Here is a 121896-nt window from a genome sequence, read left to right as displayed (position 1 = left end):
CTGAGAGCATTAAAAACAAACAACAAAACAAATTAAACACTCGAACGGGTTGGTACAGTCTGTTAGTCAAGTTTACTGTTTCTGTTTATTGATTTCAGTTTCCATTTGAGAGCATGGAGACTAGTTTGTTCCCTGTCCAGCTGTTTCCTGTTTTCTGAGCATCTCTGAACACAGCCTTTTTGTAGGAGCTGTGGGCCCCACCTCCTCAAAGCCTATTACTAATATCGAATTCATTGATATTTTGCAAATCACTTATTTCCTCTTCATTCAGGCATCTAAATATCTATTGGACACGTAACAATGTGTTGATAGACATATTCAACATGTCAGGTTGTATATGTACCAGATGTATCAGATATCATGAGTCATAAAGGTTGGGAAGCACTGATCTAAAATAATGTAAAGCAAATCCCCTGCTTCAAATAAGACCTCTCTGACACTTCAGAAGTGGAGCTGCTGTTTGCTCCTGCTACCTCGTCTGGATTTGACTCCTTTCATGCTTTGCAGACTGACATGGCTCAGTGATAGTTCTTTGATACAACTATTTAAGTCTCAACGAAATCATAGCAGTAGTGGCAGTGGAAGAGAGTTGATGGCACCACTCACGAGGAACTGATTTCAAGTGGATTTTGAGCAAGAGACTGAACACGTCTACATAAAGATCAGTAAAATACGGCTGGTACTAGGAGCTGGTGCATGGCCTGGAGCTGCGGCTGACCCCTTTAAACCCTCATTCATAAGCACCGTCCCTCTGTATGTTTCTCAAAGTTATGTTGCCCACAGAATATATTATATATATATATATTATGAAAATTAATCTTTAGTTATCAATACGTTAATCTTCAATATCCTGGAGCAACTTTGTATTTCAAAGCTTCATATTCCCTATTTACAACGCTTGAATATATTTAGAGTCCTTGCTGTAACAGTGCTTGTTGATGAGAAATGTCAGTAGCCTAAAGCTAAGTTAAAATGTATACAAACTATTAGAATCATCATCAAGGAAATAAGTGAATCATGAAGTGAAAAAGTGAAATTGCCCTCAGCCTTTAAACCAGCAAATTTTTCTGTCAGTGCTGTATGAGTTCTGATAAGCACCAACAGGAGATTAAATCACCCAATATATGAACTCTCCACTGGTGTTCTTAGTGGATAGGTTTGGTTTCCTGCTAATGAGACCACACTGTGAACCACAAATACAACAGAACTTTTGTCTCCAATTTTTTTAATTGTTTGGTTTGGTTTCAGTTGTAACAGGCCAGAGACATCATTTTGTGTAATTTGGCAAAGCCACCAAACCCAAAATCCAAAACATAGTGAATTTGTCTCACTTGGGCCTAAATACTGTATAATTTGGCTAAGGTATAACATTGCCTTCGTTAAAATTCCAATAATAAAATAAAAATGTGCCTGGGTCCTCATGTATAAATGCTAAATTAGGTCTAATTTTAACAGTACCTTGTTGTTTAACTAATTTTTAATGACCATAGGCTGTATGAAGGTGCTTATTCAAATTCATCTATAATTTGTTATTGCTGCAGAAAATACTTTCTCATTTCTATATTCCATCATAGTATGAATGTGCATCTTCTTTATCAATGATATATGAAATGTTTTAGGGCACCTAAACGTTTTTTTTTTTTTTTTTTTTTAATTTTTATTCATTCCACACCCTCAGCAATGATTAACTGCTGCCTTTGCATCTGTTAAAAGTTGCCTGCCTATAATTATGGTGATACAACGTTTTAGTTGGTGCACTGGCAAATGCTGCAAATGTTAATACAAATAAAACTGGGGAAGGTTCTCCTGCTTTCTTGATTATTTATCTTTCATTTTTCAACCAGAATCACCAAAATTTAACTGATCCTGTTGCCACTGATAGTGAAGGCAACAAAAATGCACCATTCTGCCCAGTCACCCCACCTATGAGTAAAGCAAAATGCAGTGGCAGGATACATCAGTGGTTTCAGTTGTTAGGGAGATGTTGCACAATGAGCAGACGTTGTGGGTGACGATAAAGTGTCAGCACTGTGTGAACTCTGAGTGCTCTGAGCACAATGGGTGATGCGCAGACTACGACTTAAATGGTGAGGTGCTTGCTTTTAAGGTCTTTGAGGAGCATCACAGCACAAGCAATTCCCCACATGCACAACATAACAATCAAATGAAAATAACAACAATAACAGAGTCTTTGTTGCACAGTTGCACAGACTGGAAGATGTTTGGCTTAGGTGGGGGGTCTCCTTCCTGGTAAATTCTTTTTTTGTTGACAGTTGAAGAGAGACAAATGTAATAAATAAAATAAACTGCACACACACAGAGACACACATGTGCACACTCTCATACAAAAACACACCACACTCCAATACACACCAAGATTCCTGTTCAAGATTGATACAAAACGCAGAATCCAAAGTAGAAAAGCAGAAAGTGTGCATTATGAAAATGTAATCAGTCAGAGTGCAACAAGGATAAAGAAAACAAACAGTTAAGTTAGAAAGAAAAAGAAAAGAAAAAAAGATCAACTGGAAACAGAAGAGAAAAGATTTTATTGTCAGCTGTTCTGACTGCTCATCCTGATATCCTCTTGTGTGCTTTGCTGAGAATTAAAATGCATTTTATTGGAAAAGTGGGGGCAGGTTATACAGTACAGCGGGAGAGTGGTGGGTTGCAGGTGATGAAACTGAGCAAAAAGCTTATCAGAGGTTTCCACAGAAATAGAAATAGTCTTTCGAGGACACACAGACGCACACACATACACGCACACATAGGTGCAAACCATTATCAGTGTTATTGTGAGGAGATATTATTAAGGGAATTATTATTAAAAGAACTCCACAGCCATAATGTGAAGGATGGGGCAAGGAAAAGCTGTGTGTTTATGACGTCATGTGTGGGTAGCTGTGTGTGCATTTGAGTGTGCACGCATACATACACATACAGTACACACACACTCTTTCTGCATATATACTGTATGCATGAGTCTGTGCATTTCCTAAGAAGTCTGCTTCTTCCAGCAAAATACTGTGTATTTGCATATTGTATATTTGCACACATGCGCAACCATTTTGTATGTGTGTGTGTGTTACGTATGTGAATGTGTTTATTGTTCTGAGAGCCTACTCAATTTATGTGTGGAGAAGAAAATGGAGAGCTTTCTATCTTCACAGCCTGACACATGCAGTTTTCTGTTCTGTTTGAATAATATTAGCTAAAAACTACAGCGCCCACACATTTCAGAAACTTTCTTTGAGAAACAATAGTCTTTATGATTTTGTATGGGTTTATGTTGTCAGTAGGAACTAATGGATTTGGAGCAAACAAGTGAGGTAGAGGGACTGAGGAGAGCTGACAGTTTAGAGAGAACGACCATAGTATTTTGGGTTTTGGAGCAAATGTACACAACTGTTTGTATCATCTTTATGTTTTCCTTTGTCTTGTTGCTGTGCTGTTTCGACTTTCTCATACATGCCAACCTTTGAAAAGAAAAAAGAAAAGAGGAGACAACTGTGTGTGCATGTGCATGTGTGCAGATATTGTAGTGACTACACTACTAAAGAGGAAATAAAAGGAAAGAAGATTACACATCAAATCCCTCTGCAGTGGACCTCACTGTGAAGCTGATGATACACAGCCGACATACTGGGGTGATGTAGAGCTGTAATTATGCTTTCAGTAGGGACAGGGATTGGTTAGAGGCAGAGATCCTGCATATTCGAGCAGCTCATTGTGTTAGAAATAATCTATCTATCTATCTATCTATCTATCTATCTATCTATCTATCTATCTATCTATCTATCTATCTATCTATCTATCTATCTATCTATCTATCTATCTATCTATCTCTTGTTTTGTCTCTAGCCCCGTCTGTTAACCACTGACCCTTGTACCGATGAGGTTATTCACTAAAAACTGTGAAAGCTTTACATCTCAAAATGATTACAGAATCAACTCACAGCCCTCACAGTACTCAAGAGTGAGAAACATTCAATATTCAATATGCCTCCGAGCCAAATCATTTTTCTGTATCTCCATCTTGTTCTCACTCTCTACATCCTGGTGTCTACCTCATTATCTATCTTATCTATCTATCTATCCGTCTGTCTGTCTGTCTGTCTAACTAACAGCTCAATCAATCCGTGTGAAGACATGAAAATGTCAACCGCAATGCAGCCAACAGTCGCACACACACACACACACACATCTCCTTCTGTCAAGCCTTCTGTCAGCAGTGTCGGTAACTCATACATAGACTTGAGATGAAATAAATAAAAATGATGTTTGCAAGATGTTTTAAACAGAGACAGGCAGGTTGACAGACGGGCAGGCTGACATACAGGCAGGCAGGGGGCAGACAGTGGATATGCATGCTGAAATATAGAAGTGTGCAGGGATACATCTACCATCTGATGTGTTTGTCCCTTTTACATAATATCTAAAAATATCTATGAATTGTTGCATGTTGGTTTTTTGATTTCGTTTGATGCCTGGAACAGGTTGATAATTATGTGCAGCTGCATATCTGTATGTGTGTGTGATGACCTCTCCAGTACACACCGGCGTGTTTAGTATTCTGGTCTGACACTGACTTTCAGTGGCCAATCATCACACACTTGTACACTCTCAACAGACACACATGCGCATTTAAATGATGCCCTATTGCCACATAATTTCGCTGTAGACTCTAAAGCAGAATTAATCATCTCTAATCAATGTTCACATCATAAACACAAAGATAAATTGATGATGCTAAACATAAAATAGACCAAAGATTAGAAGATTTTGTCTTCTGACAGAAAGTGCCGCCGTGTGATTTGGTTTGTTAAAGTTCCTGACCCAAAGGAGGGACATGGGCAGATTAAAGGAGGCTCTCAGTTTATTTCTGTGTGGTGTGTGTTGATGATGAATGAGCCTTTGCTTACACAGTGTTGCCTTTGCCATTTTTGCGATGAAGTAACAGTTCAGTTCATGAGCTTTGGTAGTGTTATGAGAGTAAAAGATGCTGTGGTCGTTAATATCTCTATTTGAACCTTAATATCTTAAGTTGTCAGGAAGGTAGCTGAATAGGAGTAAAGAAAAGCTTAGAGGGTTACCCAAAAATTATGATCTATCCTCTAGGGACCATGAATGTTCTCAACAAATTTCATAAAAAGGCAGCCATTACCTCATAGCTTACTTATCAACATGAAAGTGACTACCTTAAAAACATTTTGGTTATGTAGCCAGACACATCCAAACATGACACCAGAGGGATTACAGTGATGCTCAGTTGCACAAATTCAAGTCTTTGCATAAAATAAAAGCATATTACACACAGGCTCTAGACAAAGTGTTATACCATGTTGTTCAGAGTCAGTTTGGTTTCTACACTGCGTTGCGTGTAAAAAATCTGATCAGTGTAAAGTAATAAAGGCTGACAGGCAGTGGCGAAGACAAGACCAGAACAGAGGAGCTTGATGGTGGTGGAGCTCCAGCCCACATCCCGAGAGCACAGCAGGAGGCATGTTTGAAGGTTTTACATTTTTTCCCCCATAGAGAATCTTTTCAGAAAAATTCACCTGACATGGTGTGAAAGCCGCAACCACCACACTCTCTCCCTCTGTGCTGACGGTTCACAGCTTGTCCCAGATCAGACCACACACACTCGGAGCGAAGCCACAAGCCTAAACATGCTTCTTCACCCTCTGTTACAGAAAACACTTTCAAATTAAAAGAACCATTTCCCATTTTCAGTATGTTTGTTATTACTTTTATTAATTATTATCATCGTCACCATCATCATCAACATTATTCTTCAAGTTTAGCTGTGTAACAAACTTTTCTTGGCTGTCAAAATATGTTGTTGAAATATCATTTTTGCATGAAATAAAACCTAAAAACAATAAAGGTACAGAAAAGTAGCAGAATAAAATACAACATGAAAGAGAAAATAACCTAAAAAAAAATCCCATCTTTTCTATAAAAGCCATTCAACTGAATAGAGACAAAATTCTACTAAAATATATTGGTTAAATGTACATAGTTGATGAGTGTGTGTGCATGCATGTGTGTTTTTGACCAATAATAAACTGGCCTTTAGCTCCCTTGTCTCCCATGGTTAATACTGTACATCCCAACATGTACACTCAATCCGTACCACTGTATGCGTCAGTTTGTGTGTGTGTGTGTGTGTGTAAACGTTTGTGTGTGTTGTCCCTTCCTTGGCAATAAGAACATAATAAACAGAGTGCAAGCAACAGCATCGTTTTCTATAACACATTCTGACACAGACAATAATAATAAACACTTGTTAAGGCCCCCCAATGTAAACGCTGATGTGAAATGCCATCAAACCCAAAACATACAATTCAATGTTGAAGTAAAATAAGGTCATGTTATGTGTGTCCCGCAGAACCTGATCTTCTACCATCAGTGAGAGCTGAAACATTCTCCCTTCGCCCCCGTCATAGTATCCTCCCATGACTTGACGTTCAGCTGGCACACACACTAAACAGGATATCTGGATAGGAGATGGTTCTGCGGAGCACATACAATGTGGAAAGTGTGCATGAACAAAGGTTTTCATCATCAAGGCTCTGTTCTTTTTTTCCCCCTCTCTCAACTTAGTAAATACACAGAGAGGATTTTCCTCCAAAAGCTTTCAAAACCATTCAAACATTTTGACACCAGAATTTGTCTTCAACCCACAGAGGAATCCTTGTGGTTCATCAAAACGAGATATAACACCAGACTCAACACAGAAAGACAAAAGTAGTTCATCTTTTTTTTTCTGCACCAAATAGTCGTCCCGCTACTGTTGGATATCCAGTGAAAACCTTTAATACCACTGCTGAAGAACTTCCTTAAAAAGACTGAGAGTGGATAGGATTTTTTGTGAATCCTATTGGAAAAGGGGCGGTGAACCCAAGTCAGCCACAGCTTCGCGACTGGTAACAATTCCTCTCTGCAAACCCAAAGCCCATTCAAGTAGGAGAGAAAGTCAACCTAAACCAAGTCAACATAAGCAGATAGGTTCCTGTCAGTTCTGGGGCAAGAATAAAAAATGACACGGTTTAATAACCCAATCATTCATCTACCTCAATTGGAGCCCCCTCCACCCGTCTACCTGTTGAGAATACCTTCATGATCACTTTCATCTAAAGGAGGGAGACAGGAAGGTGGAGGGATACATGAGAGATGAGCGACAGAGGATAGTAGAACAGGTGGACTGAGAAAAAAGAAAGGCTGTGAGTGCTGTGTCACATGATAAACAATAGATGAGAAAGATAAAAGCCATGTTGAAAGGAGGTAAAGAGGAGAAAAACAGAGGAGAGGGGGATGAATGGATTCATCAACTGAACCTCTTTTCATCAGCCACTGAAAGTTTAATTTGATCCCTCCCTCTAATTATCCACCTTCTCTGCATTTATTCCTCAAAGGCACTCATCCATCCATCTCAGCAGGTATCCCTCCATCCTTCCTTTTGTTCTGTCTTTCAGGAAAGTGATGCTTCATTCCTTTTTTTGTTTGCTTTTTTTTTTGCTACATTTGCAAATGTAAACAGTTTGTATTATGCTAAAAGCCCCTTACGAGAAGCCCAAAACAAGTACATTGTAATAAACTAGAAAATATAGAAGAAAAACAACTCAAACCAGTTCTGTGAATAAAAACTGATAATCTTGAATCTGCCTCATCAGTTCTTTGTATGATGGGACTTATTCACCCACGACTGGGCAAACTTCAGGATAAAAGCACTTCTAAACTATGTAACTAATGGAGTTAAGATGCCTTCACTTACTGGGGTGATAGTGGATAATGGAGCCGTACATAATAAAGGCGTTAGGTAAACTCTTCTGACACCAGAGTGGGTTGCATGTCAGATACGAGGATGGCACACTTGCTTAATAGACTGGTTTCTTCTTATTGATAAAGCAGCAGTGAGATGTCTGAGGCAGACTTCCAGCTCCACCGTAAATATGTTGCAGGTTGCAGGTAACTTAGCGTCTTAATGTGACTTTTCTTGTCTTATCTCATTATTTTGCTGTAAAGTTACCACACAAATGCAATATACCTCGAGAATATTATCAGAAACTGAGATGCTGTGTTGAGCATCACATCTAATATTCCAAATACTGCAAAATCTCTCCTGCCTCCAATTACAAAGAATGTTTGAAGGATTCAAGGTATAAATACCAGAGGTATTAACCTGCAACCCGCACCACCACACTGACTGCTCCTCTGCGTTCTGAACAGACAAGATAACTTATCTGGGTATAGTTTGTTACACTGATAGTTTAACATTTCTGCAAGAGAGAAATTTCAGCTCAATTAAAAAAAAAAAATGAAATTTGCTCTTGTGTTGCTAGAGGTTAAGCTCCTAAAACTGGATGAAATGTATCAATAATAACCCTTTGGACTGATGTGGGCACATTGGTGACATGATTCACCTTCAACCTCCAAATTAACCAAGTTTTTCACATACATCAACATCTCTGCACAGCAGTGTGCATACATGCGAAAATGAGAGATAGGTAACTAGTGATCAATAGTTGGCACAGCAACCAATTTCATTTTTTAAAAGCATGTGAGGGTTGTTCTCTTGGGCGGAAAAAGCAGTTTGACAGTTTGAATAGTAATCTACCCAATCAGGCAGCAAGGCTGAAATCAAATATCATCATCAATGACTATGATAACTTGGTGTGTGGGAACCAATATGGCAGTTGGTTTGTTTTATCAGCTTCTGCCTGACATGACTCATAATGTACATACATTTTTGACACAGACAGACAAACTTATTAGAAAAACTGTACAAGTTACCAGGCACTAGGCGGAATATTTTTCATTCATGTCTTTTGGATAAGCATAGAAAAATATTTTCTCAATCTTTAACTTGTAACCTCTGTCTTTCATTCTCATTCAGTGTTTTATCTTTTCTTTCAAAGGAGTCCCTTGGTGACTTTTGCTGTTTGTTTTCTAGCAACTAAGGCAGTAAGGCTGGAGAAGCGATCGTCTCTTTATAAAAAATAAACATGATGGCCACCGTGTTGCTTGGTTTTAAAGAACAGGACCTGGTGGTCACAACTCTCAATGACAAACGTAAACTATGAGAATAACAAAATCTTATTTAAAGCAAAATTTAGCACAATGTTTCTATTCTATTCCTTATTAAGAGGATGGATGATCAGCATGATGGGTTGGTTGGAGTTGAATGAAACATGATCATTTTACTTCACTGAATTAGAAAATGCAACTTTACAATCTTGCGTTTTCCTCAGTATAATTTAGGTTTAACTAGTAACAGTTCCCATCCCTAGAAAAGGCAACTTATTTTGCAGATTTTATAAGACACTAACATGCTACATAGAGGTAACCTACCAAACTCTCAGCAATATGATATCAGCTGAATAAAACACTGTAGGCAAGAAGCTCTGTAAACTCAATACAGAGCAGGAGTTTATACAGTTAACCCAAATATTTGATCCTTTTGATAAAGTTTAGGTTTTTTTTCCCTAAGTTCCAAAGTCTCTCTATAAAACCATGTAACCTAACAACATGTAAAAGACATACAGAAAAAAAGTTACATACTAAGACCATGTTGATCTATTAACACATAAAGACCATGATAAGAACATATATAAGAGAACATGCTAAAAACCATTTAAACATTTAAAAATGATGTGTCACATGCTATGAAACAGGTGGGTTGGTGTGCAACATGTGTGACCCCTGAGGACTGGAAAACCAAGCGCAAGCCTTCATTATGTTTACATCATCATTTGGGGACGGACACATCCTTTGATCCTCACACACAGAAACGCAATTACACAAATGCACACATACACACAACCCTCTCTTTTCCTGTACCATTTCTGTTAGACGGCTGTTATCAATGTAACAAGTCTCCTTAAGAACGCAAACAACAAACAGCTCAAAAACAAGCTAAATAAAAAAAAAATGCAAATAGACTAATTTTTAAAGTACCATATCCTGCAAAAAAGCATTATTTGCCTTTACAAAATAAGATATTATATAGGAAAGTGTAGCAAATTGCATGTTTTGAACTATAACATCATCATCATTATTATTACCATTATTATTATTAATATAAATGTTAAGCAGGTTAATAGATGGTTGTTCTATTAGGCAGGCAGCCAGGCACGTAGCTAGTATCATGGCACGGAGGAAGGTAGAAAATAATGTCACTTGGTTCGATCCAAATGGATAAAGAGAACACTTCGGTCCGGTACGACACCGGTTTCACCAGTTGAAACTGGCTTTAAGCAGTTCAAAAAGTCACGGTCAACTCGGACACACTCGAGTCTCCCAATTTTGCACCACCTTGCAGCTGTGGTGACTTTGCATCGATCCAAGAACACCGTCAGTTTGAGTAACAACAGGGTGTGAAAGAAACCGACTCATCCGCTCTGTACCAACGTCGGCACCAGCTGAAATACGGCACATACACAAACGTTTCTCTCCTTCTTCAAAGCAACTTTTGGTTTTGGATCCGTTTGCACAGCTGGGGAAAACATTTCAAAACTCCCAGAACAAAGTTTTTCAGACCAGATCAGATCTGGTTGTACCGAGATAAAAGCGTCTGAATGATGCATCAGACTAGTTTGGGTCAGCTCAGGGTTCAGTTTAGCATGGTGCATAACAGATCAGCTTAGTTCAGTTCAAATTAAGTGTTTTGCTTCTAGCATTTTTTATTTTTTTTTATTTTTTAAAATTATTTATCTATTTATTTTTTTGCTCTGCTGTATGGTGGCTGTGCAAGTGCTGAGCTCCTCAAACTCATCCTTAATGAGACCAGTCCAACTTTTAGTCAAGCTTCCAATCCTCTTATTTGGAAAGCACATAAGTGGCTGTTTGTTAAAGGTGATTTCAGCTGCATGCCCGGACTCTGTTGTTGAATACTTGCCACAGAGCTGTCAAGTGACCGTCACTCAACACAGGATTCAGGCTATTTCTCCAAACTGTCCCTGCAGCAGTTCAGCGGGATCCTACAATGATTTTTGACCATTTGACAGCCGAGTGCTTCCAGCATAAGGATGTGTTCCATTTAGTGCCCAGGATAGGCCCATTTTGACATGAGCTAGCCTCCAGGAACATGAAGGCATACAGCTTATTCATCCAATGAAAGGCGTTCTTAAAGGTTTGTGTCAGTCAAAGGCATCAGATTAATTACTCTCTGCGTTCTCATCTACATTTTTAGTCTCAGCAACAGTCGTGACCTTGATGGATTTTGACGTGTCCACGTTACTGTCTGACACCGTATTGCCTCCCGATTCCTGCTCCGTTATGTCATGACTCTCTACTCTTTCCTCCTCCTCCTCCTCCTCCTCCTCCTCCTCAACTCCCGTTTCATTACCGTCTGCATCATCGCCTGTAATTTCTTCTGCTCCATCATCACGACACACTCCTGAGACATCATCGCTTCCATGTGTGATGTCAGTTTCATCACCTCCATCTTTGTTTTCCTCTGGAGTCGCGCTTCGAGACTCGTCCTCTGATATCGCCATGGCGCTCTGAATTTTGCCGTCTTGCGTGTGGCCCTTCTGTTGCGACGGCTTGTCTGTATACCTGTGTAAGCCCCTCTGTATGTGTGTGGTGAAGTCGTAGCGATCCGCGCACACATGCAGGCAAAAACTGCACTGGTATGGTCCCTGGTCGCCATGGCAACTCATGTGCAGGGCATACATGACCTCGTCTAGGAAGTAGATCCCACAATGGATGCAGCGATTGGTCAGGTCATCCTGTGTGGCCACTTCCACCATTGTGCGATTCGGTGAAACACTCGACCGAGTTTTCGCCAAATGATCCTTCTCTTCCTTTCCTATCTCCTCTTTCTGGTTTCCTCCTTCATCACTCCTCTCCTCCTCATCTTTCTCTCCTTTCCAGTTCTCCCTCGACCTCTCAGCCAGCGGCGACTCCTGCCTTCTCCTCTCAGCACCGTTTGTTGACACGTGTGCATTTGCAGCACTTGTATCTCTTTGTCTTATTGCGAGATCCAAAGGAGCATCGTTTTCTAATGAAGCCGACGAGGAGGGGGTTTGCGGATGAAGAGGAGGAGGAGGGTAGTGAGGGGGAGCTGGAGGCGGTGGAAGAGGAGAATAGGGAGAGGGGCAGTAAGGCACCGTGTAGCTCTGCTGATGATGCTGTACTGGGGTCACCATTGCACCGAGATAATGAGTGTTATTTCCAAGGCTACCAGGGCTGCTTAGATTACTGATGCTACCAGGAACCCCAGAGGTGGCTGCCATCTTGTACTTGGTCCAGAATCTGAGCCAATCCGACTCAGGGGTCAAATCAGGTGAGAGAGTTAATGGCAGGGGTAAGGAGAAAAGAGGGTACTGATATTTTTCAATGGGTGAACCAGGAGGCGAATAACTCGACGGTTTGGATGGACGCATGTATTTTTCAATAGGGCTGCCTCTCTCTGATCCCCCTCCTCCTTTACCCCCCTCCACCTTTGATGTTATCCCTCCCTCTGCGATGCCCCCGTTGCCCTCAGCTACCAGTGAGGAGGGGGTGTGCGAGGGGAGGAGAAGAGGAGGCATGCGTCTGTGGATCTCCAGCGTTTGATTGGCTAAGAAGGCTTGAGTGGATCGGGGCGAGCGGGAGCGAGGGGACGGCTGCTGGTTTTTGATTGATGCACAGCTTCGGTCGGACTCCTCCCCATTCATGCGCTCCTCACTGGTGATTCGCTGTTGCTTGGGGGCGGGGTTTTCAGACGTCAGGGAGTCTGGGTTGAGGCGTTTTCTGGTTCTGCGTCGGATAATTTGCTCGCCGTTGTTCTGCTTTATGATGTTTAGAGGTCTGGGTGTCTAGAGGACAAAGAAAACACAGAAAAAATGGAAAAGAGACGCGTTAGTAAATATCTAGTATTTCAATACGACAATAATTCTTCTATCTGACAGAGATGCCCACATAGACTATTTAGGTCTGCCTACTGTATGTGACCTAAATTAAATTAATCTTATTATAAAGAGGAAGCTGCAGCAATTTAGTTAATACAAAGTATCAATTTGACCTCATGGTCAGACCAACATACTGTCTGTCTGAACATACAGGCATCTGATATTTGGCTAAATATTCAAATCACATCAGTGCTAAAAGAGTAGCACTAAAGCTGAGTTTAGAAACACAACTGTAGCTGTTGTTTCTAGTGATTAATTGAAAATAACCCGATAGTCGACAAAAGTCTCATTTCACATGGATTTGACTAAAGGTTAATAACAAAGTGTGACATATTCGGCACTTCTGAGGACTGTGGTTTCTGCCCTCACCACAAGGGGGAGCGCTTACATCTGCTGTCAATAGAGTTTGCCCTTCAGACTAAACTCCGGCTACATCTTTTCAGCAGGTCCCTCGCAAACATGTCCATATTATTCCATTCATGTCTAAACTGTCATCACATAATCTAACTCACTCCAGGATGGTAGCCTTCCCTAATATAGTTTTGCAAAGTGCAAACTAGGCAATAACAAAGCAACAACAAAGTAAAAGTAAATATGTTTTGAGAGACTGATTGAGTGCTTTTATTAATGACAGAGAGGTCAAGCAGAATTCCAAATAATAATAAAAAATGCTCAGCAGCATCAACAACACACAACTTCCAAAGAACTTCTCACTTATTCATTTTCCCACAGGGGTTAATAAAGTACTAAAGATTTATGAAAGATGATAAGATGGATCTTTTTGATGTTATATTCCTAAATATCTGCCAAAAAAATCATCATGGTCAAAAACATTTCCAGACAAATTAGAGAAAGATTTTCTTTCCTGGAAGTAAAATAAACACAACAGTTTAAAGTGTTTCTGAAAGGGTCTCCACTTCAACTCTAAAGTAATGACTTGCTTGCTTTCATTATGGAAGAACCAATTTTCACTCAGTCCTCCTCCATACGCATCATATACTGACTGACCTCCACACAGCACTAACTGAAAACAATATCAAATTCAGCCAGTATAAAGAGGGCTGTGCTTCAAAGCATGAAACATATTTCCAGTTTATTGAAAGTTACACTTCTGTGGAGGTTGAAGTGATTAGTGTGTCTTGAAATTCTCTGCCGTGTGTGTAGGCACCGTGGCAGATGAAAACCAATCACACAGAAATACACAGAGTATAGGACCAAGTAAGAAGAGATAGTGAGAAATCATGATGGAGGAATTAAAGAGGCATTTAAATGGATGAAAAGTAAAAACAAAGGCTAGATTCTATTTAAATGAAAAGCTATAAACCTCCTAGGATGGTGCCGGGATCCTCGACAATGATTTATTCCTCCGCACCTTTGTGGATAGCCCTGTGTTTGTGACTGAGAATGTGTTTCTCTGACTTTATGTCCATTAAAGTGTGTGTGTGTGTGAGAGAGAGAAGAAGACAAAGACAGTGAGTGGGGTGTGTAAGTCTTAGTTGAGCAGCTACTGAAACTATTTAAGGAGAGAGGAGTCATTTATGGCACAAATCCTGGGATGTTCTGCAGCACAAAAACATTATTGCAACATTAATTTTGACCATGAATCAACAATCTTAACTCTGACTTGTGCGTCCAAAGTAGTTGTTAAATCCTCCCGAGGCTCAACAACTGTGGTTTAACGATAATGCACATAAATTTCAGGCCGGTGTCAGTGTTCCTCCTGCAGCCTAGATCATTACCATAAACAAGTCGATCACGGAGAAGACTGACAGCCCCAGCATTGACAAAATTATGCCAGTCAAACGGATGAAATTTTGCCTTATTAGTTTTGGTCCTTGGGAGTTTGTGTGTCTGCCTAAATAGCTGTGAGGAGGATAAGAGGAGAAAATGGTAAAGATAAGAGTAAGGAGGAGACAGGGGAGATAAATGAGAGAAAAGGGGGGGGGGGGGGGGGGGGGGGGGGGGGGGGGCAAGTATGATATGTGGTGAACATATGAGGAGGAGGTAGAGACATGAATTACATAGGAAAAATAACAGGAAGGAGGGAGGGGGTGGTGGGAAAGTGGATGATCCAGAAGAGAGGATGATGGAGGATGACGGAGGATGACTAATTCCAAAACAGGATTTGATCTGTTCACATTGGAGAAGTGATAAAGCCTTTCCAACCTTTGCTTTTAAGTGGGCCTCTGATGGGTGCTTCAGTCCCACAATGCAGTGCACAGAAAAGATGTCACACAGCCCAGGAAATAGAAAATAACTACACAAAAAAACAACAACAATATTTTCTTGTGTATTTGACAAGAGGAACTGGCACAGTTTGACACCCATCAGTGTATCATTCCCCTGGCGTTACACCACAGCGCCAGAGTGATGATTTATGGTGCACCAACTGCAAAAAATAGCGTACAGTAAAGATGAGTTGTTAGTTGATATTCTCTACAGTTAGTATGTTGTTGTTGTTGCAGCTGTGAGGACTGTGGAGCCACCATCCGCATATTTGATTTGACATTGGTTTGATATCGGATGCCCTTCCAGAAGAAACCTGTGTTGTAGGGAGGGAGCTGGGAATCGAACCCTCAACCCAGGGATAGGCAGCCAAACTGCTCGACCACCTGAGCCTGAGCCTTTCTCTACAGCTGGTATATTGTGCAGAACTGGGAAACTGCACAAGTCTCTCTCTACCTCTCCTCCTCCCTCTTCTCGTCTCTCTCTCTCTTTGCTTTGGCGGCGAGATGTTTAACACATTTTGTTAAGAGTCTTTCCTTTGTTGCCATTCGGCCTCGTCTGCCTTTTAAATGTCCTCTTCCTCTTTACCTTGCTGCTTATTATGTTCCTTAGTCATAGGGACATCCTGTTTGATCTGTTTTAATGTGGGGAATGGATCAATGGTCTTTAGAGGAGTCCCCTTTTATTTGTTCATTTCATTCATACAAGATATTTTATAATGGAAGTAGTCTAATTAAAACAAGATGTACATGAACAGCAAGATGTCCATTATTTAAAGGGTTTTTGTGCATATAGGGTTAGCTAACACACCCACACACATGCAGTACAGACGCACACGCACACAGACGGTAGCTGTAACGTCGTACACCTTTATGATTGTATGCTGGGTTTGATAGAATACCTGGGCTGCGTTACTGGCAGTACTAATAACTCTCCCTCTATCTGTCTGTCCTCTTCTCAGATGTCCCCTCTCCTAATCTCTGTCTCCCTCCATCTCTCACTCTTTATACACAGCCTCCACCTTCATTATCTCTCTCCTCACTCTTTAGTTTAATCTGTTCCTCTTTCTTTGCCTTCCTGCTCTTTCTCTCTCACTTTGTTTGTCTTTCTCGCTTCCCCTCTCTCCCTCCCTCGGTGTCTACCTTTTTCTCCCTCGTTATTCATAACTCTCCCGGCCCCTCTCTCACTCTCAAGTGTTTTACTAGCTGCTATCCTCTCTAATAATGTGTGTAGAGCGTATAAAACTTTTATTATGGGATATAAAATATGGTTGTCGTGAAGATTGCCAAGAGTGGAGGGAGCTGGGACGTGATTGGAGCAGCAGATGAGATGAACGGGTTGAACAAAGGACGTCTGCAGGGGCAGGAAGGAGTAAACTGCGATAGCTTGTCGTCCTCTTAAAGGTCTTTAAAGCTTCATGTGATAATTGCAGCACAGTGGCCCGGGCTGTAACCCAGTCATCCCACTGATGCGTTTACTGACACTGATTTATTAGACTGCAACACTTTTGTTCTTATTCAAATTTTACAAGCTTCTTTTAAAAAGCCAATATGTGAACATGAATCTAGATGTATACATTAAGGTTGTGAAGGCTCATTTAGCATAGGTAATATTTGTAAACCCTCCACATAAATTGGTACACTGAAGTGTTCCATTAGCTTAAACCCCTTAAAACACATCTGATGGAAGGAGCCTTACTATTCTGGAGTCTACTAAATTCCAGGCTGGGTCTTTATCTCATCTGTAATTCATGCAGTCTAATTAAATTTGGGATTTCCATAGACTTTCCCCAGGCTTAGATGGTAAAGTTGATTCATTCCATCATATTTCTCACTCCATGGAACTGGCTCACTGTGACTGCTGAAATGGTCTGTGACTCCCAGCACCCACCAAATCAAATATGCTTTTTCCACAATATTACTTTTTCACAGCGGGATTCACAGAATATATACAAGAATTTAACTGCAGTATGCACCATTTAATTTGCATAGTATGCAAATCGACCCAACTGGAGGAATGATAATTAGTGGTCAGACCCACCCTGTAGATGTGCTACAACATACTGTAGCATGGAGTCTATAAAATAAATGGTGGGTAGGTCTTCTCTGAAGGGGAGGAGGGAGGGGGGCGGGTTCAGGACTGTGAATTTAATTTGTATGATTATATACATATGAATTTCAGCCCACTACATTAACTTTCAACCACATTCAAAGCCGCTTTGAAGTGTACAGCTCTTCTCACATCATTCTTCAATTTTATTTTAAAAAACAAACCAAAAAAGGAAAGGAATAACATCTGTGCAACTACTGTACAGGTTCGTCTATTTATCTCCCAGCTCTACAGTTTGTTTAGAGTAATCAGTGATGTAATGTACTGTACAGATGCTGGTGCAGACACAGCATCTGCTCATCACTTACCGAATGCAGCTTTTGGTATAAGCCACATGCATTGCAGACGTAGCCTCCGTTGGCATTTTTCCTCCACAATGATGTCTTGGTGGTCAGACAGTTCGCACAGAAGACCCCACTGCCTCTGCGCCGCTGTGGATGGAGAAAGGAAACAACGTTAGAAGGTGGAAGCAACAATAGAGAGAGATGGAGAAACTTGGGTGGGCCAAGAAAATGCAGAGTCATAGGAAAGAGAAGAGATGGGAAATTTAAAATTTTGAATTTTAATCTTCACGTCAGTCGAGAACAGTGAATTGGTGGCGAGGCGAGGTGGCAGAGGAAGAAAGAAAACAGATTGGCTTGGTGAAAGAGAGATGATGTGCTCTCATTTATCATGCCTAATGGGAAATCCTATTGAGAACCTTGTTCCCCTCTCCACTGATTTAAGTACAAGGTTAATAAAAACAGCAAAACACACTCCAGTGAGAGGAGAGTGTGTATGTGTGTAACCGCTGCTTTTTAAATGCATGAGTATGTCTTGGAGAGAACTTGGGCTTTGCCACCAGAGATACGAGATACTGCAGTAATTTTGTCAAGTACTACACAACATGTGGGAAGAGATGAGTTTCACGTTCACCTTGTAGCATAAAGTGCTTTGGTGTTTATCTGAACTGCAGCAGGTACTTTACAGGCAAGTGTTTGACTTTTACTGTATTAGTCTCACACACACGCAGACAGACACACACACACTCACTCCTCTGCAGTTCATGGAGCAGTGGTGCATAGAAAAGTAGTGTGTGCGAGGAAGGGTGGGGTGGAGGTGAAAAGGCCAATTGTCGTGGCAACGTGCTCCATCACAGTAATGAGCCAATCACAACGTTTCTCCATCCCATTAAGTCTCTGGCCCCATTCACCACCTTTATGACCCTGAGAGGACAGCATACCTTGTCTTTCTCCTCCATGAGTCTGTCTATTCCCTCTCTATCGGCCTGCCTATCCAACCATTTCTTTTTATTCTATAAGTTTCTATCCCAGCACTGTTCCTGTCTTCATTTTCTCCTCACCTCTCTGTCTTTTCTCCTGTTGCATCCCTCTATGGTTTCCCTTTCTTTCTTTTTTTTTTCACCAATATATAAAAAGTTGGATCTCTTATTGTCTTTTGCGTTACCATGGAGCATGGTTGTGTTAGAGAATGTCTGCATACTGTTTGTGCTTATGGTATGGCTCACTATAATTCACAATGCATTCTCTGTGTGCCATCTTTCCCTCTTGTCTTGCTCTCCCACTGTTTTTCCCTCTTCCCTCCACATTGGACTTTGTGTCCACTGGGACCTTCAGCTTTCAGCGCTGCCTCCTTGTTGTTTTATGTCCATGACAGTGCTGAGAGCTTAGCTTTTTTTCGGGCTCAGAGCACCCGGTGCTAGAAGTTTAAAACATTTAACTTTCCACAAAAGAGTGCTACACTTCAATCAGGCTTTCTGTAGTCTCAGAGCTACAGATGGAGCCACAACCAGTACGTCCGCTGAGCATCTGTTTCATGCTGCCAGCTAAAAATCAGAAGAGCCCAGTGGGCACAGCGCTGTTCAGTTTATTTTGCAATCAAATGTACTGCAAGGATCACAGCACAATTAAAACACTTCACATCATTTCTCCCATGCATGCTCATACTGTATACTGCTTGAGTAATGCAGTGCAGGTGTATTTTGAGAATATCATGTTAGTGTTGTGCAATGAATGAATAGTCCTGTTGCAGAATTCACCCAGACTCTAAACTTTACAACAATAGTTCATTTGCTGCCTTGTGCACTCGTGTAAAGAATGTAGGTCCCTGTAATAGAGGAGAAAAAATAAATAAATAATGTGACCATCAAAATATCAGCAGATCAGGAACTGATTAAACATCTGTACCCGGCAGTGTTTAAAGATTAGACATAAAATTCTGTTGCCAATGAAAAGCGGTTTAATGGCTCCTTTGTTTCCTTGCTGTAATTTTAGCCCATAAACAGACATTTACAACGACATTCTTCATACTGTCTGGATCAGGCTGGAAAAATCAAAGTTTAAGATTGTTCAAAGATTTAATACAAAGGAACATAGATGTGTTTATTTATATGGGAAAAACTTTGTCTCTGAGCCTCAGTGTGTGTAGAATAAAACATCCTGTTTCCAAGATGTAATAAACACCTGAGCTAATATTAGAGTATTTGTGGTACATGTGTTTTCGTCCATCTGACATCAGACAGCAGAACACTTCCATGACTAAATCCTCACGGTGGCACGTTGAGCTAGAGAATGTGTGTGTTGCACAGACCATACGGTCACCACATGTAGAGAGACAGAGCCAGGTGATTGATTGATGTACACTTCCTGTGTCTCCCTCTGTGTGTGTGTGTGTGTGAGTGAGAGTGTGTGTGTCTAGTATTGCAAGCCAAACAGTGCGTCTGTCATCAGAATTCAGTTTCCCTCCGAGCACCCAAATCACTCACATATGGCCCCACAGCTGCCCCTCATCGCATGCGCACACACACATCCGCACGCACGCACACACACACACACACACCTGAAAATATTTGCTTCCACTGGCTAATGAAGGCGAGCTAGATTTGGATGAGAGGAGGCAATACAAGATGTGTGTATGTGCATGTGGGTGTGCATTGAGGGGGAGTCTTGGCTACTCCTAAACTACGCCACAAGGACAGTGTGTGTGTGTGCGTGCATGTGTGTGAGGTTCAAGTGTCAATTACACAGGAAAGTACAGAAATAGCCCCCACAGTCTTCCAAAACACACACGTGCACGCACAAAATTGGCTCATGGTCTCCAACTTCCTTTTCAATCATCAGCTGGTTGGCTTGGCACATGGGTTGCTTACATACTATACATGCATACAGGTACATGCACTCACACAAACACACACATTATTTACACCTGGGTTTACATGAGAGTTTGTGCTTTGTGTGTGTGTCTGTGTGCTTGTTGTGTACCTGCAGGATGTGCGTGTGCATCAGAGCATGTTGTCCTGATTGATTACAGTTACCTGGCCTCTCCCACTCACCTCAGCTTGTGGAGGTGGGCTGCTGGTAATTAGAGCTCAGGGTCCTAATGACATCTATTTATCTGCGGCCTATGATACCGTTCAATTAGCACCACCGACAACGCCCTCTGACACACACACACACACACACACACACACACACACACACACACACACACACACACACACACACACACACACACACACACACACACACACACACACACACACACACACACACACACACACACACACACACAGACCAAGACAGAGACATACACACACACAAAAACGTTCATTAGTCAGGAAATTAAACTCTTTATTAACTTCCTCCTCATCAAGCCAAATCTGAGCCAACAAATAAACTTTAAAGTTGATGTTTGGACACAAAGTTGAGTTTGTTAAGTAACCAACATAAACACTGTTCTATTACCCCCAGGCTTTACACAGGCCTTACACTCCCAGAGTAGATCTGTTCTCTGCAGCTGATAGTTGTCTGTTTTTCTGTGTAATAAAAGACAGTCATGTGGAATCTTCTTCTTCTTCTGCTAGAGTGTTCAAATATGTAGATAAAAGATTTGATCTCCCGAAGAAAAGATCAGTATAAACAATGAGTGTACTTTAGAATTACAACATTGACAAGTTAACAATATTTGCAGATTTTATCCGCCCCATAATGCCCATGAAAAGGCCGGCAGAAATTAAGTGTACAATCTACTCAGTGGCAGGCTGCAAATAAAACAACATTTACTGGTTTAATAACTTTCACAATCAGTTTGGTCAGTGGCTCTGCTCTAATGCACCACAGCTCCAACAGAGAGCCCTTTTGCCCTTGTGGCGGTAAATTTGATGCAAGAACGCATAAAAGGGGCTACACGACCTGACTGTTGTTTATTTGGGAAAATATGCACTTTGAAAATGGGCTGCATTTTATATTACATGTTTCCCTCCCTTCCGTGTTTGTGATCAACTCCAATTCCCTGATTTTAATTTTGTTTCAGACTTTTATGGGGTTACACCGCCATGCCAACTTTCCATTAAATGGGTTTAAGTGATTGCTATCCTTTAAATTCAAACAGAAGTTATGGGCTGTTCTCAGTGACTTTTTCGTGACTCTACTCATAAAATGCACTAATAAATTATAACTCCATTCTGGAGAATCAGATTTTTATTCAACATCAGAACATATGGTGGAACCACACAGTGGCTGAACCGCTCAGCTGTGGCTTTGAGTCTACTCAGAGATTCTCTTGAAGCCATAAATTTACAGATGTTATACAAACTGTTTACACTCACGGTCTTTTAGATCTTTATGGAAGAGCTGGCCTGAACAGATAAGCATCTACTGGCTCGGTTCTGCAGCAATACTGAGTCCCTCAAATTTACTTTCTTTACCCCTGATGTTACAACTGCCATCTGCAACCAATGTACAGTGGCATCCTTAAACTGTTGGTGTAGCTTTACTTGAAATAATTTGATGAGGCAGACTGGAGGCCTGCACATGAGCTGCTGTATTTGAAAAGGCTTTACATCCATTTAAAAAATAAAACTCAAGTTTGTGCTCATCACCAAGCATATTAAAGTAAGTTGTTGCCAACGACTTACCTACAAAGACAGAATTTCCAACCAATTTATTTTACCATGAGTGAGAGTTAGTTTAAAAAAAAAAAAAAAGTTTCTGCAGGGATCAAATTTTTCGAATGGTTGAAATTTCATTTTATAGCAAAACACTTTTTTTTTTATTTTGTGCAATGGTGAAAAAAAACTAAACACACAAATATTTCAAACGTAAAGGTGCTGAAAACCCTGGAGTTAGATGTTAGAATAGAGAATGAGAGGGTGAGCTGGAGGGAAGGACAGAATGAAAAAGAGAAGAAAGAAATAGATCGAGGCGCCCTGCGGTCTAAAATAAATTAAAAAAAGGGGGCTCTCTAAACAAAGTCTTTCAAAATGAAATTACATTTAATTCACTTAAAGAGCAAGTCAGCCCTGCTTTTAACACACAGATGCATGCACACATACACAAACACACATGCATGCATGCACACACACTTGCGCTGATACATGCACTGACTTGCATTAAATCAGCGATTATTTAATCAAGCTAGAAGACAAGCTGGAGGAATTAACTAAATTCCATACTGCCAAGTCCAATATCCTATACACTGGATCAGTCTCCAGCTCTCTCCCTAATGCACACACGCACACACACAAACATACACACACACACAGAGGAGACGAGGAGACAGACCTGTGCAAACATACTGTATATGGGATGGCTTCAGATAATGATTCACCAAAAGTAATCCTTCCAACACACACACACACACACACACACACACACACACACACACACACACACACACACACACACACACACACACACACACACACACACACACACACACACACACACACACACACACACACACACACACACAGTGAAAGGCATCTGGGTCATATCTAACAGAGGACCCCCTCTCCCCCTCCATAGGTGCCACCAGCCATCAACTACTTGTGTGAGTTTGTGCGTGTGTGTGTAGGTGTGTGTACGTGTTACGCATGCGGCTGCAGCAGTCCATCCGTGTGGTTTTCTCTCAGACTACTGTGTGTGCATTTCAATTGCTTCTCCTAATAGAAAAATTGGGTTTGAGTTGAATGAATTTAAGTTGAAGTGACTCTAAAAACATTCTTCTAGTTTATTCTTATTCAATCTGTCCTGGAGAAACAAAACAACATAAAACACTCAGAATGATAATAACTAATGTGTAGCACCAAAGCACCAATGGTTAAAAATCTAGTTACAAAGTCAAAGATTGGTAAGGAGAAGTGAGTAGAGATAAGGAATTCTCACTTGAATCCGTAAAAAAAAAAAAAAAAAAAAAAATCAAATAGATATATAATAAATACATTTTTGGTGTGTGATGTGTGGGAGGAAATTAATTAAGAACTGAACCCATTGGCTCTATTTTAAGCAGAGAATAGTCCAGGGTTTTTTCAGTTGGAAAAATGGACACAGTCCAACTGCGATCTGCAATGGAGGTTGCATTTCCTGCTGATTATCTACTCAGACAACATTACCGGTGAGGTGAGGAGAAACTGGTGCAGCAGCAAACTTCTCAAAAGCTCTGCCTCTACTAACTTTGTGAAGGGTGCAAGCAAACGACTAATTATCCCTTCAGGAATCAACAGACATTTAAAAAGAGATAATGATAACATACTTGGCTGTGGTGTGGTCTGGTCTGGTTTGAATCTGCATCCATTAGCCAGCTAGCCTGAATGCAACAGGGTTTACAAGTTTAAAAGAAATGAACATTAATCTAGAAAAAAAGAGAGAAAATGTGTGGTTTTATTCTCCTTTTGAGACTGCTTGCACAACTGATAATTGCGAAGTCCTAAAACTAAATCCTGTCAGCGCTCCCCCACAGGAAATATAACAAGTCGCCATTAACCCGTAATCTTTAGCACAAACAATCACACTATCAGCAGAACGCACATAAAAAAACAACAAACCTGCTGTGTTTCTCAGCATGCAGAGCCCTCCTTCTGAATCATCAACAAGCTAACTGAATGTCAAGTCTACAAACAGGTTTGGTAGCATCATATCAACACTTGATCAAAAATATCATACAGATCTCTGTGGCAGGAAAAATGCAACAGGGTGAGAAAACAGATGGGAAAAGCCTGAAAGACAGAATAGAATAAAGAATAGAATAAAACTTTGACTAAAGGGGAAACGGCCAATCCGTGTGCTAACATAACACCTACCACCCTGTCACACTGAGCATGACCTTCAAGCTCAGTGTAAGACTGCTTGGAGCTCCCCTCCACACAGCCTGCAGCTCTGCTCTAACAGTCTGCTCCTGCAGCCCTCACACTCCCAGCTCAATGGTATCAGTGCAGCACATTCAGCAGAGTTCTCCCTCTTTAGAGGCTACGGTGACACAACTTACAGAAAATCAAATTTCAGGGGGAAAAAAAAGAAAAGAAAAGCTTGGCGATGATATGAGACTATTTGAAAACAAGGCTGGCGGTTAAGGGGAATCATGCAAAAGGCTCAAAGTATAAAATCCGTCTTCAGACATTAGCTATGCAGTGAGAAGCGGAGGAGCAGGAGGGTTCCTGTGCAGCGTTAAGATGCTGGATTTGTAGTCTTCTACTGCAATAACACTCACAGGAGCACACTAGTGTTTGAAGAAAAGCCCACACCTGACAGCATGTATGTAGAGTGACTGAAAAGTTTACAACTATAGATCTCTGGATAGAACACATAATATATGAGGTTAGGCTGACATTGTTGTAATGTATTAACATCTCATGTTTTTATTTTGTTCTGTAGACTAGTATCAGATGCATTACATTACCATATGTATTTATTAATAAAAGACTTATTAATGAAGCTGCAGTTTTCCCTAAATTGACTTTTTTTACTACAATTCAGTCACATCCATACATACAGCTGTTGTGTTTTTTCCCAATCCAGTAGTATTGGATCAGTCCAATACAAGTTCAAGCATTGGAATCAGTGTCAAAGAGAAAACATCTCCTCATGTCATCTCATCAGAAAGAGTTAAAAAAAAGTCCTTGAAATCACCAGGTCAGTGAGAACATAGGAGCCACTTCTCGACAAATGAGTCAGTCTCATGTCTGCCAAGAAAAGTCAGCTCAAACACCTCTTTATCCCTTCAGCCTTAGACCTGTACGTGATGGTATAAGCAGCAGGAAGGTGCTGGCCATTGATTGCCATTGATGGCTATGAAGACTGTGATAATGATGACGGAGGTAATTTGTCTCATGCTGCTGCTGTGGAAACTCTCTATCAGCACCTTGTATTGGTCGCTGCCAGTTGCTGTGTCTCTTTAGTCTTTCAGTTTTATGCAAGTTGCTTTCAAGAGCTGCTCCAAAACAAATTTCCCACAGGAACAAAATAAAGTTGAAAACTTGATGAGTGTGTTATGTGCTGGGTTGCGATAGCAGTTCGTACAATGCGAATAAGCTGCATAAATATAAAAAAACCCCAAAAAAAACAATGATAGTCTCTGCACAGCGGAGGGGCTGGGATAAGGTAGCAGAAGACACGACAACCCAGATCCTTTGTTAATAAGATACTACAACACACAAACACACACACACTCAGCTCTGAGGGAGTGAAATGGAAGGTGTCAGCTTTCACAACAGGCTTGTCATTCTGTGTGTGTGTGTGTGTGTGTGTGTGTGTGCAAAGAAAGTGAGGAAAGAGACAGAGTGACAGCTGAGTGTCTAAAGAAAAGCTGCAGAAAACACCGGAACAAGATGACATCATGATACACACACCTGGCACAAAAGGAGAGTGAGGTCAGTATTCCTCCTCCCTTTCCTCTCCCCCTCTTCCTCTCTCTCTCTCTCTCTCTCTCATGTGTGGCCCACTTTGCTTCTGTCAAATTTCTTTCATTCTTTCATCCTTTCACTATCACTCTCTTCCAGGCTCCTTTTCTCACTGGTCTTTTCATCCAGCTGGTTTGTTCAGTCCGTACAGTAGCCCCCCCCCCCCCCCCCCCCCCCCCCCCCCCCCCCCCCCTCCCCAAAACAATGTGCGCGACTTCATGCACTAACACAGACTGGCCCGCACTTGAGCAAAATCCTATTTTCATTGATCTAATTTTGATAAACGATCGTGGGTTGCGTCAAATTCACAGTTATGTGTTCTGGGTAAAAGCCTGATAACCAGTGAACTGTCGGGGGGGGGGAGTACAGAAGGAGAGAGAGAGATAGAGAGATAGAGAGAGAGGGAGAGAGAGAGTGTGTGCAAGAGAAGCACATTAGTAAACAGAGAAAAAAGGAAATCGTTTCACGTTGATCTAATTTTGATAAACAGCCTCAGTTCAAGCAGACTTAGGAGTCCATGGACCTGGAGACTGTAGTTGTGTTTGTACGAGTGTGTGTGGGTTTGTGTGCTTGTGATCTGTACTTGTGTGTGCCTGCTAATGTGTATTTGTGTGTCTCTTTGCTCAGTGTGTGTCTGCATCTGAACTACTCTTATCCAATTCTGTGGGTTTGTGTTTATCAAGCAACTGATTCTATAAAGCTAAAACTTATCATTTTGATAAGATACTATATGATATAGGTTGTGTGTGTGTGTGTGTGTGTGTGTGTGTGTGTGTGTGTGTGTTTTCCTCTCCCTGCAATAGAAGCCTTCCTGATTCAACCTTGAAGTTTCTTTGTTCAATGATAGAGTATGTAATACACTGAAAGCAATGAGGAAAAGAGGCCAAAGCCTCAGCTCCTAGATTGTTTTTCTCAAGTTCATATAATTAACCTGAAACAGAAAACCAATCAGCATTATTCTGGAATGAAACCGTTTGTGTTGTTTACACCTTTTTTCTTTTTTTCCCCCACCATATGGATTATAACTAAGTGAAAAGGATAGGGAGCTAAAAGAGCTGAGAATTACTCATCTGTGAAACGGGACCTGAGATAAATCTGAGTAGCACCCAAATGATTTTTCTTACAGAGTTTTGAGTTTCACATTTTTCTTTCTTTTTCTTTTTTTGCGGGGTGAAATACTCCACAGCTCAACCCCTTTAAGAATCTAATATTCCTACTAATGAAACAATCTGCTCACAATCCAGGTTGAACTATGGTCATAACCTGTAATGAGGGGTCAGAAGTAGCTGTTACTTTGGTCGAGACAAACTAAATAGCTTAAGTGATCTACTTCATACCATATCCAAAACAGAATTTAAAGGAATTAAGTTGAATTCCCATTATAATTCTTCAGAAAAAATTGCTTTTCCACTAACTGATAAGTTGTATGTTTTTATCTTTATGTTAATACATTTCTGAACTAAAAAGCTACATGTGCATTTTCTTAGTTAGAAGTTATTTTCCTTATCTAAAATTATATTTCCTTCCGTAGAAAACTTTTTTTTATATTTGTGTCTGGAGAGCAGTGACCCACTTCACACTGACCAGTAAAGCACCATGTCACTGTGTGTGTGTGTGTGTGTGTGTCTTTATGGGAAGGCCCTGTAGGTTGACATCAACGGACTTTGCTGCAACAAGCACACACACACACACACACACACACACATAATCTGGTGTGGAAACCAGGACACTGAAACCTTAACTCACCCCACTGCCCAAAGGAAGGAAGAGAGAGAGAGAGAGGGAGGGAGGGAGGGAGGGAGGGAGGGAGGGAGGGGGAGAGAGAGAGAGAGAGAGAGAGAGAGAGTTTTTATAATGTGCATCCTTAATACCTGTGGTCTTATCCATCGGCATTAAGTGTCTTATTAACTGTCTTAGACTCTATTTTTATTGTTTATCTGAGAATGGTTCAGTGGGCTGATTCCCACACAGCACAGACCCCAGTGACCCATTCAGGTACAGTCAGGCTAGAAGCTAAATCACTGGTATAGCTGCACAGTCCAACCATCTGTGTGAGGTGTTGAAATCAACACTGCCAGAAAAGTGTGAGCTGAACTGAAACCTGAAACACTGAGCGGTGCCATCTAATTAGAGAAACAGATGCACTTTCATCAACAGGAATGAATCTGAAGATTGTTTGCGGGCTGAGCTACAAAGTCAGAGTTTTAACAACTAGAAAACAAAGTAGCCACATGTGAAACACAAAACGTCCGTCTTTTTCTTAATTTTGAGCTGGGAATTGAGTTGACGTAATTAATGAGAGAGAAAATATAGTAGTACTGTACAGACCTCAGACACTGAGAATAATACAACATGAAACCTGCAGAGTCTCCAGTCAACCTACTGCTCATGTTTTTGGACTGTGGGAGGAAATCGAAGAACTTGGAGTAAACCCACACAGGCACAGGGAGAACATGCAACTTCTGGGAGGCAACAGTGCTTCCCACAGTACCACCATCAACACTGACATAAAGCTCCTCAGCTCTCTACTCTGAAACACAGTGAACTCCACTGTTGTTTGGTAAACATGCCTGTGATCACTAACAAGGTGAAAACAAGTAAGAAATAAGACATTACATTAACACCCACTGTTACACAGCTGATTGTTAGACAGCCAACCTGTCTAACAATCAGCTGTGGCTGCTTAAAAGCTAAAAAGGCATGAGCATCTTTCCTCTCTTAACACTGACATAACAACCTGTTTCCCAATTTCTTAAATTTCCCTTTTGGACTGATGGCAACAGCTGTGGAGCTAATTGTTTGATATCGGTTTCATTTAAACAAGGTACGGATGTGCACTACTACACACAATGGCAATACATCTTAATTGCCGAACGACCTTGGACAGGCAAGATTTGCCTAATTGAGGACAGGAACAGAGAGAGATAAAGGAAACGAGCGACAAAGAGTGAGAAAAGAGGAGAAAACCAAAAGTGGGAAGAGGGAGAAGACGTAAAAATGATTGAGAGGAAAAGAAAGAGGGAAGAAGAGAGGGCATGAGAGGAAGGAGTTTAATCCCAACCATACTGCATAATGGATGGCACTTTAGAGTATTACACCTCTAAACGACCTCACACATACCACACTACACACACACACACACACACACACACACACACACACACACACACACACACACACACACACACACACACACACACACACACACACACACACACACACACACACACACACACACACACACACACACACACACACACACACACACACACACACACACACACACACACACACACAAATGACTTTATCTCCCCAATTAGCACTAGTGGGGAAGAGTAAGGAGGGGAGAAGAGGGGGAGGCTGGAGTGATGAGGAGAGGAGGGGGGTGAGAACAGTGAATCGACAAGCAGAGAGGGAAATTTTCTCCACATCACTGCCGTTTTTAATATTTTAAATCCCACAGCAGTGCTGGGAGTGCTGGGTTTTATTTATGTCCTTACACAGCAGAATGAATTATCACAATGTACTTTTACATTCACTGATCACTCCGTCTGCCTACCTCGCCCGGTTTGGCTGTTTGTCCACCTGTTCACCCCCCTGGCGACCTGCCTGTCTGTTTCTCTGTCTGCTGTCAATACATATATTGACAAGCGAAGCTCACACAGAATTTATGGCCGAAGCGAAAAACAGAGGGAGGACAAGCTTGAGGAGCTCAGACCTCACCTCTTCATCGAAGTGGAAGAATTTCTGAGTGATTTTAATTCAACTCGATTCAAGATGCTTTATTGGCAAGAACATCAGCTGAGTAATATGGAATAATATAAGTGTCAGATATAATTCAATTTAATGAGGTGAGGAAGAAAAAGACGAAATAAAATGAATAAAAAACAGATCCAAAAAAAACAAGACAAACAAAACTCTCTCAGACTCAGTCAGATGGAAAATTGTGTATTGTTTTCTGCTGTATGTGTGTGTGTGCACGTGTATAAGCACGTGTGTTAGTGTCAGAGGTCATGGTGGTGGGAAATGAGCAACAGTGAGTGGGAAGAGAGGTCAAGGTGAACACGGAGGAGAGAAAGACACACACAAACACACAGCAGGACAACAGAACTGGTGCCGAATTCATTCAGTAATGCTCAGCACGGGTTTGGACCCACACACATACAGTCGCGCACACAGGTACTGAATTATAAGAAGTGAAATTCACTGTTCACTCTTACTAAGCTACTTACACTTTCTTCTGTATATCTATTTTTAGTAAACATTTAACAACTGAATTGTTAAAGTGCTTTTCTAAGGATTCATTATTCACAACTACAGCATAGATTTTTAAAATATATTTAGGGAACCAAGTTACATGGTGTTAAACTAAAAATAGTAACCATTTATACTCCAAAGCCAAGTGAGCAGTTCAGCAACTTCATAGTACACCATCAAATTGAAGCCAAAAGGACAAATGATAAGGCTAGCCAGCTCATTAAGGCCCACTCATCAAAATGCAGAGGCCATATTGGACTCCTAGCAAAACAAATTAACAATGCTTCCACAGCATAATGAGAGCAGAAATAAGCTTTTACTTAAAGGCGAGTGTATGAAAATGAGCCCAGTCTTAAAGAAGGACAAATTTAATAATCGAATTTCCACTGAGGGGTTATGCCAAAACAATAACACGTTTTACCTCCTCACTCTGTCTATTCAAATCTCTGTCTCTGCCTCCCTGGCCGCCTCCGTCTAACCGACCTCATCTTTGCTCCTTATTCACCCAGTAGTGGCTGCAATTCACACCCAAGAGCACTACTGCCAGTGATAAAGAGAGACTGGAATTAATGAAATACTGTGACCTTTAACCAACATTATTGTGGAAGTGACAGCGATGTAGAATTTCGTTATGCAAGCCTCGATATGACTGTGCACAACAGTCAGCGACCTTTCAGAATATTGTAGAGTGCTGTTGACTGTATGCCGACATTGTCCCTGTGCAGCGTCAATGACGGTGAAGACGGTGTCAGAGCACAGACTTGTATGCTTTGTATGATCCACCAGCTTTAAGTGTGGATGTGAATGTGTGCACATTTCAATGTATAGTTACTGCTTAGGATAAAGCTATATTATTATTAATGGGGAGGGACTGAGAGCTTGTGACGCTACTACACTTGTTACTGAAAAGAGAGAGACTGGAGCTGTGGAAAAGTGTCGACAGCCTTGGTGTATGTATAAACAGATAGACACTGAAAAGCATACAGCATGTCTAAGTAGTTTACAATGCTCCCACATGAAAATCTGCTCATTTAAAGTTGGCTTCATATTCTCTATTTACATAAGAGTTTGCCCCCGGCTTGCTCATTGCTCTGAATTCCTATAGAGCAAGCTCTCCTGAGCACAGGGGGGGAAACAAACTGCTCACAAGCTCTGCGAGGTTATGTGTGAGGTTTAAAGAGATCATTTAGTCACATATTGGAGAAAAAAAATGGCAGCTTTGAATGTCACGAGTGGGAGTTTGAGTTTCATTACAAGTTTATCTGTTGCTTATTTTATCAGTTAAAAGGAATGAATAGCGATTCTACAAATGCACTGCAACCTTGAACCCATGTAGACAATACCCAGAGGGGCTGGGAGTGAGAATTCAAGCGTCCAAAACAGTGGGAGTGGACGTTAAACACACTTCAGCCTGCCAAGTGTAAAGTCTTGTCAATTTATGTGTGTTTGTTCTGTGTCACCGTTGAGGCTTCAGTGATACTAAGTGGTGCGACCAGACCAGGGCCCATTTGACATTTTCCACCTAGAAAGACCCTCAGGGTGGAGTTAGAGCCCAACACATCAATATCTGAATTACTCCAGCCCCTTCTCCAGCCTGTCCTCCTTTAATTCCTTTCTCCTGCACTGGGGCCCACACACAAACACGCAGTCAGAGAAAAGACCCACACACACACACACACACACACACACACACATTCTTGGGGTGTTGATGGCCATGCTCTAGCTGTCAAGAGGAACCGAACAGATCAGCTATCCTCCAAGGAGTGTGTGTGCACGCGCACGTGCACGAGTGCGTGTGTAATCGATGTCTCATCTTTGTTCCATTTGCTCCAGACAGCACCACGTATGATAACCCGCATGTTATCGGAGAAAGAGAGAGAGAAATGGTTGCTTAGGGAATATCACCTGACGGCCTATTTGTTGAGAGATTTTCATATTGTGCTTCACACAGCTCTCCATCCTCGGAGAAAAGTGCTTCAACGCAAAAATGTGTCCTATCTGACTCCAAAAACGAGCTGTCACTTTCTCTGAGGGCTTAATTGGACGTTTTCTTTTTTTCCTTTAAGTGTCTTTTCACACATGGCACATAGCGCCTGCCAAACCCTCACATCTATCAACAGGTTTGAGACCTGGCCTAGAATCAAGCTCTGCTCTGACACCTCCACAGGCAGTGTGCTAAAGCTAGATCTGCAGACCTGGGCTAAATTTAGGCCAGCTGCACTATTAATACTTAGTGTGTCCCTGCAATATGCATTTTTTTTAGGTGGATGGCAGTTGTCAGCAAACCCACAGCCTAATCTTCTATCCACTTCCTCATCTCTAATGGTTTTACATGCAAATGCAAATAAATAGGTTGCTAGGATCTCTCTGGAGTGTATGAGAGGATAGTCTGCATGCTGCAGTTTGGTTTTAAGTCACTTAAACTTATTCTAAAATGTCATTCATTCAGACAACTCATGCTTTTAAATATTTGACCTGTGCAAATTATAAAGTATGAGTTCACTGAGCATGGTGATGTACTTGAAAATTGCAGATATTACCTACTGTAATTAACTTAAACACCCAACTGGGATAAAATATGCACATTTATTAAATACAATTATCTTTCGAATGCAGGGTTATGTAATGTACATGCTGGCTAAAGTGTACAAGTCAATATCTAGGATTTATCTCAAGTACCAAGAAACACTGGCAGTTTGGATCGTTCTGGGGCGGTGAACAGAAAAAAAAGGCACACTGAGCAAAATTTATTAAATTCAAAAAACCAATAACAAAAATCTTTGAAACGGTGAAGAAACAGTGGTTGAGGAGAACTACAAAGCTGACTTTTTCATTTTCAGCGAGAAATGGAACTGGGTCAGTCAAGGACAAGGATTCTCAATTTTACTCTCTGTCTATCTCTTCTTCTCTACCACCCCTGCAGAAAGCAATCTGTTTGAAAAAGAGAGGAGGAGAGCGGGAGACATGGAGAAAAGAGAGGGAGAAAAGGAGAGGAAAAACAAGGAGGAAACCAAAGGAAAGAAAGAGGGAGAGAGAGTGAACAAATTACTGCTAGTGAAAAAGATTTTGTACTAACAGCTTGATATTATCCACCATACCCACACAGACACACACACACACACACACACACACACACACACTATCATTCATCCAGATACAGCCTTAGGGTTGACTTATTCTCACACTGCTACACACAACCTCATAATGAGACGCACAGATACAGACACACACACGTACTTGTACACTAAAGACACCTACAGCTAGCAAATATCATGACCTTCAAAGTGATAGTTAGCACCCAGTCATTACTGAGAGAAAGAGATAGATAGGAAGAGAGAGAGATGGGATGAGACAGAGGGTGATCGAGGTAGGCAGCGGGTTAGAGAGAGGGAGGGGAAGAATATTAAGGATGGAGAGAAACATTCACAGAAAAAAAAGAGAGAGAGAGAGAGCTGCAGAGGAGAGGAGTCTACAGCTCAGATTTTCCCTTCCTTTTTTTATATTTTACTTTCATCATTTTATCTCCTGCTGCATCTTCCTCTCATCTCTTCGCCGCAAGAAAACAAATAAAAACAATGGAGACACTATTGGTCGGAGTGGAGTAAACAGGAGGGGAGCGGAGGAGAGATACTGATCGTTTCCAACTGAAGCTGTGCCACAGAAATACAGCACAGACAGACTGCAGCTGAAATCCAGAGCAGTTGGTCAAGCTCTCTCCCTCTGTGTGCCCATTGCTCATGGTGTCACTGACGGCATTATGCAAAGCAGCATGAACAGGCTGCATCGGTAAAAGGCTTAGGGATTAAAACAAAACCAAAACAAAGAAGATACAGATACTGATGTGTCTGGCATCACATAAACTGATGACACAGCCTTACATCTTACATCACCTGAGCTCCTCTCTTACTCGCTCTGTAAACACAGCGGGCCCAATTTTGTTTAAAAAAAAAAAAAAAACTAAATAGTTTTAGGTATTTGTGCTGGAAGCCACAGCTCGACGCGCCCTCTAGTGGATCAAAGCTTCATTTAGAGATGAAGAGTCACCTCCTCCCACTGCACAAGTTTAAGATCTGACACAGGATAATGATGATATTATCAAAGTGACTCAAATTGTTTTTTTCTGTGTCCACAACTATGCGACATGTGATCATTAACGATAATAACAACTTTTAAGACAACGCATTCGTGGGGGGGGGTTTCCTGGCAAAGACTTGACAGTATTTCTCTCTGTGTCGGATGATTGACAGTAAGCGGAATAGGGAATTGTGGCAAGAAAGGCAAAAAGAAAAAAAAGAAAGAAAGAAAAAACTGAGCAGAAACTGAAACAAAACCACATTAAAGCTGCATGTGATGGATTATTAGTCATTACAAACTGATTTAATACTGAATCTGAACGTGAGCAGTAAAGACTTGATGTGAAAGTAAGAAAATTAACTGTCATCGCTGTGCTGACGGTGGGCGGATATCAGCATGAGAGATATGAAGATGTGCTGGAAACAAAATCTAGAAATAGTCATTTCTCTTACTGTTTAGCATCCTGTGACTTTTCTTGCAACTAGTTAATTTAGGAATTGTTCTGCTCACGTGGCACGGGGGCGGAGTCATTTGCAGAAAAAATATTCAATGTGATATTACTGTTGGTGCAAGTGTGCAGTTACATTTTTTTTTTCCATAAATTAATCTACAGGCAACACTACCAAATGATAAATAACTCTTGCTTCCTTGTGAAGGAGAAAGAGAGAACAGCTGGTTTACCTTACTTAGGTAGACATGGACCTACGCATAAATTAGGATTACAATCATCTGATTTCAAATGTACACTCTCTCATATTACAATGTTCACATAAAAACGACCGACCACTCCACCACACATGGCACATACTGCATATCCACTCTGAGCAAGAGCCTCGCTACAACAGACACTGACACCAGGCTCTTGATTCCAAATCACTGCCAGCGATCTGAACTCTACCAACACAGATGAGCAAACAGAGCCGGCGCTGGACATCCTGGACACAGATGGAGCAGAGAGTCTGTAAATATATATTGGAACCAATTACACTGCAGAAAACTGACTCGTGTGTTTGCTCATACTGTATGTGCATGTGTGTTAGTTCTGTGTGTGCATAAAGTCTAACTATGAGTGTGTGTGTGTGCGCGTGTGTTTGATACATAGAGTGTGTCCATGTGTTGGCTCTTCGTCAGCTTGGTAATAAAGTGTTAGGACGACGACAGGAAGCAACACACATGCACACACCCACTAACCAACCCACCCCCCCGCACGCACGCACACACACACACTCACATACACACATGCAGACTCACACTCAAACACACACACACACACACACACACACACACACACACACACACACACACACACACAGTGAGCAACAATGTTATGACAATAACTCTGAGTTTTACAGCCCACTGTAGCTGCACATCTGGATAACATCAGGACACACAGGCACAGATAGAGGCGCGCACACACACAGACACACAAGCAGAGTAAGCGAGAAGTACAGAGATGATGTCGAACAAGAGAGATGGCCAACAGAAAAAGCACACACACACATACACAAATATATACTGCCAAGAAGAAGGCAAAAATCTTGTCCCCTCTCTCTCTCTCTCTCTCTCTGTCTTCCTCCTCCTCTGTTTTATCCCTCTTTCTATCTATTTCCTCCTTATTCTCCCTCACTCTCTTTCCTTCTGTTCTCTCTGTCTCTTCTCTAATCCTATACGACAGAGACACAGAACACAAATCTCCCTGTTGGCAGAGGAAGAACAGTGCATTTCTACTGAGCGAGAGAGGGAGAGAGATAGAGATAGAGAGAGAGAGAGAGAGAGAGGGAGGGAGGGAGGGGAAAAAAGAGAGAAAGAGGCAGAGAGAGACAGAGATTGACTGTTGAACACCAGTTGAAGTGATTTATGAGGTTGGAATCTGCACTGGAACATATGTAGACACTCCTTGTCTCCTTGTATTTCGTTTCTTTTTTTTTCTAGAACACACACACACACACACACACACACACACACACACACACACACACACACACACACACACACACACACACACACACACACACACACACACACACACACACACTGTAGGCCAAACTGAGTGTGCAGAGCGAGCTGCAGGTTGTTAGTCTGCGTTCAGTGGACAGATATATACATTGTGAAGTCACACACTACATCCTCTGTAAGTTGCAGCCATTACACATGAACTGTACTGCACACAAAACACACACATGCAGAGACAAATACACACAGACACACACACACACTCACGCACAGTATACTGGCAGGCTCAGGCAGTTGCATTCAGCTTCTCTGGGGAGCCACATTTCTAAATCATTTCAGCTACGATCCAAGAAACTTTACTGGAGAAGCATCCAACCTAAAATTATCCTAATGAGAAAAATCAACCAAGACAAAAGAATTCCACAAAATCACGCTAAATCATTGTCGGCCTGTTTTTTACATTTACATTAGAAGGACCGCAATCATTTGAGTTACAAAGCTGTTGCTAATGTTTTTGAAATGATATATGCAAAGACTGTCATGCACCGTGCGCTATAGCTTCTACTGCTACAAATTTAATCTAGACACGAGGGCACACAACTGAATACAGATGTTGATCCCTGTTCCATTACCTACCATGAAACATCCAAGCAAAACAAATGAAACACTATCAATCACTACTTTGTTTGGAAGAAAATTAATGAATTTAATGCCAAACATAAAAGTGACAATTTTAGTCGTTTAATAATGGTAGGTGTTAAATTAACCTGTTAATGTTTATTCTGTATTGTTGATTGTAGAATTTAATACCTAACTCAACCACATATTGTTACCTCCAATAACAGGCCACTGCAGCCTCAACTTGAACTCAGACTAATGAGGAAGGTGCATAAAAAAACAACAACAAAACATCTCAGTTCCCAACCTGGAATTAATGTACACCAAATATTTATTAACGGGCAAGAACGGATGGTGACCTTTGGACGCTGCACAGTTAAGAACAAGAACATCCCTGAATATTCAATGAGATTGGCCAAACAAGTGTCTTTCCGCCAGACCTGCACTTGACACCTGTTCAAAAATAGACACTGCAGTAAGTACTTTTCAGTGTGTTTATCATCCGCAATGACCACTGGAGCTGAAGCAATCCGTCGATAGATCAATGAATGAATCAGCCGATAATTTACCTGGCAAAACCACTGATTGATCACTTTGTTATTAACTTAATGAAGTTACAAAACAGCTTTTCTTTTTGCTATATCATGGAGGAGATTCAATATCCTTAAATTTTGACCTGTCTAGCAATCAGTCTATCAGTTGATTGGTGATGTTTAATTAAGATTTTTTTTAGAACAAGTGGTGATGCCAGGTTCTCAAAAGCAGAATGCTCTATTGTCTCAGTCTTACATTAAAGTAAAATCGATAATTTTGTGGTATTGGACGAGAACAAGATGATTTTAGACACTTTTTTTTTTTTTTTTTTTTTACCTTTTTTTCCTATTCAAATTAAACTAATAAAGAAAACACTCTGCAAATTACTCATTGGTGGAAATAATAGCTCACTGCAGCTCTAGTCGGTCGGATAACACAGATAGAAATTGTAATGGTCAATATTTGTTATTTTGAAGAGCTAATACAGCGTGAACACGTAACAGAACAGCTGCAATTAATGGCACTATTACAAAAGCACTGATGCAGAGAAAGATATTGATGAGGAAGAGAGGGAAAGACAAGGAGAGAAAAGGTGAAACGTCACAGAAATAAAGGAAGAGAAGCAGAAAGAAATCAGAAAACAACTGGTGAATTAAGAAAGAAATTGGATCCGTTTCATCAGGAGGTGAATAAACATGGAATGTAAGAAACAGCCAAAAGGGGGGAATGAGGGAGAGAGAGTGAGAAAAGAAAGAAAGAGAGGGAGGGAGAGATCAACAAACAGAAGCTATGTTTTCAGTTTTGTGCTGATGTGGAAGAATTTGTTGATTCTGTAATCAGACTTTGTCTCTTTTCCTTCACTTTCTCTCCCTCCCTATCAGTCTCTCTCCCTTGTTCCCATAGTAATCATTTAAACCTGATTGCTCTGATCCCTCTATTCTATTTGTCATTAAATAAAAGGCACACACACACACACACTACCACACATGGGCTCACATACACACCAAGAGACAGAAACAAATGCCATTTAATCAAATGGTATAAATAAATAAAAGGTTTTTATTTCCCATAAGTCCATCTGGTCGCCTGCTTTTCATCACACACACACGCATACACAGAGAGCCTTCATCTGCCGGTCAATAAAGCTCACACACCCCCACATACACAACAAATACGCACACTCTAAATCAAAGGCACGGATGACCACACACATTGGCCGGTGAATCTAAATGTAGATGAGTTCAGTCTGCTAGAACGACTGGCGGCAAGAAGAAACCTTTATCAAGCAAATCTATTTGTTTTCTGTTATTCCACTCACTGGGTTGACCATCCTATCAATCGGTTTAACAAAATGTTATTGACATGTGTGCGGCACTCTGCAATTTAGTTAAAATGTGACCACAGTTCTGATCCACTGCTTCAGTAACACACTACAGTCCAAGTGCATAGAGTTAAAACAGAGCTAAACTGAGGGCATCACGTAAACACGAGCAAGGAGGATAAAAAATAAAAAAAACACCTTTATTCATTTGCTGATTCTTCTTTGATGGATTATACCTTTCAAACAAGTAGCCGTCTCTGTTATTTCTTTCTTTCTTACTGTTTTAATGCCGTTAGGAGCAGAATGGGATAATTTGAAGCCTGACGCAACACAGACCGGAGTGTAAAATATGTGTGTGCGCAGGAGTCACCTGTATTTTTACTTTTCAGCTAGACTAAACCCATGTTGGTGGTCAACCAAAAGCAGACGGCGTGTTGGCTTCTTCTTTTTCAGATGAGAGTCCACAGTTACAATTTAGGAACTGAATTGTAATTTTTGCAAATTATCCTGTGTCTTTATAGCTGTGATGATGTAGAGACTTGATAAAGGGGCACACAAAAAAATTCAGAGAACCTATAGTAATGCAGATGACAACATAACTTCAATATGTTTAATATGCAGTATATCATTCCTCCTTGCAATATACAGTAATGCTTTCTTATTTTGTGAATAAAGCTGTGCATAAGATGCTACAGTGTGAGGAGAGTATTTGACCAGTTAGCAGAGTTCAGCATAGGCTGGTAGATTCCACCTCAGTCGTTCCTAAACCACCACAAACTATGACTGCCTGAGCAGGGACAGTTTTATTTCTTATTTTTTGGCTCATAGAAACATCATAGAAAAAAAAGAAATAAAGACAGGGGAAAGTTTTTTAAAACACCTACACAGCTGATTGGTCTGCTTGAAGAGTGGCAAAACAAGTTAATAGATCTAGTTTAAAGACAGATTTTGATTGATCTGACCAAAAGATAAACACAAACGTTGATTTATTTTCATCTGTGCAATTCATTTTGGCTGAAATAATGGAAAAACTGAAAGACATAATATTTATGAAAACAGTGTCAAAAATTAACCACATATAGAAGTTCAAGTTTTCAATCATTTATTCATCATGCATGTACAAGACTGGATTTGTGGCTGAATGACTGTTTTGACACTGAAATGGTCTGATTAATACAGAAGGGAGAAACAGAAAAAAATCTGTCAATGTCTGTACACACACACACACACACACACACACACACACACACACACACACACACACACACACACACACACACACACACTTCTCTTCTTCTACCCACCCCCCTCTCCCTCTCTCTCTCTCTCTCTGAATGAATCGTTCCTTGTCTCTGAACTGATGGAGCGATAAAGTTGGTTTAAACAGCCGTAGACACACCGGCACACACTGCCGAGGCAGGAACATGTGTTTTACATCAAGAGCTCCCAGCTATACAAGAGCTAATGTTACCGTCTGTATGCATGTGTGTGTGCGTGAGAGTGTGTGTGTCAGAACAGGAGTGCAACATGTCTTTGCAATCTCCTATCAGCTTTTAATCTCCCTTCAGCAGGGAAGGAGGGGGGGGGGGGGGGGGGGGGGGGGGGGGGTGGGAGAGAGGGAGAATGCGCACTCAGTGAGAGAAAGTGATAACCGTTCAGTGAGAGAGGGCAGACACAAAGTTATCCCCTATCTCTCCATCCTCTCATCATTCATTTTGTTTTCCAAGGCTCCTTTGCTTTTTCCCTGCCTCGGGGGGAAGAGGGAGCAAGCGAGCAGGAGTCCTCTACTTTGGTTAACGTGTGTGTGTGCGTGCACGTGTGTGATTTACTTTTTATTGTCTGCATACTGTGGGAGTTGACAATTTTCATTTTGGCTTCTTGGGTTACTTAGAGGGGTGGCGTTGCAGGCTGCAGTGTCAACACTGATTCCTCACTTAGTGCTTGCAGGGGACTCCACAGATCTTATTTAGCTTGGAATGGCCGACTTGCTCAGTTTGTTTAGACCTTCCACTGTGTTGTTGCTGTCTGATATGCAAAGCTGCCTCTGTGACACTGCTGTTTGTTTTATAGTTGTCATGAAGGCCTGTCTATCCAGCACAAATAGCACATGGATACTAGACGGACATGCAGAGATGGAATTTCTGTGTTTCAGTCTTGTTCTTTCAGCACATGTGTGAAGTTGGAAAAAACAGATATGGATCATCACCTTTCTGCCGTCAGTGCCATATGCACACTACATTTTTGGAACACACAGAAGTGGTGATTAGTATAACCTCAACCATACACATTACAACAACAAAGGTTTTATATTGGATTGAGAACGTTCTAATAAGTATTGAGAACGTTCTAATAATAAGGGATCACCAAAAGTTTTTTCCATTTTTTCTTCCATTTCTTTACATTTGGCCTGAAGATTACATCACAACTTATAGCTCAGAGCAAATAATTTACGTATATCACACAAGAGGGAGTGATGTTGTAATGCACTCAATATCATCTTAGCTGATATGGACGTAGATATGAGACCACAGTTCTACGAGCTTCCATATTAGTCATTAGTAATAAGCTACAGCAGATTATGATTTATTTATTACATCAAAACAAATACTTCCACTGCTGGACTTGACTGGCAGTGGGCTGTTGCTAAGCAGCACAAACATTTTTCCTGACCTGTACACCAACTCGCTGTTTTGTCTATATGTTACCTCTATATATGCTTCTATATGTGCACTCAAGTATTCAGGCTGCTTTCCTTCCCATCCTCCTCCTCTGAGGACCATATGTAATTTCTTTCAAATGTTATTTCTGGAAATATGTTCATCTTCACAGTCGTAAGTTTGTTAAACTCCACAATAGATGAAATCCATTAATGTAATGCTAATTAATGGTTAATGGAAACACCAGTAGAGCCAATCAAATGGTTAAAAGTCTCGCTGCTGTTATTCTCTACATCAGCACTCAAGTAATGAATCTTGTGCCATCAATTTACTTGGTTGGAACTAACTATTGTGTAATGTAATTTGTAGGTAATAATAGAATCGGTACAGTTTTTGTTTCACCCTGATTAACAAATGTAAAATACATCTGGGGCCTAGTGTTATTTACAAAGATAGTGAGCACTAAAAAGATGGTTCGAAGAAGTGACAGAGTCTCCAGTTCTATCTCAGTAAGTAATTCAAATTGTAAGTTTTGTCATCTCAAATTATAGTAAACAGATGGTTTACTAAAGATGAAATAGCACAATATGAAGAACCAAAGACATTCAGAAATGGTCGACTGGATAATAACAGTTCAAGTGATGTTCAGTACACCTGAGCATTCCTCTACGACTCATGTTGTAATCAGCACCTATCCAGAAACTTTCATGTTGGCATGATTAGCATGAAATGGTTTTATATTGATGGACAGTAATAAAATATTTACATACTGAAAACATACACATACACAATTAGCGTATGATATACGCTAATTGTATATATATATGGCCAAGAAAACAACAAAAAATATTGACAACAGACCACACAGAGATGGCAAAGAGTTGAGGGAGGGGTGGTGACCTCCAGCTCAGGTGTAGCCTGGTAAACCAGCAAGACACCTGCTAATGTTAACCCTAACACATCCATCAATATGTGACTGCAGACTGAATGTGAATGGAGTCATAAACATTTCTACTCTCACAGATCTAGAGAGAATCGGGAAGATGTTTCTCGGTAAAATCAGCATCAACATTAAAACCGGTTTACAGTTTTCTGGCTGATGGGTGAATTTTAATACCAAGTGTGTTTTATAGAGTCAGAATATCAACATGAAACATGGGGTGGTGAGACAGTGTGACCGAGTGTCTCCACTAGACTTGGAGATGAGTGTGGAGCTGAGATGGCTTCAAATATCATGCAGCTGAAGGTCAGCAGAGGAAAACTCCTCCACAAGATTTCAACATTATGCATCACAACAGCGCTCAGCTTTAGAGGCTCTGGGGGAAGATGTGAATTACTGCTTACTGTTGCTTACTGCAGAAACACTGATTTTGAACACCGGCCAAGTCTGTGTGTGTGTGTGTGTGTGTGTGTGTGTGTGTGTGTGTGTGTGTGTGTGTGTGTGTGTGTGTGTGTGTGTGTGTGTGTGTGTGTGTGTGTGTGTGTGCGCGCACTTTCAGACCTTATTAGGTTGTACTTGTAGTGATGCTTAACCCCACTCAGAGCTTGGCAGCTGCTCCCCTTTCTCTCTCTGTCTGCCTTTATTTCTCTCGACTCGTTTCTCCCTTCGTCTTTCTCTGTTTCCCGTCTTTGTCATCTCTCGCTGCTCTTCTTCTACCTCTGACTCTTACTCTCGTCTCCTTTGGCACTCTCTCTCTCACTCCCTATATCTACTGCTCGCTCACTTGGTGGTCCTGATGTAATGCAACACTTGTTTCCTGGTTGTTCTTCAAATGAGGGGCTTTAAATAATTATGATCTTGCACATGTGCTTGCAAGGCATGCAATAGTCTACATGTTGGTGGGCGTGTTTGCATGCTTCATACATATTCATATGTAAGCAACTTTTATCTGTACGCAGCCTTAAGCACATTAACTCACTAATTAAGACAAATTGTTTACTATCGGTCCCTGTCATCTTCATTTCATTGGGTGTTGCAATTTCACTGACAACTGAATTGTGGGGATTGTGGAGCTGCTGTGCAGCACAAATTTCCGTAAGGACAATAAAGGTCTTTTAAGTTTTAAGTTAAGTTTTAAGTGATAAAACTGGATGCAAAAAATGCATAATTAAATATTTAAGGACTTTTTTTTATTATTCAATTATAATACATAATAATTCATTTGATTTAGTGAAGAAAAACACTTAACACAAACATAACTATTATTTGACTTGAATCAAATTCCTGTATACACTTGGAAATTGCTTAATATGACAATTTGATTGATTATTAAACCATCAGATATCATGACCCAGTACTTATCAGAGTTATTGCAGAGATCTGGGACTGTTGCAACATCACAAAAAAACAAAACAAGCTAAACTAAAAGTAAGTTGAAATGTTATCAGAACACATTCATGACAGAGGAAAACTGATTGTAATGTAGGTCAAAGTTGAACCTGAGAGTCTGTAAATTGTGTTGGATGATTCAAACAGACAGATTTAGGAATCATTTTATGATTCATCTACTTAATTTCATCAAAATAGATCTAGCTAACCTGGGGCTTTGTTTTTAACTTGTGTTATCATCCAAGTGCTCATATTTCTTGACATAACTTATTTTTAGCAAAAAAGAAAAGAAAAAAAAGAGATAACCAAAGTAAATCTATCCTACTACTACACTTCTTTTTATTGTCATTCTTCTTTTTTTTATTATTATTATTGTCCCCTATGCCAGGAAGGTTCACACGTCTCTTGGTATCATCACTGCTGCTCTCAGGTCTGTGGCTTGTGAGAGACACAGAGTTGTTCTTCATCTAGGAGCCGTGTTAGATCAAAGGAATAACATGGGTCCACTTTCAGAGAGGATTTTCTCTCTAAAATGGGATTGGTTATCTCTGTGACCTGAACTCAAAATAAAAGGATACATGTAAGACTGGATGTGGATGCTATCAGGCTTGGCTTAAATAACAGAGGAATATTCTGTTACAGTTAGAGAGATGGATAGGGGTTCCAACATTTCTGAGAAGAGAGGAGATTACTGGTGTGAATGGACATGAGTCCAATTGCTATGTTTTCTTCTAATGGGAAACATAAACATAGACCACAGATAGAGCCAGACTCAATAAACACTGTGGGAGTAAATGTGTGTGCTTTGGGAGAAACCACTTTCAGAAGTCATATCTTGTTTTTAGATGTTTATGCAGTAAAATCATGAAGACAACACGAAAAAAAAGGGCCAAGGCCATAAGAGTACAGCAGGGGTGACTGACACACACACACAAACAGGGGCATCTGTGCACACACCCATTGTTTGGCTGCACCTGGTCTATTAAGGAACAGAGGAACAGGATAGATGGGACTAGGGGACTTGACTGTGTGGATGTTTGTCAATGTGTGTGAGTGTATGCACAACCTCAGAAGCCAAACATCTGCAGCAATGACGCATCTTCAAGCAACAGCACAAGTTAACAGTACACACGCAAACACACACATCCACGAATTACGCCATTGTCAAGCTGATGTGTAACAACACATTCAGCTCTGTCACCTTTTGTCTCTGTCTCTCAATAAAAGCTGAACACTGCAGGGTGATAACAGTGCTCATTAATGGAAAAATAAACACGTTTAACTGATAACGTGCTATAATTTACTGGGTTTTAGTTTAAATTTCCAAACAGGCCTGTGTCAACACAAATATTTAAAAATGTACAAATAACAGCAGTTTTCAGACTAATGATGATTACAAAACTATTTTGAACTGTCACTATGACATCATGCATCCTTTACGCACAGTGACAATTACTCAACAGGAAGTATCCTACTGGCACTGCAGGCAGTTTTAGCTGATTTAGTTGTTTCTGCTTTCAGACGATGAGGAAAGTAAAGAGTAATTTGATTTTATCTTTGGAACAGAACTTACTCAACTCTGTGGCCATTATTTGAAACTGACAGGTCTCTTTAGGCTTTGTTGTTAAGATCTTTTTGTAGTTTGCGTTATGATAATTGCCTTTACTGTGTCACTGTGTTCAAATAAGAGAAGCTGGAAGTAAAAGCACGGTAGCAGTGCAAACATAGGTCAAAACAAGTGCATCCAGCTCAGACTCTTATTTGGGGTTAAAAACAACAATAACAACCTGACTGAATTTCAACATAATCCCGGCTATGAAGAACTTTGACCTTTGTCTCAAATGGGAAGGGCCTCTGAAAACAAATATTACACTGTGCTCAGCTCTGGATTTCACTTTGGAGAAATATAGGGCATCATTATTAAGGAGCTATGTCATTTGACATGAAGTAAAATTAAATATGTATGGCTTTATGTCAGTTTCATCAGTCTTGAGGTCTCTAAGAAGTTCCTACCATACATATCAACCACAGTTTCCACAATGTGTGAACACTGTGTTGAGTCAATCGTTGTCAATTTCTGCTCAAACGAAGAGCTTTATTTGCATCGTCTGTGGGATACATTAGTTATTATGTGTTGTGATGTACTGAAGAAGCAGCGGCATGGAGCCCAAAGAGTAACTTGAGTAAACTTAGTAAACCTCTGCGGATCTCATCAAAACCTCTTCACTGTAAAGATGGAGAAAGAGAAAAGGCACAACTGCACCAGAATATCTTCAGGTTTAGTATCTAGTGTCCACCGAGCTACACTGGACCATAGGAACACAGGAAAACAAGTCTTGAACAGCTGAAGCTGGACTGAGTTGTGTTGGGTCCTGTTGTGTTGCACAGCCAGAGAGAAGGATGGAGAAAGAGAAAGAGAGAGAACAAAAGAGAAATAGTCTTAAGGGAAATTGAGTATACAAGATGCATCATGCTAGTGGAGCAGAATCCATAAACACACTTGCACAGAGACACACACACATGCACACACTAGTGGAGAATGCCTAATGAGTGAAGATCGCTCAGGGGACACACAGGGGGAGACAGACAGAGAAAAAGGGAGGAGTTAAGGGAAAGACAGAGAGATAGATGGAGGGAGGAGAAAACTGATGTACCCTCCTCTGGCTTTTCCCCCGTCTCAAGTATGCATGGCACTGTGAGTGCGTGTGAGTGTGTTATAAGTTTGATGGTGGATGTGTTTCCACTGAGGAGGAGTTAAAAGTGAAAATCTCCACTTTACATTCCACTCACGCACACACACACGCGCGCATGCAGACACACACACAGAAGTGGCAGTCTGTTGCACACGCACGTGCCCAGGGCAATCTTGCCTCCTTGCCAACAGGGCCTTGGACCGCCAAGGTTGCCATGGCATTGCTCCCTCACAAACACACAAAGATATACACACTTTCTCTCTCTCTCTTACACACACACACACACACACACACACACACACACACACACACACACACACACACACACACACACACACACACACACACACACACACACACACACACACACACACACACACACACACACACACACACACACACACACACACACACACACACACACGGGTGTGACTAGGTGTCCTAAAGTGCAGTGGATTAAAGTGTCAAGATGACTGGTCAAGGCTGTGCGTGTGTGCGTGCCTCTACTTTCTATGTCTGAAAAAGAATGTGTGTGTGTGGCTGTGTGACGAGAATCTGAATACAGGAGGAGCTGCACCTTTAGATTCTTCACTAAGTTGACTTTCTGGTCACAGTGAAGGAGGTGTGCTGCTCTGAGGATGATTTACTGTTTTGCATACTCAAACTTGGCCAAAGTGAGAGACACATTAAACATGTTAGATGTGTGTGTGTGTGAGAGAGAGTTAAAACCTCTGGGTACTCATTGTTTTGCTGTGGTGGGCTATTGCAGGTGATCTGCACTGTGCCTCCTTAAAAGTTAAGACACTTCTCAGTCTTTTTTTCCCCCACCTTGCATGCTGGGACATAATTCGCAGCTGTGTCGTAAAGCTCCTTCATCCTGTCCAGAATACTAGGAGATGCATCCTTCCACTGAAATGTGTGGAGTTCAAAATATTTCTCCTAAGCTTCATACAGTATATCAACAACACAGGGGAGTATGAGGCTTATAAAGCAAAAGAAACAAAGCTATGTTAACTGATCATGTGTGCTGAACAGATGCACATTGGTCTCTATTAGGTGTTTCTGCTAAGCAGGATGTTCTTGCATTACATGGCTAGCACTCACTAATGGATAAAAAAACGAGAAACCTCATGTGTACTCATTTGTCAATCTACTTTCAGTCATTTACTGGAAGCACTTTTACACAAACTATTTCTCCATCATTTTCTCCAGCCTCTTTTATTCTCTTTTGTCAAATGACATCAGTTACCATTACCAAGGCAAGAGGCCTGATTGTGTGAAAGAACCTCAGATTAAAAGAGGAGACGGGGGAAGGAAAGGAGAGACGAGCCAGGAGACAGAGAGGAAGGGGAGGCTGGCAGGGTTTTCAAATTAACTATTGGTCAGGGGTCAGATGGACATTTAATCTAACCAATCAGCTTCCTAATTACACAAGTGCTGCCAGAATGGTGTACCCTATGCATTCTGTGTGTGTGTGTGTAGCTGGCTAGCATTGCGTGTAGAGTTCTTGTTGTAGCAAAATGAACATCTGGCGTCAATATTAGTTCCATGTGTGAACACACACGCATATGCACGTCTGCATGTGCACACACATGCACAGGCGCACACAAACATAAGGCCTGTGGTGAATTGCTCCCGCTTTACACAAAAAAAGGGGGGGAGAGAGAGAGAGAGAGAGAGAGAGAGAGAGAGAGAGAGAGAGAGAGAGAGAGAGAGAGAGAGAGAGAGAGAGAGAGAGAGAGAGAGAGACCAACAAAGAGAAACATACAAGGACTGAGGGAGCGTAATGTGAAAGCCACAGCGGCAAAACACTGAAAGAGAAATATAAAAAGAACACACATATACACACATGCATGCTCACACACTCGCACACACACACTTCCAGTAGTGTGTGTGTAAGTTGATTGTAACAGTAATTGATGTAAACGTCTAAATTACAGCTAGGAGCTAAAATAACCACTGTGTTTTACCGTTGCCATGTCGACATGATGAAAAACACCTGGCCAGTCCACTGGCGGGGAGGGTGGAACATCTGTGTCATGGGCGCCCAGTTGAACCAATGAAGAGGCCTGTGTCTGTAAGCGACGTGTGTCTGAACCAATGAAATGCTCAGTGGAATGAGAAGGGATCTGAATAGACGGTATGTTAGGCTCAAGTCAAACTCATTATATCACATTACGTGATATTATGAGATATAAACTACTGCATCACTCAGAAAAATACAAGGTTGGTTGGCTCTGTTTGTCCAGTACATGCATTTTAGATCAAGATTCTTGTATAATCATACTTAATCTAAAGGCCAGTGCAAAACTATATGAATACTTTTAATGGTTTTTCCTACATTGGTGCCAGATTGGTGCGGTTTGTCTTAAATAGGACAATTCACAGAGTGCCAGTAAAGTTTAAATAATCACAGGAAAGGCTTTTTTTTAGACTCCAATGATCCCAGATGGAGTAATGCCTTATCTTGCCGCCTCCCTTGCACAGGAAGGCCCCCGACTGCAGGGTCAGCTATCCCTGCAGCAGCCCTGCAGCAAACAGGGATTCAACGTCTTGCTCAAGGACACCTCGGCAGGAGGGACACTTCAGACACAGGGGACTGAGCCTGAGCTTTCTAGCTGAGGGACATCTGACTAATCACTGTGCTGCCCTGCTGCCAAAAGGGAACCCAAAGAAAAAAACCGCATTGCCAAATCCTGGGATTTTAAAGTCAATTTAGTGTACTTTCCTATGACTGATGACTGACTTTACACTTTCAGTTGTGGCGCGATGTTTCCCAAGCAGGTTGAGAGGGAACGGTTGATTCTTCAGCTGTCTATTTTTCTTCAAACCTGAGTCCAAATCAGTCAAACAAGACAATTCAAAGCACCCTTGAAAAGAGGATTAACATCGACACAAACATGAGCCAAGACATAGTAAAGCAAATAAGCTAATTTTTTGATTGAGCCAGAAATGACAAGCTGTCACCTTCCCACTACGCATGTTGTCAGCTGTAATGTGTGTGTAAGCGTGGCATGTGTGGAAGAGCCAAAATGGGGTTTAAATGTGGTTAAAATGGTGTAATTTGTTTTTCAAGCTAAATGTAATATTCCTAGCAGACAATGAGACTGCTGTGGACTGTCACACAGCGTAAAGCCACACATGGGTCATAACTGTGACATGTACACACACACACCCATGGAGCACAGACACACGAAGACACACACACGCGCTCGCTTAAACGCAAGCTTTTCCCACCAGTTTTCCACAGACAGAAAAACAGACAGACACAGGTCAAAATTACAGCAAACTGGTTGTCTGATTATGTTTCTGTTACACTAAACACAGCCTGGATTTTAACACACTAGGTGCATTACCGCATAGACACAGACACAGACACACACACACAGACATACAGAGACACTTGCTTTCTTTCCTTCTTTCCAGCATGGCTGTGTTTATTTGAGTCAGTGTCCTGATGGGAAATGTGACTGCTACACAAACAAACTGAGCAGCCCAGAACAGACAACTCTGTCTGTGTGTGTGTCTGTGTGCGTGTTTGAGAGAGAGAGAGAGAGAGAGAGAGAGAGGGAGGGGGAGGGAGAGAGAGAGAGAGAGAGTGGGAGAGCAGTTTGGCGAATATCATTCTTCCTTCTTCGAACACACACTCACACATAAGCTCAAAAACATATATATGCAAAGACAAACACAGACAAACTGCACCTCAGCGAGTAGACAGAATAAACTCAGTCCTTTTCCATAGTGGCCTGCATGTATGATGCCAACCCTCTATACACATCCATGTGTATGAGCTCCACTTATAGGCAAAAATATGCATCCTGGAGCTCAGACTGCTCCAAATCGGTCGATCATATTGATGTTTAATGGCTGTGGGAGCAGCCTGTGGCTTGTACTGAAGCACATACAGCACACTGGCACAGCAGAGGCTCAACGCATCGTCACCTAAACGCGGCTCCAGCCAGATTTTCCAGATCAGCAGAAAAGGGAATGAAACGGCGTGGGTCAAAAGGAGCTGACTGAGGGGCGGTTATTGTGCGCGTCTGCCAGCACTGTGCAATTGTCTGAGAAGGTCAAAGTCAAAGATCCCCAACTTCTAAGGAACCTGAGTCTGACATCAATATGTAAGAGTTATATGCTCCAACTGTAATAAAAATAAACACATCATATAAACAGACATTTCTGATTAGGCTGATATTTGCTGTGTGTAACATTAAATAAAACTTGTCGGGGCGGTGCGTGGCGCAGTGGTTAAGGCGGCCGCCCCATGCAGACCTTTCCTGCATGTCAGTCCCCCTCTCTCTGCCTCCCCCGTTCCTGTCTATCTATACTGTGTGCTATCAAATAAAGGCAAAAACGCCAAAAAAATATACTTAAAAAAAACAAACAAACAAACAAAAAAAAACATCTCTCCCTCTTTTCTCTTTTTTGGTCTTTGAAACAAACAGCCTTATTATCACTGTTTTCTATTTTGAAAGCACTTTTCACAACTGAGTGGTGCTGAGTGCTGCTGTGCCAAAAGCTAACATGGAAATACAAGGTCTGAACAGGGGTGTAGAAAAAAAGAAAACACAAGTGTACATTGAAAGTTTCATCACTGACATCATCCCTCCCCTCTCTTCTGTCTTTAAATAAGCACCAAGTGACACACACATACACACACTGAGTGAAGCATAAGCTCCATAATTTCCTGTAGCGGATATACAGTAGGGTGATGTTAAATTATCAGCACGGAAAATAAATTCAATTCATGCTTTAATTTCCTTACAAAACACATGGACTCACACAATCAGGATGCAAATGCAGTAACATCGCACATAATTAAGTGCACAAACAGTGGAAACGGAGCCCAGTCAGACGGATGCACATGTACACTGACGCACACACGTTTACGCAATGAAGAAGGGAAATAGGACGCTAAGTAATGAGAACTAGGTAGTGTGTGTGTGTGTGTGTGTGTGTGTGTGTATGTGCGTGTGTGTGTGTGTGTGTGTGTCTCCTTTAAACATAATTACCTCTGTCGGGCAGAAATGTAAACGAGAGAAAACTTTAATGAAACTCTTCTCTGATCTGCTGAAAGCACACATTCCCGTTTATCACTCTCAGTTTGTCTCTGCATTTCTCTGTCTGACTCTCGACTCTAATGGAATTGAATGCCACGCATTGGGACTGTTAAAACCCTGAAGGTTCACATTTCAGCGCTGCATTATGACCACATAGATGAAGACAATTATATTGTGTTGTTAAGGTCAAATCCACAACTCCTTCCTCCCACTGCGTGCATCCATTTATCTCCTCTCCTCTGCCGTCCTTGAGGTGGAGTTCCCTTGGAAAACAATCTGGGATTTATTAGATGATCTACATTTTGGGTCAATTCACATGTGTTTGGGTAGATTCACATGTGTTCACATATGTTTGGCTCCGATCTGGACTGTTCTCAGGCCTGCTTAACTCCAAAAACCGCCATTACTCAAAGTCTGTCTCATTTCATTTATGAATCAAAACATCAACCGAGCTTTTACGTTAATTTCATCTCTAAACCCTGTGCGCTCTCTACCTCCGTCTCGTACAGTCAGTGAATCAGCCCGGAAAATAAAATTTCAACCTGAGAAAATGTCTTCAATCTAATAAATCACTACGAAAATGAAGCCAACAGTGCAGCAATGTCTCAACAAGGCAACACTATGCAGCAATTATAGATCAGGCCTTTCAAAAGAAAATATTCTCCTCTCCAAAGTAACACGCTTCACATACCAGAATACTAAGAACTCAGGTCCTGTGTCTGTCTGTGTGTGTGTGTCTGTGTGTGTGTGTTTTCATGTGTGTGTGCCTGATGGCTTTTGTATGTGTGCAAGGTGTGTATCGATCCCTGTGTGTCAGGTGAGTTGTCCTTTGAAGAAAAGAAGGGAAATGAAAGAAAAAGAATGGAAAGAAAAGGGGGAGAGACAGATCGATGCAGAGAACAGAGCGAGCAAGTGGGGAAGAGGGAAACACACACAAACATTCACACACACAACTGCACGGAACCGCACGCATCAGGAGGGGGGAAAAAAATGCACGCGTAGAGGTTTAGATGAAATATGACTCTGACCATTTGTTTCTGCTTTTGTCTCTTTTTAATTCTTTGCTTCCTCCCCACTAACCCACTCCCTGCATCCTTCCATCATTGCTCTTCCGCCTCCTCCTCCTCTCAACCTCCCATCCATCCTCCCCTAGCTCTCTCTCTCCCTTTCTGCTTCTCACTTGCCATTTACAGAGTCAATTTGTATTTTGGGCGGATTCACCTTTTATAATTCAGACTCTGCCCTGTTGCGTCAAAGGCCAAATTTAAATTGAACACTTGCGTATGAGTGTGTGTACGTGCATGCGCCTTTAAGTGTTGATGTACGAGAGTGTGTGTGTGTGCGCACTAGATGATCCTTTGCATTAGTGCCCCTCCCTAACCCTGCCCAGTGATGAGTCAACCCCAGCCTGTGTGCGCATGTGTATGTGTGGTATATCAGTGTTCATGTGTGACGTGTCGGTGCACGCCATGGAAACTGAGAATAAATATTGTTGTGAGCTGCGGTAGACGGAGATAGCAGCAAAGGCCGTATCTTATTAAGCTATTAAAGTAATGAGTCATGCTCAGATTCGCCTCTCTAATAAAGTTGTTAAAGTGTTTGTTCCCTCCCTCCCCGTCTCTTTCTTCTCCTCACCTTTACACAAACTCACTTGCATAACGCCTTAACTAACCATAATGCTCCTCCATGGACTTCACACAACACTGGGACTTGGTTTACATTACACTGTGTGTCTTTGTATGCAGGCGTGCAGTCCACATGGACCCTAATGAACAGTAAAAGAGGAGCTTCCACCCTTGCTGACCCACTTCAACTGTGTCCACTACACATTTATGACTCACAGTCAGACAGTTTTTAAAACTGAGGATCTGGATTTTTTATTTTTTGATGGGGAAAAAAAATCTTTAATTTGAATATTGTGTAAACACTGCACAATTTCTGCACACTGCACAATAAACAGCTCAAGAACGCATGGGAACATACGCATCTTGCTATCAGACACTAAGAAATACATCATATTTTTCATCTTGGACGCTACTTAATCTAAAAAATAATGGAACATTTTGGGAAATGTGTTTATTTGTGGCTTACGCATGACGTCAGGTTGTGTTTCGCTGAGCTTAGCATGAAGTCTGAGAACAGGAGGTACCTGTGTGCCGTCCCTGGTGCCTCTAAAACTCAACAATTAACACACTATCTTGTTTGTTCAATCAGGTGCAGTGACAGAAATGTAAAAACCAGAGTTTGCGACTCAGGGGAGTTATTTCTAAAAAAAAAAAAAAATCTCCCTTTATCAGGAGACAAGAGGAAGTGTTGAGGGGTTAACTATTTTGCACCAGACTTTTATCGCCATCAGACTCTCCTCATCCTTCTTCCTTCATCTCAGTTTTCCTCTCTCTCTCTCTCACGCATGGAGTCTTTCTCTTCGTCTCACTCTCTACCGCCCTCTCACAGACACACACTGCCCCACCCACGATAATGAGTAAACCTCTTGCTGCCCCACCCTGCCCTGTCTGCCAAGTTACTGCCAACACCTCACACACATACGCACACACACATGAAACAGAACAACCCACAACTTGTACAAAGAGGCCATACACGCAACTTACACACAATGTGCATACTCAATACTACCACTTACAGAGACCCATGTCACTGGCCTGACACACGCGCACACGCACACACACACACACACACACACACACACTTCAGTCTATTCTGATCTAATGTGATCATGGCCAATAAGCTCTGCGGTGCTGGCAGACCACAATCTGTTCTTGCCAGTCCATGACATCACTGTGAAGTGAAAAGCATTGTGGGCCACAAAGTAGGGTGAGGGAACTGACTGACAGGTGGTAACCATGGGAACTGTTAAGTTTGCCTCCCCGTCGCCAAAGCAACACGCAAGTTTCTCAGTGTTGTGAGTTTAAATATAATAAAAAGATCAATGTAACTTATGGGAAAGACAATTATGTTGTGGAATCATACGCACAAGGACAGAAAGCTCAAACAGATAGAAACACACACGACCATGTGGGGACACTCGCACTCACTTTGATGGCCTACAGAAATGTGAATAAGTGCTCTAAATATGATGGAGGAATTAGAGATTTCATTGCAGCTGCTCACTGCATGTGGTGTAATCCTCACATGTGATTCAAAGGAAACGAAGATAAAGGCGTATTAATAGCATCGCTCTGACTGCTAATGCTCTCAGCAGGTAGGATCTGGGTACAAAGGCCTTCATTCACAACTAAAAGCTCAAATCATGGCGTAAATGAGACAAAGGGAAGATTTTGGCTAAATGAGAGAGTGAAGTGAGTGTGAAACAGAGGAGAGCAGGAGTGTGTGCATATGTTCCACCTTACCCGCAGCAGGGATTGGGACTCCTCTTTAGCAGCTCCTCCTTTCCCCTCCTGTCCTCCACCACCTCCACTTCCGCCTCCTCCTCCACTCCCTCCTCCCCCTCCTCCTGTGTACTGGTGAGAGGACATCTGGCTCTGCTTCTCCCCTCCACCTCCACCTGCTGCAGCTCCTCCTGGCCTCCCTCCTCCGTACAGCTTAGCGTCTCCCAAAAACGTCTTGGTATCTCCCAAAAATGACTTGGTGTCTCCCAGGTATACCATGCTAGGCGAGGCGACACCTCTTTTCTGCTGTGAGGCCTCATGATTGGCTGAAACAAAAGACAGTGGGAGAGGGGAGGGGAAAAGTGAGGGGCTTCCACCTCCTGCTCCTCTTTCTACTCCTCTTTCAGGTCCCATTCGCTCCTTGGGCACCCAGAGTAAACCGTGAGCCTGCTCTCCTCCTCTTTCACAGATTCCTCTCGTCTCCCCAAGGACCCAGCCTTTCTCTCGCTCTTTTTCTTTCTCATCACCTCCCTCACTTTTCACCACCCCTCCTGCCTCTTCTCTGCCTCCCTCTGCCAAACGTCCCTCAGGTGGTGCGAGGGAGTAGAGGAGGCGAAGATCCCCCTTGCTCTCTTCTTTAATGGCTAAGGTAGAGGGAGCTGAGCAGCCATTGGCTGACAGTGTTAATGAAGGTGTCAGTGAGGTGGGTAAGGAGGTCGTTGTCAATGAGCTTAATGAGGGAGAGGAGTCATGACAGTGGACAGAGTTAAAATGGTCGAGGAGGGCTGATGAATCGGGAGCTGTGAAGTCGCAGCGTCGACAGCGGCAACACGCGTGGACACGCCTGCAGAGAGAAAAAAGTGGCATGTGAATTAATCTTGAATTAGAGAGGACAACATTCATACAGTCATAATAATAGAACAGAATAATTGTTCTTAAATGTTTTCATGAATGGTATATTGATTTTGTAAAACTGTGTCTGCACTCAACAGACACTCAAATCAATTTTGTCATTAGTTACCTTGAACCTCATAGTGAGTGGCACTGAACAGTAACATCAATGAGACTGAACAAGTTAAATGCTTTTGTTTCCTCTTCAAGGCCAGAGCCAATTTAATCAATTCAAAATGTAAAAGCAATCATTCATAATAGCTCTAAATGAGCTGCATGGAACATGTTTTTTTTTTGGTTTGTTTGTTTTTAAACACAAGCTTTTTCATTGAACACATTTTGAAAAAAAGAGACCCACTGCTTCATTGACTAAATGTAAAGTGCATTAGTCCCAGTCTGATTTGCTCTAACCACTCAGGTACAGTTTCACTGAGCCTGTGGCCAAAAAGTGACTCAGCGTTCCACTAAATCATGTTGAATTAAGACAAAACTGTGAGGATTGTAAATGAAACTGATTGACAAGAAATGAATCATCCATCAACAAACCACCCTCATTTACTGTTGGCCTGGCCCAGAATGTCCAGCAATATATACCATACACGACATGAGGCTTTTTCCTGGCTTTAATCAAACATCTTGGTGCTTATTGTACAGATCCACAAGGAAAATCAAGTGACTTTTTATACAAAGAAACAGGACTCATGTTAATATGAAACATTTTATCTTTCTGTGTTTTGGAATCCGCCACAACAACCTTCGATGCAGTACAAAACATTAACGAAAGTTTTAGGTGTATTTATGAAAACAGTGGGAAGCTTGCATTGATGAACACCCACACAAACATTATGAATACAGTACATCCAGACTTATCGAAGAACGTATACACAATCTCTCCTTTTTGTCAGCAGTGTGTCTGATGCAGGATTTCCACATGACTGACAGGGAGTGAAATGGTAATATGACACATTGCCTTCACAAAAATAAAACAGATGCATTTAAAATATAAATTATGTGCAGCTACATGCATATTCTCTGTCTCCCTCACCTTTTGTCTCTCTCTTTATATTGTGTGTCTCACTCTCAGCCTCTCTCCCTTTGCTAATCGTCGAAGAAAAGAAAAAAGAGACGTCCTGGGCAGTGACGACTTCGAGCTAAGGCTTTGAGCAAAATCTCCAGTGGCCCGACTATTTGTAAAAAATTTGTGAAAATGTGCGTGTGCAGGAGAACACCTTGTACCTAGCAGGCTTAAATGCCTCCAGATGCTGAACAAAGACACAGTGGCCTCTCTGTTTGTCATCACCATACACACACCGAGCACGCATGCATGCACGCACACTTGGACCGGTGCGCTTACTGACTCATTCACTCACTCACTCACTTATTCGCTCTGTCACACTTTCGCTCTCGCACAGACAAACATGATATATGAAGTTTATATCATTCATTCTACACGTGTACTGATCTAATCCGACTTCCATCTGAACGCTGTCAACAGCAGCATCTATCTCACACACTGGAGAGGATTTATTTCCATGGAAAAGAGGAATGGATGCATGGTTTTATGCACTATACTCTAAACTATTACTACTAAAAAATTGTTTTTTTTTCCTTTGGGTTCTTAGAAAACCAAAATATATTTATTATATTATTTATTTGAGAATTTAGCTAAAATCACAACAGTATAACTGGGTCATTGGTACAGTCTATGTCATTTTAACCTAGATCTTCTGTAGTGTGGTGTGAGCTTGTAAGGAGATACTGTGGAGTGAGGTACATTACATCCTCCATATAGCAAATGTATAACAACAATGACTTCATTGATATGTTACACTGACTGATGTGAGGTCAAGTATTTGTAATACAATGCTAATAGTTATGACCTTATTTTGAAAAGTCTATCTTTTTGGATCAGAAATGCACACATTTCACACAAAGTGCAATTGTGTTTATTAACTTTCCTTATTAGCTATTAGAAACAGCAACATTAGCTCAGCCTTAAGTCTGTCCCCCTCCGAGTTGCCATATTTGTGCATGGACATGGGCACACATGCTTAAACAGGAATAGCTAGAAAAAAAAAAAAAGTTCAGTTCTAACGCACAACAATGTCTTATCTGGGCAATTCTTTTCGGTGTATGAGATGTGTCACCAGCTAGATGAGAGGGTTTAGGTGTAAGAGTCACTATGAGATTGACTTGTTAGTTTCAGCCTGTTATTACTTTCTCCAAACACCACGGGCCATTTGTTCTGTGCACCCTATAATTAAATCCTAGATTTTGTTTTCTAAAACTTGGCCTGGGAATCCTTTTAGGTTTGGTTGATTTTAGCGGTGGTGTGAAACTTTCTGGCTTTGTTTCAGTTTTATTTGATTTGAGTTCCAAGATTCGAAGCTTAGATTCTGTTAAAGACGTGAGTGGACTGTTAAATCCCCTCCACACTCTCTCTCCCTCTTTCCTTCCTGTCTGTATATTGTTAACTTTCTTTCTTTGTTTCTCTGTCTTCCATTCTCCTCATATCTCTTTGCTTCTTGGCTATCTGCATCTCCACCTCTTCCTCTCTTGTCCTTTTCTTTCTCTCTCTCTCCCTCATCTTCTCTCTTCTCTCACCCTAAAATGAATGAAACATTCAAGGCTTTCTTTGATTTGCAACACAGATCATGCTAAGATGATGGAGTTTGTTTGTTGGAGTATATCAAGAAGCAATTCAGATCAGCAGTCTGGATCAATGCTTCTATATTCAAACATATTTCACATTTCTATCTCCGGCTCTGTGCATCTCTCTCTCTCTGTATCTCTGTTATTCAGCACAACATTCCCACAACAACCCTCTCGCTCTTTCCAACTCAAACTCACTCTGTCACTGAAACCAAAGTGAATGTGTGTGTGTGTGTGTGTGTGCTGCTGTGCCTGTCTGTGTAGTCTAGTCTAGCCTAGCAGGTATACACATGCACATATTGCATTTTACAAAGGCATTTTCTGTTTGTGCAGGCTAAAACTAAATTTTACTTTTAAGATTCATATGAAAACAAAGAAAAGTCTGAGAATCTCTGTACACTGTAAACATGTGGTTCTACATTGACAGGTTGATTCTCTTTGTCAAAACCTGCTCCAGGGAAGATAATCAGTAAAAATACAGGTAGTCGTCACAGGGGAAACCTGCTGATTCTACATATCAAAGTCCGTCTCCAGCTCTCTGGGTGTACTGTATTAATACTGATTTGGAGGGGAAAAAACACTTGTATATGAGGGAGTAGTGCAAAATCAGATTTCATCAGATGGGGCTGGAAAGTATGAAACAAGTTTGACAGACATGGGTAGTGGAATTAGAAAGAGGAGTAACCCAATCCTCATCTCTGCTTGACGCAAGGGACTAACACACTCGAATCTTGGGTGGATTGTGGGTAATGCCAGTGCTAGGTTTTGACGAGGGAGACAAAAAAAAATGGGATTATGAAAACACTATATCTGGTTTAATTTTGGCTGTTTCCTCCAGTCGATATCTGAGTCTAACAGAGTTAATGTTGGAGAGCAACTCTATACTTGGTTGATCATTTGTATTTGTAGTAGATACCAAATATAGTGACATCTTGCAGCACTTAAATAGAGTGGTTTTACAGGAGAGTGAGAGAAAAGATCACTTACTTAAACCCCTTCTAAAGGTTGTAAAGAAAACCTGATTCTCAGTTTCGTGACCTAGACCTCATTCCAAGACTGGATTAAGTCTCTGCTAATTCAGCACGTAAGGAGACCTGCTGCTGATCACAGAGTGCAACATGAACTGAAGGACACATTTTCATCCCTCTAGTTTCAAACTACCAGCAACTGAAATCATATTTTTCTCACCAAGACAATAGATAAAATCACAAATTGGGTTTAATGAGCTCCAATGACTCATCTCACAATAGTTAGATAGTTATCTAAAGTACGTGTTGTAAGTGTTGTTGGACTTTCAGCTTCCAGGTTTGAAAGTCTAAATAATACCCATGAGTGTGAGTGTGTGGGTTTTTTAATGAATTGTTGCTGAAAATCAGTGTCCAGTCAACATTTCCTGGATAACAGAGTGCAAAAAAAGAAAAAAAAAAAAAAACAGAATTACAGGGGTTTGAATCCCAACATAAGCAATATGTTATCATTTCTTTGACTTAACAGTGGATTTTTTCATACACAGTCATCCATTTACTGGAACATTTAGTCATAAACCCTGACTGGAATATGAACCCTTTGGATAACACTAGTTCACATCCATGCCACATTCAGTCACTCAGTGGCATGAAATCACTGCTTTTAGGAAAAAATGATAAACTGAACTTTTTTCAGTCTGACGAAAACACATTCCTATCTATCAACTACTTTTTCACCGATATTTGACATTGCTTATCCCATCTCTCTCTGTGTGTGGCTCACCTGTAGTGTCTAAAAATCTCTTCTTCCACTTCTGTGATGAAGTGACACTTTGTACACGAGTACTCCCTCTCTCCTCCGGCTCCTCTCCCGCCTTCCTTGTCGACGGCGACCTCCTCCTCGGCCTTGACGTGTGGGGGCGCACCCTTTAGGTTGATCAGGGTGTGGCAGCTTTCGTAGTGTTGCAGCAACACGTCGATGTCAGTGGTGGCAAACGCGCACTGGTCGCACAAGTGGGTGACGCCTGGGTTCAGAAAAACAGAAGAGGAAGAAGAAATAAAGAAAACGCAAAGAAACAACAATCAATGACAACAACGATTAAAGAAAGACAGATTAAACAATCATTCAGACAGCTAAATGTTTTATTTCAGGGCGATCTATGCTTCTTAATACAGTACCTTGTGTGACAACAGGATGGGCAGGGTTAGAGGAGTGAAAGGTGGAACCAGAAATCACACCTGGGTCGCTTCTAGGATTAGGAGGGGTCATGCTGGGTGAGGTGGTGGCAGGTTTTGAACCAAGTGCATCCTGTTGCTTGGTGGACTGAGGGAACTTGGAACAGCATTTAGGGCAGGTGGGCTTCCGACAAGCAAAGGGGTGGGAAACCTAGTGAGAGAAGTCAGAAAGGTTCACAGTATGAGTCGTTTTATCTCCATACGTACTGCATTATGTAAAATGAATTTAAGGCCTTTTACAGACAGTTTGCTCATGCTGTGTGTCTCACTTTAGTGCTGTGGCATTTTTGTTTTTTGGCTATGTGGGCGAAATCAAAGAGGTGGAAGTCAGCGGTAGCAGTGCCACCCTCAGTTCTGCTAATAACCATCCTTTTTGCATTTTCAAAAGTTTCACTGGGCTGGCAGCTGCCGCAAATGAGGGTGGGGAGTGTGAGTGGGTGCAAGGGAATTTTAACTAGGCTGGAGATTGAGACAATTAACTTTACACTTGTTCTTATATTTCATTTTATTTTCTTGTGCTTACAAAGCAGCTCATTTACTCTTGTAATTTGCCACGCGGACACCAAAACACAGAGCAAATAAACACCTTAATATTTTATTAATCTCACCTCCCCCAGGTGTTTGTGCGGCTGACAGAGCCCCTGTGGACAATACATGCAGTGCTGAATGCAGCACCGGTGGATGGAGTGGTTGTGCTGGTAGTGCAGCAGTAACGGTGCTACTACGATCACATCTGCACTGTGGGCCATCGAGTACCGGAAATCGCACAACTGACAGTTATAGCTGGTCACCACTGCTTCTGGATCACTGCTGTTTGGGTCTCCTGAAAGCAGAGAACAGAGCAAAGGTCTGTTAAATAAAACAGCTTGAGTGTTGGAGAAGAAAAAGCAAGGGCATGTCTGAAATTGTAAGAGGAGTCAACTGTGTCATGATGCTCAAGGCAAACAAACAAAGAGCATCAAACACTATCATCGCACTCCAAAACAATATAAAGGAAAGGTCAAACAATAGTGCAGTTGTAGCCAGCATGGGTCAGCAGTGTCTAAAGTCGCAAAGAGAGAATTCACGCAGCGTCGTAACACTGGAGAAGGTAAAAATCGTTAACTTCTATTGATCATTAATCTTGTGCTCCATAAAAGTAGCTGCTTTCTACTATAAACACTTAAAGCAATTCACCACCAGATTTAACCATACTTTCTCCCATTTCATTACCTTGGCTGGTGCTGGATGGGTTGGATGATGGATCTTTGCGGGTTTTGGACGCTATGTGGTCTCTTTCTCCTCCTTCTCTTCTCCCTCCTCTATCCCTCTCTCTGTCCAGCACCCCAGGATTAGAGTTGTTGGGGCTCATGGCGCCTCCCATGCTCATTCTGTGTCTTTGTTCATAGTGCTCTAGAAGCTTCACTGAGCCCCCTGACCACTCACAACTCCAGCTACAGAATTTGCACCAATAATACGCCTGCACGGCACCTCGACCCGGCTCCCCTGTCCAGCTCGACGAATCTGAGCACGCCCTAACCGGGATGGAGTACCCGACGAGGGAATCGTCTTCCGCTCTCACGGCCACTCGCTCCGCCCCGTCTATGATCTGACTCCTCCCCTTCGCCTGGTTGTTGTCGTGTGTTGCCAGGTTGTTGGTTGCCAGCAGGGGAGTGGATGGAGGGGTCTTGACTTTATTTGGATGTGAGGACAGGAAGTGTTGTTCAAGTTCTAAGGAGTTACTGCCCATGTATGTGAAGTTGCAGAATTTGCATCTAAAGTACTTAGTGTTCCCCTGGCAATCAGAGGTCTTCCGTCCAATCCCAATTAACGTGCCGCCCAACGTCACCTGTTGACGGGCAGAAAAGAGAGAAAAAGACATTTCAATGTTTTGTTACACACATATTGCAAATAAATCATTACATTTATTTGATTGAGTGTCCATGTTTGGTTAGAAGGGAGCTTATTTTGTTGGTTCTGACTAATGCACCCAACCGTAGGGCTTATACATGCATATGCTAACTTCCGGAGCTTGCAAATCTCTCATACAACCTGTCATCTAGCAAAGCACTGAGTAGGAAAAAAAGTCGAGCAGCAGGGTTCTCAATTTTAGCCGGCGCTGAATGTGTCACTGGTGGCGGATTATGTCAGCCGAAGCTAATGAACTGTAGCAGCTACACTTCAGCTTCGGTCTGTTGCCGATCTGGTGTCTACACTCGGCCAAAGCTCATTTCTGATGTAAAGAGAAACATGGCTCTGCAGCAAGGCTCTGTGAGCACAAGTAACTGCACAGGAACTACAAATGTTATTTCAGGGTATCAAATGAATTTATCACTTTAACATTTCATATCTTACAGTATTGTTAAATTAACTTGTGAGTTGCAGCGTCAAGCTCAGCTCGTTAAGTAGACTCTCACTGGGTTGCAGTTATTTATAACTATAGTTACCTGCAAATATTGGAAGTTAAATCTTATTAGAGTTCCTATGGGATTTGGAGAGATTCACTAAAATGCAGCAGAGGCAAAACTTAAACATACATTACTTTAGAAATACACCCACTCGTTGTTATTAGACATTAGACAATAGTTATCTAACTTTAGGGTTATTACTTTAGGTGCACATGACATACGCTCTCACTCAGAGCTGTGCTGCTGCACATTTGGAAAACTGTGCCTCAGCTGCTTTTAGTACTTAACCTCACAATGTATGCAATCCATCATTTTCTGTATGTAACTGTAGACAATTAAAAGGCTGCCCTAACTCTAACCAACCAGCCTATCTCCAACATTTCTCCCAGGCTCTACAGTAGTACGCAGTGTATGAAGCCAAGTTTTTGCTTTAGTGAGCAAGCAACCTGACACACGTCTGTTTTTTATTAGATTAGCCCCCAGACTGTAAGTGATTATAGTCTGCTGCTGACTATATAGGTGAGCAGGCAGCCTGGCAAGTCTTACAGTGACATGAGACATACTACTGTAGAATATGGATTTGTCTCTTTACAGATCTGCGGTTTGATGCTGACTGTTGGCAGTCTGTTAACAGAGGTTTAGCACGAACACAATGCAACTGCTATTTTTAAGTGAGCGAAGATGTAGTTTCAGATTTTTTTTCCAGGAATTTAAGGAGCATCTGGCTTTAAAAAAAAAAAAAATGTATTATGCAAATATAGATTTGTAATGCTAATTCTCAGGTTATTTTTTCCCAACGACTTCAGAACATTCACAGTGTGTAACTTGCTTTGTATTCTGTTTTTTGCAGTTTATGTTTGGTCTTTGAACCTCTGTCTGTTTCTTTTAGCAGAGCGGACAATGAAAAGGAATTTCTCTTCACAAACAGCTATTGCCCGAAAGCAGAAATTTAAAACAGGAAGAATAAGCCAAATAGACTTTGACATGACAAAACTAGAAATTTATAGATACTTTTAAAGTAGGGAAAGTGAAAGATGGTGGTGCGTTTTAGTATGTTTTCTTACAACTGTAATCATCCAATCTCCTTGACCCACACACCCTGCCCAGGTAATTAGAAAGAGCCAGAAGAGCCAAACATCTCTAGCAACCAAGAGCGGACAGAAATATACAAAGAGGAATATGAGAGGTTAGTTGAGGAAGAAAAGGGGCATGGGGAAAGATGACAAGTTGAGGGAGAAAGAGTCTAAGATGAAGAATAGAGGGAGTTGAGGGTAAAGGAGAAGGTGAAAGAGAGACAGAGACATATGATGAGAGAGACGAGAGGGAGGGAGAGAGAGAGAGAGAGAGAGAGAGAGAGAGAGAGAGAGAGAGAGAGAGAGAGAGAGAGAGAGACAAAGAAAGTTAAATATGTCTGACAGCTGCTTCATTACACTGCCTAACAGCTGATTATAACTACTGGTTTCAAAGCCATGCTCTGTCTCTTTCATTTGCTTCTCTTCTCTCCTCCTCCATCTCTAGCTCTCTTTTCCGTCTTTTCCGTATCCCTCTCCTCCCTGGGTCTTTTTTCCTGCGATCTCATTGGCTGACAGGCCACCTCGTCTTAGCAAATGACAACATGGAATTTTCCAAACGTGGGCGGGAGAGAGAAAAAGCTAGTGAGGGATGGAGAGAATAGAGACCCCTTTCATTCGATTTTTTTTTTATATATACACTTTCACTTTTTCTTCATAATGACGACTTAAGCCCACTGGATTTTCTATTTCTGACTCGGTGTGTGTGTGTGTGTGTGTGTGTGTGTGTGTGTGTGTGTGTGTGTGTGTGTGTGTGTGTGTGTGTGTGTGTGTGTGTGTGTGTGTGTGTGTGTGTGTGTGTGTGTGTGTGTGTGTGTGTGTGTGTGTGTGTTTGAGTTTGACTACTGTGTGTATGTGTGTTTCTGTGTCCATTACGTGACTTACGGCCATTACAGGCTGCTGGTTCAAATGAAATGAAACTCCCTGACTATTCCTTGCACACACACATTTATTAGATCATCTTGTTTAAAGCTTTCAGACAAAACCCTACTGTTCCTGCACACTAAAATTCCTAATCCTTGACCCAGTTGTTGCCAAAGCAAGTCCCGGTACCAGTCCCAATGCAGAAAGAAACACATTACAATTAACAATTACAACATGTGTACAACTCGACTATGACATTCATCTGTCAGAGAAGTATTGAAAATATGCCTGCAATATGAAAAAAAGCTTAGTTTTAGGTATTTTGCTGAGACTTTTTTTTTATTAGACTTAAATTAGATTCCTGAAAATAATGTGCACACTTGACCTCAGTATTTATGATCCAGTGTTTCCCACAGGCTGAGAATTTACTTGTGGTGGGTGGTGTGGCGTGTGGCAGAGGCTCCTTCACTTTAGAGAGGGAGAATGTAGCCTTATTTTTTTTTTTTTTTTTTACAGATTTCCCCTAAACGCTTCACTTGCAGACTATCGGTAAATGCAAGAATTTATGGACGTTCCCCGAACGCCTCACACGCAGGAATTGGTAGATGCCATCTATGTGACCGAGTTGTTTAAAAGATTAGCATCTCCTGAATTTAAGTGCAATAATAATCTAAGAATACTACATCAGATATATTTCATCCTCATATTGATTGGCTGATCTGCTGGTTGTCCAGACTGCAGGTGCAAATTCCATCAGACCCTTTAATATCCTCTGACGGTGTGTAATTACAAGGTAAAATTAAATCATCTTTGAGTATATGGATAAGATTTATCTTATAGAGGGAATTATGAATGACACCAGTTTGCTGCATTCCTGTTTTTATCCCGCAGTTTCTCAGTAAAGTAGGTCCCAGCAGATAATAGGGCTTATTAAAATTCTGACAACTCCAGGTCTGAATATGAGGGATTAGCACAGGATAAGCATTTATTTGCTATAATTTAAAACACTGCAACAATACATGCGGTACATATGTGTACATGTGTACATATGCATTCCCCTTGTGATCTATGAAACAGCCAGTGTGCCCGTGTGTCTGTGTGTGTGCATGTGCTCCAGCACACATGTACACATGTGCGGCCTGACTGCCAGGTGCCCCATTCGTCTTTCCTTTCTGTGTCTATCTATCTGTCGAGTCTATAAAATTTATGACATGCAACACAATGCCTCACTGTCCAAATTGCACACACACACACTATGATACAAATGAGTTGCAGATTGCTCGACCCAATAAATTGTTCAGTTCAGTTATGAGCCTAAATTTACAGATTTATGACCACATGTAATGATTGCAGTGCATTGTTAACTCAGCCAAGGTGTCACCTGTTTTGGATCAAAGTTTCTGAATGACTGATTACTCAAAGCTTTTCTGAATTCACGTTCATGTTGTGACGACCCACTTGCGGGTCTGGAGGCCGACCTGGCAGCCAATTGAGGGTCGTCAGCTGATTCGCTTCACCTGGGCTCCATCCTATAAAGGCTTGGCCATGTGCTCTCACTCTCTCTCCTCCCTTCCACTCGCTGACAAGCTTTTTTGTTTTGGTTTTGCACCTTCAACACCTCCACAGCACACAGACCACTCATCCATGCATTGCATTCATGATAAATCCTACAGACTTCCACACCTTATTGTACCTTTGTTTTATGTTTTACAGTAGTTACAATAAATTATTTGTTCTTAGTTTGTGTGTGGACTCCCTCTTTGTCACATCCACTGAGCCAGTTTGTGACAATGTTACCATGTGAATACTGCAACCAAAACCCTTAAATGTTCAGCAATTAACTAGGTATTAACTTTAAAAAATAGTACTGTCTAACATTAGAATTAATTAAATGAACACTTCGATAGAATGCAAATTTTTTCTACGTCTATAGATCGAAAATGTACTTTTTTGAATCATATTTTAGTTCCACACTTTAGTTAGAAGAACAAAGAACTGGTGCAAAATGTATGACCCTTTAAAGCTCCAGGCAGAAATGAGAGAAAAATTACAGTGTCAATGTGTGGGGTACTTTAGAGGCAGTGCACAGCAATATATTCCATACACATCATCAGATAAGTAACAATTACTAAAAGGAGACCCGCTTGAGAGCGCTAAGATCATCAACCACTTCTCATGTCCCTCTGGTCATTTGAAACAAGAGTCATGAAGTTACTTTTGACATCAAGTCAAGAAGGTTGAAAAGGGCACCAAGCAAGGGTGCACCCCGTCTCCTCCCCTGTTTGATTTTGGTTTATAGACTCTGCTTTCTGTTGCCATGAGACCAGTGTGGCGACATCAGGGTGGTACATTTAACTGCCCCCTTTTTCTGTGAATTTTGATGTCCTCTCTGGACCATACACTCACAGAGGCTGCGTGCAGCTAAATGTGATGCTGACGGGACGAGTTTTCACCAAATCTGAGAACATGATCCTCTTTGCAGAAAAAAAGGGTTGATGGATAAATAATCGCACAGCAACTGCCCCCGAGTGGAAACCTTAAGTTATGGTGAGGTCATTTTCAAGAGTGATGGCAGAAAGGACTGGGAAACTGACAGCTACCCAGGGGCATCAACTCCTGAAGTGAAGGCTTTTCATAGGACTGAGGACGCATCAGAGCAAAAGCTTTACTGAGCTGTAAGTCTTTGTTCCAGCCCCCGAACATTTTCCTTTCCTTTCAATTAACTCAACATGCGTTCACCATGAAATGTTTTGTGTAGTTTTGTTCAATGCAGTTTTTTTTAAAATAATATGTTCCTAACTGTGAAAATGGCACAATTACCGCCTCCACGCCTGTGGTCCTTTTTCTTTTAAATGTCTGTTTAGTGTATGTGCGAAATGATGTGATGAAAAATCCATTAATTTGTGTGTGCTTACCTGTACGTCATATGTGCCATTCATCATAACTGCCCTATGCTGTTGATTGTGTATATCTGGCCTCGTCTTCCCCAACTCTTTGGCTTGGTTCCTCTGCCCTTGTCCTGTCTGTACGTCTGTGAGCAGAAACACAAGGAGGGGGTCAGACTTGCGGAAGCAGAAGGGAGAGGGAGAGGGAGGGGGAGGGGGTGGAGTGTCAGGTCGCTAGAGGCAAAACGATCCAAGGACATGTCTGACATCTGGGAAGACGGGAAACTTTGAGATCAACAATCAACGAGTTGTGGTGGCATGATGCAACTGGGTCAATATGAGAAAAACTTTGTCAAAACATTTAATCTATGAGAAAATATGAACTAAAAAAATGAATTAAGTTTGTATGTGTGATGGGGTAATACTTTTCTTCATTTTAGTTCACAAGACACTGAAAATACATGCTGTCATGTTTACAATGATCGTGTCCACTAAGCAGCAGTGTTTTATGAATTAACTCAAATGCATTAATGTGAGAGCTGGTTTTACCCAGAGGTGTGTGCTGGGGGGCCATGTTGTGGAGGGCCAGGATGTGCGTGTCGAGGGCAGCATCCTGCCGTGTGCGGTTGTGCAGACCCAGGTGATACTTCCTAAAGTGCTTCACCAGGTCAGCGGGGTCGTTGCCATAGTAACCGTAGCCGCACACGTTGCACTTGAAGTCCTGGAGTTTAGGAGAGGGGCTGGAGGAGAGCGGAGGGGTGTCGGTTGTCGACTCCTCCCCTCCTTCCTGTCTGGGGAGGAGGTGGGAAGGAGAGAGGAGAGAGGGAGTGAGGTGATCTGCCTCCCCCCTGTCTGGGTTGCCCCTCTCTGCCTCCTCGACCCCCTTCTCCCCATCCTCAGGCTCCGACTGGCTCTCGGGTCTGTCCGTCAACGGCGCTCCTCCTTGTTTTGACCTCCCGCCTCCTCTCCTCCCCCCTCTCTCCTCATTATTACTGTAGCGCTCACCCACTGATGAGGGAGAGACAGACGAGGAGACACACTCGCTCTCTCCCTCCTCCTCCTCCTGCTCTTCATCTCCCCTCACTCGGTCAGAGGACTCCGGTTCAGACGGCCGGTTTATTCGCTCGGCCTCTGCTCCTACTCTCCCCTCTTCCTCTCCCTCCTCCTCTTCATCTCCTCCTGCCGGCCTCCTCCCCTCTTCTTCCTCCTCCTCCTCACCTCCCACACTCCTGATAGGGGGATTCTTCTTCCTCACCATCTCTGAAAAAGAAAAAGTTTTTGGTTTTTTAAATTTCATTGTTCATTCACATGTTTTTATTTTGTGAGGCATGTAGATAATGTTGTGTATGAGGATGAGTTACTGTGATCTCTTAACATCAAGACATTAAGAGATACAAGGTGTCTGCACAACAAAATACAGTACAGTGGGTTACATACACGCACATGCATGCTCACAAACACAATTTTCTTACAATGATGAATGTGTAAAGAGCAGCTTTGATTCAATTTACAAACTTCTTTGAAGACCGAAATCTGTGACGATCTTAGACCACAAACCTCGTCAAAGAAAAACAGCCTCAACAAATCAGAAACATCTCAGCTGTGAGAGAATCTTTTTCGGGGTGTGTGTTGGGATGTTAGTTGCGTCCCTAAGTGCAATCTTTTGCCTTTTTTTTTTTTTTTTTTCAGAAACCAGGGAGTGAATCTTTTTATCGTTATGGAAACCATCCGTGAGAATCTTCAGCACATGACCACATCAAAACGCAAACCATATCAGAGAGACTGAGAGGGGTGGTAGACAAGAGGGTGAGGCGCAGAGAGAAATGGGGGAGACAGGGGGAGGAGAGAGAGAGAGAGTCAGGGAGAGTGGCCAACACTCAACCACATCAAACCACACACCCCATATCAGAAAGATGGATGAGGGAGGCGGCAGACTGCAATTCATCCCCTCCAGCACTTCAAATTTCTCTTTCTCTTTTGCATCTCTTCCTGCAAGCTTTTCATTTATTTTCTCCCCCCCCCCAAAAAAAACTCCTTTTCTCATCTCTCGCTGCCTCTTGTGCTCCGTCTGCGTCACCTCCTGTCCTTGGTTTCCTCTCTCTCCTTTATTCTCTTTTTTGTCTGCTTTTCTTTCTCATTTCATATCCCATTTTACTTTGACACCCCCTACCCCACCCCCCGCACACACACACACGTCCTCTCTCTCTCTCTCTCTCTCTCTCTCTCTCTCTCTCACACAACCTTTCATCCCTTCTCTTGTCTTTCTCACCACCACGCTCATGTATATTCAGTGCAAAATACGTCTATCAAACAAAAAGGCACTTATCAGGGCATTTTCTTTGCATTTCAGTCATTTTTTATTCCGCTGCCCTTTTTCACATGCAAGAATAATTGCTGTAATAATTCAAGTAATTCCATCATTAAAATTTTTCTTTCTGTTCCTGCCCTCTCACTCCGTCTGTCGTTCCCCTTGTCCCACCATCCCTCTCCTCCCTCCCTTATAATCACTATACAGAGCCATCAAATAACCAACCATGTGTTTTATGTTAAGCCATAATCTTTCTTTTGTTTGAAAAGAGAACAATTGTGGTTGTTCTGTTCACAACAGTCATGACGGAGAGATACTGCGTGCGTTTTTGCAAGCATGTGTGTGTATCTCTGTGTGTGTGTGTGTGTGTGTGTGTGAGTGCGCGCGCGTGCCAGCGTGTGTTTATTTGTGGTCGTTCAGTTCATATTCGGTCGTAAACACAGTCAACCCATTGACCCAATGCGCGAGTGTGTGTGTGGGTCTTCGGTCATAAACACAGTCGAACCCAAAAGACGCCTGATAGACGCCAAATTCTGATCACATTTAGATCAATGCAATATGAGGGAGAAGACGTGTGTGTGTGTGTGTGTGTGTGTGTGTGTGTGTGTGTGTGTGTGTGTGTGTGTGTGTGTGTGTGTGTGTGTGTGTGTGTGTGTGTGTGTGTGTGTGTATGTGTTTGAGTAATGCATGTTTGGTGATGCATGTGTGTGACCCACTGATTAAGTCTGTTAGTCTGAGAGACACATTTGTCATACCATCAAGTATACTATATAGAACAACAGTATACAGGTATCGTAATGCACTACAAGGATGATCGCTATTGACAGATGGCAACAGAAAACTGCACATAGTTAAACCATTAGACAGTCAACACACACACAAACAAACACACACACTGAGGAAAAAGAAGTAAAAGGGAAAGTAGTTGAAAACAGAAAGTCAAATGAGCATAAACAAACACACGTAGATACACATAAACAGATTAAAAAGGACCATATTTTAACAACCCTTTAATGTAATCTAGAGGATTAGGAAGAAAAGAGAAAATAAAAACACACGCACAGAGAAAAGGAGAAGAAAAAGACAGAGAGACCTGCTTTTTTGTTGAATCCAATTTTCTCTCTATGGCCTTTCTAGTATTTTACCATTTTTTCTCTCCCTCTCTCTCTCTCTCTCTCTCTCTACCATACAACTATTAAAATAAAGCAATTTATGTCTGCGAGGGCCCACGCCTAGACCAGCCCTGGCACTCACTGTGTGTGTCTGCATGCATGTATGTGTGTGTGTGTGCGTGTGTGAGAGAGAGAGAGAGGGAAAGTGAGAGAGTGCAGGGAGCAGAGGAAAATCTCATCTGATGTTCACCACACCCAGTCAGAATTCATCATTCACTTGCACACATATATACGCACGCACGCACACAGACAGACAGACACACACACACACAGTGGAAAACTACAGATCGTTGTGGTAAAGCAATGAAGCTGAAATCCCAACCGAAGAAGCACTGACTGACCTAACTGTGTTTCCATCTGCCCTGTTTGATTTCAGCAGTGACTGTTAAAGTTCATCAGTGATGATATCACGATTACAAATGACTCGGCCGAATTATGAAATCAATAGAGTGGGAATTATAAATAGCAACATTATAATTGATTATTCATTTGTAATAACATCACTTGTTCATCTGCAAACTTTAAGTGCTTCAGGATGTGGGCAAAAGAGAGGTGTGTGTTAAAGGGGTGTAGAGTGTGTGTCTTGTTTCTTAGCATATGCATCTGTGTGTGTGTGTGTGTGTGTGTGTCTCAATGTCGCAGCACAGCCTTTGTCTGCTTCAGGCTGTATACACAGACTGGAACCATTACTATCAGCTACAATTAGGTCCAACTCACCACAACATACCGCATAACAACTACTGCTACTAGCTACAATTAGCCCATATACACCACAATGGCCTCAATACCACAGTGAGGATAAATGCAACAGTTAATCATTACCATCAACTACAATTAGCCCCAATACCAGTGAAGCGTTTATCTGAAATTGTCAATTATCACCCAAAGACAAGTGCAGAAAGATGGACAGAGAGAGGGATGGTGAGCTCCTGACTGTAATATATGGCAGATAACTTGGAGGCAGGAAAATGTACAGGAGACTTTTCATTTTACTACTTGTTTATGTAACGATATGAATTTTACAACAGCTGCACTGCAAATCAAGCCTAGAAATATTTCTGCCTCTTCATAAAACCAGCCAGTTCTTTTACGAGCAGCAACTGAACAGGGTGCAAGTAATATTCACTTTTACATCAGTTAGTCACGCATTATATTTGATTGGTCAGTCAAACATCATTAAGTCTATAAGATCGGGGAAAAAAGTACAAAAAAAAAAAAAAAAAAATCTTAATGTACAGAATTCAGATTAGCATCTTTGATTTGTCTGAAAAAGTAGAACATTGAAAGCATATATAAAAAACAACAACTACTAAGTGTTCCCTTGTTTAACTGATTATTAAATGTTTTAGTTAATTTCATTATTCTAGACATAAACTAAGTTGTCACTACACCATTAACAGTGTCGTTTGGTGTTAATCCTGTTGTTAGTCTTGCTTTTATGAGGTTGTTTTTATTATATTATATGAAAGTCATTTAACTCAGCCACACACACACACACAGGATCATCGTGGGACAACAGCAAACACTGAAATTGATGCTAGTTAAAAAGAATCACTGGAAGTCTTTTTCTTTCGCAGAACAAAGCCAGAATTCATCAATGGTGAAAAATAAATTACTCGTACATCTCAGCTATTTCACCCACTGTATTATTACTCAGTCAGTGTGATGGATGGGTTTGATACCAATACCAAAACACATCCACATATTTGTGTCCCCCCTCCAGATATCCCTGCTCTTCCCCTCCCCGTGGGACAGCTGTAGCTGGCATCACAATCTTTCATAAACAAAGGATTAATGCGCAACATATGAAGAAATAATGCCAACGGCAAGGTCTTGTTACACACAGAGAGGGATCTCTAACTTTTCTCTTTCCAGATCTGCGTCAGTGTCTCTTCATATTATCCTCTCAGTCTTTGTCCCTAAGTTTCTGCACCTCATCATCATCTCCTTATACTTTTTTTTATTATTATTTTACAGCCATCTCTGTATGGTTTTTAAGTTTTTTGAAAATAGTTTGAGAGGATTTATGGTGAGGGTACACTGAGGAGGTATGGTTGAGAGAGGATGAAATAGAAGCAAGAAGGAAGGTAAGGACTCTTGATTAACATTTAAAAAAAAAACCTACTGACTGGGAGGGGGGGTGGGAGGAAGGAGGACAGGAACTTTGGAGGGGAGGAGAGGTTTTAGACAGGAAAGAGAATATATTTTCTTCATTTAAAAAAAGAAGAAGAAAGATTGTCTGGGGAAATGGATAGACAGAGAAAGGAGCAAAGGGAAGGAGAGAAAAAAGACAGAAGGAAAAGAGGAGATAAGCTCCACATACTAATAAGCAACGCCACCACACACACACACACACACACACACACACCACCACCACCACCACCAATTGCCCAACCCCATAAAAACAAAGATGACTTATATATGATCTACTTTCAATCTTCCCTAAATGAAATGGAATGGAAAAATGAAAGAAAAAGAAAAAAAAACGGTGTTTATTCGCATTAACTGAATCTAGCAGGGAGGGGGCATTTCATAGACAACCTCTTCTCATTCTTCAAAGTTAGTGCGCAGCAACAGAAAGAATATCTTCCCACTATTTAAATCTTTTCAACAGATTCTAGTGCATTTTGGGTCTACTTTGTCCAACACTGGAGACTGGAGTAGTGCGTCAGGTCAGGCGTCCAGCTGGTAGCCCATCAAAAAACCCTGCAGCATAATAGATGGTGGAACCGATTCTACAGCCCACACTGAAGCTCCTGTGTTATTTTTGATTCGTATAATAAGACATTTCTTTCCCAGACGATGCGTTCTGAATTTCTTCTCAGGTGAACAGGAAGTTGAAGAATGAAAGCCAAAGACACTGAGTGAGAATGTGGGGTGAGCTCTCCCGGGCAAATGGCACTGTGAATAAATTAGAGGGATTCACTGCAAGTAGAAAATGCTTTAATTAGCCCAATTATTGTGAGAGCAAACTGAGTGTAACATATTCAAACATTCCTCATTACATTCCTCCTAATGAACAGGTTGGATGTACGAGCAGACAGCGTGAATTTTAACTTCCTCAATTACAAATTGTCCATCGCAGTGAAGTACGGTGGCCCTGAGGCCTCAATACACTGCAACTTGAGAAAACATCATCAATTAATAACATATACAACTGCAAAACAACAGAAATGTTTCTGAGGGACATTAAAAAGTGATGAACCCAGCTCGGGCTCGTTGTTCAGTGCCTAAATGCAACTTTTATTTAACTTAAATCGAGGTATAAGAGGTGTATCCGAACAGGTTCACCACATTTATTTTTTTATTTTTTTATTTTTTTGAGTATTTGTGTGTCTTCAGAAGCTGCAGTGCTTTGGGCCACTTTACCAAAGCCTCATCTCCATAACTCTGGTCCAGCCAACTGTACAAAACTCAAGAAGTAACGAGAAAATGCAGACAATGTCCAAATCCAAACAGGGTTATGGATCAATCAACTAAGCATTCTGGTTCAATATTTTGGGACTCCTTCATCTGATTTTCCAATAATTCAATCATTTCTGAGTGAATAGTTTGTCTGTTCAGCCATGGTTTGACCATTCTCGAATATCATTTCTTTACTCCAAATAAATATCACTGAAGCAGCGGCCAGAAACCTGACAACACACCACTTCCTGTCTGTAAAAAGGAGTTTCCCTGGAAGAGCCTGGCAAACACCAGCTCTTGTTGTTGCAAAGGTTCAAGCTTTCATGGTTGTTGTGTCGCTCAGCAGTGATTTATTTATATGAAAATGTCACAGATTGTTACTTCTGGGGAGGCCAGCGATGCACAAAATGGCAGTCACGCTGAAACGGCTTGTAGCTTTAGGTTACGTGTCAGTGAACGAAAGCAGCTGAAGAAAATATTAATGAGAGCACGCACGCACACACACACACACACACACACACATACATACACACACACACATGACCCTTTTGGTACCCGGACAGACAGAACGGATCAGTCCGTGGAACCGAGCCTGTTTGGGGCGGTGGGAGAAGATTTGTAATCGGCCGTGAGCGTGCACGCTGCTGTGTGGAGCTCGGTTTAAAATGCTGGCCGGAAGATGTGTCGGGCCTCTTCCAGAAACAAGGAGACGAGGGAGGGATTCTGTGCTTTTTTTGGGGGAGGGGGGGGCAAGAAACAGCTTGGAATTGATTTTGCAGAGGCAGGAGTCTAATTGGAGTTTGGGTCGAGAGAGAAACAGAAGGAGGGAGAGAGAGGACGACAACATAAAATCACTCCAAGACCGAGTCCACCTGCCATTTTAAGACTAAAAGCTTTCAGTTGCCTGCAAGGCCCCTAATCAATGCCAGAACTCTTACACAATTACACACACAAACTCACACACTCCTCATCTGCCGTGTAGCGGGGGCCCAATTCATTCCTGCCACTGCTCAAGCAAATCACACACACGTATAGACTCACATGCAGACACACTCTCCCAGAGTGTAGGACTCATTTGTAATGGGGTACCAGCATGCAAAATATGTCATCTTAAATGTCAAACTTAATCAGAGGTTCATGTTTCAATACCTCTCTCTCATTATGAGCCACCCTCCCTCCGTTTCTACTCCTTCTCTCGCTGCTTACCACTCTCCATACTGACCTTACACACACACACACACACACACACCAAACCTATGTTCTGAACACACTTTATCTATCTGTCCATCTTCCATCCCACCCACTCCCTCCATCCTCTCTGTTGCCGTCTTCTTCTTAGTCTCTACTCATTCCTCTCCTGCTCTTACCTCTGGCCTATCCTCACATGAACTTTGGTGTGTGTGTGTGCGTGTGTAAAAGTATGTGACAAAAAGAGATAGACATATATTCATGAATCATAGCAAAGAGGCGTTTTAAAAGTGTGAGTGAGTGTCGCCCTGTGTTTCTGTGTGTGTGTCACTCACTGTATATAAAAGTAAATGCAGAAGCTGTTATTTTCTGTCATTTCAGGTTCTTCCCAGAGACAGCTTTCAAATGGTGCATCACACCATGTTCCATCAAATTTACTCACTTTCTGCGAGATGTCACTTTACCAGACGTTTTCCTGAATATTTCAAACTGCAGATGTATGGGGCTTTACAGTTTCCAACAATAAGCTGTAAAGCCTGATCAAAATCCACATCACCGTCAGTAGCTCTTATTGACTTTGATGAACATGGGAACAGAAACACTTAACTTACTTGAACGTATGTCGCTGGCAGTTTACTGCTAATTAAAGCACAAGCTGTAACGGCACATACGCAGTAGCGTTAAATGAATCTGACAAGTACTCAAATGAGCTGTCACTCTGCAAATTATTCTTTTATATCAGTGTTGTTGCACCTAATTTTTGGCAGGTAGGAGTGTTTTCATTTGATAGAGAGAAAAAAGAAAACTGTACTGTCGACAAAATGTTCCACAAAGTGCTCACAACAACAACAACAAAAACACACACACAGCCTCCGACACCAGATAGCTGCATCCAGCTCAGAACACCCCCGCCCTCCTCAACCTCACAAACTTTATTAAAAGTCTATTAGGGGAGTCTGACCTTGAATAACTACATTGGATTACTGCACCACACAGGGTTTGGGAAGCACTATACTCTGCGTGTGGCTTTGTGTATGTGTGTGTAATTCTCTGCGGGAGGGGGGGGGGGGGGCTATTTACCCCTTAAGGGAGTCAAAGCAGAACTCTGGTTAACACCACATGCAGACAAACACACATAAGTGGGAGCTGTCCAGTATAACCATGGTCTCCTGACTATTGAACAGTCTGGGGCCTCTGTTCAAATGTGCCCACGAAAACTACTGAGATTAGGAGAAGAGCATTTCTCGAGGCACTGGCTGCGTGAGAGTCTCTGAACAGGTTTGCGAGACGAAACAGCTGAATTTCAGCTTTCAAGCTCAATTAAGTCTATAACTCTACAACTCACACAAAAGACACCCCAACAGAAAAAAAAAGTTACAAGTGACAGAAAAGCCACTTTTCCAACTGTGACTTCGGCAGCATGAAACAAACTAGCTGTTTTCATCTGCAAAAGGCACATTTGAAAGCGCTAAGCTCACACTCTGGGACCCACGGTCTATAAAACTTTATTTTGAAGTGAGTGTGTCAAGGCCCACAGGTGGGTCAGAGGAGTGTAAAAACAGATTACTCTGTTTCTCTGAAGGAACGGATTTGATCTTATTAGGCTGTCCAAGCATTCCTAGTCAAATCACAGGAGGTTAGCAGGTTGAAACAAGGTACATTTTGTTAGATTAGGCTACACAATGGGCTGTCTGTGTGTATTTTTGACTATTACAATGAAATAGCTGCCAAGAGGTTGCTAGTTCTGTTCCCAATGGGACTATAAATGATGCTGAAATAAATCAGTATTACTACACCCCCGCACACACACACACACACAAATCTGGGCTTCTTGTTCAAATACTGGCATACACATCTGTATCCAAATATCACACAGACACACACCAAAGTTATTTCCTTAAATACATACAAAATTATGTAAACATGCAGGTGTGTGCGTGCGTGCGTGTGTGTGTGGATATCTGGGTCTTCTCAGCAGTCTGTGATGTTTTAGTGAAATAGTGGAGCAGAAGACACACACAGGCACAGACTATATATCTCTTCTGCTATTTCAATAATCTGTGACCTGAGAGTTTATAAGACTCAATAGTCTGGCCTCTGGAATGGCTGTCTGGATTTTAACTTGATACACACACATACACACTTAAATACAGACACAACTCCCCCAGCTATGGTCCTTAGAGCATTCTCTGTCTGTGTGTGAATGTGTGTGTGTGGAGCATACCATGTGTGTGTGGTCACGTCTGAGAAAGCTCCTTTAAAAATGGATCTCTCTTCTCTCTCTCTCCCTCTTCTCTCTCTCTTACCATCGCTGATGATGTCACTTCAACTAGTTTTTAGCACTGAGCAAATTGTGGTCAACAGCTATCTGTTGTGTCTATGTGTGTGTTTGCGTGTGTGTGTGGGGGGGTGAGGGGATAAAAAGGTGTCTATAACCTTGGGGATAAATCATACGACTGTCATAAGGGAGTACAGTTTCACACATGCAGGAGTGTGGAAAAGACACAAAAAGACAGACAGTGTGTGTAATTACTTATTGTTAGTGGCTGCCAGGAGACAGAAAAGATCCTTATGCATCGAAAAACATATGTTGTAATAGAAATTAATCTAAGTTTATAAGAGAGGGGGGGAAAAATCTTTTTAAAAAAGTTGTAAAACAAGTTTTTAAAAAAAAACACATTATACACATAAATACATACGTACAACCAGAGCCTCCAGAGCAACCAACACACACAAACATTAACACAATAAGGATTGATCAACTGAACAATTAAATCATGGTGATTTCTAAATTATCGGAATAAACGCTTTAAAAACACACACACACACACACACACACACTGTAATATGACCATATAAAAAGATTAGTTACATCATTTGCATCTAATCAATTATATTAGTTAAAAAATGATTTAACTTCATTACATTCATTCATCTAACTCATTTAGTTTTTCCCACCACACACACACACCACTTTGAAATCGACTCTTGCTGCATTAGGGCAAAGTGGATAAACAATAGTTTTTTCTGATGAAACAGGTTGAAATGGGATTTTTCAAACTAAAAGGAGCTTTGAAGAATTTAATCATGGCTTTAAAGGTGCTGTAGGTGATTCTGATCCCGTACGCTTTTTGTCAAATTCAGTAAATAACTCTTGATTGGTCTGCTAACTGTCAATCCTGTGCCCGTGCTGAATACGCCACAGCCCTGTCTCTCTAAAGAAGGAAAACATAAGTGGCCCGGACTGAGATATACAACACAAGGGGGCGCTGGTGCTCATGGGGAGTGAAAGAAGACGACGAGGGGCAGTGGGAGCAGGAGACGGTAAATCTGGCACATGCTAACATATAGTGAAGGAACATTTACCAGCAACGTAATGATGATATATATGCTAGTGGTATTGCCAAGAAGGAAATATGGCCGAGGAGAAGCTCAGAAGAGTAAAAATTGGAAAAGAAGTGCTCAAATTCTGTTGTCATCTACGACTATGCACATTTGGACTGGGGAATAGAATAGAATAATCTATCGCTGGGTCGCAGAGCTAGCTGGTCTGTAAAAACTTCCAAAAATTCATAAATATCAAGCGGATGCAGAGGTTGTTCTGCTTCTGCTCAACAGGTGGGTAACATTAGTTTTGCTATGATTCACAGAGCCAATAGGTCGCTATTGTTTTGTCCTGTTCGCTAATGTTTTTGAAAGCTAACCCCAGCTGGTAAGTTAGTAACCATGTGCATGTCGTTTGTTGGATAATGTTTTCGGGTTTGTTTGGCCTCAGCCATCCAGCTTCACACTGTATAATAGGCTCTGGATTATGCCTTTTTGTCCTTGCCTTGGTTTTGCGGATCCATGAATTTAGGGGGCGGTGCTTCTGGAAAAGCATGGTGGAGAAAGCTAAATCTACTGACACAGATACGTGCTACAAGAGCACCTTATGAAAAACACATCAAAAACACTGTGTGGTAAATACTTCAAGGGCATCCTCCAAATCCTAGAAATACTGTAGTGCAGAGGTGTTTATTCTGAAAAAGATTTTCTGAAGAGGAAAAAGTACTGAAGAGATAAAGAAGAAGACACAAAATCTGTATCGACTACACAACTGCTCAAAACTATCAACAATGAGTGTTTTATGATTATATTGTATATTTATTGTTCTTTGGTCTACTAACAAGCCCTAGACTCCTATGCTTGCAGAATGATGGAGTGTGTCATGGGATATTATTTGAGTATGAAACTAGTTAAGTTGAGCACACACACACACACACACACACACACACACACACACACACACACACACACACACACACACACACACACACACACACACACACACACACACACACAGTCAGAAACAGAGGACACAAATACAGGAAGATGCACCTAAAGCTATATTTTGAGCTTGTGGGTTTTCCAACCTTCAATTGTTACTGTGTACAATTTATATACAGCTCGGCTAAGGGAAGTGACTTATTTGGAGTTTGTTAGGATTTCATTATTTTGGAGGTAAGGCTGTGTCCCTTTATCCTGCCACGCTGCTGTCTAAGTAATAGGTCCCCTGTCCTGGTCTTTGTCATGCACATGTCACATAATCACAGGGTTAGTGGCCACAAAATCAGGTGTCTCCACCCGCGACCCAGCGTAATAACATTTAATGATCAGGTTCACACACACACACACACACACACACACACACACACACACACACACACACACACACACACACACTTCTGTCTTCTTGACAAGGCTTCTGAGAAATATGGATGCTGCAGATAATGATCGCATTGCAAGAATTTATGTAAACAGACTTTCTTAAGTTTGCTGAGGAGTGGCAGATGCCTCACAGCGACGACTGAGCGAAACAGAGAAGATGAGAGCGTGAGAGATGGTGATGTGGAAACAGACAGACTTCACACTTGACGAAGAAAGACAGCACCACATGAAAAAAGACGATCACACCTGAACACTGTACCCTCGGCTCTCTCACTCCTTTTTCATTTTTATTCGCTCCACAGTACCATTTCTCCTACCAGTGTGAAAGCGTGGGAGGAGGTAGCAATGTGCGTCTGTGTGTGTGTGTGCATGCACATTTGTTTGTGTAGTTGTATAGTGGAGACCCGACAACTTCCTCTTAACTTCCTGTGATCAGAGCCCAGGGGTTGCTGGGGGACAACCAGGAAATTACACACACACACACGTGCACACTCAAACACGTGCGCACACACACACACACACACACACAACACACACACACAAAGGACTCAACAGTAAATAAAGATGTACTAAAGTAAACCAGTAGTAACACCCTCAAGTGAAATAGTGTTTATCAAAATGATGACATTTCCCTTGGAAAGATATTAAATTGCCTGTATCACAACACACTCAAGTAGGCAATAATAGAGAACGCACACACAACCACGTAACTAAGAACAAAAAAGAGGAAGGAGGGGCAGCTCTGCCCAGTATTTCACAATAAAAGCTGAGATTCAATCACTTCCTTTCACTGTGTGAATAAAGTGAATGTGTTTGACTCTTGTGTGTATGCAGATGTGTGTTAGTGTAAATGAAGACTTGAGTTTAATAGAGAAGGACAAAGACAGCACATGAGTGTAATCTTTCTTCATGTTCAGCACTAACTCATGTTTTCTCACACACTTATTTATGGGAGCAGATGTGCTCAGCCACACACACACACATATGCATGTGAAGGACACTGAGACAGTTTAGAAAGCCTTGGGGCTCAGTCTGAGCTTTCATTTCCTCTATCCTGCATAACAACAGACAGATACACATGCACACAGATACACTCAGAGAGCGGATGGGTATGAGACTTTGGCCTGCCCAGAGGGGCTACAAAGGTAGACAACTCGCTCCAAGAGAAGTACAGAGCCCCATTCGGCATTACAACAAACAAGAGCCTTTACAACAAGACAGACTGAGCACTAATCATTTTGCCTTTGGATGAAAACTAACGAGAAATATTACAGCATAACAAACTAGGATGTATTTTACAATCGTGACAATTATTGCTAAAACAGCAATCCCAGTAAAGGAATGATAATCACACATTAGAGAACAACTAAATGCAGCTGGTGAGGAGGTTCCCTGCAAATCACTGCATATCCATCTTACAGCTTTTGGGCTAAAAAGGCAATACCTGGAGATTTAACTTTCTACGAGTTATAAAGTTACAGAGCCAGTCTGGATAGTCAGGCAAAGTATGGGGGCATCTAAAGTACTTTATTAAGTGTCAAGTTTTTGTTTTAACTTCAGGCTATTATTCGTTCTACAAGAGCAGGTGTAACATTTTTCACAAGGTTGATACCTCAAGAAATACTAAGGGATACATCTCTGTTCTTCACTTAAAAGTGATAAAAGCTCTTTTCCTAATTAAAGCTGCTGCTTTGTCCCAAGCCATGCGGAGATGGAGAGTTTCTGCCAGAAAGAAAAAAAAAAGTCCATGTGTTTTTTTGTTTTTTTATGCAAGTTCTTCCATCCTCTTTACCATTACAGCCACACATTGGTTTAATCCCTAAATTCCACATACACACTCACACATGCGCGCACAAAGACCAACGCACAGACAGTGAGCTTTCCTGTGTTAGGGGAAGTTGCAAGTCGTTGCGACATGAGAGTCTGAGATAAAAGCCACTTAACACACACATTACACACACTTGCACACACAAATTCATTCAAGTGAATTGCGTGTCATTCAAATTTTGTTCAAATCGTTATCTTCCTCCATATATATTTAAAGTTAAAGGTCTGTAAGAGATCTGATTATAATATTTCACACTCTGCTAATAAAATAACTACCTGGGCAGAATAAGAATTAAATGATTGAATCTTGTTTTTTCTCTCTTCAGCTGTTCAAGAGTTCAGGCAGTTACTGCAGAGCTCCTTAGCTTTAAGGGGCAGATAATGTTCTCATAGTTGTCAATACCAGTGGGTGACTTCAGATCAAAGTATGGGAAAAACAGCTGACAAAAATCTTCAGCACAAAAAATGAGCTCAACGTTTAAGTAGTGTTTCCTTGGCCGCATGACTGTACTGAGAGAAATCATCTCTGTACTTTATGAAGCTTATATAATTTGCTGAGATCTTTAAAAAAAAATCTCTCTGATTTTCTTCTTGATTGCTCACTGTTGAACATCATTCTTGCCAGATGTGTGTCTATCAAAAGCTGTCATAGACAGTTATGAGATGACAGGAAATAAGAGAGAGGTGGCAGATGACACCACACATAGATCCCCACACCGAAACCAAAGCTGTTACAATTACACAATCAGCTTCTTAGACCCTTGTGAAGAAGAATTGCATCAAAATAAAACACAGAGCAGTAGCTCGACACGTAGGGATGGCTTCACATCTAAACCAATACGGTATGATACCCAGTTCCTGGGAACCAGTACTGGTACTTTTGTTTATAAAAATGTAGTCAAAACTTCAGAATTTTGAATATTTACTGTTATGATTCAGTGTAAACAAGCCAGCATAATAAGGGATCTCTGTTTTAAATAGGCTTCAGAGTGTACATGGAGAGGAGGGGCTATTCACAGACAGTAGAGCTCGAAACGGGCCTGAAATTTAAAACACGACCCGTGAGTGATACAGCCCAGACCCAACGCGGCCTGACTCACTAGCATTAATTCTCAGAAAAAAAGAAAGACAGAAAAAAGAGAAAGCCCAAGGCCCGACCCAAGTCATTTGTATAGTATATCTTCGGCCCATACCCGTCCTGCCTGGCCCTTTGAGAACTGACAGCTCTGTTGTCAGTGTGTTTGTGATAGATGGACAGCAGGGGCAATGCAAGGAAATAAGATTTTACACAATTTGTGTTGCTGTCAGCCAGACTCTCCTCCACTATCTCACAGAGTTGACACTAGGGTACGTTCAGGTACTGAAATGTGGTACTGTTTGATTTTACGTGAATCGATTATTTCGTGTAAATTTGGTCGTTACAAATAAAAGTACAGAATTTCGACACAGAGGTACATAGACAGCACTGCACATACTTGACATTGCAGTTGTTTGTGAATGATGATTTGAATGTATGTACAAAATAGACACTTAAAATCAAAGACACTGAGTTAACAGTCTCTCTACATCAAACAGACTAACATGTTGACCATTATGTACATCCACTCAATTTGATGTTATTCTGCATTCTCAGTGTGATAAAATGAAATCGATCACCTGCGATTATCTGTCTCAGCATATGTGGGATGACTCTGTGGAGGAGAGAGGGGGCAGGGCCTTTGTAAGTGGGATGAAAGTGGCGATTATTCAGGGAGTGTTGCCTTAACATGGGTGCTCTGACTGAAATATCAACAATCAATATCAAATATAGTATCGACCAAATATCGTGTTATTGTGGAGCAGACACCGGCCTCCCCTCTGAAATGCACTTTGGATAATAATTTGGAGGGGGGGGCAAGCAGTGCCATGTAAACACAGGCTGCTGTAAACACCTGCTGTGGAAATTCACTTTAACAGGTTTTTACCATATTCTGACCTACGGGCAGACACAGCATGACACCCGCCTTGTCTAATATACGTAACACACACAGCTCATCATGCTGGATTACCGGTAGTGTCTGCAGATACTGATTTCTGACAGCTCCATTGTGCTTTTCCCACATGAACGGTCTCTTTATGTGTGCCTGTACTTTCTTTCAATATTATTTTACCTATCAAATGGAGCAATTTGGATACTGAATATAGAAGATAGCCACGTGCAAAGTCTGTCAGTTGCAAAAGATTAAGATGAGTCTGGAAAAAAAAAGAGTGATTCTGACACTCGGAGGATTGGGTAATCTCTTTGCACTTGATTTCCAAAGACATTGGCAGAATTCTTGATCTTACCTAGCGAGGCCTTGGTTCGAAAGGGCGTGATATCCAGTTTGTGTGAGCGTTCAGCTCACCAGGCCTCAAACTACTAACATGGTCACGTTTGAAAGTGATGACACATAACACGCCCAATCTTTCCAGTTCTGTCAGAACTTATCAGCTTCTTTTAAGTGCGTGCGTAGGATAAGTCATGCAACCTCTACAAGATAAAGACACCTTCAAGTAGGTCAAAGATTTACAAGAGATTCAGGTGTGGGATCAGTAATAAGAACACAGGTATGTAACCTTAAGTTCTCACACCCATCTAACTGCTGGTACACCCTTAAAAATCCAAATGCAGACACACAAATACAAGCATGAACGCGCACAAACACATAGAGTTTAGTGCTTAAACCTATCTAACTGTTACTACACCCTAAATCCTTTCATCTCTTATTTTATGCCCAGCCCCTCCCTCTGTCTTTCCCTTCTTTTCATCTCTTTTTATTCTTCTCTCTAATCTCTCTCTGATCTATGCCGCTGATGAATGACATAAAAAAGAAAAAACACGCACACACACACACAACAGCATACCCTTGGTGCATTGATGAGACACTCTTCCATTTTTACCAACAATTGACAGCTGAAAGCATCTTTGCATGTTCAAAAATGTTACGTAGCCCTAGGGCCAAACTACAGACGACACATTGTAAAGTGTCAAATATACATGGACATCAGTGGAAGCAATAGCCAGAGGTACAACTGACTGTTCCCATCTATCTTCCTTTTAGCTATACCCTTTGTCATCACTCACTACTTGCTGTCAAATATGACAAACCGCAATTCTGGCACCAATTCAAAGACTTACGCAATTAAAAAGACACGCACAATTAAAATCCCTTATCCTTTTAAGACCCATTCAGCCCGACTATCAAGTTTCAGGACTTTGTGGCCTGTGACCTGAAAGTCTCTGATACTACACATTCTCACCTCTAAAGTCAAATCAACTTATCGTATGTGGGAAGTCCCCAGATACTGACAAACTCTAAAATGTCAATACACAATAGGAGAAGATACAGACGCCACCACTCAGACAAAGTTACCCGTCGGCCTGTCAAACCTGAGACTCTGGATGTTCGAGGTGATAAATTCACACGGATAGTTTGTCTACAAAGAGAATATAAGCACATGAACAGGAAGCAGATAGATAGCTACAGTAGATAGATAATTGAGATAAAAGGACACAGATACAAAACATTTAGTTAGGAGGATTTTTTTTCACTCCATTTCATGTGTTTCTTTGTGGGAATGAAATTTAACAATAAAGAGATGGACATAGAGTAGAGAGAGGCAGATAGCGAGCCAGAGAATAGAGCAAGATTAACACAGGAGAGGAGACTGGGAGAGGTTTAGAAAAGACGGCCCGAAAGAGAAGAGATGGGGAGACGGAAAGAGCATGAGATGTGAATTCATTGCCTTAAAAGCAGCTCAGAGTCTAACAGTGTGATAAGAATCAGACGTCACATGCACACACAGATACACACACACACACGAATATACGCGCAATGGATGATTCTTTGCTTTGACTTTCTTTGGACAGATAAGCAGTGTTCAATTACTCCTCAATTATGGTGCATGTGTGTGTCTGTGCGTGTTGAAGTGTGCTAATGTGTCGTGTAGAGAGAGAGAGAGAGAGAGAGAGAGATCCAGTGTGAGACAGGAGCAGGGATGAGATTCTTTCCACCTATGTGTCATTTCCTCCCTCTCTCCTCTCTCTCTCAATGCCGTACCCCTTTCTACTCTCTTGCCATAAATTCCCCCCGTGCCAAGGCTCTATCACTCTCTCTCTCTCTCCTTCTCCACAAGTCCGCCTCTCTCTATCATCCTGCCATCCGCGGAACATTTCCCTGAAGCTACAAATTCGAGTATCCTCAACAAAAGAAAACAGTCGAGAGCTGTCAAACAGAGTTAGCAGCAAATACATTGTCGATTTCAAGCCATCTGACAATGTGTCAACTATCTGATCGCATGTAAAGGGGGTCCTGTCTGATGTGACGCTCCACTGGTCCCTGCAGCAGTGGACTCATTTCTTGCTCGGTCTAAAAGGACGATCTAATGTCAGGGTCAACTCTGAGCAGCACGTCTGGAGCCATCGGGGACTCAGAGACACACTCAAAGCCATGTTAGAAGCTGACTCTTACAGTATTACACCTTTAAAATGATAATGGGGCATTTTCCTGTTAAAACAACTTGTGATAACTTCTTCATTGTTACTTTTTCCCTTGTTGATTTCTAATTCATTTTCATTTATTTTGGTCAAAATAGGTCAGAAAATGTTAAAGGCGACGTATTTAAGAGTCTCAACTGGCCTGAGCAACCGTCCAAAACCCAAATATATCAGGTTTTAAAAGAGAAAATGTCCACAGATTAAAAAGACTGGTACCTTTACTGTCCTGCCCTACACAGTGTAGAAGAGGGTGGAGCCACTGGTCCCAGAGGTGTTTTTTTTTCTTTTTTTCTCCACACTGCAAATTTGTCAAAGAGTTCTATCAGGACAGGGCTGCGTTCAAGCACACAAGCCAGCAGGGCAGGGTGGCAGAGTGACTAAAGACTAAAGCATCCTTCAGCAAGAAGGCCAAGTTATCTCCCCTGTGAGTGCAAGAATCTGCCCTGCTAAAGTGTCCTTGAGCAAGATGCCGAGGTACCCCTGCCAGTCCCAGGGGTGCTGTTCTGCCGCGGATGCTGCACTCTAAGTGGGGGGAGATGAAAAGAGAAATTTCACTACAGGGGATCAGTGGAGTATCACAAAATAAAAAAACAGAAATCCTGTGAGCTAAAGTCACCAAAGCTCCACGCCTCACCTCACCACAAAACACTCTGGTGGCAAATTATCTGCCTCCCCCTCCTTCTGTCTATGTGGCACTCTTTTCTCTTACTGCCTTCCTCTACTTTCTCTCTCCTCCTGTCCTATTATGGACATAACAACAGTGTTACTGTCAGGACGACGAAAGGTTTGATTCACCGTCTGTCCCTGTCTTGAATGTGTGTGTGTGTGTGTGCGTGTGTGTGTTAGATAGCAGATAAGAGCCATATATAAACAGCACTTGAAAGCAGAAATGTAAATGTTTGGAAGTCCCTGCAGAACACAGACCATATCAAGATACCAGAGAGAGCAAGAGAGAGAGAGAGAGAGAAAGAGAGAGAGAGGAAGAGAGATTAAAGCCGAGTTCACACCAGGAGAACTAACAGGAGACTGCAGTCAGGACTCAAGTCAGATTCCAGTCATCAATAAAGCTTAGTGGAATTTAGCATCTCAAAGCTACACAGCCAAAATCCTTAATGTGTTGCTGAGTTTAAGGGAACACACCAAGTTTTGAGAAGACTGACCGGCCGGGTGTCTTGGACACCTGCTCGGTGACTGCGCTGATAACTCGGTGTTCAAAGATGCTGCCATGTTTAATTTTCAAAGGATTTCAAGACGGAAACAATGTGTTCATGCACTGCTGATAGTCTCTGGCAGTGCACTCGTGCCATCTCATCAATCATGTTAAATAAAAGGAAGCTTGTCTTCTCTGTTATGGTATATTACTGTATCATCATATCAGATGTCTAGCAAACTAACATTAGAGACTGCTTTGTGAAAAAGTGAGAAAATACTGAAGTGATATGTTTGGTTCTCCTGGTGACAGTGTCTACTTGGAGCACATGTTTGTAAGGCGTGAGGAGACGCTTGTGCCCAGTCTGAATTTTCCATTTTAAGTTCTTCTTTTAATGTTCAATCTTCAACGCACCTTTAATTATTTCAGCTTTGGAAAAGACTTGAGGCAAAAGCCTGAATCAAAGTGGCAGTGAATTCAAAATCCACTATCTTTGTGACCGTGAACAAAACTTTTCATGAAAAATTGTGTAGTGTAAAATCAGTCACCTAAAACTGTAATCTTTGCCTGAAGATTGGAGGGTTGGATTGGATTTTAGAGAGTGGGTTTGTGGCTGAATTAGTGAGGCATTTCTATGAGGAACATGGCATCTATAAAAACTGGGCCTTGACTCATGGCTTCATTTTCAAACGAACAGGAATTCGCTCTTTAAACAAATATGTTGATGGTTTCTATCTTGTTGTTGCGGTATTTCAGAATAAAGGTGTGTATGTTTGAGACAAAGCCAGCACACATTAATTATTGAGACATGACACCTTAGGCTAATATTTCTTTTTTTCTGTTTTTTTTCTGTTTTTTTTAACTGAAGCTGTAAAGCATGCATCATGTATCAAATGGGTTTCTGTCGATGTCTGTGCTTGATTTTGTCAGGTAGTCATAAAACTGTTGGCTGTGTGCACACTGTGTGTGTGTGTGTGTGTGTGTGTGTGTGTGTGTGTGTGTGCGTGTGCGTGTGCGTGTGTGTGTGTGTGTGTGTGTGGCCTAGCATGACTGTGTTTGGGATTATTTGCTTACATCCCTGTTTACTGTACATGCTTACTTCAGAGTGCACATGAGTGTGTGCATGGTTGCACAAAAGTGTCTGTTTGTGTGTGCATTTGTGTGTGAGTGAGTGATTGTTAGCAGAAGCTTGTTAACCTCAGAAGTCATTACCACAGCCCAGAGGTTTACGCCAATTAGACAAAATAAACGACAAGCAAAAAACAAAACTGACAATTGAAAAAAACTAGGAGAAAATAAAGTGATTACTAATGGAAAATTAAAAGAGATTATTTTCTCCAGTTGGAGAGCAGAGTATCAAAAACCAGTTGCTGCAAAAAGTTATTAATGTGTCACTGAAGTGCAAACAGAGGTTGATTATTGCAGCAAAAACTAATTGGACCCGACAATTAGAGCTAATGCAACTGAAGACACTGGAAAAAGCTAAAAATACTGTTAACAAAACCAAAGGAGAGACACAAAAAATAATATAAAGAGAGCGAATAGCAAACCAGCAGCCGTGTGTGTGCGCGCGTGCGTGCGTGTGTGTCGGGAATGGGGTAGTATTTGACATCACTGCTCCTATGTAGTCTTTTTTTTCCTATTTTTCTCAAGACGTTTTTGTTTTTACAGCTTCACTCTGGGCAGACCAGACTGCTGTACACACATTCATACACACAAATACACATATTCCCTCTCTCACACACATACATACCGTACACTACACACATATACCCATACACACAGACCCCTAAAGGGGCCTTTTTCCACATTGGGCCATATGGTGCAGACAGGCGCACGGAAACAATTCTCTAAAAACAACACACACTCTGCACTTAGAAACCTGCCACACACACACACACACACACACACAGATTTTCTCTTTCTGTCTCACCCACACACACACACACACACACACACACACCAGACAGTTAAATCTGCTGAATGAATTGCTGCCTTGTTCAGTTGCGCACTAATGGCAAGGAACCTGCCATGAAGATTACCACACACACGTACACACGCGTTCGAACGCACACATGCCGAGGCTCAGTATTAGGCATTCTAGGGCATTTATCCATTAGAGAGGTTAGTTATTTTCCCCTGTCTAAAAGTAGGTATTCAACTTCATATTCCAACAGAGGCGGTTGTAAATCTACTCCGTTAAGCAGCTGGGTCAGATGCTCGTTAAAAGCTGGAACTTCTTCGGACCACAGAATGAAGTTTTGACCAGCTATTCCGTCTAATTTAATACTCGACATATTTGGCTTCAGACACCTGATTGCTGTGCTAACAACGTACTAGTAGCCTGGCTGAATAAATACGCCATATTTAGATATATCATTCAACATCTATTTAATCTCACAACTTTTATTCGTTAAATATCCAAAATTAGCAAGTATGCTTTGCTCGGTGTTGTCATCCACCTTTTGAGTCCTTTTTTAATACAGTAACTTTAAGCACACACAAACTGAGAAGTGACCCAACTGCAAAGTTTACAGTCAAAATTCACAATATGACAACATAAACGGCAGCAGCTCTGAAGAAGAGCCACATGCCAAACCTAAGCAGATCTTAGCTAAACAAAGCACAGACACCTCCTTATTAAGTCTGCGTTGAGATCATCATAACATTAATCTGATGGTAATACATTCTGTCTTGTATCTCTCTCCGGGTCTCTTGCTCTCAGTTCAATTTGGTACTGCCTTTGTTAGCATTTCTGTCACTGCAGTAAACTGCCAACGCATTGGAGGTAATTAACAGTAATATATTGAAATGAAAAAAGAAGCTTCTCATGCAATCCTTCAGTCACAACAGCGGTTTAATCCATTTTTCTTTCTATATTTAAATGTCCCCTTTTTTCCTCACGTCGTCACACAGCAGTTCTTTCAATACCCTTCGACAATATGGAACTTTTCATGTTTCATTACTGACAATTGGCCCTGAAAGGATTCAGGAGTCAAATTCAACAGTGTTTGTTATTTCAGTCAAACGTATCCGAGGGACTCAAAGCAGCTGGAGACAAAAATGTCCGATTTTCCAGTTTGACTTACTCAACACTGATTCATTAAGACCAAATAAGCGGCTTCTGTAAGACATGATGCAGAGAATGAGAGCAATAGTGAGTCATCACTGAGAGGAAAGCTGCCTCTCATAAGCATAGGAAAGAAGCTAAGTTCAAAAAAGAAGCCGTTTGACGTATTATACGTTATCAAGCAGAGTTTCCTGTTTAGAAAAGTTTGCATTCAAAATAATACAGGAGCAGCTATTTCCAGCTGCAGTTTCTCCATTCATTATTTACCCATAGATGTACCACTCGTTGACATCACTGGCTGCTATTTCAAGTAAGGAGGTACGCTTCTGCGTATCTACACAGTGTATCTCCAGTAGTTCATTTTTAGCTGATTTTACAGAAATATCATTTTACAATCCTAAATCACGAATTTTAAATCAATCCTAAAATTTGTTCAGTATTTTCAGCAACATTTCCCATCCTAACATGTATGAAAACAAAACAATATGCAGAAATACTGAAGTACAGAAAACTTCTTTAAGAAGCCTTAGTATGTGCATTACAGATCTTTTTTGATGGCAATACATTCTGACTGATTTATGACAAGTCAAAAGATCTTTCACTTTCATTTCAATGAAATGAGTAGTGAGAATAAACAGACACGTTTTAAACAACTGCTCTGCCCCCAAGTGATGAAATCATTCCTATGTTTGCAAAGAGACAACCGACAGTGGCATTCATGACATCAATAAATAGTGTACAGCTGGACATAAACAAGCACAGCATGTTTTCCAGAAATACCCAGTCAACATCTCTCTTGTTCCTGTTGGCAATGTTTTTTGGTCTTCCTCTTCATCTCTGATGACAATTTTGTGCCCGCATTGTTCCACACACCAGCGCTCCCCCAACACAGCCAAACCAACACAGCAGTCTACTGTGAAACCCACTGCAGCATGGTGAGTGGGCTGCGTTTGGCTTTGGTGGGCACCTGGACCTGAAAAAACAACCAGTTGGAACTATCAGTCGGCTCCCAGCTACTCTGTTTTTATTGTTCTGGCGAGTGGCTCAGCTGCTGCCAGGCACCCTGGCTGCCTTAGCTGGTCGAGCTGGATGCTAGCTCCAGTATCACCGCTAGCCATTAGCCTGTCAGCTCCCGGCAAGCTCTGTCTTTATCGTCTCGGGTAGTGGTGCGGCTGGTGCCGACCTGGCAGCAGCACTATCAGCAGCAGCCTGCGCCCCTGCCCTTTTTTTGCTGCATTTCTGACGATTCGATCCCACAACATGCAACAAAATGTGAGGCAAGGAGGCAACCCATAAAAATCACTGCTTATGTCTAAGTGCAAGTTGGCTCGTCTCAGCCAAAGTGATGTCAGGATATATAAGCGAAGGGTGAAAGGTACTTGAGTTCGCCGCAGTGACACAAAGGACATGACTACTGCCGGTAAATGCATGACTAATACATAGTAAAACCTGGTGAATATCAGCAAAGCAGTCCTTTAAGCCAAAAATAAAGCTTACAGTACAACTTTTTGTCAATAACATGAAGCCGCATTCAAGATGACTTGGCATTGATTTCTGTCAGACAAGGCTGCGACTGCAGAGTGATTTTTCCTTCCAGACATACCAGGAGCAGCACACAGCTGTATAGTTCACCAGCATATGGATTAAATAAATACAGTCTGCACAGAGCTTGTTAACACTTGTTCACTTGGCTACAACACACAGTTGTAGCCAAAATGAACAAAAAAACACACACCCACATCTGCACACACCCAAGCACAGGCGCACATGCTGCAAGCTGCATGCACACAAACAGGTATCCTCACTCTCAAGCAAACCTCCCTCAGGAGGTGGTGGTGGGTGAATGGGTGCAGCAAGGGGTTACTGTAGGAGCAAGTAGTGACACATACGTAGGCCTGATGGCTTGGAAAATGCAGCCGAGCATGCAAACTGATAGAAACAGACAGACAGAGGGGGCAGAGCTTTGTGATAAGGATCCATAGCGTGTGTGTTCGTAATTAACAAAACCTTTATCTGGTAATTTACCTGAAAGCGCGTGAGTGTGTATGAATGCTAATGTGGAAATAAACCTAACCAGTTTGTCTGATGACTGTGTCTGAGTCTGTAACACCTCCTCACACACACACACACAGACACACACACACACACACACACACAGAGTGCTATTCTGTGGTATATAACACTGAAATGCTGAACCACTAGTCGGGGGTCTGGTCTCCCTCTAGCTATGTGGTCAGTTGCTAACCTAATCTGATTAATGGATTTCGAACCCAACTCTGCTACAAACACAGAAGCAGACAGAGAGGAAGACAAATTGGTAGAGGCTTTGAAAACTAGGTTGGGTCCATTGCCCCTGCTTTGCCTAGTTACTGTTCTTAATCTGATTAATGGATTTTCCCCCCAGAATGGCTGGACAAAAAAAAAAACACTCCTGAACCCAGCAGTGGAAAATTAAAACACCAAGCTGCGAAACAAATGCCAGTCAGTTTTGGCTGTGTAAAGCTGTCCCAACATACAAACTGCACGGACAGGTGGATGGGAGGACAGAGTGGATATTAGAGGCATTTAAGGGAAAAACCCCAATAAAGGGACTCTTTCTTTCATTTTCCGAGCAAGGTCAAAGGTCAATAGTGATCATGATTAAATATCTGATTTGATGTTTCCTGCATTTTGATTCTAGTTGCAACTTTTCTCTACAAATACGGACACAGGTGAAGAGAATGTGGATGACGGCATGTGCAATTTAGCCCAAATTAATGTTGATATGCCATCTAACCAGCAGTAAAGTACCTAAACTTAATCAGCTAATGCTTTAATATAAAGGGCAATTGTGGCTAACTAACTGCTGCAGGGTTGTACTGACTGATTATCAATCACAGAGCAAATCAGAGGCCAGCCTGGGCCAAATGGGCTGAGTGTCAGTGTACTCAGCTGTGTTCCATCCACAGACAGTATGAGCCATGTCTGGCCCATATATGGCTGCCAGATTTGACAAGGTATTGGGGCTGCAAACTTGGGGCAGTGAGTGAGCTCCAGTTAGCAGTGGCTCAGAGGAAGCTCTAAGTCCGAGGCGGCAAATGGAATTAGATGGAGAATCGGCTCATGTATGCATGGATCAAAAATATCCAAACACGTGAAAAGCCATTCATGGGGAATCGAGCACAAGTCCAGGGAAGGGATACACAAGGCCACTGTTGGGTTGTGTTGGCCGGTGAACCACCTGGGTTACACTTCTCAACGCTGGCTGAAAAACTGATCATCAAGATGAAGCCAATGATTGTATTCTCTTATATTCTTTTATATACTTTTGTTTGATTAATCATTAGCTGCCCTGTCTATAAACCGTAGGAAGGTGAAAATATCCATCAAAGGTTTCCAGAGACCAAGGTGCCTTTTTTAAAATTGCTTCTGTTCTGACAGACGCAATAAATCTAAATATATCGAGTTTATTTTTACAGCAAGCTAAGAAAACCAGAGCATGAACCTGTTCTGCTTTTGGTTTTTGTTATAGCTCAATGAATGGCTCTTTGACTCCTGAATACATTTTGACTGTGATTGTTGTGAACCAATGCCAGGTTTAATCAATACATGAGAGACAATGCAATTAATTAACAGCAAAACAGAAAAACAAAATGCCGTGTCCCACCCACTAATCAGGGATGTCACGCCGATTTAAAGCCCCATTGAGAATTACCTGTGCTAAAATCACTTAAAAGATGAAGGGAGCATGAGATAATAGTGACAACCTAATGGCTGCTGCTTCAATTTCATACCAGTAACAAATAACTACAATACAAAGACACACACTCTACAGAGTCACACACTCTACAGAGTCACACACACACACACCTGTCACTTTGATCTTTGATTGATTCTATGTCCTTTAAGCAACTCGATCATTAACAAACTAACAAATTAAGTCATTAATTGCCATGACAGCTGGTGACATCGCTTTCATTAATATTTGTCTGCATAATTAATAAGCCTTAATTGGAATTAATTAGAATGAATTGTTGTTTGGGATTTGGGGGACAAAGAGAAGTACACCTGCTGCGTGCCTGTGCAGTAACTTGAGTGTGTTTGTGTGTGTAGGAAGGTTAGGTGTTTAATGCCCTCATAATACACAATGATGGATGGGTCTTCATTACTGTCCCACGCACAGACACTGTGCAAAACACTGACATACAAACCTGTGCGAGCGTGTGTATTAAGAGTGTGAGAACTAATGGTGGCACATCCTGTTGTAATGTTGAGAGAAGATGAGATCATCACAGACACAATGAGAAACCAGCCACAACCCATTTTTGTGCAAATGGGTCAACAGGTAGCTTACATCGATGTAGGTTCACACATTTTCTTCTGCTGTGACCTTTGGTGTTTATGTGTGTGTGTGGGGGAGAGCCAGGGCAACACACACACACACACACACACACAGGGACACAAAGAGAAAAGATCTACTGACACACATGGGGAAGGAACACATGGGGATTCTCTGCCTCCGAGGAGTAAAGCTCATTTGTGGGCCACTACATCACAGAAATAAACTTCTGAATGTTTTGGTAATGTGTATGTGTGTGTGTGTGTGTGTGTGTGTGTGTGTGTGTGTGTGTGTGTGTGTGTGTGTGTGTGTGTGTGTGTGTGTGTGTGTGTGTGTGTGTGTGTGTGTGTGTGTGTGTGTGTGTGTGTGTGTGTGTGTGTGTGTGTGTGTGTGTGTGTAGCATGAGAGTCTATCTTGCTTGTGGGCTTGAACGAATTGTCTCTACTCAACATTCCTCAGTTTTCTGATACTTTGAAAGAAAAAACTTTGCCAAATCTGACTTGTACTAGAACATCAAAGACTACACAATACCACAACACACACACACACACACACACACACACACATACCCGTACATGCATACACGCACATGTGGATATACACAGTTGAAGGCATGCAAACATGCACATGTGAAGACACAGCTGGACACACAAACACACAGACAAACACAGACCACAGCTAAAAGCATCAAGCAGCTCAAAGCAATCTGCCCTGCTGAATAACATCACCAAGCAAAGCCACCATACCGCATAATGAAAAACATACATAAATACACACACATACAAACACGCACGCACATATGCACGTACTCATGTACGCAAGAGGCCTTGCACATACGTATCCAGCGCCGTGTATCGACTTGCACTCATCACTTCTCTGTACAAACAAACTAGAATAACAGACATCCATCAAAACACACTGAGGCTCAGTTTAATTACAGAAATAAAGAAACACAAACTGATACCAGGGAGTGATCACACACACAATCAGGTCAGGTCAATGGAGCTCTATGCACTCGTCCTTACAGGTTCAGTTCACCCAATTACACACAAAATACTACATTTTCCCACTGTCCTGTGGGTTGAGCCTTACAGATAGTTCAAGTTTTACTGCAAGAGACAAATTCTAAATAAATACTTCTGACACCTCCCCAATGTATCTGTGCAGAAACAAGGTCCTGGTTGTTCAGATAATTCAGAAACCTCACGATGGACAGTTCTCAATTTTCTTCAGTAACAGTTCACAATGAAAACTGTTGAGACAGCAAGAAAAAAACTATGTGTGTGTGTATATATGAGAGAGAGAGAGAGAGAGAGAGAGAAAGGAAACAGACACAGCGCTTCAGCATGTGTGGTGACACAGGTGTAGGAGGAAAATAAAGAAGTCACACACGCGTGTGTCTGTCTGTGTGCATGTGTGTGTGTAAAACTGGAAGCAGGCCTAAACACATTTCAACTTCTGTGTGCGTATGTACCTAAAATGTAGTTTTACAATCATAATCATCCTGATCCAGCAAAATACGGCTAGGATAAAGTGCATCACGCTACACACACACACACACACACACACACTTCACTAAAACGTAACTCAATTTTTGTCTCTTATTAAAAAAAAAACCTTGAGTACAAAACAAAGGATTTTGCATATACAGTACAGACTCCACATACACAGACACACAAATACCCTGTAGTTGGTTGGACCCGTATAGTATCTGAACAGAAACAATGTAATATTCACTCCGCTATAATTATGAAGTACCCTACACCACAAACCACTGTAGCTATTTGCACACTTACACAATAACCTCAACTGTATGTATTTGCATTTCCTGTAGTACAATAACCTGCATCTGTGTGAGCATGTTCCTGACAGAGCTCATACATTCAGCTGAAGAAATAAGAAGCCGGTTCAATTCAAACACTTCGGCATCTTGAACACATTGATCCTGTGATCGCTATTATCAGTGTGCGCAGCTGGTTGGTCTCTCCAATGGCCTCCTTGATCCGTCTACTCCTCCGATGGGGAGGGCTAAAACTCATTTGAAAGACTATAACCCCCCGCCCCCTCCAGCCAAGTTGCTGCCGCTAAACTTTGCTGTGAAAAAGGACCTAATGAGCTCTGTTAATGAGGTTTACTCAACCGGAGTGCAACAAAGTAGGCAGGACGGAGGAGCAGGTAATGTTTGGCTAAGACTCAGCCGCTCCATAATGTCACATGGTGCACATTGTCTAGCACCCTTTACAAGTAAATCTGCTAAATCTCGAGACCACAGCATAATGTGTAGCATTTCAAGGGAACACACAGTCACTTCCTCCAACTGTGATGACTAAGAGCAGTTTTTTTCATAATACTGTTGCTCTGCATAAACGCCTTTTCATCAGCAGACTTTTCGCCTTATAGCGCTAATCTTCCAAGACCCACAAACCGATCGTGCTTTACGAGGCAAGGATGCTGATCAAAACTTATTTTTTTTCCCTTTAATTTGAAGAAATTATTCGAGTAGTTTTCCGTATTTGTTTTTTAAGGTTGAGCTAAATCATGACTCACTGAACTAAACAACATGTACTCATGCACACCCACACAAAAATGCCCACTCACACACACAAGTATTCCCTCACACGTGTGTTTCCTCAGTATTTCCTTAGATGAATAAAATAGCTCATAATGAAGCCTAAGAAGACTGTAATGTATTTTTAATTTGAGCAATTCTTAATTATTAAAGCTGCTTCTACAGAATAAATACGGATGTTTGTGTGGTGACGTCACAGCAAACTCTGATAAACAGGAATCAAACAATGACTCACGGTTTTGCCTTGATCAGTTCATAACAATGTACAAAAATAACCACTTCATTTACTTTCACTTCATCATGTAATAATGAGCAAGAATAAAACAAGAGCTATAATCACAACTAATTACTTAAAGTTACTTGAGCATGCTGAGGTGTGTTATTATTTTATGCATTATTTAATACACCATGCATAGTAAAGGTATTAATAGTTTTCGAGTTATTTTTGTCAAGTGATTTAGTCCATAAAAACCTTGTAGTAGTGAAAATAATCTAAACAATAAAGTTATTAAACATCATATTGAGGGATTAATGATAACAAAAAATGACTAGATGAATTAAATCATATGTATATAAATGTCTTACCTCTGCTGTTCATCAGGTTATAAAAACATCATGGCTGACTTCTGGCCTTGGCATCGGTTCTGTTGAAAGCGGCTCGATTCAACCCCGCACCGCGACGGTCCGTCCAGCAGCACAGTCCGGCTACTGGCCCTCCGTACTCCACAACTGTGTAATGGGAAGCAGAAACCAGATGCCAGGTCCAAACTAATATCCCTCCATTTCTCTATCAGGTCCACGTAGCTCCACGCTCCACTTTTTTCAGCCTCTTTGACTTTTGTTTAAGAAGATCTGAAAATCCACGTAGCATCAGCCACCTTTTGGTCCTGGGCTCTTGCTCCTCTTATGCCGAACAGCTGGGCTATACAGTTCTGAGTTTGATCGAGTGTGTTGTAGATCCGTGTGAGAAGTTTTCTGCAGGCTACCCTTCTTGCTGCCCTGGGTTTTCTTCTTCTTCTTCTTCTTCTTCTTCTTTTTTTTGGTTCTGGTTTGAGCTCTCAGTCACGGTTGTCAGAGTCCACCATCACCTTAACAACCTGGAAAATGACAGAAAGACAAATAACGTTAGAGACCAGCACAGCCTGCGACATTTACTGGAACCAATTTAACTTCAGACATTTTGTCCATATTTAACATTTTCGGGAAATAATTTTATCCAGACTTTCGGCGTCCAAACTGACTGGCTGATCAAAGGTGCTCAATAAGCAAAAAATATTTAGTGCCCTCCTGAGACCTCAACCAGTCACACTCTATAATCATACCAGTTTAAGTTTATCACCAGCTTTGACAGCTGACGACGCCTCCCACATGTGAAGATTGTTTTGAGGCGAAGTCAAGCCACTGAGATGTGCGCGTTAGTGACGAGCAAAATGATCAAGCCTGCATAAGTGTACTGGCAATTTATTTCTTGAAAGTTTTCCGATAAAAGCTGTGGCTTAAAACGGTGAGAGGAATGTGTTCTTAAAAACCTTAGTGAGGAAGACTGCGCTCAAGGGAGGACGATAAAAACCAAGCGTGCATGTGTGTGTGTGTGTCAGAGAGAGAGAGAGAGAGAGGGTGTGTGTGTGTGTGTGTGTGTGTGTGTGTGTGTGTGTGTGTGTGTGTGTGTAGAAGGGAGGGGGCATTATAGCAGTTGGCGCAGCGCTTTATAAAACAAACATATCAGTAACATACACAGTCAGCTAAAAATACTTTGAATTAAGTCTTCAATACAGTTTGCTGCCAATACACTGGTGACAAAAAAGCCACTAATAATACCATGAGGAATTAATTCAAATTAGCAAACCATTACACCATGTGGTGGCACCCGCATTAACTCTCTCTCTCTCTCTCTACAGTTATTATTCACTCTATTCTGATTTACTAAAGTGATAAGTTTCAAAATAAAGCACTGATCACTGAGCAATTTCTGGATATTAATTCATAAAATAAAACAACTTTGTATCATATTTCCAGTGGCTCCAACCGATAACAATTATATCGTCTTTATTTGGTAATTCTAGTGTTAAATGTCAGACTCAACCAGTTCTCAGTTCCCCCTTTTGTTGCCCCAACCACAAAAATCACTCCACCCTCTCTGTCTGTACCACTCCTCTCTCTCTTTCTCTGCCACCCCTTCTTCTTTTTTCTATCCATCTTGCCTCTCTCTCCCTCTTACCGCAAATCTAAATCTGAGTCTGTATTTATACAAAGTCAGTTTCCTTGGGTCAGTTTGACTAGTGTGTGTGTGAGTGTGTGTGTGTGCCTCTAGGTGTGTGTGTTAGTGGTGAAAATGAGACAAATCTCAAGCCTTCACACGTGCATAGTTGAGAGCGGTCTATATTTGGAGTGTGTTTCCTGGTTGCTCATAAAGCCACTGTTATATCTTCTCTGATAAGACTAAGAGGATCGGCTGAGGCTGCACATATAACCCCTCTCTGTCTGGTCGTAGTAGAACTACTGATTTTATGTTTCCACTTCAAGTCTCACTGCTGCTCTTGAAGTTTTAGCTATGTAAAAAAAAAAAAAAAACATAAAACCAAAACAGCAGAAGAGTTGAAATTGATACAGAGGAGGAGCTTTTCTATCCCAGGATACCTGTTGTGCGATTTACCTGGGCCAGTGTGGTCCCGACCACATCCTCACGCAGTTCTAACTTTGTTTGGACAACAGAAAGAAAATTAACACACCAGCCATTTGAGAACTTGAGTGCGTCATTATCTGAAAAGGGATATCTGGTGTTTGAAAGGGGGGAAAAAAAGAGAGAGATTGCTGGCACGAGGAGTAAAGCACATTATGAGTCATTACTGAAATTGTGAGTCATTTCAAAGACCCTCCCATTTTAAAACAGTAATGTTTTTCAGCATATAAACATGTTTTTTTTTTTTAAAGAAGTGCTAAATGCTTTCCAGGTAGACTTTTGGGATGAGGCTGTCACATGCCTCCAGGTAACTCTATGCTTCCCTGAGGTGATGTTAGTGTCCTTCATGAGAACATCTGATATTTCACTGCTGTGATCCCCAGCATGAAACACATGCTAGGGTAAAAACACAATGCAAACACATACAAAATGCAAAGATGCCACAGTTCTTATGGTTTTTTTTTGCAGGCTGTAAAATCCTAACGAAAATTACACTGAGTGCAGACACACACATGCACACACACATCCGGTTATTACATGATTAACCACATAATAGCATTAGCTATTAGAGCTGAGAGAAAGTAAGAATGTAGGAGAAATTAAATGAAAGACGGAGGAAAGAAAAAGAGGATCTGGAAGGCGACCTTCTGATTAGCAGCATTCACAACAGGAAAGGAAAGAGGAGAAAAGGAGTTTCTTTTTTTTTTCTTTTTTTAAGAGTGAGTGTGACTCTAAATATTTTCCCTGTGGATCTGTGACTCAGTCGAGCTGCTGCTGATTCATTTACTCATTCACTGTCTCTCTCTGCCCCTCTGTTTTTCTCCTTATCCATCTTTTTTTTTCTTTATTTCTCCACCATGACTTATCTCTTTTTTCATTCCCAGCTCTCTCTCTTTTTCTCTCTCTCTTTTATTCACTATTACAACTCCCATTTCTACCTCTCATGTCCATCAGATTTAAACTGTCCGTCTCACTTTCCCTCTCTCTCTCTTTCCCATCAATCCATCACTGGGCTCTCTGTCATATTCATATGCTTCTTCTGTCTGTTTTTCCAACTGTCATTATGGCTCAGGCCAACCCCCCCCCCTCCCACTCCCCCTCCAAACTCCCCACCACCACCACAGCCACTGCCTCCTGCGCTCCGACCCCCCTCTATGAATGCGTGTGGTCCGGTCCGACTATAGACTGTTACATTGTCCCAGACAGGTTGGACTGCGCCACTAGCCAGCAGACGAGGGTGGGGGGTGGGGTGGTGGGGTGGTGGTGGTGGTGGTGGAGGAGGTGGGTTGTTGGGGGGAGTGGGGGGAGTGGGGGGAGGGGGTGGAGAGCGGGGGTTCCTAGGGAATGTTTGTTTTTCTGTTTCCAATTTGGTCCAGCCCGAGGAACTCCACACTCCGCTCTGTCTCAAACACACCATTCATGACGGCCTGACGTACATGATTACACACAAATACCCACTCACCAACCCTCCCTCCCTCCCTCTCTTACACACACACACACACACACACACACACACACACACACACACACACACACAGTCACGGACATGTACCCATACATATGTTAAGCGGTCTCATTGCCACCTAACCGCACAGGCGTGCAACGCTGCACGCGCACGTGCACGTTCACGACCGCGCGCACTCAAACTCATTCGCAGTCATTTTTACCATGACACAAGCCCTTTAATTTATCTTTGTTCTCATCTTTTATTGTTTTCTGATTTGTTATTGCTAATGCCGTTTCAGATGACATGGTGGTCAAACTCATTACGCTTGTTTCTTCCTCGTCTTTCAGTGATTTTTCCCCCTCTGTCCCCAGGAAAATGATTGTCTTTGAAAGGCCTTTTTGATGTGTCTCGCTGCATTTTTAGACATTATGTAGACAGAGTTAAGCTCCATGTTCCACCAATTAGAGCACAGAGAGCACATTGTTTGGTACTCAACCCAACTCGACTGTTCCATCTGAAATGGATTATTTTAGGCAGTTTTGTTGTTTGGATTTCGAATGCAAAGCGCTGATGTTTGCATGTACTAATAAAACTATCTTATATCAATACAAACAAACAGAGCGCCCACAGACAGGCAGATATAAGACCTTCATCTGATGCCTGTTGGTTTGTTTTTATATGTCATATAGATGAGAGTTTGATTCCACATTCCATCAATTGCACATTGCACAAACAGGAAACTGCAGTTTTTTTTTTTTTTTTTTTCCAAAAGCTGCATCTGAAAATTACAGGACGATTCTGTTGTTTTGATTTTTGGTATTTTAAACAGCGAGGGGAAAAGACAACCATAAGCAACTGGGGAGCATATTTTATTTTATTTATTTATTTTTTGACTTTTTAAAGTTATAAAATTTTGAGCTAACTTCAGCCAATCAATGCACAGAAATCAAATATTTAACTGTACAGATCTGATGATTTCACTGGTTAATCCTCTACTGTACTCATGTTTCAAACAGGGTACATTTGCATTTTGTTTTTATCTCATTTCAACTGGATAGAAATGTTGATTACATTTTGGGTGTTAAAAACAGGACGGCTAAAGTGAAGTTACAGCCCAACCTCGTCTGCCGTGGATAGTTGGCAGAAAAGCTGAAGCAGGTCTCGTGTAGTCAGTTGTTGACTCATCACTACTGCAACATGGACTTGACATCAAAAGCTTGAATAGGATGCAAAAGAGCAAACACAACAGGAAAAGGAGATACATCTGTTCCTCATTCCACGTTTTAAACATACTATGAAATTACCAGAAGCCTCTAAAATGTTCCCAAAACGAGCCTGAAATTGACGTTACGAGTTCCAAAAAGTTTCAAAACCTAACTTTGCTTTAATTAACTACATGTCCACCCCCCACCTCTGTGAAGAGCCAGATCTGTTGTTATGATGGTGTCCCTCCGGCACAACACAGATGCCACGTCAAACCAGTTAGTGACAACCCCTCTGTTACAGAGGCTTTCTATTAAACTGACTGATGGAGCACCAAAAAAAATTTAACAATACGGTTTTTATCCCTTGGCTTGGAAAAACTAACATGATAGCTCCCGGTGGAGGACATGTCAGAAAATAGGCCCCACTGTGAGCGGCTGAGGAGCAGCTGACACTAACTGCTGATGTCCGTGTCAAAACGGTGTGCTGACGACTGTCTACAGTTACATGCCGATCATTTCACTTTTTCTTAATGAATTTCTTTCGTCTAAGGACCTCAAACCTCACAGTCAGTAAGTCACCATCAATTTCTACAATTAATATATCATTACATTCTTTTAAGCAAAAAACAAATCCAACTATGCACTTGTTCCCGCTTCTCCTCCACTGTGAACAAAAGACATCAACCTGAAATCTGGAAAATGCAAGACATTTGACAATTTATGGACTAAACAATGATCAAGGAAATAGTACACAAATGAATCAATAATGAAGATAAGCATTAGATGCAGCTCGTCATTAAAACCATTGGCCCATTAGCTTTAGTAGTTAGTTATCTTACCTTAATCATCTAATCAAGTGTACATCTATATCTAGTTGACTGTTGTGTTGTTAAGTTGCTCTACCCGTAAAGAGTAGGCGGCTAGGTGCAATGGAGGAAACAATGGAACAAGGCAGGAACTCCTTCATCAAGTTTGTCATAATAAGACGAGTACGACACTGTCATAACATGACCGTGCCAGCGATTTCACTCTCTTGTGAACATCACTCAGTCAGTAACCTTGATCAACCAGATCTTTCAGCCTCTGAGGTTAAACATTCGGGAGTGTTCTGTCTGTTTATTACTCCAACCAACGCCCAGAGCTTTCAACTTTTGCTGTGACACAGGCACACGTGCAAGTAGCTGACACGCCACCACTTCCCTGTAAAAGACATGTTCCTCTTATAATGTCTAAATAAACTCAAACCAAAGGAATGATATCAGACCTCTTCATGCTCTGCACCTCTACAACAGTTTCACGGTATATGCGCTCAAATAAACTGCGCGCGCACGCACACACACACACACACACGCAGGCAACAGAGCACATAAATCTCTAAAGGATTTGTGAACTAGGAAAGAAAAAACTTTGGGACTGCTGCTTGAAGTAGCTGCTGCTGCGGCTGCTGGATGACAAACTTATCAAACACAGTCAGGACAATGTCCGCATTAGCCTGTGGACGGTGTTAATGTCCCACCTTGATGTATGATAGTAGCAGGAAACCGGGAGCTGCATAAATCAACATGGGACTGTTGATTCTGACCTTGGTCTCCATGGCTAAAACTCTCATACATCAAAAATGATGGAGAACAAACTCTGCTTCAGTGGTAGTTGTAGGCGTAATGGAAGGAACTAGTAGCTGCATAAATCAACACGTTGATTGTTGACTCTTGCCGAGCTGTCTTTTTCCCCAAAATACGGAAAACAAACTGCAGCTCTGCCAGAAACACACACACAAACGCCTACGCGAGACATATCTGCTGATTTTAAAACACACACACCCATGTATGCATGCATAAACCCCCTGTGTGTGTGTGCATGCGTGTGTCATGGTTTGCTTTCTCTGTCTGGGTAAGCTCAAACATTACGTCAGTCAGACACACACACACGTGCACACACACGCACGTCCACACAAAGAAACAGGCTGATCCTCAAAAGCACACACTCGCAACTCAACACAACTCGTACACAACATTACCAGGCTGAAGTTGGACAACACCTCAATTCGTCCTGTTTTATATTGAAGTCTAAGCTTAAATGGTTCCAACGTAAGTGGTTTAGGTCTCCAGAGGCTGAAAAATCCTGTCAAATTCACAGTGAACAGGTCTTTTTCCAGGTATGAAAGTTTGAAGCTTTCCTGCAGGAATGGAAGTGAATGACGCTTTGAAGTTAATGCAAACTACTCCTACAGGTGATGACTTATAAAATCTCTGTCTGTACAAAAGTGTTAGAACAAACTGTGCTACTACACCCTCGTCTTGCAATCAGAACGGAGAGGAAAAATATAAGTACCATAGGAAGACAGACAGGCTGGTCAGCGGTTCGTCCTACAGCAAGATAACGACCCAAAACTTCAGCAGGAAAGAGCCAGACGGTGGAAGAGCAGCACTGTCTCCAGTCTGAAACCCTGTGGAGCTGGTTTTGGGATGAACTGGGCAGAAGGTGAAAACAAAGCAAACCCAAACAGATTGGTAGGAACTTCTGCAACATTGTCGAGAGAAACTTTCTGAGTGATATCTGATTTCCGTTGCAGAAATAAGGTCAGAAACACATGACTCAAATATGTAAATTCAACAAGGAGAGAGAGACTCCATGGTTCCATGGTATTTAAATTCTCCGATTCTTTTATTTATTTTTTCTGTGCTTTAACTTCAGAAACACTAAGACATTGAATTATGTAAATTTAAATAACAGCTGGAAAAATTGAGGTGTTCTAAAACTTGACCGGTAGTGTATTTACACATACACATGCACACACATGCACACACATGCACACTTTCCACTCCTGGAGAATCGGACGTTTCCTGCGAGCAGCCGGCCCGACGGGAAAAATGTCTGGACAAACTTAAGATGCACGCGCGCGCGCACACGTACGCGTACAGACACACAACGGAACATTTTCAACCCACAATGTTGACTTTATATTCCTTTCCAGAGCCCTTCTATCGGCACGCTGGCCAAGTGAAGCAGCGTTTCCCTGTTGAACACTATCGGGAAGCGAGGCTGGGAGGTTTCAGGGCCCTCAGTGATGTCAATTCAGGGCTGGGCTCCATTCAAAAGCTGGACTTCAATCAAAACCGAGAGCCAAATATGATCACGCTATCACAGTGACTCACTGGAACTTCTTTACTGCAGAATTTCACAGTAATGAAAAGGCTTTAATATTCCTCAGTGTCACAATCAAAGATACGTGTAGAGCCTGAGAGCTATTAACTTTCCTTTGATTTGATTCTTCTGTAAAGCTAAAAAAAAACTGATCCTGGGACTGATGCAAAAGCTTCTCCTACCTTCCTGGACTGTAGGAGGGCAATGGTGTCTATTATGATTATTGCAAAATACACGGAGAGACCTAATTAATGCCCTGGAGGCACATCATTTTTGACATATTCTTGGTTGATATTTCAGCGTCTACAAACCGCATTTAACGACTCACCTGCGGTAAATGTTAAAATCAATAGTAACATTAACTTTCAATTCCCCACTGAACTGAGCGCCCACAGTACAGTAGGTGTGTGGAGAGAGTGTGCTCGTCGACAGAGGAGGAGTCTGATGCAGTTTGGGCTGATTGTCGGTCAAAGCACAACAGGTGATCGCATGCAGAGCAGCAGATTGGAGCGTGCGGTTTAGAGCTTTTAATTATCACCAAGCGTTATAACATTAACAAAGCACACGCTGCTCGGGCCGCGTCTGAATGTTCAATCTATTCGGAAGGATTTCCTCGAGATGTCGGTGGTAGGGCAACACATTAACGACTGTACACATTACGTTGATTGATGGTCTGCAGTGAGTCTTAACAACACTGCGGTGCCCCAAACATTTGTGTGCTCCTTTTTCAATCACTGCCGCTAACTCATCTGGTATGATCTGTCACTTCTCGCTCCAAATGCTGTTTTTCTTCACTCTCTTTTCTTTCCATATTTCTTCCTCTTTCCATCTCCTTCCATTTTCATCTGTAAAATTGAACGCTGTCAGAGCTGTCTAACTCTAAGGTATTATTCAGGAGAGACTTTTCTACATCCTCAGAACTCTTTTGAGGCAATCTTTTGCTCCCTCACCCCATATGTGTATAGTCTAAATGATGCTGTTAGCCCGTGGAGCAGTATAACTGGAATACAACCAGAATATGTTTGAAGAACAAAGCAAGAAGCACTTGTTTTATCTTATCCTTCAAGACATGACTCCAATTTTAAAGCTGCTTTAAGTGCCTGGCAAGATAAATCCAGAGTATTCTCCTGCGTCGCAGCTTGCCAAACTAATCCTGAACGTTTTTATTATTTGAAAAACAAAAACAGGTTTTTATCTTATCTCACAACAGGCACATCCCTCAAGGTTTTATTTAAATGTGGTAAAGAAAGAATAAAGAACATGTCAAGTATGTGAGAGTGCATCTTTCTTATGTTTTAAACAGGTTCCAAAGTTGTGCACGTCCGAGCACCTAAAAAAAAAAAAAAACAATACACACACACAAAACCAATCACGATGCTGACACTGAACTGACATTTTCAAATGGGATGGGAATCTAATCGAATCCTTCAAATCACTCGCTGCCTTCTCCAAAAGAGGGAGAAGGGGAGAAAAAGAACAAAACAGCAGCAGAGAGAGGGAGAGAGGGTTCTCACGGCTAGGTGAAATCAGCCTCTAAACAAAGGGGAGAAGACAACTTGTGTGTGAAGCACTAAAAAGCCCAAAAGCCGTGTTGCAGAACAAACGCCATGCACCCCACTGTGCTATTCCAACCACCGCAACACACACACACACACACACACACACACACACACACACACACACACACAGGCCCTAAGTAAATTTAACTGTCAGCCGTAAAGTTTTCGACCATAGTAAGTGATCTTTTGCCCCCTTTTCTTTCTCCACTTTTCCTCCTCCCACTCCTGTATCTATGTAAATTAGTTCCTCATCCGTCCTGCTTTCTATCCTTTCTTCCTTACTTCCTTTTGCACTTCCTATCTGACTTTATCTTTCCTCTTGTGCCCTCACCGTTTCCATCAAAATGTAAAGGACACTCTCAAGTTTTACAGTTTCCATATCTGCTCATCTATCACCACCTCATTTCACTAACCTTCCTTATCCTTTATTCTGCTCCCTACTTCCTAATTCATCCATCCATCCATCCATCCATCCCTGACACCCCCACTTAACCCCCCTCTCCTTTTTACTTATCTCCTCCCTCTTGGAAAATGAGAAACAAACCCTTTCCTCTTTCCTCTTTTTCATCCATTCTTCCTCAACCTCCACCCCCCACTACCCTCTCTCTCTCTCTCTCTCTCTCACACACACACACACACTCCTGACTGTGGGCCTCTGACACCCCCCTCAAAAAAAGTCTCAAAGACCCCCAGATGTGAGCCCCCTTAATTTCCATTTCAAAAAAGAACCACCTCCCTCCCTCCATCATCCATCTATCCATGCATCCACTTCTACACGCACACACACATACACACAAGACACTTCAAACACACTGTTATACACAAACGCGCACACACACACACACCTCAACAAGTGGACTTTTTTTTTTTGAGAGAGAGACAGAGGAGAAAAAAAATCATGCTGACCGTGACAAATATCACTTATCTGATGCTTTAAGTGGGAGAGCTGGACTGTTCATGCAGCATAGTATCAATACCAGGAGACGACTTCCGCTTTCACTGACTATTTTTAAAAAATATGCTGAGAACACAAAATATTATTTATGCTTAAAAAGGGGAACCTGCTGATGGTAACAATTTCCATCAATCTGTGTGGTCTTCTAATGTTTGTTCTAGACCCAAAGGTGAGGCCTGAGGAGATCATCACTCCAGGCTACTTGGATAGTGTTACATAAAGTGTTTTTGATGCACAATTTCACACACACCACTGAAAAAAGAAACTTTGATAAAGTTGCTAAAAACTGATATCATGATTCTGACTCTATTTTAGGCATATAACTATGTTGGACTAATGTATTCCCTCTGAGAAAATGTGCATTTGACTTTAAGTGTCTGGTTCTTGAATAAATAGAAGCAAACAATGATTTTTGATTTATTGTCGCATACAAAGTTTTAATATAAGAGAATCACTGTAAGGCGGGAGAATCAGATGTGACAATCAGATTAAGGCTACAACAAAAGACTACTAATTAATGGCAATCATTTTCTCGATTCATTGGTCTACAAAATGTCCCATAATACGGGAAAATGCCTGTTACAATTCCCCACAGCTCCGGGCTCTCTATCACAAACTGTCATTAGAAAACCATTAAAGACTCACATGTGAGCAGAGGACAGAGAGCGATTTCGTCTCAAAAAATTAGTTTTGGTGCTAAAGGTTAAGAGCTAGTGACAGCTCAACACAGGACTTAAAGCGCCAAAAAGTGATCTGATCACTATTCAAAACCATTCAACGGTGTCTCACAGCCACCAAAACCATCACTGGCATAACCCTGCAGACTGAGTGCCAATGAAATTCATGAGAGAAATAAAGAAAATACCCAAGCCAACCCACTCAAGGTTGTGGCTTTCTGCCCAAAGTCAACGCTTTCATTTTACGTCAGAGAATTTCCCGCATCATATATGGGACACACACAAAGTTTTTGTACCAAGGAAGGATACTACACCTTGAAGAGGTGCTCCACCTTTAAAAAACGCTGTGTAAGTGAAAACTAACTACTGTAGGAGAGGATGAATCCACGCTTCCTTCTGAGTTTATGTGGTTTGAAGTGAAGCCTTGAGGGCATCTCAGCTCAAACTGTCTGCAGGGCTGTACACTCTAAAGCCCAGAGCTGCTACTGCAGGATTACTTAACAGTGCGAGTAAACTAAGTCCAGCTCCATCTTGCAGAGAACAGGTGAGACAGTTAGCTGTAACAAATTGTACCACAACGGTTTGATACGATTTGGGCACAAATGTCAATCTGGACCAGAGGGGAGAAGGAAGTGTGTCATATCTCCTTCTGCTTTCTTTCTACTAACTCCCTGTTATGGAGCGGCAAGCCAGGATTACATGAATCATGAATAACACAACAGGCCAGACTGGCCATTCATCAATTACAGTTACTAGATCCATGCTTAATCTTTATTCTGGTTTTTTTTTCAACAGTCCTAAAAGTCCACACAGCCAGAGGCACACACAAAAAAAAATAAGAGAAAAAAAAAATCAGCAGAGCTATCCACTTAGATGAAGGGGAAAAAAAGAAAAAGAATGTACATGTTAGTCGTTTAAATCATAGTTTTAATTTGACGGGACGCCATAAAAAGTCTGCCCCTTATTACACAGACACACAAACACACAGACGAAGGACTCACACTGACAGACATACGCATGCATGCACACAGAGTGAGGACAAAGACTACTTTGAAAAGTTACTCAGCCACCAGATGTTTTAGCCAGATCCCAGACTACAATACTAATGGGGCTGTACGTGTGTGCGTGTGTGTGTGCACGTGTGTGTCTGTGTGTGTGTGCAAGAGAGAGACAGAGGTGGGGAGTGAGCACAATGCTTTCTAAAGCTGCAAAAAATGAGTCCTGTTCCATGGCAGGTATATACTGTAGTAATAACAAGGCTGCATGTAAACTCTTGGAAATTACACGCCATCATCGTGCAGCAAGCAAACACACACACACAAAACAACACACAGATCCAATTTTATGAAATATTGTTAAAAACATCAACAGCCTTGACAAGATTAGTATTGCATGCACACACACACACACACAGGGCTTAAATCATTTCACACACACAGAGCAAACACATCCATCCATGAAATAAAGAGCTATTAGCTAGAGATAATACTGTATGACTGTGAGACATGCACATGCAGGGAAGAAAGTCAGCTACAGAAAAGTGTGCCACATCAAATATAGCGCCTGAGAACGATCACATTAACATTACAAGTGTCAGCCTGTATTTACGGTTAAATGAAAGTTCACTCCCATCTCTGAGCGTGTAAACGAGAGTATTTTGACAGTGGTTACGCTATGATGAAGCACACGTGAGTCTTAACAGTCCCATCTTGCATTACAGTAAAAATGAGAGAGACAGTGATTTAGAGATAAAGAATCAGAGAGAAGGAAAGAGACACCTGAAATGAAAAAGAAAAAAAGAGTGAAACACGGAGAAAAGCAACAAAATTAGTCAAATCTAACTCTCTGTGTGTGTGTGTGTGTGTGTGTGTGTGTGTGTGTGTGTGTGTGTGTGTGTGTGTGTGTGTGTGTGTGTGTGTGTGTGTGTGTGTGTGTGTGTGTGTGTGTGTGTGTGTGTGTGTGTGTGCGTGCGTGCGTGCGTGTGTGTGTGTGTGTGTGTGTACGCGTGTGCAGGTTCTTGGTTTGACAACTGACAGAATAGACAGTTAACCTTCAGTACAGAAATAAACAATCAAGTGAATCAAATTAGTCACCACCGAGCAGCAAATGAGACAGATCTGACCTCAACATGTGGAGATAAGTGCTGACAGACTGTTACGATAACTGATAACCATCTATCAACAATGCTCAACTGTCTGGAAATGACTGTTCTCCAACACTGCACCACTGACTCGAACCATGAGAAGTGGTGCAACTCTAATTTCAAAAGGACAGACAGGAACGGATGGCATATCAATGAAACATATTGAACCCACGGAGGCTTCAGAATCACCTGTGAGCAGATAACAAGCATATCACAAATAGCTGTGTAGCAATCAAGCAGAAAACTGCTAAGTCTGATTTGGTCTGATCATAGCTTAACTGAAAACTGCTGTCGCATGAAATACTGTTATTTTAGCCCTCATCTGTTACGCATATTATAACTTGTTGAAAGGAAACATCTGAGAGCTGGGAAAGTGCAAAATGCCTGATCGTAGAGTTTTTCTGTTATAACGCAACAGGTGGATGAGCACATTAAATCGAATGACTTAGTCTCAGTCAAAACAACTTTTAGTCAAGTAGCTTTCTCAATTAGAAAAAAAAACTGCCACTTCTACTTGAGAAAAGTCTCGCTGAATTAAGCATAGAGTATTGAGGAAAACGGTTCGATCCTCCCCTCCATCTGTGTGTGTCGCACGGCCTTTCTCAGCCTCAACATAATTCACATCCAAATTCATGCCACTTACGCCACTGTCACATTTTCCCGTAGCTAACGTTCTCGGGTCTGTTAAGGTATTGTTTGAAAAACTGGAAGAACTTACAGACGGAGTCCTGCTCATGGGAAAACCTCAGAGCAGTATACCAACATACGTACGCGCAACACCACAAGTTTCCAATCCATTTTTACAGTTCATAGTGTAGGCTATGTCACAGTCACTATCTCTGTGATCTCTTCTTTATCTCTGCATTACTGTGTAATGTCTATTTGCCACACATAGCACAGGGATATCATGGTGTCAGGCTACACTTGCTTCTGAATATCATCCTGCATCTTCATCCAACTCTAAACTTACTCTGTTTCTCTTTCTAATTTCCTTAACACAAAATGTAAGGGTTATAAACAGAAGCACTGAAACACTGTCTGGTATGAATGAAATCCCAATTATAATCACATACATGTCAGAGCTATAGAGACTTCTATATCTCACTGTTGCTGTCAGGTAACCCACACTGAGCAAAGTGTCATACAGTGGTGGACACTAAACACAATGAATCACAATGACGTACAATTAAAAAAACCACTGTCAAGTCAAACTGAAAACTCTTATGTCTTGTTCTTGACACTTTTCGACTCATTTCAAGACATTCTTCCAACTGTAAAAGAAGAAATGAAACCAGGTGACTTTATCTGCAGGTAGAACAGGGACTCACTTGTATCCTTTGTGCATTGTGTGTGTGTTTACTGGCATGAACAGGAGCACTATAAATTTATTTCACTAATTAAGGAAATAACAGGAAGGTAAAAAGAAATGGACAAATGACGGCAAATAGGCTACTATAAAAAAAAATAGTGGGATCTATAAAATTAAAAATAAAATTCTTATTATGCCTATGAGGACCTGATGAGACAGTTGGAAATATTTTTGGTTCATTCTGGTAAATACAATCTCATAAAATTCCATTGCTGTGAGGAAAAAACAATATTGGAGCTCATTCAAATTCATTATGCAAGGATTCAAATTTTTAAAAGGCCAATTCACCAATAATTCACCTCAATTGCTAAACTGATTCTCTGTTAATGATTTTTGCTGCAGGTTTTGGCATAATATATAATGTCACAAGTTATTTTAATTGGGCTTTTAATGTGCAGGAAGATTTTTAAAAGGTGAAGTTATTAAGTGGAAACTTTACAGACTATTATCACAGTAAGACCTACAATTCCAGGGGACGACATAAATCAAACATACTTTCAATGCACCTCAAGGGTGTAAATAAGCCAAGGGACTATATACACAGAGACTCTATAAAAAGGAATTTACTATCATCTTATAGGGGAGTTGTATAGAGTTAATACAAACAACCCGAGGATCCCAAACTTTTCTTATTACGATCTCTGTGACATCAACATTTAAAACACATTTAAGTCTGTTTTATTCACACAAACCACACAGACTTCTAAGAACAAATGCACTCTGTCTATTCTGTTTCATGATAGTCACTGACAACTGTTTATAGGAAAGCCACATTTCTTTCCTAATGATACACAGCCATCAACAGTTGAGCTCTTTCTCTTTCCTTTGTTCCTTTAAAAAAAAAAAAACTTTCAAACCTGGAACAACACCTGTAGCACAGCTTGGAGACTTAAAGCCGCACCACCTTAAAGACTATACAGTAGTGAAATGTAGAACTGAAGTTAAACATAGCAGGAACATGAGGGCAAAACTACTGTTGTGTAGCAAATGTGACAAAAGCGTTCTATAGGACAGCTGCAGTTCATTTGCTCAGGACTGAGCAAACAAGCTCTGATTAATTTTCAATCAGGACACTGGAAGTTAAGTGGATGCAGCGCCGCAGCAAATCATTCATTGTGTTTTACACGAGGTCAAAATTCACATGAACAGTGATTGATACCCGAAAGTCTGGGGGGCACAGGAAGCATCATGAGTACACTGCTGAGTCAAAGCAGTCACAACTTCACACACATCACACAACAAGCCAGCAGGTTTCTCAGACAAGAGAGCACTCATTAACTCACTCAGGAGCCAGAGCTGTGTTAAATGAACGTCAAATATAGTTCCTTCAAATCATTCTGCTACCATAAAATACAGCATGTGCGCATGTTTGGAAACAACATTATCAACTGTACTTTTGAGGGATTTCACAGATGCTCATACACAGTAGTTTACAAGTAGCAAGCGGGTGTTGTATAGTTTGAGCAGCACGACCTTTTGGTAACAGGAGCGTCTCTTTAACCACAGGGCTATACTGCTGCCTGTGTCACCTTCTGCTGCTATACGTCTAAATCCGCTCAACCACCACTTTATCAGTCTGCATGGTATCGTGACAGAAGGATTATTTACTCTCTGAGATCAAAGGGAGAAGAATTGTCCCATATTTAGGATTTGTATGCCCCCCCCCCCCCCCCCCCCCCCCCCCCCAAAAAAAAAGCACAAGAAAATAAAAAAAAGAAAAAAGAATCATTTCACCCTAAACCAGGACCATGTGCTCGTTATCTAAAGCAGGCTGTCTAAAAGACAGACTTAAAAGTCTAAAATAGACCAAAGACATTAGAAACAAACTCAAGCCTAAACAAGGCTGTACTAACCACAGACAGAGAGTGGGGATGACATTTTGGGCATTTAGCAGACACTCTTTTCCAGACCGACTTCCAGTAACTGCAACAGGAGAATAAGCTCAAATCCCTGTATCACCGACGTTACAAGCAGCTAATATAGAGCAATGAAAGAGCCAAAACAATGTGCCCGGGCAGTAAAATAAGTTAAAAACAATTGTGTCCTTGGGATATGAGCAAAACAAGAGACGGGGTAATAAAGAAGTGCTAGCTACACAGCTATGAGCCAAGAGAGCCAGAAGCCTTGCAAAAAGGTTTTTTCTTTAAATAAACTATCCGTGACAAATGGATGTTTTCCTTTATCTGAACTGCAGGCAGGGTTGAGATGAATAACGGCTGATTGCTCTAATAGATGCTATCTTTTCCTGCTTATTGGAAACAGCTAAGTTAGGACAGTTCACGTTCATAAACAAATAGGATTAGACATTAAAAATAAATAGGAGTTTTGTGATCAAATAAAAGTTCTTCAAACCTCTGAGAAAAATCTCATCTGAGCTTCTTATAGCATCTGCTGTGTACCTGAGATTGACTAAATATAGACTTAATTAAGGCAGGGTCGTAATTTGGAGGCACGGAGATGTTTAGTAGGTGTCACCTGTGAACACTTATGCCGTAACATCTGAGCAAGGCTTTCCATATGTCTAATTATCTGACACCGTGAGATACAAAAAGAAACAAGGCAAAAGAGGAACCCATAACTTGAATAAAATAGTAAACTTACAAGTTTAGGTGTGATAAAACTGTTCCTGTTAAATGTTATCTAAATTCTTCATCTTAGCGGATTTTTCACATCAACAGATTCCTCTGTGCTGAGTAACAGGTTAATGGATGAGATTAGCTGATTTACAAGCATTTTAATATGCCATCAACACACAGAATACCTGTTTATAGGATAGACATAACAGATGAACAACAAAAAAAAATCAGTCCCCGTGCTGCAAGAGCCTGTGTCCAAAATTTTGACCAGATGAAAAGGGACGGGACGCTCTGAGAGAGGACGCACGCGTCAGTCCGCAGCAGAACGAGAGAGACAGCAGCAGCAGAGCAGAAGTTCCAGCAGGAATTATTCCGTGTTTTTCCTTTCAGATGGTAATATAAAGCAGATTAAATACCTCACTCTGTAATTGTACCGTTGAGGAGCAACAGTAGAGGTTTTGCAAAAGTTTTACAAACTTTGATCCATCTGTTGTTTTCCCTGTTGATAAAATCAGATTATTGACTCATCTGAACTTCCACAACTTCTTTACAGCTTGAATAACCATTTGTAAAATGTCTTCATGCCGGACATTTTTATTATATAGCCTACACTTAACAGTTACTTTTTCCACACTTCTTATATATTTGACTCTATATTAATCACGTTTGCAAAAACAATCAATATACAAATAGAAAACTGTTAATTCTAATTCTTGAATAATTACCAGCTGTGATAACTATTTAAAGGCTTTAAAGGAGAATCATGGTGCATAACATTTGTCTCATTCTCCTCAAATCCCTCTATGAATTTGAGGCAGCAAAAATCAATCACGTGCGCGCCAGTGAAATCACTACAATTTCCCCCAAAAAAGCCGCTTGAACTGGGTTGAAGTCTCCTTTTCCGCTCCATCTCAAACTGGCCTTTTCCCCCTTTTAACACAGTACTACTTTGAAACGACCAAAGACAAATGCATGGCAGCCCACAAAATCACTACAGTTGTTCCTCATGTCTTACAGAACATCAAACCATCAATAAAACACAGGAGATACATTCCAGCTAGTTGAACAGGACATTTCTGACTTTCCTCACTCCATGTGTTCTCTCTCTCCCTCTCTCTCTCTCGGTCTGTTTCCCTCTCTCTCTCTCTTTCCCAAAACTTTCTCTCTTCCCAGTTCCACCGCAGAGACTTCACATATTGCAGCCATATGAGTAAGCCATGGCTGTCTCCACAGCTCATACAGAGACGCACACACGCACGCAGACAGGAAAAAGTGCTGTGCTCTCTCCCACTCCGTCTTACACACACATACAGGAAAGACTTTTACAAGCAGAGGTTCTCTTTAGGAAGTCGTCAACTGTTTTGACGTTTAATAGCAGCTACGAACAAGGCCGTAAGATACAATAATATCCAGTGTCTGGAAAGGGGAAAAGTTAAAAGTTGTAGAGCTAGAACGATACATTGTTTTATCTCTTTTTTTTTCTTAGAAATTTTATAGAACGTTGTTAAAAGTATATAAAGGTTTAACAAAGGTATATTATATGCATGATCTCTTTGGAAACATGAACGTGTTATTTGGACATTCAACAACTCATTAGTTAGACGCAACTGTACGCAAGACCGGAGTGTGTCGTATCTAAGAAAACATTAACAGACAGGACAGACAAAACAAGGAAGCAAAACACTGTCCAAAACCCAGCTAAATTAAAACTTGTCTGTTCATAAACACTTGATCCTGACTTAGTAACAAAGTGCCTTTAGGTGCGGTGAGGCGAATCACACTACTGAACTGACATCATCCATGTTCATGCAAAAATAAATAGAAAAACTTGCGTCAACTGGACTCCTGAGCAATATGTCAACAAAGTGCACACGGAGCATTGGAAAACGTGCCTTACATGTTAAAATACGGCTGGAAAAAGTTACACATGGAGCTGAATACATCGCCTAAACGTACAGGAAACTAAACTTCCAACTGTGACAAAAAATATTCAAAGCTTCCACAGTAAAAGTTCAGAAACATTGACAGCATTTCTGTGACTTTATAAACTGTTTTCTTTTCAAAGAAGTTCAATTTGTCATTAGCATAAATCTCAAATGTCTTGTATTTCTGTAAAATACTGTGGGGATAAAAAAATATTCAACATTTCCAGCCTCTGAATTAGATTCATGTTTAGAACGTTGCCTTTAAAAACTGCAAAGTAAACAAAACGCTGAAAGTTACATAAATCACTTTGTTCATTTGTAATTTCACTCAAATGATTCCCACAGTTTTATGAATTGAAGAGATGTGTGTGTAACTCTTCTCTTCTGCTGCGCCTGCTGTGGCCAAGCAGACAAAAAACTTGCAAAAGAAACTACTTGTCAGAGAAGAAAGTTTTTAAGTAAACACAGTAGGGCAGAACTTTAAGTAGGTGTTTAAGATACCAAATCAATATTCAAGGAACAAACTTACTTTTACTTTTTCAAGTGCTGCGAAAAGTCTGAGCGGTAGCTTGTGGTGATCACAGCTCGACACTGAAAAGCCGTGAAGCTAGAGATAGACATGCTTTATTTTTAAAGTGCAGCAGAGGTAGGCTGCAAACTGGACAAAATTATCCAATGAATATATCAATGGATTAATTTACAAAAAGGGAAAAATACAAAGTGTCAGCTTTTTCCAATCAGCTGCAAACAAGTGTGGAGGGGTCACAGTGAAGACTCCTGGACCTGTTTTTGCTTTAAAATATATATATTTCTGAGGTTATCTGGTGAATAAAAGTCGCTCCACAGACATAAGCAGCTCTTTTTGGGGGGCCAGAGCTGGAGCACTGTGAAGGACTATGTAAAATGCTTCCTAGCAGTGTGTGCCTCATTGTACTGGCTTCACATACTCTGCTCTCCCCTCAGAGTTGTCATGCCTACCCAGCTCCCTTATCTCAAAGGAACATCACAGTTTCTTACGACAGAAAAAGAGAGAGAGAAAGAGAGGGAGAGAGAGAGAGGAGGAGGGGGGACTTTTACAAAAGTCGAGTGGAAATGCAACTTAGGTTTCCCGGCATCACTCGTGAAAAGTTGAGCAACAACAACAAATAAATAAATACACGAGTGATATGTGAGCTGCTTAGTGCTTGTTTTGTCTCTCAACTTGATAAGGGAGGATGTTTTCTTTTCTTTTTTTACGACAACTCACATCCACCATGCGCTCTCGAGCTTCCTAACAATGAAAAGAGGTGCAAAAGAAACAGCGCCATATCAGCTTGTAAAAACACAACTCCCTTTGATCCGGAGTGACACTACTTTGCCACTTTTAGCCCCAAATAAACTCCCCGAGCATCTAAACCGCGTTCAGCTTTCAGCACAAATCTCTTTCCTCCCCTCTCTCTCTCTCTCTGTGTATCTCTGTGAACGACGTGCGTCACTCGTTAGCACCAAGCAAATGTGAACTTGAGTATCAAGTTTGCAAGTCGGAATAGTGAAGGGAAAAAGTTATCAATGAAAAAATCACAGAAAGTTAAGTCACAGTAGGATGCAGGAGAGACAGGCTACACCGAGGCGACCACACGGCTCCAAGTCACCGGCTTCTTCACACAGCTCCGGTCCGGGATGCCACTTATCGTCAATTTAGTGTCGGCCCCCCCAACTCCCCCCTCCAAAAAAATAATAATAAATAAATAGAGGGGGGAAAAAGCAAGAAACAAAACTTAAGAGAAAACACAAACCTACTTCTGGCGACTAAGTCACTCCACGTCCCCTTGCTGCTGGCTTCAAACTCAGTCTTAAATCAAAGCAGTAGCCGTCCCCCCAGTAGCCCCCCAAAACATTTGTATTTGTGTAGCGTTTGGTGTCCTAACCTAAATGTAAATTGCCATGTGAATTCAAAGCGGTGCTGCTGCTCCTTTCCTCCCCCTCATTCAGCAGATCCCTCTTTCCTCAGCGACGCTGCTCAGGCCGTTAGTTACATAAGACGCAAACCGACTGCTGTCCGTCGTAAAAACTCCCAACGGCTAACAGAGCAATATTTTTGTCTCCTAAACGCAGCATTGATAGCTCCGGCTTCCCCCCCTTTCTCCTCTCTCTCGCTCTCCTTTTTTTTCTTTTTTTTTTGAGAAAAAAAAAACACCAACACATTTCATCCTTCCCACTTGTCCGAGAGCATGCATTTCGCCATCTACAACTCCAAATCGTGCACCGCCGATGCGTTTTTCTTTTTCTTTTCTTTTTTTTTTACTGTGCCACTGCACCAACTAATAGTAGACAGGGCTGTGTGTGCATTTGTGTTGCTAGTGTTTCTTTGGGTGCTGCTTACCTGTTGATCAAAATAAGCATTAGCCTCTTTGCTCTCTGTGTGTGTCTCTTTCAGCAGCCTGTTAAGATGGTGGCTGCCTGGCTGGCTGGCTGGCTGGTTCGTCTCTTTGAGGGGTTTTTGTTTGTTGATGATGTCGGACGGGGTGACTGTGTCTTGGCTCTCTCTTTTTTTCTTTGGTCTGAGAGGGAAAGAGAGATAGTTAAGGCTTCACGGCAACACATAAAACTACAGGCGAATACCGACTGATTAATGAGTGAGTTTTTGGCTCTGATGGTGTTGCAATATTCCGATGTTATAGTATATTATTCAGCCGCCCGGAGCCCGGATTTGCTGGGGACAGCAAACCAAAGCAGAGCAGCTCGTTATCTGTTCTTTTTTTTTTTGTTCAGACTGGTGTTATCGCTTTGCTGTGACAGGACCTCTCTGCCTGTCTCTCTGTAGGCTGTGGGCATTACGTCAGAGGAGGAAGACACAGCAGCTCTATTAATATCAAGAAGCCACCCGAAGACTGACTCTTAAAGAGACAAACACGGTGTCTCACTTACTAACAAAGTTAACACTAAAACCAGATTCAGCCACGGTAAAATCAAGAACACCGACTCTTAAAGTGACACCAACCATAATCTCACTCATTTACAGTGTTTAATACTGAAAGAAATCAACTTCACCAACAATCAACAACACTGACTCTTAAAGTGACAAAACACTCTAATCTCATTTGTTTACAAAATTAGTACAAAATTAAATCAACTTCAATAAAATCAACATTTCTGACTTGCAAAGAGCCAAACACTTTGATCTCTCTCATAAGTCAAATCAACACTAAACTGAATGACACTGACTCTTTAAGTGACACAGACCATAACCTCACTCATTTACAGTAAATACTAAAAGAAATCAACTTCACTCAAAATCAAGAACATTGAAAGTGACAAACACTATTCTCACTTATTTACAAAAGCAGTAGGCTACTAAATGAGACAAACTTCACTAAAATCAACATTTCTCACTCTTCAACAGACATACACTCTAATCTGTTTTATTTACAAATTTAACACTAAATCTGATCAAACACTAAAATCAAGAGCAGTGACTCTCAGAGAAACACATAGCCTACTCTAATCTCACTTATTTACCAAGTTTATACTCAAACAAATTAACACTAAATGTCAAGAACACTGACTAGAGTGACATCAAACCTAATCTCAGTCATTCACACAGTTTATTCTAAAACAAATTAGTTTAAACAAAAATCAAGAACACAGACTGGCAGAGACAAAACACTGCTAATCTGGTTTATTTACAAAATGAATACTGAATCACATCAACACTTACTGGCTCTTAAAGTGACGAACTCTGTAATCGCACTTATTCACAAAATTTATACTGAATCAAATCACCCCTAAATTTCTAGAACACTGACTTTAAAAGAGACGCACTGTAATGTCACTCCAACTACACTAAAATTGGCGTTAAGGGTAACATAAACTGTTATTTTACTGTCACTTATCCTTTAAATGACAAAAAATAACCACATCATCTGGTCAGATTAAATAAACAAATCAGATTTTCTTAATTGATTGTGGATGACTTTCACGGTTACCTCAGTTTCACTTTATGGCATAGCTCATAAACTCAGCCCAAACAAAGAGAAAAGTGACGCACATGCCTATTTTTACTTATTTACACCAGATAAAATAGATGAAAATCAAGAAGAGTGAGTCATAAAGTGTCAGTTGACATAATCTGATTTATTATTAGAATTAACAAATTGGAATAGGCTAAAAATCAAGATTATTTCCCCAGTTGACACAGATTTTTGTCTGATTTAAAACTGTAGACTAAAGCTGCACTTGAAGTTTTTGTTGCTATATTTTGTTTACATTTGGCATTTCTTTTTCTTTTTCATTGGAGCATTACACA

At 41.4% G+C, this 121896-nt stretch overlaps 1 protein-coding gene across 1 annotated transcript; it reads right to left on the bottom strand.

The window, feature by feature from the left end:
- Positions 1-10968: 10968 nt before the first annotated feature.
- Positions 10969-68959, bottom strand: trps1 (trichorhinophalangeal syndrome I; the record flags this gene model as incomplete). The annotated part of the gene is made up of 9 exons (XM_083981648.1): positions 10969-12806; positions 17543-17665; positions 54773-55595; positions 60044-60284; positions 60439-60646; positions 61104-61315; positions 61708-62323; positions 67732-67847; positions 68251-68959. 9 exons carry the CDS (start codon positions 68957-68959, stop codon positions 11160-11162), a joined length of 4695 nt encoding a protein of 1564 aa, XP_083837774.1. The 3' UTR covers positions 10969-11159.
- Positions 68960-121896: the final 52937 nt, after the last annotated feature.

This window comes from Trachurus trachurus (genome assembly GCF_905171665.1).
Source record: "Trachurus trachurus genome assembly, chromosome: 11".
Taxonomy (NCBI): Eukaryota; Metazoa; Chordata; class Actinopteri; order Carangiformes; family Carangidae; genus Trachurus; species Trachurus trachurus.
This window is presented reverse-complemented; position numbering and strand designations above follow the sequence as displayed.